Genomic DNA, 144,179 nt, shown 5'->3' with positions numbered 1-144,179 from the left:
CTCAGTCGTGTCTGACTCTTTGCAACCCTATGGACTGTAGCCCGCCACGCTCCTCGGGCCATGGGATTTTCCAGGCAGGAATACTGGAGTGGGTTACCATGTCTGTTTGTTTGTTTGCCCTCTGTTATGGGCTGAACTGTGTCTCATGCCTCAGTATTCATAGCTGAAGCCTTAAACCACACTACTTAAGTATGTGACTGTCTCAGGAGACAGAACCCTTAAAGAGGTGATTCGGTAAAAATGAGGCCATTAAAGCGGGTTCTCATCGGATCTGACTGGTGCCCTTATGAACAGAGATGTGGGCACCTGGAAAACATGCCTGTCTTGGGTGCTCACGAGGGCCACGCATGTGACGACGGGGCAGGAGGGGCCGCCTGCCTCCAAAGAGAGAAGCCAGATGCATCGCCTCACCCTACGGCCCTCAGGAGACACTGAGCTTGACCTCATACTGCCAGCCTCCAGAACCGGGAGAAAATTAGCTTTTTGGTGTTTAAACCACCCAGATGTCAGTGTTTGGTTATGGGAGCCCTAATCAACTAACACACTGTCCCTCCCCACCCCTGCAACCAACAACAGATTTCTATAGTTCTACAAAAAAAGAGATCAAAAGGAATTAATAGTTGACCATTTCATCATCACAATCATGATGAAGCACTAGGATACCTAAGGACCTATCTCTTAGGTTGGAAGAATAAGCTTTATTTTGCTACAAGTGAGTCACAAATTAACTATTTGGAAAAAAAAAAAAAAACTGATACATACACACACATACTGGGTTTTCCAAGGTGGCTCTAGCAGTAAAAAAACCAGCTGCCAAGAGATATAACAGACATGGTTCAATCCCTGGGTCAGAAAGATCCCCTGGAGGAGGGCATAGCAACCCACTCCAGTATTCTTGCCTGGAGAATCCCGTGGACAGAGGAGCCTGGTGGGCTACGGTCCATGGGGTCCCAAAGAGTCAGACACGGCTGAGCATGAGCAGAAATCCCACTTAGCATACGGTCTTCTGATCCACTCACATTATGGCGTATGCCAGAATCTCATCCCCTTTAAGAGTAATAATATTACACTAAGTACGTATAGACCGCATTTTATCTACTCAAATGTTGATGGACATTTGGGTTGTTTGTACTTTTTGGTTATTGTGAAACACGCTGCTACAGACATGGGTGTACAACTGTCTGAGTCTCTGCCAGCAACTATTTTTGAAATAGTTTTGAAACACATCTGGAGGTGAAATTCCTGGATTATTTGATAATTCTGTGATTCTGTTTCCTTTTTTTTTTCTCTCTCTCTTTTGGAGGAATTACCATCCTGTCACCCACAGAGGCACACTGTGGGTTTTTAACTACACAATGATAAATTATAAATGTGTGTAGTCTGTTATCTCTGTGCCAGGTCCTTTCCTTAAGTGCCTTGCCTATAACATTACTTTCAATTCTCATGTGAGACAAGTTATTTTACTATCTTCTTTTCATAGATGAGGAGAGTTGCCCAAATAGATACATCAATACCTTACAAAGCTTGGACTTGGGCTCAGGTGAGCCTGACGTGTAGTCCAGGCTCTAGCCCACTCAAGGGGCTCTGTTACGGCCTGGACCCACGGCTATGATTGTCCAGGGATGAGAAATGTGCCAAGCTGCCAATCTTGCAAATAGCAAGCCTATAAGTGGACAGCATGATAATACATCACATTATCACCTCTAGATCCCAAAGCAACTCTTGAAATCAGGAAAGGTCAAGCTCAGAGAAATGGAATATATGTAACCCATATCTTTCCTGTAGAAAAGAAAATGATGCAGTTTTGTTGTTGATGTGGTAGACTATTCTGGGCTCAATTCTGGGAGCACCTAGCCTTTTCTTGGAAGGAAGCTGTGACAAACATAGACAACATATTAAAAAGCAGAAGCATCCCATTGCTGACAAAAGTCTGTATAGTCAAAGCTATGGTTTTTCCAGTAGTCACATACAGATGTGAGAGTTGGACCATAAAGATGGTTGAGCACTGAAGAATTATGCTTTAGAGTTGTGTGCTGAAAAAAACTCTTTAGAGTCTCTTGGACTGCAAGCAGATCAAACCAGTCAATCCTAAAGGAAATTAACCCTGAATACTCACTGAACTGATACTGAAGCTGAAGCTCTAATACTTTGGCCACCTGTTGTAAAGAGCCGACTCACTGGAAAAGACCTGATGCTGGGAAAGATTGAAGACAGGAGGAGAAGGGGGCAACAGAGGATAAGATGGTTGAATGGCATCATCAGCTCATTGGAAGTGAGTCTGAGCAAGCTCCAGGAGATAGCGAAGGACAGGGAAGCTTGGCGTGTTGCAGTCCATGGGGTTGCAAAGAGGTGGACATGACTTAGCGACTGAACAATAACAAGGCCTTTTCTAACTGAAGGTTGCTTTCTGACACTCCTTCTGATTTAGATGGTCAGTGTGTGAGAAAAGGCAGACAAATAACTATGTCTCAGAAGAATCGCCTATGAGACAGTATGTGGACACACGTCATGGACAGGGGAGAAACAGCGAATCAGGTGTGCCTACTGGGTAACACAGATGAGACGACTTCCTCCTACAAATATGACAAAAAAAAAAAAAAAACCCAGCAATAACAAGACAAACAGAGGTCTCCCATTAACCTCAGCAAGGCTTTCTCTGGGCAAGGAATATTGTCTCAAATTATACAAAGACTTGGACAATATACCAGTAATAAGCAGCCAAAAGAGGGATCTCTGGCTTTTGTGACCATTTTGAGCAATCATTAACACAGGCTAGGCAAGATTGCTCTTGGTATCACTTTTCCGGATCACCAAAATTTATATAATACTTCAATGTAGCCAAAACAGGGAGAATGCACCAGAGAAACTTCTTGGGTCACTGGTTTTATTACCAACAGCTTCAGTCAACTTATTTAGTATTTCTCTGAAACAGAAGAATAAAAACATATTTTCCAGGCATTGTAGTAGGGTAGACCTACTCTGAGAAGTGCTAAGTTCAGACAGAATCCAGAAGGTATTTGCTCATTTCAACCAGTTTAAAATCAGCTCAGTTTGTGTATCACTAGGAATCTCCCAGAAAACAAGTTTTGCAAATGTCACAGGACTTCTTTAGACGCTTTTCCACACACTGGCTCATTGCACCAACACACAAGATCACGTTAACAAATCTTCAGCAGTGACAAATGTAACTAATGTACATTTCTCTGCTGAAACAGGCAAATTTACATTTTGGGGAGGAATTAAAAAGTAATAATGACAACATTATTCAGCAAATTAATGTCAATGTGCAAAATAGTAATCTGATTGACCTTAAATGAAAGAGTCAGAATAGATGTGCTAAGCTATAAGCAAAGCTTTTCCCGGACCTAAATCTTTATGGTTCTTTACTTTCCATGAAAGTCAAATTCATACTTTATTTCTATATATTCCATATAAATATAATAATTCCATATATTATATTCCATATATTTTCCATATAAAGATATAAGTTGTTTGTTGTTTAGTCACTAAGTCATGTCTGACTCTATGTGACCCCATGTGGACCGTAGCCCACCAGGCTCCTCTGTTCATGGGATTCTCCAGGCAAGAATACCCGAATGGGTTGCCATTTCCTCCTCCAGGGGAACTTCCTGACCCAGGGATTGAACCTGTGTCTCCTGCGTTGGCAGGCAGATTCTTTGCAGCTGAGCCAGTGGGGTAAGTTGTTCCATTTACTTCTGATCTGAGTGTAAGCTGTGCATACATTTTCTGAGTGAGGCAGTGGATGAGGGGATGTATTGAAGCCACTCACAGGTAAGGACATGGACTGATTTTCCCCACAGGATACAGATGAATGCATATCGCCAGCATTTTCATCTTTATTATTATTTGTCCAATACTTTTCAGGAATTCCAGTGGGTCATAGATGTTTCAAAAACATAATGCTTGAAGAATCTTGCATTGGCTGTGGTATAAGTAAGCATACATGAACACTCATATTGTCAGAACACAGGGTTTGCGGGGAGCGTAAAGAGAATTGTGTAAGGAACACTGGATGGCAGAAAAGAAAGAAGACTTCTTGCTTGGAGAACACACATGAATTAGAAATGCTGAAAAGACACCAAGCAAAATGAATTCTCAAACACACAGTACACGAGAGTCAGTGATGAGAAAAAAAAAAGTATGAGACTAACATGGATTACCATCTGTGTAGGTATGTGTAGTGGTTCCAGGTACAAGCACTCAATACAGATATTCTGGAAGACATAAATTCTAAAATGAAGTCAACGGCAGGCAGTCCAATGGTTAAGACTCCACCTTCCGAAGTGTGGGGCTCTGATTTGATCTCTGGTCAGGGAGCTAACACCTCACACGTCTATGTGTCTATGTGCTCAGTCCCGTCCGATTCTTTGTGACCCTGTGCAGTGTAGCCCGCCAGGCTTCTCTGTCCATGGGATTTTCCAAGCAAGAATACTGGAGTGCCATTCCCTTCTCCAGGGGATCTTTCTGACACAAGGATCCAACCCATGTCTCCTGCATTGCAGGCAGATTATTTTACCACTGAGCTACCTGGAAAATCCTAAAGGAAATCAGTCCTTAATATTTATTAGAAGGACTGATGCTGAAGCTGAAGCTCCAATACTTTGGCCACCTGATGCAAACACCTGACTCATTGGAAAAGATGCTGATGCTGGGCAAGATTGAAGGTGGGAGGAGAAGGGGACGACAGAGGATGAGATGGTTGGATGGCATCACTGACTCAATGGACATGAGTTTGAGCAAGCTCTGGGAGTTGGTGATGGACAGGGAAGCCTGGCGTCCTGCAGCCCATGGGGTCGCAAAGAGTTGGACATGACTGGGTGACTGAACTGAACTTATGCCTGGGAAGTCCCCAAGATCCCACATGCCTCGTCGCAAAAAAAAAAAAAAAAAAAATCATAAAACAGAAACAGTATTGTAATAAATTCAATGAAGACTTTAAAAATGATCCACATTAAAAAAAAAAAATGAATCAACACTGAGGAGAGGAAGGGAGAAGGCAGAGGGAAAAAGTGAAAGATTGTAGTTAGGTCATAGTTTGACTTCGCTTAGTCGATCGTGGATCCCCTTAACCTAGATTTCTCTTCTGAGACTATTGATTTACCTGTGATTCTGAACTCTCGCTTGGATGCCATTTGCTTCAGAAAGGGAAAAAAAAAAAAGGAAAAAAACAAAACACAAAAAAGAAAATGGCCATTGATTTTCTCATGGTCAGTCTGTTCCCGGGGCCCTTATGGCTAATCAGTTACCACCTCCTCCTCTTATCTTATCGGGGCTTTCTAATTTCCGCCATTAAGAGATGTCTGACTCTGTAGTTGCTGAAATCGCTCAGTCTGGGTACATAAGGAGATTAAACTGAGTCACTGAGTCCCCTTGATCTTCTCCACTTCCCCTTGTTGAAGGCGTGTCTCTGTTTACCACGCGAGATAACGGGGTGCAGACAAGGCAGAACGGGGCCTTAGAAGATGCAAGGGATTGAGCTATTGGTGTTGTGTATGATAGGTGACAAGAAAGGTCCACGCGGGGGGAGACTGTAAAAAGTTCTTCAACTGCAGTTCATTATACTCAGCTTAGGAGAAACCAGAGCCGTGATGATGTCTAGGGGTGTAACCAGATCCCAGCCCTTTTAAAGAGTAGTGATTAGTTGAAGTGTTTCTGACAGCTAAATAAATATTTTCTAAATAAAAATATACTGTATGCTTTAAATGGAATATCAGAACCATTTTTAGCAAGGAGGATTGCTACTCTGGGATTCCCTAGCTGCCAGGCTCTGTTCTCAGTAAAAACGGCTATTTTTTGACTGTCGCCAGCTGGAAGCGGGGCTGTGCCCAGTGAGATGACATCTGGGTTAAACAATACAGGGTCTGGAGTTGCGAGAGGCAGTGCAGACCTGAACGGGTGAGGCAGACTTCAGAAAAGTCAATTTTAAAAGCTTTGTGAAAAATGGGGGTAGAATCCAGATTTAGAGTCTGAGTCATGAGCAATAACTGAAGAGACACACAGACAAAGAGACCCCCAGACAGAGAAAAAACCACTTATCACACAGTCACCAAACCTGATAGTAGTGGTTGACATGGGAAGCAAAGGAATCAATGAGGCGCGCTCAGCAGTCTCCCACAGGTTACAGAGAAAAAGAAATCATGAAATCCGTAGGAGGAGCAAGATACCATCGAGGACAACTAGAAAATTTTACAGAAATGTGGAAGAACACCACTGGGGTTCGGAAACGCCAGAATAACTGGAGAATATATGTTATAAATATGTTAAAGATTATATTAAAATCTGATAAAATTAAGATCTTCTGATATCATAACAGTCCCCTACTTCCATTCCAGAAAGCAGTCTCTTGGTTTCAAATGTCATTTTCCAGAAATGTTTTACATGTACACAGCATAAAGTACACCAGTGTTTCTCAAGTAGAGCAGTTTTGCTCCTACCGGAGCCCATAGTCATGCAGAAAAGTAGAAATGGAGTCCTTCTGTGCATAAATGGCTTCTAGCATTTCTGAAACAAGATAAACTACAACCCACAGAGAACTGATCTTGAAGCAACCGTCAGAAATCTTTAGAGTCACAAAGAGCAGGAGACATAAGTAAAACGTTAACTTGACTTCAAAGAGAGAGATTGGAATAATTTCTGGTAAATGTATTCTAGGATCAGAGCGTCTCTCCTTTGAAAAGTTCTAGAATATGTTGTCCAACAAACAGCTTATAGACAGAAAATTTGCAGTCAACACTAAAAGGTCAGACGGGTCCTAAAGATTTAAAAAGAAAATCACATAAAGTAACTTCATTTTACATGTTAATGAAATAAAAATATAGGTCTGGTGAAATATATAGAGAGCAATTTTATTCAACAAATTATTTGGCAATTTTCCATGTTAGAATAGTTATTAAGGTGGAGACAGTTAAATAGGATAGTATTTAAGTAAATATTATCTAAATTAGGCAAATTTATCTCTGAATGACCTGTAATATCTAAGATGTGTGGATCAACAGTATCTACTTTTAGTGAACAATGTAAATCCTGTCCTGTAGGACAGTTGTATCATGTTTTTTGACAAAAATAATAAACAACTTTCAGGAAAAAAAAAAGGCATATTTATTAATTTTTGAATGAGTTACATTGTGGGGTAGATGCCTAATTAACAATACAAATTCTTTGATGTATTTAGTACTCTATGGCCTCTGCACATTTTTTTCCTTGCTTTCATGTGTTTAATAATCACAAAAGCCCACTGCCATAATTGGAGAGGAAGGTGAAGCACAGGGAGATTAAGTAACTGGCCCAAAATCACACAGCCACAAGTTAGGGTCTGGGCTACGAGTCCAGGTTGTTTGGCTCCAGAATCTACAACATCAATCACGATGCCTTAATGCCTTTAGCATATAATGAAGTCACAAACGATAAATAAGGAAGGCAAGATTCAAAATTATTTCAATAAACCATAGTATTAAAAAGCTCATTGAGGACAAACATAAAATCTCACACCAGACTAACTCGTTCACTTTCAGCCAACTGAAGGATCAAGCTTCTAGAAAGTAGCAGAGCGGAAGAGGGACCCCTGGGACTTTTTGGAACTATGGACACAGAGAAGGATTCTCAGGAGAAAGGAAGGATGAGCAAGGCAGGCAAGAGTCAGGTGATGAGAGAGAGGCCGGCAGGCTTTCAGGACAGGGTCCACCCCAGGCAGGAATCAGAGCGTGGAAGGAAGAGCAACGCCTCTGACTCAGCCGACTGTGAACAACAGCGGTGGGTTCAGGCCATGAGTCTGTGTGAACAAGCCCACTGGTGTTCACTGCCTCACCCTAGGCATGCTGTGTCTTCCAGCAAAGATATCAAGATACTTAGAGGATATCTTGTCAGATAAATGAAATGATAGCATAATTCTCCCAGGTATGTGAAAATACAGTTTTCATTCATTCTTTACAGGCAATCTTCCACTCTTAAAATAAGTATAGCCTACTATCCAACTCGTAAGAAAGTTCAAACACAGATTTAAATGTAGAAGGAAAGAGAATACACCTATCAGAAGGAGATTCAGATAATCCTTCGATAAGGCAAGTAAGTGACAGAAAGAAAAATGTTCAGAACCCCACCCTGTGTGTGCACTCAGTTCCTCAGCCGTATCGGATTCTTTTATGACCCCGTGGCCTGTAGCCCACCAGGGTCCTCTGTCCATGGGATTTCCCAGCCAAGAATACTGGAGTGGGTTGCCATGCCCTCCTCCAGGGGATCTTCCCAACCCAGAGATCGAACCCGCATCTCCTGTGTCTCTTGAATTGCAGGCGGATTCTTTACCGCTGAGCCCCAGGGAAGTCAAAAGTGTTTAGAGCGCTGCCTTAGTGGTCTTAAAAAAAAATGTATCTCTTTCTTTTGGATCATTTATATCCCTAACATAAAACATTCACTTACAAAGTTTTTTTCACCTATAATTTACCAGGATCATCCTAGTAATTCAAATACAGAAAGTTAATGAAGGAGTCTTTGGCATCTTAATAGAACACATGTTTGGGAACATGGTCAATGGACAAGGCGTTCTTAGGTTTGATGGTGTGTCTTGTCTGGTTACTTGTGACACTAAGCTCAAGTCAGGGCCCCTGTACCATTAAAACTGTTGTTACCAAGATTTTCTTTTTCTTTTCTGCTCATGGAGGATTCCAAACATACTTCACTATTATAGTTCAGCTGTGTATGAAAAATAATTGCAGTAATAATAGAAGTCAGAGTCACCGAGAAGCACTCTATGGCTTTTAATAATCCCACTGTCTGCCGAGATTTGATGTCATGGTCTAATGAGTGGTTGTTATTTTTCCCCTGAGAAAATGAGTAATGTCTCTTCTGTTAGAAAGTACTTTTCTGCAACTACTATTTACAGAAAAGGTAAAAGCATTCATGAATTTTTAATGAATCAAGGGACTTGTAGCAATAAAAAAGAAAGAGAAAGTGAGATAATTAGAAGGTAAAGAGAACCTTCCTTCTGCAGAACTGGAGACAGACATCCTCTGGATGATCTACCACGTTCCCTTCTTAAAGTGACTTCTCTTTCTCATCAGGACGTTCCACAAATGCTTCACTTTGAGGCCAAGATATGATAAACCTCCACAAATGCCCAGGGCTTTCTGGTTGATGGTGGAACAAACCAGTGGATATTACTTTACTATTGACTCCATTGTTCAAGTTCAAGGCTGCCCCATTTTCCAGACCAGGTGGACGGTGAGAAGTGATGAGGCTTTAAAACTTGGTGAAACTGAATTATTTCATAAAATGTTTTATCGGCTAGTTACTGAGTTATAACCTTAGGAATTTTGAGGAAAACTACTTTCAAAATATTTTTTAAAATAAGAAAAAATTCACTGAAGAACAAGTGTCCTTATACCAGGTGAAAAGCATTAAGCATTCTATATGCCTTCGTAGCAAAGAAACTCGGGGAAGTTGAAAACAACAATTAGAATTAACAATAAAAGAGGCTTGTAATTATCACTTAAAATGCAGCTGTCCTGTTCCGTAATACAATTAATACCAGAAATTGAGGTATTCTTTGTCCCTCAGGCTTCTTTCAGAAGGTTCAGAAGTTTTAGAATTCAAAGAACATTAAGACCATTTCCATTATTTTTTATGGAATACAGCAAACCCAAATACCTCTCTCCTCTCCATAACTTCATTTAATTTCTTCATTTGAGACTGTCGGCATCCATACATTTATTTCTTTAGCATATTTGTTCCTCTGATTTATAAGTCATAAAAATATTTCCATTTAGAAATGGAAATTAAAATCCAAGACTTCTGTCCAGAGTCTGTTCTTTTCTTCTATTATTTCCTCAGAGTCTATTTTTAGTTTCCTCTTTGCCAGGCTACCTGCAGATTCACTTTCGCTTCTCTAAAGATCTCTCAAGACCATTTTTCTGTTGGAGATGTGTCTTGAAGGAGGAATGGTGGAGAAAGGAAAGGAAAATTACTTCAGGTGAGAAATTATACTTGCAAGACCTCACACTAACTCTTAATAGCCATGATTTTCATGGATGGAAATACTTCTCTGATTTTTTCATCAAGTCTGGCTACGAGCTTTGATTGTCTATGAATTCCAAAGACCATGGATCACTAACAGGTAAGTGACCTTAAAGTCAACGATCAGAAGTTGAACTGTTGATCATGGAATTATTACTCAAACCATGACCCTCTGGTGACTTGGGATCCTTCTTCTCTTTATCTTATTGGCTTAATGCACTTCAGTCTGGTCTCGCTGTTGCTGTTGTTCATTTGTGTCCGACTCTCTGCCACCCCATGGGCTGTAGCCCGCCAGGCCCCTCTGTCCGTGGGATTCTCCAGGCACAAATATTGGAGTGGGTTGCCCTTTACTCCTCCAGGGCATCTTCCCAGCCCAGGGTTCAAACTGTCATCTCTTGCATCTCCTGCACTGGAAGGCAGGTTCTTTATCACTATGCCACCTGGGAAGCCCTAGGCATCTACAAGTTAACATCTATGAATCAAATTATTGGTATCTTCCCAATGATTCTATTCTCTCACAGATTTTTTTCCCCCCACCAGAAGGGCTTCCCAGGTGGTGCTAGTGGTAAAGAATGCACCTGCCAATGCAGGTGACATTGGGTTTGATCCCTGGATCAGGAAGATCCCCTGGAGGAGGATATGGCGATCAACTTTAGTATTCTTGCCTGGAGAATCCCATGGACAGAGGAGCCTGTTGGGCTACAGTCAATACAGTGGCAAAGAGTCAGACACGACCAAAGTGACTTAGCACACACCAGAATGAACCACAACACCAACCATTCTATTTCTGAAGCCAAATGTCTAGAACTCACTGTTGGTTTATCTCTTTTCCTCACTCTCCATCCAATCCATCCTCTGACTTCATAAGATAGACCAAAGCCTTTTCGTCTTTCTCTGCATCTTCACCACCACACCCCTAGCCAATGTCTCCATCAGCTTTCACCTGGAGCTCTAAATAGTCTCTGACACAATTTCCTTCCTGACTCTCCTGCTTTTTGGCAACTGAACCCCTGCCCAAGAAATTGGAGTGGCACTAGGTCATAAACCAGGTTGGCTCGCTCTTCCTCTTAAAACTCCAAAATGCCCCTGCAACAAGAAGAATCGGCCAGATGGACTTCTTGGCCTTTACAGAGCCCTGGAGGGCTGTGCCTATGTCTCACTCTGCACTGGGCTATCCTGTTGCCACTAAACTGCTGCACGCCGGCCTTCTCATTGGACCTCAAACACATCACATAGTTTTCTGTTTTAGGAGGACTGACCCAGCTGTTCCTAGAATCTTTACATTGACAACATCTTCTGCACGTTCAGCTAAAATGTCATCTTGAAGGAACTTCTCCTAAATACCCAGATTTTAAGTACCTACCCAGTCTCTATCTGTAAGAAATCACCAACAGATCTCTCAGCGTGACTGTTAGACTTCATTTCTGGTATTTTCCATGGAGAAGAAGAACTTCTCCAGCTACTTAGCTGCCATATTTCCAGCACCTAGATTAGGGCCTGACATTTAGTAGGTACTCTGTTATAAACAGGTGGCACTAGTGGTAAAGAATCCCCCTGCCAATGCAGGAGACACTAGAGATGTGGGTTCAATCCCTGGGTTGGGAAGATGCCCTGGAGAAGGAAATGGCAACCCACTCCAGTATTCTTCCTTGGGAAATCCCATGGACAGAGGAGCCTGATGGGCTACAGTCTGTGTGATCACAACGAGTCAGACACAACTGAGCACACAGGCATGCAGTTATATGTATTTTTCAGTAAATAAGACACAATTTTAAATGAGAAGATAAGATGAATGGCAGTTCCATTGAAATCTGCTTATAGCTGACAGTTACAAGCTTACAGCTAATTAGAACACATTAAAGCCCAGACTCAAGGGCTCAGCAGTTTACTTAATTCATTTGCATGATCATCTGCTTCAAGCAGGTCTTCTTTATGGCTGGGAAACTTTCCTTCAAAATTGCAGGAAATGTTTACAGTAGAGAAAAGAGTTCAAGCTTATATCATTTAGGACAAAAAGAGAAACGAAAGATGGGAAGAAATGAAGGAAGGAAGGAGAGGAAGTCAAAAAAAGAAAGGAAGGGAGGAAGAAACTAAGAAAGGAAAGAAAATATGAAGAGAGATATGTATTAATGCTGCATGTGATTGCATCACAAAACACGGGAAGAGTTCTAGAAACTGACGCTGCCACAAGCCTGGCGTGTCACAGTCCACGGGCTTGCAAGGAGTCGGACACGTCTGACCGACTGAACTGAACTGAATGTGTCAATACTTATGAGTGAAGGGATGATTTGTGTATCTTAATTTTGTTTTCTGCGATCTATAACTTCCACCCTTCTCTTGTTAGCTTATTTCTGCCCCGGAGTGTCTTCTGCATTCTTTTCTGGGAGAAGGGCAAGGCTAGTTCTCAGGCCCCGAGGTATTTCAGAGGCTACCATACAGGGGAAGCTGTCGAAGGCAGACCAGGACTTTCTGACCCGGTGGACACCCAGAACCTTCAAAGGCTGTCTACCGTACTCAGATTCCCTCAAACCTCTCTGTCCCAGGGTCATCAAGTAATTCCTGGAAGCCTTCCAGGTTTCTGAGTTCCACAGTAAAATGCTAAAAACCTCTGTAGTAATACCTCTGGGAGCAAGAATGCTTTAAGCCATTATCACAAACACCTAAAGGGAAGTACTTGAAAAATGAGAGCTAGATTGAAACCTGATGGAGTGAGGACTGAAATGCCCAAGGAGGGAAGGAAAGGCACTGAAAAGTGTGGGGGAGGGGGGGGTCAAGACAAACCCCGCCCCTGCCCACCGAGGGCCTCAGAGGCACTGGCTGAAGTGAGAGCTGCTTCTGCTTAGATCAAGCAATTCTGAAAGCAAGGCCTTCCGTGGGAGGACAGCAGAGGATATGCTGCTGCAGCTGATGTATGCATATACATTCAGATGCACGCTCACTGAAATCTAATCAGAACCTCCCCATCCCAGTTTGGAAATGGCTCAGTTTTCCCAGTTGCTGACGGCCACTCCTGCTTCACTGCAGCTTGTTTGTGCTTGTAAACTCCCTGGTGACAGAGCAGAGTCTTCTGAAGTCATGTTGCAGGGTCAGTTTCTAGAACTCTTCCCATATTTTCTGATGCAACCACATGTAACATTGTTGTCTCCTAGTAAACATGGAAATGGGTCAAGGAAAACATTAGCCTATGTCTGAAAAAAAAAAAAATAGACTGGTTTGGGAATTCGGTTTGAATTCAGGAACCTTCTTGTAGTTTTTGTTTTATACCAAGTCTTATTCTGTTGGCCTATAGATGAAGAAATTAGCAAGAAGAAAGGGAGCCAGTTATGCAAAATCCATTATGTATCCAGTTGATTTCAGAATGGACAGGTGCCAAAAAAGGCAGAAAACATCTGATCTTCAGTCATTCTAACCGCCCTGTCTTGGAGGGAAGGCTGAATTTGATCTCCTGCAAATGTCTTTCCTTTTCATGTGGATCTTTCTGGCTGGGTGGCAGAGAGGAAAGACCCTCCTCTTGTTACTGACTCACTCACCAGTGTCTGACCTTCAGGAAGCCTCTAATAACTCTGGAAGTCTAGTTATTCATGTGTAAAGTTAGATAATTTGTTAGATAATGGCTCAAGTCTTATGAAAATGAAACGTTTGAGAAATAAGGACTTTTGAGCCTTCTTTGTATTTTTTTTTTTTAATTTTGCACTTAAGTACGAAGTTATTTTAACAAAATGCTGGGATTTTTCTGTTTGAGTACTTGTGCTCAGTCCCTCAATCCTGTCTCACTCTTTTGGCCCCACGTGGATTGTAGCCCACCAGGCTCCTCTGTCTGTGGGACTTCCCAGGTGAGAATACTATAGTGGGTTGCTATTCCCTTCTCCAGGGGATCTTCCCAACCCAGGGATGGAACCTTGGCCTCTTATGTCTCCTGTATTGGCAGAAGGGTTCTTTACCACGAGTGTCATCTGGGACTTCATATAAGTATGATCATGCAGCGTTTGCTCCCCTGACACTGGCTTCCTTCAATGAGCATAAAATCCTCAACTTTCTTCTATGTTGTCACTTATTCCAGGATGTCCTTCCTTTTTTAAGTTTAAATAATATTCCCCTGTATGCAAACACAGTGTCTTTATCCAGTCTTCCATGGATGGATACATAGATTGTTTGCACATCTAAGCTATTGTGAAAAGTACTTCAATGAACACGGTGGTACTTAAATCTTTTTGAGATCCTGATTTCAATTCTTCTGAAGAAAGACTCAGGAGAAGTACGGTTATTTGCTTAGGGCGTCATGCACCAACAATAATTAAATCCTAGGTAGCAGGAGGTGGCTTCAACGGTAGAGTCTGCCTGCCAATGCAGGAGACCCGGGTTCGATTGCTGGATGAGGTGCCTGGAGAATCCCATGGACAAGAAGAGCCTGGCAGGCTACAGCCCATGGGGTCACGAAGAGTAAGACAGGACTGAGTGACTAACACACATATACAGCAAGACTCATAAGTTTAGCCTTTTGAAAAAATAAAATTAAATGAAAGGTAGTTCAGTGGCTCAGGCAATGTAGAGAAAGAATGATTTAGAGACTTGTTCTCCTACTGTGTGTCAAAAGTTGAGCTAAGTGATCCGTATCTACTGTACCCTTTAATCTGCAGCAACAAAGGGTCGGGGAAGGGAAACCAAGATTCAGAAGCTGAGGAACTTGTCCCAGGGCTCACAGAGTTTAGGCAACAAAGACATCCTTCAGGCCCTGGACAAGCACACGCTAAGTGCCACATTTCTCCTAACATCTGTTTTCATTACCAAATATTCATAGTCACGCTGCTGTGCTGTTACTGACATAGAACACATTGCCAGAATGTGCAAAACATTTCCACTCTTGTTTACTTTTTTTTTCCCCCTGTGCTGTTTAGCATGCAGGATCTTAATCCCCCAACCAGGGATTGAACCCTTACCCCCTGCATTGGGAGCATGGAGTCCTAACCACTGGACTGCCATGGAAGTCCCTGCTTACATTATTATTTTTAAAAACCTCTGTTAGCAAGTAATCTAGAAAAAGTAAAGACAGACTCTTATGGAACAAAATAATTCACTTTAGTTTTTAAAACATTTTCAGAATTTTCCTATATCCTTTTGGTTGGGTAGTTAGTATAGGAAAAAGGAGTCCAGAATGGCAGTGGCTAAAAGACAAGGAAGGGAAAAGCCCACGAAATACAACAAAGAAGGCCCAAGGACCAGAGTGAGGACTTCAGGTAGAATAAACAGCTCTCCTGGGTAGCCCAGTTTACATAGGGCAGGCCCAGGGGAAGGGAAAACAGATAAAAAGAGGAGCCAAAGGGCCGGGGTCTCTCTCTCTCATGTGCGCACACACTCCATCTCTCTCTCTCTCTCTCTCTCTCTCTCTTCTCTTCGCGTCTTTTGGGTGGGCAATCCCTCATGCCTTGAAGATGTATTTTCCTTTTATTTGCTAAATAAAACTGAGCTGTAACACAGAGCGGTAACACTGATCTGTCCGAGTGCTATAACACAGCCTGTCCGAGAGCTGTGACATGCTGAGGACTTAACGTCCGACGCTTCAAATTTTTGTTGTGACAAGACAGAACCAAGGAAATCACACTCCCCTGACACTTTTGAAATGATATTTAATAATAAAACATCAGATTAAAAGATTTCTGTGGAGTTGAATTACATTTTGTTGACTTAAAAATAGTGCCTAACATGAGAGTTGCAAGTTAGGTTTTATTTGGGGCAGAAATCAGATAGCTCTAAAAGACTGCTCCAAAGAGGCAGGGGAAGAAGGTCTGCATATATGTGATTTTGGTAAAGGGGGGAACACGTGCAATCAAGCACATATTTTTTCCCAAAAGGTATCAATTAGTCTCAAGAAGCTTCTGCTAGTCATGAGAAACAGCTGTCACCAGATGGATTTCAGTGCTTTTCTAGATATGAGGAGATACAAGAATTGGGCTCATAAAATCAGCTTCTAAGAATATCTAACTATCTGAAGACCTGTCCTGCCAGTTTTCCCAGAGCACAGAATACCTCATTTTTGCTCTGTATCTTGAATTCTTTCCAGGGGTGTTGAAGGTAAGCAGCTGCAGGGGCATGTGATTTAATCCTCATATAGGTAGAAGGCAAGCACTCACCACAATTGCCAATTTGTGGCTGACAATTTCAAAAACATCTGATACATTGAAACATGCATGTTATCTATGGCTTGTTCAGTACAGCTTGGAAAACTTTCGAGTGGAGATGGAAGTAGGCTTTTGAATGTCAGAGGTAAGGACTGCCACCTGCAAACTTGATTTTCTCAGCCAAACATGTTACTCAGTCTAGACCTGTGCTTAAGGCAGAATTTTTGAACTAAAGCCTTTTCCAAAGAACACTGTGAGACTAAAGTCAATAGATGATGATTAAATGCCTAGGTGTTTTTTAAGTATTTCACTAAACAGAGAAGATTAAGAAAACCAAGCATCATAAATCTCCTTGTCCCTGGCCTACATACGGTCTAATAACTGAATAAAGAATCTGAAACATCTTAATCCTTTCGACTGGAGGAAGATGAACTCATGTCATTGGACCACATTCTTCTTAAGTCAGACTGTATGGTTGCCCACTTTCACTAACTGAAATAAAGACATTTTAAGGCTGCTCTAACCTGATCTAGGGTGGCTAAAGCTGAAGCACCAATACTTTGACCACTTGGTGAGAAGAACTGGAACAGCTCACCAAGTGAGCTGGAAAAGACCCTGATGCTGGGAAAGATTGAGGGCAGAAGAAGAGGGCGGCAGAGGATGAGATGGTTAGATAGCATTAACGACTCAGTGGACATGAATTTGAGCAAACTCCAGGAGATAGTGAAGGACAAGGAAGCCTGGCATGTGGCAGTCCATGGGGTAGCAAAGAGTCAGACATGACTTAGCAACTGAACAACAAGCTAAACTAAGTATTTGACAAGGCTTTCTCCTGGGACATCAGGGGATGGAAGGAAAGCTTCCTTTTGTCAAACATCTCATACCGTTGGTCCTTCTTCAAAGCTGTGATCAGCAAAGAAGCCAACAGACAGGTTGTGGACTTGATTTTGTACAGACGGTAGCTATGTATCACTCAGTACTACATGATTAGGCTAAGCGCTACTGATCAGCTTCTTAATGTCTACAATTTTCTCTTTTATTCCTGTTTGATGAAATGTTCTCAGCAGAACTTGATAGCAACAGGCCTGGCATGAAATGATGGGGAAAAAGAAAAGTAATGACTTGTTCTTTAAGAAAGTCTCTTACAAGGGCAACATCATTACAATTTGGAAAATTACAAGCCTGAAGCAGTAGAGTAGACAGAAGGGATTGTCCTTGTTGGGACTAATTCTTTCATAAAGGGCTCCCTGTGGTCCTCTATTGTTACAGGTGTCTGATTCCGACCTGCACACTTGCCTAAAGCTGAGTGGGTGTGAGGGAGAAAGGGGTGGCCCTCATCTATAAGAATTCAACCCTCCACGGCAGCCCACTGTCAAATCGCACCTTGTAAGCTTCTTCCTCATTTTTCAGTTACTACAAAGGTAAGTCAGTGTGCCCACTTCAGCACGGGTCATCCTCCTTCCCACTTTCATCATCAGAAACTGTCTTTACTCCACAGCACAAAAACCAAGACTTGTGTTCTATGCTCCCTGCTTGCATAATATATTGCTAAAAATCTAGGTTAAAAAAAATTGATAATTGCCAATTATCATTTCCTTTGTTTTGACAAGTCAAGGGTGAAATTTAAAACCTCATTTGCATCAGCAGAGTAAAAAAAAAAAAAACCTGCATGGAAGGAAGATGGATCCGGGGTGGGGTGGAGAATGGGGTTGAAATACCATAAGGGGAAATGATGACTGTGTTGGTTATAGGTTCAAATTAATTCATTAAAGGTATTTATCAAGTTATAATTTTAGTTAAATGGATAGCTAGTAACCCACATTCCTTACACTCACCCTTCTATACTTCCCATGAAGAGACTGACGCCAAACCTTTCTGGTCTGGACCGTTTCTTTTAACCATCAAATATAGCCCTAGAGAGTCTGCCTCTGGAAGCAACAAAAATAGCCCTGCCATCCCACCACAAAATAGAGTGTTCCTGCTGCCCATCTAGTCCTCTACTGACTGATCTGATGTGCTGGAGGAGCATTCAAACTGGGACCTAAAAGGTGGAAAGAAGGATGGAAGATGCCCTTTTTTCCCCCTAAGCCCCCCTCCACCCAAAATACATTTCTTCCCTACTCCTGTGAAATACAGCTGAAGAAACAGTAGGCTGGCCCGGAGGATTGCAAGTTGTCCTAAGTAAACCTGTTTTGACTTTCTAACTGTCATGGGTCCCTTACAATATCTTGCCTTAGAAACTCCCCAAAGCTCTGTTAGAAGACAGGAAGGTACAGATTAAGATGGATAAATAAATAAAAGAAGGAAAGAAAGAAAAGGCGGAGAGACCGCAGCCCCACATTTCCTTATTGGTGATGTATTACGGAATCACTTCTCAGCTCAGTGCCAGGATGGTGCTCGGGGCAAAGGGAAGCTCTGTCAGGACAAGACTCTTCCTCTGACTGAGGCATTCTTTTGTACTGCGGAGGAACCTCCTCTAGTTTTAACGACTTTGACAAGAGGTGGGGAAGAGGCGCTCGTAGTCATTTCTAACAAAGGTCTCATTGACTCAAGTTTATGATTTTTGCTCGAAATCACTTCCTACCAAAGAGTAAGACTTTGAAGTTTATTCTTTGTTCAGTCATGCTTATTCTGATTTCTTTAAGAAGAAACAAAAGACCAAAAAAGAAAGAAAAAAAAAAACAACCCTCTAAAACAAAACCTCTGCTGCCTTTAAGACTAATTCTCTGTATCCGAAAAACTTAAAACTACTTTTGCTTAAAGGGTCACAAGTCAAACATCGAATGTTCCCTCAAGGTTGTTTATGTCACACCTTGGATTGCTAAAACAGAAAGTTAAGTAGCTGATAAATTTCTCCTCTGTATATGGTTTATTCCATTTCATGTGAGTGTGTGTGCGACGTGTAAGTGTGTATGAATTGGGGCTATTCAGTGTGGAAATGCGAGCACATTTCTGGAACTGCAGCCATTTCATTCTCTAGATTTTTTGTGATCCTTTTGTGACAGTTTCCACATATATATATATATATATATATATATATACACACACACACATATACACAACACACACTCATGTATATATGCATCATTTTTTACACTGCAATAGTTTTCCAACTCAAATGTAAGTTAAACTTAATGAAGGCAGCCTCGTCACTGTAAATGACTGATTTCTGGGCAAGTTTCTCCTTTCTTTTTTTGCAGGGGGTGGTGTTGTGGGCAGGGTCCATGTGGCTGACCAGCATTTGCCCTGGGTCTAGGCCTGGTTACTCTTGTGGGTGTGTTGCTTTCTTTTTGTTAAGTCGTGGTGGCCTAACAATTGTTTGCGTTGTTTCATTCACCTGGCCCCCAGCTGTCCATCCGTCCTATAAAACCATGTTGAAAGCTCACAGTGTAGAATACAAACACCAGTCAAGGAATCAAACTGTGTGGGAAGAAATGCAAACGCACGTGTCCTCTTGGAGGTGGAGGGGGAAGGTGGGCCTGCAGGAGACACTTCATGAGCAGTTTTACTCCAGACCACAGACGTTATAAAATCGCTGCAGAAGACTTCCTGTAGCTTGACACTCTGCTCCTTCAGCCAAGTGTACTCAATGTATTTTACTTCTTATTAACTTTCCTTTCATACTGAACTTTATATTGTAAACCACCTCCTTTTATTGTTATCCACCGAGGAGCGGTTTCTTGGCAAAGAGCGAGGGTGAAATGGTGCCAAAAACCTTTTTTGGCACAGGCTATCAATTAAAACTGATATACCAACCTAGTGGAGAGAGATTAGAGCATTTCCCAGCACCGAGTTCTTGATGATTTCAGAACAGGGCAAAGGAGTTCTCCACGCTGTTTCCTCAGAGGAGATGTCATGTCCGAGATGATTCTTTTGAATGTAGTATTAGCAACTTGTCATCTGAGAAGCCATGTTTAAATTAGTTTGTTTTCTTCACCTCACACTTTTCTTCTTTTTGTAGCTATTTTAAAAATTTGAAATATGGATGAATACCATATTTTTTAAGTGGGCTGCAGTAAAGAATACAAGATAAATGATAGAAACAGGACACAGTTAAGGACACTTCATATTAATATTAGGTTTGCTGTTGAAAAATGACCTCGGAATTCAAATACCAAAATAAACCCCCTGGGAAAGTGCCAGGCGCAGTGGATAAAGGGTTGCAGTGAACTCTCTACTGAAGTTCAAATATTAGGCTAAATGCATGAAAAGTGAAAGTGTTAGTCACTCAGTGGTGTCCGACTCATTGTGAACCTAAGGACTGTAGCCCGCCAGGCTCCTCTGTCCATGGAATTCTCCAGGCAAGAATACTGGAGCGGGTAGACATTCCCTTCTCCAGGAGAACTTCTTGGGCCAGGGATCAAACCCAGATCTCCCACATTACGGGCAGATTCTTTACTGTCTGAACCACCAGAGGAGCCTGCTTAAATGCATAGTATAATAATAGCACCTTCAGCCAAGGGTATTAAGGCTCTGGTGTCTTTCCCAGAACATCTGATGCTCTAGAAATTCAACTTCATTCCTTCTTCTGCCATGGTTCGGTTCAGTTCAGTTCAGTTGCTCAGTCATGTCCGACTCTTTGCGACCCCATGAATCGCAGCACGCCAGGCCTCCCTGTCCATCACCAACTCCCAGAGTTCACTCAAACTCATGTCCATCGAGTCGGTGATGCCATCCAGCCATCTCATCCTCTGTCATCCCCTTCTCCTCCTGCCCCCAATCCCTCCCAGCATCAGGGTCTTTTCCAATGAGTCAGCTCTTTGCATCAGGTGGCCAAAGTATTGGAGTTTCAGCTTCAGCATCAGTCCTTCCAATGAACACCCAGGACTGATCTCCTTTAGGATGGACAGGTTGGATCTCCTTGCAGTCCCAGGGACTCTCAAGAGTCTTCTCCAACACCACAGTTCAAAAGCATCAAATTTTCGGGGCTCAGCTTTCTTCACAGTCCAACTCTCACGTCCATACATGACCACTGGAAAAACCATAGCCTTGACCAGATGGACATTTGTTGGCAAAGTCATGTCTCTGCTTTTTAAGATGCTATCTAGATTGGTCATAACTTTCCTTCCAAGGACTAAGCGTCTTTTAATTTCATGGCTGATGGTAATGAGGGTTTTCTGAGGGATCCTCACACTCCAAAATGGTGCGGACTAGAACACTGCACTGGAACCAATTACAGAAAGGAAGAAAGTGAATCCAGAACTCAGGGGACGGGCTGTGACTCCAGTTCAGCAAAGACTCCTGGACACCAACGACAGCAAGTCTCCTCTGAATAAAACCCATCCGACTCAGGCCTTCCGACGCCGCACGGATTTCAGATCTACCAATGAGCTCACAGTCTATGCTGCCCAGCTCATAAAAAGACAGATCCCTGTGAATGAAATCACAGCCATGAACAAGAGCAGAAGGATTGGCTGAGTATGTAGGTGCTAGTACCGTGGACCACAGCCCTGCTCAGGGGAGGCCCCGAAGGGTCTCCTTTAAAGGTGACCCCACGGCAGTGAAGGGAAAGCCCGCCCAGTGGGCAGCACTTTGGCCATTGCCCCTGGTTATCCATATTTTCTGTGAACAGGAAAAAACAGCCTCAAGACTCATGGGCAATGGGAAATGTCTTGGCCGACTGGAGGGGGCCCTGTAGGCCTGAGGATGGCAGTGTTGGGGAAGAGGCATGAATGGGGCTGAACACGAAGAGTGAGGACCTTTGTAGCTCATACTCACAATGAGCAAAGAACAATGTCCACTGCAGGGAAGACAGAACCAGGGTACAGAATGACCCACCCAGTGGATGCCAGCCAGCCTCGATGCCCTGAGACAACCAGTGCTCCGGCAACAGGCTTGAGTACAGAGCTGCTCCGATGGTGGAGCTGGAGGCCAGGCACGGGCTCAACATCCAGGGGCGTCTCCACCTCGGTTGCCGCTGGTGGATGCCTGGCCTGCCAGCGACAGAGACCAAGGCTATCGTCCACCCCTGCCGCCTGAGTCAAATTCCTCCTGTGTATCAGCCAGCCATCCGGCGCATCTCGGAAAGAGGGTGTGTATTTTGGACACACGTGTGTTTTTCACCCTCTGTGGCTCAGCAGCCATTGCACTCCCAGGTCTCTTAGAGTACCTGGTCAACTGCCGTGGGAATCCCACACCACATCACATCTGACAAAGGGCCTGCTATGTAGCAAAAAGAAAGGTGTGGCAGAGGGCACGTGGCCACGGAATGCACTCTTCCTACTGTGTGCCATACCATCCAGAAGCGGCTGGGTCAAACAGCATGGCCTCTCGAAGGTTCGCCCCAGCACCAGGTTGGAGGAGACTCCCTGTGAAGACGGGGCACTGTCCTTCCGGGCGCAGCCTACGTCCTAAACCAGCGCGGGGTTGGTGCTGTCCTCGTGGGTTTGGGAATCAAAGGCAGAGGTAGGGGTGTATCCATTCCTACTCACACCTGGTGACTCATGTGGACAATACGTGTCTCCCTCCCCTGCAACTTCAGGCTCTATGATCTAGACATCCTGGTTTTCAGAGCAGCTATTCTCAGCAGGAAACCCAGTAAAAATTCCACTAAATTTAAGCTAAAGCTGTCACATATAATTTGGGGATCTTCACAGCAGTAAACTGCAGGCACAGAGAGTCATTCCCAGGAGGAGATTGAACCATTGCTATGAGACACAGTCAGGGAAGAATATATTTACCACTGGACATCTCATGGTATTCTCATGTCTAGTTTTAACTATAAATGGTGAAGCATCTACAAACAATGGGCTTCCCTGGTGGCTCAATGGTAAAGAATCTGCCTGTCAATGCAGGAGATGTGGGTTCTATCCCTGGGTCAGGAAGATTCCCTGGAGAAGAGGAAATAGCAACCCACTGCAGTATTCGTGCCTGGAAAATCCCAGGGACAGTGGAGTCTGGTGAGCTATAGTCCATGGGGTCGCAAAGAGTCAGACATGCCTGAGCACACAGAGATGCACCTACAAACTCCAGACTCAGAGCCTCAAGGATGAGATTCTGGTCACCCCACGGTGCAAGCTTCCCCCCAGACCAGCAGAAATGCAAGGAAAAGGGAGAGATGCCTAGAGGAGGTAATGGAGGAAAGAGACGATGGGTATCGGTTACTGCCGTGGGACCCGCGGCAGCAGCAGGGACTAGTTAATCTCACTAACACTCCTTTTTCCAGGGTTGCTAAAGCTGTAATGGGGCATGGGGATCTGGGGGATGAGATGAATTTAAGCCTGATTCATTCCCTTGCATGTGCCAAGTACTCCATAATCAAGGTAACACACATATTATATGACCCAACTTTTCCAGATATCTCCAGTTTTGAAAGATCACACACCCTTTCAGTAATTGTTTTCTTTTTTCAAATCTGGATTTTCTTTTTGCTCAAGCACAGGAATTTGTCTTTTACTGAGTGGCCCTCTCCCCGAAGGTTCTTGATAATCTCTCTGAGAAATGCTTATGCAGCCCACAAATCTGCTGTCCAGCTCCCTGGAGTCAGGCAGCTGGGTTGCCTCTTAGAATTTCAAGCATGGCTCCGATCATGGCAATGCCACTTCTGCTATAAAACTGTATCTCTTAAGACTCCTCATGCTGCAAGTCACAGGAAATTCATCTCACACACAGCAAAGGGGATTTATCGGCTTCCATAACAGAAAGTCCATCTCGAGGGAGGGTTTCAGGGCTGATGAACCAGAATCAAGTTCATATTTCTTCTGTCTTCCTCTGTCCTCAGAGTGTCAGATTCATGCTATGTCTGACTCTCCTCCCTGCCTACTCCCCTTGACACCGCAGCCATGCAAGTCAGCCAGTAACAATAATACCACATGTTTCCTCATTCTTTTCAAAAAGGAGAGAGAGTGTGTGACCCAGCATTCCAAAGAACAGTGCAAAGATTTGACCTGGTGGCTTGGTTTCAGTCACATACCTGCTCCAGAATGAATGTGCCTGTCCCCACAGAACTCGTATGTGGAAACCTAATTCCCACTGTAATGGTACTTGGAGGTGGTGCCTTTGGGGGTGATGAGGTCATGAGGGTGGGGCTCTTGTGAATGGGATTGGTGCCCTTAAAGAAGATACCCTGGAGAGCTCCCCCCAACTTCTGCCATGTTGAAGACAGAGCAAGAAGACTACCAGTGATCCACAAAGCAGGCTCTCACCAGATATCAAACGTGCTGTTGTCTTGATCTCAGACTTTCTGCCCTCTGGAACCGTGAGAAATTAATTTCTGTGGTTTTTTTAAGCCACCCAGTCTATGGTATTCTGTTATAGAAGCCCAGACTGACTAAGATAATACCCAACTTTGAACCAATAGATATAATGAAGTAATAATATATCCTGCTAGGCTGAGCCAATGAGCCCCCCACCCCTTAAGCTGGGACAGGCTCAGTTTCACCCAGAATGCACTAACTATGTTGAAGAGAAGTAAACAAAGATGAGTCTGGGAACTGTTAGAAAGTGAAAATGGATGTTACAACAGAATCAACAATGTTCACTAAAAGCACCTTTTTTTTTTTTCAATCATGGACAGCCCCCGCACCCCAACTCACTTGCCCAGCCCTTAACTCCCCACTGGGCTGAAGGCATAAGAAGCATCAGGACATGGAAAACATATAAACAAAGTAAAATCAAAAGAAACAAAAAATCCTAACACAATCCTAGGTAAGACAGTTGCTGGACTCCATAGGCCAGTCTCCACCACACAGAAGATCCTCTGTGCGGCTCTTCTGAAACGCCACTGCGTGTGCTCATCCTTAGACATCTGAAGATGCTGGACCGAGGCCCAGGATACTGAGGTTCTAAGTTTCCAGAGGATGTAAAGATGCTGCTCTGAGGCCCCCACTTTGACAGCTGCTCTTCTGAACCAGAGCCCTGTCAAAAGGCTCACCTCGAAAGGAAGCACCCCCCGCCGTGCCTCTTCTCCTGGAAAGAAACAGAAGTTCCTAAAATGACATGCTCGCAGAGTTTTAAGTTCACCTCCAAGAAAGACAAACTTTATAGTATCAGACAAAGTTTAACTTCCAGTTGTTTCCAGTCTCTTCCTTTGAGCATAACTATTGCTTTACCAGGACTTATTCAAAAATGTCTTTACAGCATCTTTTCTAAACACCAAGGTGTATATTTCCTCAATGGTGAATTTAAACTTGTACAAATAAAAGAATACCAGCAAAAAATGAAAAAAAAAATAAAATAAAATAAAAAGAACTATGTGAGGTGATGGACATATTAATTATTTTGATCTTTGTAATCTTTCCACGATGTGTATCAGATTATCACACTGTACACTTTAAATATATACAGTGATATTTGTCAATTATTTCTCAATAAAAAAATTTAAAAAATAAAAAAGAGTGTTAACAACTTTAAAAACTGCACAAATAAAAGCTTTAAAACATCATTTTCCAGACTTATAGCGTTCAAAATTCTTTAAATGATAGGATGTAATGAAAATAAGGATACATAAATATGCACGCATGCCTACATGTATGTCTTTGCATGTAGCACCGACAGACACATGTGCTTACACACGTGATTATGCCTATGTTTCACTGCATGTTTACTTCCCCTGGTCTTCTCTTTTGTGGCTTTGTGTGGCCTGAGAATCTAAAGAGCATTTATAGCAACATTTCTATTTGAGTATACATCTCAATTCAAAGACAACCAACTTTTCAACATTTCAAGCGAAATTCACCTGCCCAGAGAAGATGGCGCAGAAGAAGAGAACTGCGATCGAGGCAGAAGAGCAGCTTTCCTGACTCAGGGGCTCACAGGCTGACCTCTGAGGCAGGGTGAGTGGAAGCGTAACCAGATTTCCCCAGATGAAGTGAGTCTGTGACAAATATAAGAATGAAGCAATATTGCTTCTTGGTTATTCTACTTATGAGCTCCCAGGGTGGCTCAGTGGTACAGAATTTACTTGCCAGTGCAGGAGACAAAGGTTTGACCCCTGGGTCAGGAAGATCCCCCGGAGAAGGCAATGGCAACCCACTGCAGTGTTCTTGCCTGGAAAATCCCATGGACAGAGGAGCCTGGCGCGCTACAGTCCATGGGGGCACAGAGAGTTGGACACAACTTAGAGACTGAATCTGAGCATGATTCTGCTTATATTGCTTATTTAAAGCAAGTTTTTTGATATCTGAGTCTCTTGAATTCATGATGATCATATTCAGTTGGCAACAGAGAAAAATACTTCTTAAAGAAGCACATGTTGGGGAGGGAATGGAATGGGCTTCAAATGGGGGAACTTTCCACTGAATCTGGAGCCTGCAGAAATGCCTTTCCAGGTGTGGATGGCACTTCTGCATGAGTCTCTCCCAGCGGTTCTGCCTTTGTCTGTAATTAAAGGGCCAGAAGCTAGTTTTATATATAACTCAAGGCAATTGTAAAATATAAGTATATTTCCCCTCTGTTTAAATAAATGAAATAATTTGTCCCATAATCACATTGGTCTCTGTGAGCTCTTGAAGTTTTATGAAGGTGTAACTCATGAGTCACACTGTTACTTTGGTTATTAAAGCTTGAGTCTCGTAGTACATTTTAAAAAATATGAATCCTAACTTTGTGTAACTTTAAAGAATGGAAAGGCCTGAAGACGCATCACTATGGGAACAGTGAGATCCTGGCAGCTCCCTGTTGATCTGAGCGTGATCTGTGCAACATCAATCATGAGTCAGTTGTAGCGTCAAGAGGCCACCAGACAGGGTGGCCCAGAGCGCTCACTCTAAAGGTGGACTGTCTGGGCAGAAATCCCAGCATGGTCACCTGTTAGCTGGTTATGATGCCTTGGGAAAGATGCCTAGAATGTCTAACTTGTTTCCTCTGCTGGAAGAAAAGGAACATTACAGCATCTTCTTAGGGATCCTGGTAGAATAAATGAGTTAATGATTGTAAACCCCTTGTGTGTGCACACGCGTGTCTGTGTGTGTGTGCATGTGTGTGTATGTGCATGTGTGTGTGTGTGTGTGTGTGTGTGCGCGCGCTCAGTCAAGACCTACTATGTGCAACCCCACAGACTGTAGCCCACCAGGCTCCCCTGTCCATGGGATTTTCCAAGCAAGAATACTGGAGTGGGTTGTCATTTCTTTGTCCAAGGGATCTTCCCAACTCAGGGATCGAACCTGTGTCTCTTGTGTCTCCTGCATTGGTAGGCGGATTCTCTACCACTAGCGCCACCTGGGAGTCCCTGTTAACCCCTTACCTCTCCCTGTTGAAGTAAGCACTCGATAAATATCAGAGATTGTTGTCACCACAGTTAAGGGGCTCTGAGCTAAGGGAGAATTTACTCCCTAGGGAACATCTGGCAATGCAAGGCGACATACTTGACCGTTAGGCCTGGAGATGTGGCGACTCCTGGCCTCTAGTGCATGGATGCCAGAGATGCTTCTGAATATCCCACAATGCACATCAGCCCCCATCACAGTCACCAACAAGGAATTACACAGCACAACAGCGCCTGGTTGAGAAACCATGCCATAGCATAAACTGTATGTTGTACATCAAGCATATCTCCCAGAAAGAAGTCAAAATAAATGTGTAAAAACTGGAACCACCCAACTCTTAACCCCCTTCACCCTGTTCTCTATACGGTAGGAGGCATAGCTTGCCTCTCTTTGTACAGTCTAGAGAGCAGCGCATATATGACAAGTGAGCAGCTCAGAATTTTCACAGACTAACCTCACCCATGTAACTAACCTCACCCATGTAACTAACACCTGGATCAAAAGTTAGTTTATTAATAAGACCCCAGTTATGATCTTCACTAAATATACTGACTTTTCTTGACCTGAAAGATCACAGCAGATTTTTTTGTGTTGTTTATACTTTATAAACATGGAATTGCAATTCTAAAACATAAAAATGGAATTATACAGTAAGTATTTTTCTGACTGGATTTGTTTTTCTCAAACATCATCATTTTGAGATTTACCCACATTCTTGCAAATAGTCATCATTTGCTCAGTCTCACTGCTGTGTAATATTTCATTGGACAAATGCACCTCACATGGTAAGTTTACCCATTTCACCCTTCAAAAGCATTTTATAGCTTTCAACTTGGGACTATCACAAATGGTTTGGCTATGTACATCCTAGGACACATATTTCTGTGCATAAACACACGAATTTTTGTTGGATAAAGGGCCACCCACTGCAGTTTTTCTCACCTGGGAAATCCCGCGGACAGAGGAGCCTGGCGGGCTAGAGCACATGGGTTGCAATGAATCAGACACAACTGGGCACACCCACATATGTGACATAATCTTTGAAACTAGCAGGACACCCAGCCGTGATTTCCCATCACAGCACAAATCAAATCCAAGGTCCTTTCAGCAGACGCATTTCCCAAGTTGCCTGATTTTTCGCCAACTTGCGCCTGTGCATTTATATTTGACTTCACTTCCTAAAGGGCTCCACTTTGGACAGTGAAGATGTTTTTCATCCTAACAGCCTCTTCCCCAACCTTCTGCACTTATGTTCCTGACTCTACCTGAAAACTGCCCTGCACCCGCTCTCCCTCAGACACACGGTTCTCCTCTCCTTTCACAAGCATGCTACCCGTTCTTTATGACTCATCACCTGTTGTGTATATCCATTTCTCAATTCTGGGAACAGCTGAAATCTTTTTGTCTTCCAGGTCTGAGTCCAGCTCACCACTGGACTCGAGAACTCATTATGACATTCTATGAAGCAGCGGTGATAAACTCCAATTAATCCCATTTATTCTGTAGGACCCACTGACAAAGGTCAGGGATGGAACAGGAGTGGTTATAAAAGCATACCTCACCCCCAGGTTCTCCTTTACTTAAAAGTAAGACTATTCTTGTTGTTCAGTTGCCAAGTCGGGTCCGACTCTTCGCAACCCCATGGACTGTAGCACATCAGGCCTCCCTGTCCTTCACTGTCTCCCCGAGTTTGCTCAAACTCATGTCCGATGAGTTGGTGATGCCATCTAAGCATCTCATCCTCTGCCGCCCCCTTCTCTTCCTGCCCTCAGTCTTTCCCAGCATCAGGGTCTTTTCCAGTGAGTCGTCTCTTCCAATCAGGTGGCCAAACGGTTGGAGTAACATTGCTCTCGCCAAAAGGCAGGCAGGGACTTGAATTTCATGTCATCATAATTATCACAATGAGGGGAATTTGCATGTAGCAGAGGGTGCAAATGCAGAATCCACAGCATAAGAGACGCTCTCTTTCAGAAAGAGCCTTGAATTTATCTCCATTTTAATGTCTCTCCACATTTTAAAATATTAGTTGAAAAGGGGGATTTGAGAGGACGGAGCAGCCAAAGTAAACACTCAACACACTGTTCTACTAGAATTTTATTATCCTCAAGTTCGCAGGCGCCTGAGCTGTTGCTCTGCTGCCCGGGGACTGGTGAATCAGTGGTTGTGTCTGAAAAGGAGACAAATAGGATGGAAAAAATATCCATTTCTCTGTCTGTGTGTGTATTTTAAAAGGCAGTACAGTTGCATCATGCACTTATGATAACAAAGTGGTTAAAAAAAAAAAAAAAGCCTGGTTGAAATATTGAATTAACTTCATTTTTTTTATGCCACCATGACACATTTTTTTTTTCTTTTTTGTACACCAGACATTTATATTTTCATATTGTCATGGAGACTGAATGTAATTCAAATGATTCTGTGCACTGTTATGGAATAATTTGTCTTCTGTGAAGTCATTTTTTTTTTCAGTGATACACTCTGTGGATAGAACAGATTAAAGAAGCAGCTAGAGAGGGTATATTTATGCAATGTGACAAGTACATACACAAAGCAGGATGATGTCGTAATGTAAGTAATTTAGAGGTTCTGGCACGTAGATGGGTGGTAAGCCATGACTGCAGTTGGCTCCATGGAGTGCAGCTGCCTGAGCCTGGGGAACTGTCTTATTTATGTTTGCTCGATGTTTTTTGTTTTGTTTTTTGTTTTTTTTAAGGAATATTGGGGCTGAGATAGGATTTGTTCTAATGGAGGCTTCCCAGGTGGCTCCATGGTAAAGAATCCGCTTGCCAATGCAGGAGACACTAGGGATGTGAGTTCGAGGCCTGGGTCAAGAAGATCCCCTGGAGAAGGAAATGACAACCCACTCCAATATTCCTGCTTGGGAAATTCCATGGACAGAGGAGCCTGGCGGGCTACAGTCCATGTGGTCGCAAAAGAGTCAGACACGGACATGACTTAGCGACTAAGCATGCATGGCTACTGATTGCTAATCTTCTGGCTGTGTAAGAAATGAACACATGCAAGCAAGTTCTTAATTTCCCCATGAGTAAATGTGGATTTTCTTATACAATGTGGATTTTCTTCTCTAAAGATGAAAAGGATGAAGCTGGTGAGGTGAGTGGTACCTCTCTCCATGGCCCCATGAAAGGTCTGTCTACACTGTCAGAAGCCCCCTCCCATGTTTTGACCTCCCAGTTGACATGGGGGACAAGCAAGACATTCCAGTTGCTGGCAGAAGTGACAGATCGCACAACCCTAGGACAGCCGTCTAGGGGACACACTCCAATAGAAATGGGGATGAAAGCAGCAGAATGCCTTGGTTTTCCTGAAACTGTTTCTTTTAGAAAGTAGTTTGTGTGTGTGTGTGTGTGTGTGTGTTGTTTTTAATTTTGGCATAATTTGAGATTCATACAAGAGCTGAAAATATAACACAGAGGTATCCTGCCCAGTTTTCTGTATAGTCATCATCTTACGTTACTGTGAAATTTGTCAAAACGAAGAAACAAACGCTGGTATGTTACTATTAATTAAACTCAGACTTGACTTGGATTTCACCAGTTTTTCCATTTGTGGGCTCTTTCTGTCCTGAGATCTGATCCAGGATACCTCATTACATGCATTAACTCTGAAATGGGGGTAGGGCATGGGGTAGGGTGCAAAGCCCACTGAACATGACAACTGGAATTAGGAAACTTCTCTGAGGAGCTGGATGACCTTAAGATATTCAACCCTTGCAGACTCCCTACAAGCTCCTTCTCTGCAAAATGAGGACCAAGCATGCAGTGTTTCGGGCAGGGAAGGACGCTGATGGGACATGGCCTGTCCTGGCACAGCTGTTTTCCTTGGCCTGAAAGAGTCTGACCCACAAAGGCAACTCTGAAGAAAAGGCACTGCATACGCCTTCCTGACTGGCCCCCACCTGCATCTGTCAAACTTGAATGGACTCTGACATTCAGCAAAGAATGAAAGAGAAAACTATCAATCTATCAAGCTTTAGAAAAAAGGATGCTGATGCAGAGAAAAGCAAAGGCAGTTAATTATTCACAGGACTTCCCTGGTGGCTCAGTGGTAAAGAACCTGCCTGCCAATGCAGGAGATGCGGATTCGATCACTGGGTTTGGGAAGATCCGCTGGAGGATGAAATGGCAACCCACTCCAGTATTCTTGCCTGGAGAATCCCATGGACAGAGGAGCCTGGCGGTCTAGAATCCATAGGGTCGCAAAGAGTTGGACACGACTTAGCCACTAACCAACAACAATCATTCACAAATCTTCAGCCCTGAAGGCATCTGCCTTTGAGTTGAGATTCTCAAATGACCTAGAGGCAGAGAGAAAGGGAGGGGACTGTGCCTGGAGGAAAGCCTGGCACATCAAACCTTTCAGCTACTTGTCTCTCCGGGCACCCTTCCCCTCCACCCACCTCCCTGCCCCCTGCCTTTCCCCGGCTACCCACAGGCCCTGTTCCTGCCTTTTACAGGGTCCCTTCTCTCAGCAGGACACCAATCCGGCGAGCTTGCAAAGGCCAAACAAAACTGAGACTCACAAATATGTAAGTGTTTTCCTTAGCTCGTGGCATAAATCAAAAAAAAAAAAAAAAAGAAAGGAAAAAAAAATTCTGTTAGCACAGGGCTCAGGAGTGTTTATTTTTTTGCCAGCTGCAACATGCTACCCTCACAGGGGATCACCTAAAACCAGTTATGGTTTGGGTTGGAGGGGGACGTCAAACTTAAGCTGCGGGCTTGGCCTCTCTCAATGAATTACGACCTTGTCAAGAACCTATTTTTTTAAAATCAATGCAGGTTTTCTATCAAATCAAATACCTGCACACTAAATTATATTTTTGGTGCCAGGCTGGCTCTCCAATTTTTTTTTTTTTTCCCCTTTGCTAGTTTTTTCCAGCCTCCTCTCCCAACCCTCCCCCCTCCCCCTACCATGATACAGACAGTTTTTGTCCATAAGAAGAACCTGAAAAGTAAGCCCTACATTGGGGGAGGGGGTGCAATTTGTTATCTTATATACTGTAATCTATCTCAGTGGCTTCAATGACAGAAGTGCTCCTGTAAACTAAGAGTCAAAGCTGGGGTGGGGGGTGGGGGTTGTCCCTTTGAGTCACCCATCCAGTAGCTTTTGGAAGAAAAATGCTTTTTTCTTTTCCCTTTTAAATTTTTTTGTTGGTGGTGGACATGAGACGGGGGTTGGGTAGGCTCCTAATACAGGTGTTGGAATGAAGAGTTAAATATTTACATTATCTTTTCAATACGTTCTTGAGACATCCCTTCCCACCTGATGTGACTTGATAGATACAAGATGATTTTAGAGCATCAAAGACTTCTTCTTGTTTCAGTTCTCCTTCCCTACCTTCCTTCCTCTATCTCCTTCTTCTCTTTCTTCTTTCTGATCTTCAACTAAACTCTGATCTTCCGAAAGAGTCAGACCTCTCATTTTAGAAGCGGGTGTGTCTCCCAACTAGTAGTTTAGTGGAGATAATATTCTGGGCAGGCACTCCTCCTCATGGGGCCAGCAGAGACCTGAAGTTCTTCCTGATGAATTGTGGCAGGGGTCATTTTTCAGTACCGGGGATCTCCACGTATCGATATCCACTTAGGGCAAAGCCTTGGAGGCAGAGCGATCCACGCGGGCACCACAGGCGGCCCCCCCCTTTCACGGCCCGGAAGTCTTTATTTGGTGGTTTTTCAATTAAATGCCACATATACTTCAGGGCATATGTAAAGAATCCTCAAATGAATTGCAAATTGTTTTCGGTAGCAACTGGGATGGCGAAAACGCAGACAAGGAAATCCCAGCCAGCTGTGTTTGAGTCTTCGGAACTCAAATCAAATATTTTCTGATTGAACTCTGGACATTTGCGATGGGCTGTTAGGCCGCCGACACTGTCTTCACCGCACCTGTGAATGGCTGGTTTGGCAGAAATCTCCCATCCACCCCTCCCCACCCCCACCCCCTGCCAGTTTTCAGCTGTAAGCCGCTGTTCTCAGCATAGCCTTTGCTGACGGAGGCATGCTTAAAAGTTTCCAGGTCAGGCAGTCTTGGTTATGAGTTGTTTTCCTCACTGGAGAATTGCATGGTAGGAAGACACACCAAGAATCATCTTGGATGAGGAAAAGAGAGGATGATAACCATTCATAAACCAAAGTCAAAAAGCTAAGACACAGAGACATGTCAAGTAGAAGCCGCAGCATGCTGGGGCCTATTGGGAGCGGCAGACCGATGCAAGTGGATAAATATTTCAGTAAACTCTTATCCTGCTCAAGTTCCTCAGCTAGTGGTCACAGGATGTGAATAACAATAGAAAAAACACAGTTCCTAATCGGAGAAAGCTCACCGTCTACAAGGAGAGGGAGGAACTTAAACCACCAATGATAACACACAGTAAACAGAAGCAAATGCTAACAGTGGACAGGTTACTTTAGAAATTTAGCATCCATTCACTTTGTCCCAAGGTAGTTTGTTTGTTTGTTTAGAAAATCATCCTCATCACCCCGGGAATCCTCAGTCCATCCTACTCAGAGGGAACTGAAATTGAAAGTCTCTCAGTCGTGTCCAACTCTTTGCGACCCTATGTTCTATACAGTCCATGGAATTCTCCAGGCCAGAATACTGGAGTGGGTAGCCTTTCCCTTCTCCAGGGGATCTTCCCAACCCAGGGTTTCGAACTCAGGTTTCCTGCATTGCGGGCAGATTCTTTACCAGCTGAGCCACTAGGGAAGCCCAAGAATACTGGAGTGGGGAGCCTATCCCTTCTCCAGCGGATCTTCCTGACCCAGGAATCAAACCGGGGGATCTCTTTACCAACTGAGCTATCAGGGAAGCCCCGGAAGGAACTGATCTTGATCGCAATTTCAAGGATGGGCCCTGACTGATCTAAACTAGTGAATGGATTCCATCCTCCTGGTTTCAGTGACTGGATCAGAGATGAGGTTAACGCCTGCTTCTCAGGAATGAGAACAGAGTATATGCATGTGGACTAGAGCGCAGGTCCAAGAGGAAGAGGTCTGGGGTTTGCTTCACTCAAAGTCAGAGGCCAATAATCCAAGAAACTAAAAAGACTAAATAATGTCTGTGAAGCTCTTAGCTCAGATCTAGGCAGTCAGTAAAGAGATGAATGAATATTAGCCGGGAATACAGATATAATTTTCTCACCGTTAGCAGGACTGGGAAATCTCCAAGGGGGAGGTTACATGGGGGAGGACAAAGTGAAAAAATTAAAAGTAACTCTTTGGGGTTTTGGGGGTTGTTGTTTTCAGTGTTGTTTTTGTTTTTATTAGGTTAATTGAATCATGTTCTACCCAGGCATCTTATGGTAGATAAAGCACAAGTGAACATTCATCCCAAAAGTCCAGCAAAGTCTTTAGCTAATAAAAGCAGGCATTGTAACCAGAAGTCTCCTTTCATTAGTGGTGACACTGGACCCTGAATTCCTCATTTTATGGTTTTTGCCTGGAGTCATCCTCATACCGGGGTTCTAAGCATGAAACTGCCAAGAAGCACTCCTTGGACTAAGTCATTTTCATAATCTTGTCCACTCTTTGGATTTCTAAGTCTGGTGCTCCTAGGAAGGAACAGTATCTCTTCAGAAACTAACTATGGGAGAAGACTGGCTTGATCTGGTTTGATGAGATCAAATCAGTCCATCCTAAAGGAAATCAACCCTGAATATTCACTGGAAGGACTGATGCTGAAGCTGAAGCTCCAATACTCTGGCCACCTGATGCAAAGAACTGACTCCTTGGAAAAGGCCCTGATGCTGGGAAAGATTGAGGGCAGGAGGAGAAGGGGATGACAGAGGATGAAATGGTTCGATGGCATCATTGACTCCATGGACATGATTTTGAGTAAGCTCTGGGAGGCAGTGAAGGACAGGGAAGCCTGGCGTGTTGCAGTCCATGGGGTCGGAAAGAGTCAGACACGACTGAGCAACTGAAGACTGAGCGCTGAAGAGCGACAAACGGGAGAAGGCAGTGTCCTGGTTAAATCCTTATCCCCTGGGATTTCAAGTGCTTGTAAATTACGGGACACAAGTAGATGCAACTGCTTACCTTAATTGAAGGAGTAACTCAATTCTGCTCATAATCGTCCACATTCCATTTCCACTTGGCAGTCGGTGCTTTTGAACTACCGTGAATATAAGCATCACCCGGTCATATGTTATTTCCATTCTGAGACTTCTATCGAAAAGGAAAAAAAAAGTATTGCTGACTCTGGCTGCTTGGCACCAAAGAGCAAGGCGGTGAAGATAAACTTAATTGTATTATAATCATTATTAAATAAAGATTCAGGAAAACAGCATGGGTATATTTGTGACAGAAATTATAAGAAATTTATGTAAATAACCATGTAGATTTTATACAGCCCTTAGGCTCCAACAAGTATTCCAAGTCCCCAGAGCCCCTTTGGAAACATGGTTTGCTTGTTTATTTTTCCCTTTTGTGAGGATTTACCAATCTTGTTGCTGTTTAGTTTCTAAGTCATGCCCGACTCTCCATGACCCCGCAGACAGCAGCACACCAGGCTCCTCTGTCCTCCACTATCTCCTGGAGTTTGCTCTAATTCATGTCCATTGAGTTGGAGATGCTATCTAACCACCTCATCTTCAGTCCTGGGGTTCCCATTAAACTGAGCCTGAATTGAAAAAAAAAAAGTTTTCAAGATGAGAAGCTGGTTTTAATAATCAAAACATTTGTTTACAACAGGATGCTCTTTCCTTTCACAAACTTAGCTTTTAAATTTCAAGGTTATAGTCCTGTCTTTATTGTAGTGTCTAATCAATGCACCTTTTCCTACTGTCTCTGGGAGCTAAAGTGTTTTATTTCCTGTTCACGAAGCAGTATGTCAGCATGAAAAGCACAAAGGTCTGAAGTCAAGGGTTTGAGTTCAAGTCCCTCTGGTCTTATCTGTTTTCAGTGTGAAGCAACTTGCTTTACTTCTCTGACCCTCAATCTCTCTCTGTAAAATGTGAATTATTGATATCCAGTATGCCTGCCTCAAAAAGTTGTGATAGATACCAGATGAACAAATGCACAGGAAGATGAATCGCAGTTTAGAGTAAGTGCCTGGCACTTGGTTTAAAGGTAGAACCACAGGAAATCAAGACCAAAAAACAGGTTAGAGGGGGAAACCGGTTAAATAGTATAATTCAGTAAGTGCTTGGCTGGAGGAAAGGAGAGATTTTAGGAAAGCACAAAAATAGGACATCAAGTGCTTCCCTAGCAGTTCAGGGATAAAGAAATCCACCTGCCAACGAAGGAGATACAGGAGATGTGAGTTTGATCCCTGGGTCGGGAAGATCCCCTGGAGAAGGAAATGGCAACCCACTCCAGTATTCTTGCCCGAGAAAGTCCATGGACACAGGAGCCTGATGGGCTACAGTCCACGGGGTGGCAGAGTGAGACACAACTGAGAAACTCAGCTCACACACACACACACACACACACACACACACACACACACACACACAGGACATCAAAAGCCCAACGGGACATAAGGGTAACAGAGAAGGGCCACATGGACCTGGAGTCGGAAGCTTCCTCCGCCACCTCGTCACCTCTTTAGAAACGAGATGCCGGGTAATCAGTAATGGGTGACTTCACTGCCTGATTTTTCTACCATAAAACCCAACTTGCTTCCTTAATCACCACCAGACAGACTGCCTACCCTGGCGAAATCTCCCCCGCCTCACCCACCTACCAGTTAGGCACTCAGCACCCAGTTCTGGGCCATGCAGAAGGTGTCTCTTAAGTGCAGGGAAGTTGCCAAGGTACAATTTGAAGTCCAAGTCAAAGAGGCCATGTTTTTTCTCTCTTTTGTAAAAGTACACTTGTGTCCTTGATTCTCTTGCTGTTTTATATTAGAGTGTGGATTCTTAGCACCCAGAAGCTATTTGACTTAAAGACATCTGTGACTTTAGGTTACTTTCCACATTCAGACTCTGAAGTTGCTGACTGTTACATACACTCCACTTGGACTGGCCTCCAAGATGGGAGGTGACTCTGGAGATAACAGATTCCTATGAAAATGGGGCAGCAGGCAACACGCTCATCTGTACAAATGCAGCTGTTGAGACATTTCATATTTAAAATTTATTTAAAAGTACTATAAATTATCTGGTTGCCTATTATATAGTGGGATTTATTTGCCATAAGCGCCAATACTTTGGCCACCTGATGTGAGGGAGCCAACTCATTGGAAAAGACCCTGACGCTGGGAAAGACTGAGAAGAAGGAGGCAGCAGAAGATGAGATGGTTGGATGGCATCACCGACTCAATGGAATGAGTTTGAGCAAACTCCTGGAGGTGGTGAAGGACGGGGAAGCCTGGCGAACTGCAGTCCACGGGGTCACAAAGAGTCGGACACAACTGAGCCACTGAATCGTCAGATCATTGCTATTCCTCCACTCCATCTGCTGTGAGCTGCTTTTATAAAATACACAAAGGGAAAAAGAAGAAAAAAAAAATCTTCTCCCCACCCAAGTTGTGAGGGTCACTGGTTTACTTTACCTGTTACTAATATCAACTTTATAGCAATTTTTGCCTGGTTTGAAAAAAAAAAAAAAAGTGGCTTGTATGGATCTATTCAATGTATTATTTATAGTGTTGTGGCCAAATCACTATTAGATAAAAATGCAAAAACTTCCTATAAAAATGCCTTATTTTAAATAAAAATGACTCATTTCTTCCCAATTTAGACCAGCTCTTTTCTGCCTGTGTAACTACGAAAGTTTGAAAATATCTTTAACACTAATCAATAGAACAGTCTCTGATATGCCTCTTAGTGGGATGTTTCACATCCACTCTTGCAATTGCAGAGTGACTTTTTTTCCCTGTCTGGCTAATTAATTAATACAACACTAATCCTCTGCACATCTGGTCCTAAATGTTTGCTCATGTGGGCTCCCTAGTGAGGAAGCATGGCCCAACAGCAATGTGGACTGTGCTTGATTTCGCTTTAAAATCTTCACTCTCTGGGATTAAAACCTTGAGATAAAACATCTGGATTTCAATGGCATCCCTAGGGACCGAGAGTTATAGTTCTATAGAATACATATTGCACATAATATAGGCTTGTTATTTCTACATTAGCACTGCTCCAGCCAGCGCCCGCCGTTAGCTTGTCAGTCTCCTCACACATCATTAATAAACAGGTAATTTCATAACTGATTTCCACCTAGTGTCATGTTGAAAACCACCTGGGTTTTCGTTTTCACTCGCATGAAAGGGACAGGCTGGAGGGAGGCACTTATTATGAAACTGGGACTAATTTCATTGAATAATGGATCAAATCGGCGAAAACAAATGCATTTGCAGGAGGATGAAAGAAATTTCCAGGCCAAAGGACAGGCCTGGATCCCCTCCTCAAAACGAATCTGCTCCCTGCCCTCCTCGCGCCAAATGTACACGTTAGGAATTATTCCAAAACCATGACCACTCCCTCGGGGAAGTTTCCAAAAAAACACCACGGAAGCAACTCTTTGGGGGGAAATCTATACTGTTAAAATTGTGACATGTGAAATTAGGTCTATGACATGCTTATGTATTCACTGAATTTTAAATTGATGCTGCATGTTTTACGCCAGTAAAGATTAAAAACACACTCACCAAGGTAGGCCATGGTCCGAGTTGGCCTCCATATCTGCCTAAACGTGTAGGGATGGATAATAACATGGTGAAAGGTAATTGGAACCGATCACTGCAGTCTAATCCACACCTTGGCCTATGCTGGGCACTGTTGTTTGGGTTTGGTTTTGGAATTTTGAGATCTTCATCCTTCTCAGCATCATTTCTACTGCACTGGGAAGCAGCCGGGAATCACTGTGGCCTGCCTTCACCTCAGAAAGAGGTCTATCTAGCGGTTTCTGTGGTACCCTTCAGGCTTGTGATAGGTTTCTACAGGAATTTCTAACTTTCTTCATGAACCAGGGCTAATAATTTAACATCACGATCTCTGACTTCTGCCCATGTGGCATTTCAGTCACAACATGGAACCACAAGAATGTATTATTAAGGAATTTACTAAGTTCAGCCCAGTTGTATTCAGCAGACAGATGGGAATTTTAAAAAAAGCTGTATGCCCTCTATTTCTCTCTGACCTTCTCTTCCATTTTCAACCCCATAATGATCTGCTTTCCTTCTTCCCATCGACTATTTTAAAGGACAGATTACAAAATCTACACTTAGTGGTTCAGGAAGAATCCCGAGTACGAACTGGGAGATGAAGAAATCTTACGCCAGAATTTCCTTAGTATTGTGTTTTCACAATCACATTTGCAAGAAATGATTCAGTTTATATATAAACACTGAATCTCACTGGTCATTCAATATGATATAATGTATGTAGTGAAAAATTTCAACAGTTATTATTTCTAGTCTAAAGTAGAAAACAACAACAACAACAACAAAAAGAGAAACAATAATTATCTAGAGCCAGTAACTTCCTACATGCTGTCACAGAAGTTATGGAGGAGTCAGGATTAGAAGCTGAATGCTTCCAACATTCAGGAAAAGCAATATTACACCAACACATAGAACTATCCCTCTGAGCTAATAGTCTGATCTATTCCTCCTCTGTATCAACTCCCATTTGTAATCTATTAAAATGCTTTCTTGAACCACACGGTTCCACACAGTTCTTTGTAGGTGTTCTTTATAAGTCAAAACAACATAAGCTGTTAAATGATAAACTAGTGAAAGCAGTCAAGATTCCAGACGCTTGCAAGAGTCACTCAGGTATACACCGAGTGTCGTTGATTTTGCACCCTGTATCAGGACACAACTCTCAATCTAGACATGTTTTTAGTTGCCGTAACTGGGTGGGGGCGTGGGTGAAGATGCTGCTAATGTCTAGAGGTGGGGACCAGAGATGTTGTAAACATCTTAAGTGCACAAGACAGCTCCCCACATCCCCACAACAAAATCATCTAGCTCCAAATATCAGCAGTGCCAAAAAAGAGAAACCCTGGTACAGACTGTTTGCTAGAAACACTGATAAAGCTACCAGCTTATGAGAGCCTAACAACCAGAAAGGTTTCTATGGGGCGTGTATATTTCATGCAAGCCCCATGTTGTTCCATTCCTAAAGCAAAATGTTACGCTCTTCAAACTCTCCAGGGAAGCTAGAAGCATAAAGCTTTGGGTGAAATGTAAATTTCTTAAAATATTTATCCATCCATAAGTGGCTACATTTTTGACATTATTATAGGGTTTCTCAGTGTTCCATTTTATTAAAAAATATTTATTTGGTTTCTAAGATTACTGCTTTTTTGACCACAGAAAATTCAATTACTGAAAACTGCAGCTATCAAATTGGTTGAAAATAAATAGCCTTTTATCCAAAGCTGGCAAAGGCTGGTTTGCTTTTAATATGTAGCCATTTAAAAAAAAAATAAAAATAAGAAAACATTTCCATTGCAAGCTGATGGACTGCAGAGTCAGAAGCCAAATAGCCTTTTGCATCATCAGGTTTTATTTAAAATAGGATGAGAGAGGAGCAGTGGTGGTTTTTTTTTTTTAAAAAAAGAAAAAGTCATCAGAGGAGCAATTTACCATTATTTTTCCTCTTTTGTTTTACAAGACAGAAGAAACGTGAGCCTTTTTGCCAGTGGAAATCACTTTCTCCTGCTTTCTCTCTGTCTCGGTTTGAAATGTTTAGTAATATACAGGAAATGTGGTAAGTGAGAGCTAAAAACGTGGGCTTCCAATATCAAGCCTAATTATGTGTCAGGCAACCGGCATGGCAGCTACACTGCCGGGGAACCGCAAAGGAGCCTGCACTGAGGCCTAGAGCTTTCTCTCATTTGCTTCTCATTTGCATTTTAATCTCCTACACATTTTTATTTTCCTTTCTAAAGAAGAACACTTGTCCACATTGCCCCAGTGAAAACCAGTCAACCCACAAGAAGAAGAAACTGAAAAGTGAATCAAAGCGCAGGGGTGACCCCCCACCCCCACCCCAGTGGGTCCTATAAAACGATGCTTCCATCTTGGAATTTTGGCTCTCTTGCCACTGAACACGAATCCAGGCTTTGTCTCAACTGAGTGGGATTGTTCTGCACGTGCTTGGAGCTCTTATATTGCTTGCTGTTGTTGCTCAGACACTTCAGTTGTGTCCAACTCTGTGGGACCCCACGGACTGTAGCCCACCAAGCTCCTCTGTCCATGGGATTCTCCAGGCAAGAATACTGGAGTGGGTTGCTATTCCCTTCTCCAGGGGAATCTTCTCCACCCAGGATTGGAACCTGTGTCTCCTGCATAGGCAGGCGGGTTTTTTACCAGTGAGCCACCCCCTGGAAAGCAGATAAGTTAGATATCACTGGGAAGTTGATGCTACTGGGAAAATCGATACGCTTATGTCAGTGATTCAGGGCATCCCTTGTCCCCTTCAGAACAATTTTTGGAGGCTGTCTGAGGTTGCCTGTTAGAAGCAGCTGTTGACAGATGCGGGTGAGGAGACCTAGGCTTGTCTGCTGTTCTGCTATCATCAGCTGGGTGTTCTTCAACAAGTGATCGCTTCTCACTGGGTCACAGCTCCTTTATCTGCAAAGTGAGGTGGTTGGAAGAAAGTGCCTGAGGCCATTTCTACTTCTACAACCCTTTGTCTGGAGAGGCTTGGATTGGGTCCACCCAGCGCAGTATGAGGTCTGGGCTAAAGACAGGGCGCCAGTGGAAGGGGGACCACTGGTTCAAACGTGAGGGTCTGGCTCTGTGCGAAAGTTACTTCCCGTGGGGGCAATAATGTGAGAATCTCCCTCGCCCATCGATTTTCACGAGAAGTGATGGGGAATGCTAATCAGACTGGGAGACTGAGCTGCCTTTGTGCGTGAGAGTCCCGCACGGTGTGAGCTTAAATGGGATCAGGGCCACAGTCCGCTTCACAAGCTCTCTCTCTCCCGCTCTCTCTGTCTCTCTGTCTCTGTCTGTGTCTCTCCCTCCATCTCTTTCTGGTTTCTCTCGCTTTCTCTCCTTGTCAACCTTGGTTTCCATCTCTCTCTGCTTCTCCTTGTCTCTGCCTCTCTCTCTGTCTGTCTCTCTCTCTGTCTGCCTTTCTCTCCCTCTCTCTCTCACACACACTCACACCCCGTCGTGAAATGCCTCTTCTCTGAAAGTGGGAGGGGATTGGCAAAGAAGCTTTAACCACGCTAGATGTATGGTGTCCGAGACGAAGCGCACGGCGCCCAGAAAAGACAGAATGACGACTGTGCAGTGGTCAGCAGCGGGGCTGAGCAGGGAAGGGCTGACTTCATGAGGAAGGAGCTCCCGAAAGGAGGAAAAAGAAAACATAACCACTCCCTCTCTGTTTTCTCGTCTCCCTTGGTTAGGAGAGAACCACAGGCTCCTAGCTTTTACTGTCTGGTTTTGTGGTCTTATTGAGGGCTAATGTGACGACAGACAATAATGGTTCTAGGGCCTCCCATTTTGAAAATTCTTTACTGTTTTCCTTAATCCTACTTACTCTGTTATAGTTGTGGATATGTTATAGTCCAGCAGGATAAAAGGGACTCCTTCTCAAAGCTGGTCCACCTGTCTGAACCTCTTCCAGGGTGTTATAGACTGTAGCTGGGAAGGCCACAGTGGGAAGGCATTTCATAAGTTATAAAGATGGCCAGGGAACGCAGCACTGTCTGGGAATTCAGCATCAGTGGAGAGAATGATGCTTTTATGCCTTTTTTTTTTTTTTTAAATAAATTCTGAGTTCAAAGCACATCTTCACCAAGGCTGGGTGATTCCACCATCAGGGGCTCATCTATTCTAGCCCATTGGTCTGAGATCAGGGGATGATATTGTCCCATCAAAGGGCAAAGGGCATCAAAGGATGGAATTTGAAACACTTTTAAAGAGCACAGGGTCACTGGATCTTTGTTAACAGCTTCTGTTAGCAGAACTGCCAGCGTGCACCCTGCCCTTCTGCAGGGGCAGCGGGAGCCGATGATGGACAGCTTGTGATGACAGGGACCCGACAGGGGGATCGCCCATCAGGGCAGGACTTCTGAAGGGATGAAAGGAGGCGGGAAGGGGGTGATGCTCTGTCTTTAATATCCTTTCCTTGTTGCTGGTTAGTTACGCAGTCACGTCCAACTCTTTGCAACACCATGGACTGTAGCCCACCAGGCTCCTCTGTCCCTGGGACTTCCCAGCCTATGATACTGGAGTGGGTGATCATTTCCTTTTCCCAGGGATCTTCCCAACCTGGGGATTGAGCCCGCATCTCCTGCATTGCAGGTCAGTCCTTTACCCCTGAGCCACCTCATGCTCCAAGCTAATGAGTAGATGGAACTCCGACCTGCCGATGAGTATTATAATGCTGTAGCCACCAAATTTCAAAGTTAATGTGTGACTGAAACTTTTGCCATGATTTGATGTACGAAGCAAAACTCTAAAGCAATAGGAAAGTGGGGAGGAAGGTTAAGTGCTTGTCAAAGTAGTTAATGGAAGAAGAGACTTCCAACCTGTCTTTACTCTCTAGAAAGCAAAATTGCTAAAGTAATTGTCAAAAACCTCAGATTGGTGGACGGGATTAACTGATGAATGGATGAAGAGTGCTTTTAAGTCAGAGTGTGCTAAGTCACTTTGGTCGTGTCTGACTCTTTGTGACCCCATGGAGTGTAGCCCGCCAGGTTCCTCTGTCTGTGGAATTTTCCAGGCAAAAATACTGGAGTGGGTTGGCATTTCCTTTTTCAATGATTCTGAGGACTCCCATTTTGAAAATTCGTCACTGTTTTCCTTAATCCTGCTTACTATGTTACAGTAGTGGGTGTGGGACAAAAGGGACTCCTTCTCGAAGCTGGTCCACCTGTCTGAACCTCTCCCAGAGCCTTATAGACCGTAGCTGGGGTAGACACAGGCAAAGCACAGAGAATGTTGAGGTCAGTAAAACACTCTGTGATATTATAACAATGGATGTCTGTTACTACACATTTGTCCAAACCCAGGGAGGGTAGAAGAACAAGAGTGAACTCTAGGTAAATATGGGCTTTGATTGTGATGTGTCAATGAAGGTTCATCAGATATAACACATGGACCACTGTGGCGAGGATGTGGATGACGGGGGAGGCTGCTCACACGTGAAGCTGAAGGATACATGGGAAAACTCTATACCTGCCTCTCGGTTTTGTTTCGAGCCAGAAACCGCTCTAAAAACTGAAAGTTTAAAAAAGCAGATTATCTGACTATACCACCTACACAAAACCCAGATATTTAGAAAGAGGCTCTTGGGATCCAAAATTACTATGGACAGTGACTGCAGCCATGAAATTAAAAGACACTTGCTCCTTGAAAGGAAAGCTATGACAAACCTGGGCAGCATATTAAAAAGCAGAGACATCACTTTGCCAACAAAGGTCTGTATAGCCAAAGCTATGGTTTTTCCAATAGTCATGTACAGTTCTGAGAGGTGGACCATCAATAAGGCAGAGCGCCAAACAATTGATGCTTCAGAATCATGGTGCTGGAGAAGACTCCTGAAAGTCCCTTGAACAGCAAGTCAATCCTAAAGGAAATCAACCCTGAATACTCATCGGAAGGACTGATGCTGAAGCAGAAGCTCCAATACTTCAGCCACCTGATGCAAAGTGCAGACTCATTGGAAAAGCCTCTATGTTGGGAAAGATTGAAAGTGAAGGAGAAGGGACAGCAGAGGGTGAGATCATTTGATAGCATCACTGACTCAATGGACGCGAGTTTGAGCAAACTCCGGAAGCCATTGGAGGGCAGAGGAACCTGGTGTGCTGTGGTCCATGGAGTCGCAAAGAGTCAGACATGACTTAGCAACTGAACAACAACAAAAAAATACCCCCTTGTGAAACTGTGTGCACACCTTGGGTGTACTCTGGAAAACTGAAGTGCAGACTTCAGGCTGAAGAGGGGAAAACATGTGGATGGTATCACATTCATCTAGATCCAGAGAAAAAAGTACTGAATTCTTCATTGTGCTTTTGCCTAAGTGAACGCAGCCTTTTCATCAACAAGGGAAACAAAATATATTTCCATTTTAAGAAGGACTATACTAGCTTCTGGCAATTAATTACACTTAAGAACATGTAACTCAGTTTGACAAATTCATTGGTCATCTGCTATGCACCAAGCATAAAGTCTGTGGGTACCAGAATTCAAAGATAAATGAGACTTGTCCTCAAAGAAAGTTTCCTCTTATACAAACGCCAACTGTATTGTTCTAATTATTCTCCTGCCTCTTTTCACAAATCGTTACTGAATGGGAAAATTAAACAATGACGCAGGAGACATATTTAACTTTTCTTTTTGGAAGTTAAAGATGCAGGGTTACAGAGGGGAAAATATGAAGCCATATTTTCATCTGTTTTATTGCCATTAAAAATGTTTTTGCATCTTTGTTGAAAAAAGGTTTAAACACCATATACCTGAGACTAGGGAAAACCATATGGGCACGGTCAGCTGTTGAGTACATGCGGCCAGCAGCGGAGAGTGTCAAAGACAGACAAATATATCGCTTGAACATACATGGCAGGGAAAAAGGTTGAAAACTCCCACTCTAATCTACTGTCGAGATGATTTCCAAGTTCATCTGGTGGCTGGTTAACGAAATCCAACCGCTGCACGTTTGAGACATAATTAGGAGGAAGTCGGAAGAAAGGCTGTAATTTATGCCTGTGCCTAGCTCATGCTGGCTTCCAAGAGACCTGACCCTTCCCCCAGCCTCTTGTTTGACCAAGCCAGCTCCACTCACTCCCCCGTCAGCCTGGAAGCTACGAGTTCCACTGGAAGCATGGTTTATGGATAATGTATCTATAATGGACCCTCCACTCAAAACCAATAGAGCAGTAGCATGGCCATCAGCAATCAGTCCATAAAATCTGCAGTTACTTTCTCTCTCTCTTTTTTTTTTCTTACAGGGGGCAGGAAGCTAATGGATTTGAAATTGCAGAAGGAGACCACAGACCTTTTTAATAAATGAAAATAAAATTGAGTCTCGGGTGTATGTTGATCTGTAGAACTGGGAGTCCCCCTGTCCTCCTGCTGGTCCCCTCAGGGCTGATTCCTAGCCTAAACCACCCAACATTTATAGCTGATAAGTGTCTACTGAAGGGTAATAAAATACGGTGTGTGTAGTTGTAGAGAATGTAACTTATCACTTTCATCAAAAGCCCCCTGAAAATGTGTTTATCTAAAAGGCTTGTATGTTTGTGTATATTTCAAATATCTCTGCCGTTGGACTGAACTCTTTGGGCATTTAAAAGCCATTCCTTGAAAAGGCCTCTTTGGAAATTGTTTAGCTGTGGGTTCATGGTTACATTTCCCTGGATTGGAGACATCCTCCAGGTTACAGAACTCATACAAATGTATACAAATGAGACATTGACTACGGCCCAATTTTATTTTCTCACTAAATCACGGTCAAGATTTAAAGCCCAATTCATAAAGGAGGGGGAAAAAAAAAAAAAACATATGCGGGTGTGAGGTGATTTTTAACTCTGGCACAACTGATCCTGGGACCTCTCCAAGTAGGCAGCTGCCTGGTAGGTAAAAAAAAAAAAAAAAAAAAAAAGCCTGAGATGTTGAGAAAACGTTTAGGATGCTCCATGTAGCTGTGGGATGTGAGCACGTGTCACTGTTCAAAGCCAGCTGTGCTCCAGGCCGTTGACAGCTGGGGTCCGGACGAGCTTCTCTGAGAGTGACTGGAGATCACTCGGGAAACAGACATAAGACAGACTTTTTTTTCCCCAGTCAATCACTGTCTCAGTTATAAATGCCCCCATGACACAGTGAGGTTTTAAGGAAGGTGCTCACTGCGTACAGTGATGAAACAGTTGTTAAGGGAGTTGGAAAGTAATATATCTTTTCTGTATGTACTGCCTGCCTGGAGGATGTGTGGGTTCAGGTATTCTTGTCGTTGCTGCTCACTTGCTAAGTCACGACCAGCTCTGTGACCCCACGGACTGTGCCCGCCAGGCTCCTCGGTCCGTGGGACTTTCGGGCGAGAATACTGCAGTGGGTGCCATTTCCTTCTCCAGGGGATCTTCCCAGCGGTCGAACCCGCCTCTCTCGTGTCTGCTATATGGGCAGGTGGATTCTTTACCTCTGGGCCACCAGGGATGCCCACTTACAGAACAATGCAGGCAAAATGTTGCAGTATGTGAGTCTATTCATGCTTCCGAAGAGAAGCAGTCTCATCTGTCTCCAGATGCCGGACATCGGAGTGGCGGGCCACACACAGAGCATCTGCTATTTGCCCATGACAGCCTCGCGAATGGACTTAGGTGCGGTCCCGGGGCAAAGCCCCGACGGTGAGTGTTCTCCCAGACAGACAATCACGGGGCTCGCGGCGCAGCCGTGCTCATCCTGATCCGACTTGTTAGTCACCGTTTAGTCTTCATTTTCTGTCTTGAGAGAGTTTGGAAACTTCATTCCTCCAGCTAACACGGTGGCTGCTTCTTCTGGGCTGAACCAACCGGGGACTCCGGGACGTAGGTCTCGGGGCAGTACCTGAGGCTTCCAGTCTAAAAGGCTTTTCTTTTTCACCCAGTTTGAGGCAAGATCTTGACGAATGAGTTGCGGCCTCTCTAATTTGGTGCCATTACATTCATGAAGAGCCTCCTCTGGACAGGGTGAAGCAATTGCTGCTTCCGTCCTCAGATGTCTGTCTCACAGTGTATGAAAGAGCGCGCTGTTTGTAATGAGCACTCAATAAATAACTGCTTATCTTCGCTGATAAGTCAGCCCCCTCTCAAACTCCATAAGCTAAGGCAAGATGGCTATTTGAGATGTTAAGTTTTAGTTTTCAAGGTCAGTAATCTATAATATTCGAATTAGACAGCTGTTTATTGCTTTACTTTTTCCACATAGATCTTAAAATTAAGACACACAAAATTAACATTTTGGCATGTACTTTAGAGTCTTTTAAAAAAGAGAAGCAGCACTAAGCAGATGTAGAGAAAGGACTTGTGGACACAGAAGGTGAAGAAAAGGGTAGGATGGATTTTGAGGGAGGCTCAAGAGGGAGGGGATAAAAACACTTATCCCCCAATTTAAACATTTATATATCAGAAGTAGCACTAAAATATAACTTATATAAGTTTTTAAATATGAAATAATATTAACAATAATAATCTCTAATAATATTCACTTAAAGATCTTGCCAGGTTCACAGGTCTCAGTGGTGGAACTGCATTTGAAGTCCATGCAGTCTTCAGACTTTGACACATGTGCTCTTAACTACTCTGTTACATTTTAAACTAAATCCCAAATTGGGCCATTCTCATCTGGGAGCTTCAGACAGAGGGTGCAGAGCTCTAGGACCAGATAAACTAGAGACCAAAGCAAGCCAGGAATGAATTTGAGAAGCTGATTCCTATGTGGTGCTTTTCCTCTTTGGAAAGGAGAGGCTGCAGGCTAGGATTCAGCTTCTGCAATAGGCAACAACATCGGCAGAGGGCCACTTGTACCTGCCTTGTAACTCCAACCAGGGTCCCTAGGGTGGGTGAGCAAAACGAAGTACCTGGGGAAGACAAATGCAATGGGGGCAGTGATCTCTGCATTTCCATCTGAAAATCTAGTGTTTGGAACCTACAAAAATGGCAGTAACAAATTCCTTATACGGTAATACAGCAGAGTGGAATATAACTAAAGACTTCTGTCTTTACCTCATTAAAAATGGTCCTATGAGAAATCCATTCCACTTTAAAATCCTTCACACCTGTAGTTCGTGTGTGTGTGTCTGTGTGTATGCATGCACACATGGGTATTCCAAGATTCTGTTTGAAATTTTTGTTTCAATATACATATAAATTTATATATGTATGTGTGTGTGTATTTAGTTGCTAAGTCATGTTTGACTCTTTGTGACCCCATGGACTGCAGCACCCCAGGCTTCCCTGTCCTTCACTATCTCCTGGAGTCTGCTCAAATTCATATTCACTGAGTTGGTGATGCCATCCAACCATCTCATCCTCTGTTGCCCCCTTCTCCTTTTACCTTCAATCCTCCCCAGCATCAGGATCTTTCCCAACGAGTAGGCTCTTTTCATTGGCAGCCAAAGTACTGGAGCTTCAGCTTTGGTGTCAATCCTTCCATTGAAAATTCAGGGTTGATTTCCGTTAGGATGGATTAGTTTGATCTCCTTACATATGCATAAATTTCAATACTTGATTAATTACTACTATATGAAATCAATATATTAAATGGGACCTTGGAAGTAGCTAAAGTAACTAGCATCATTTAGTGTAAACAGTTAAATTATATATTTTTTTTCATTTTTGAGTAGGGGTTGTAAAGCTATAGTGATGGAGGTTTAGTCACTAAGTTGTCTCCGACTCTTAGGACCCCATTGGGGTCCTATAGCCCATCAGGCTCCTCTGTCCATAGAATTCTCCAGGCAAGAGTACTGGAGTGGATTGCCATTTCCTTCTTCAGGGAACCCTCCCCACACAAGGATCCAACCTGAGTCTCCTGCATTGTGGGCAGTGATTTCTTGCATTTCAGGCAGATTTGTTTACCGACTGAGCCACCCGGGAAAGCAATGGGGACATAACCAAATGGGCATCAAACCAGCTGTGACCTCAAAACGTTTCCTGGAAATTCAAAATAGCTTCCATCCAAATCTATGTATCAGACTCTCTCTGTGTGGAGCAATTTCCTAATTCACTGAATTTCAAGACATGACACATAAAATGACAAGTGGGTTCATCAACATGTTCAGAAAATGAATCTTTCTCAGAAGGCCAACTAGCAAAACTTGGTTTAAGGAACTTTTGCAACAGAATGATGCTAATAATTTTTAATAGTTTAGAAAATCCTGAGGAAAGCATATGCATTCCTTATTTGACTTTTGACGTCTCTCCTTTCCTTACTCCTGTTCAAAGTCCTTCCTTTGCTACTTCACACCGTCCTTCACTTTCTGTCAGCTTCATGCTGAACTCTGGTGCCCTAGAAAATGCCTGCCTGGGCCAAGGGCATTTCAAAGAAGAACAGGGCCCCATTTTTATTCTACAGACATTATTACAACTTATTTTTATAGAGTCAAGCCAAGCCAAATGGAACTCATTTCAATAGCTGACAAATTACCAAAATAGCCCATATTATAAATTGTGTCTCCTGTAATATATTGAGCTTCTTCCGAAAGAGGAAATCAGAGATGGATTCCATTTTAGCCAGTTAGGATATATCCAAATACTTTTAATTTTAGACCCAGGCTGTTAAACAAATTAAAAAGTCTGAAGACCTCTGCAGATTTTGGACACACATATCAACAGGGGTGGAGCAGACAGGAAATGTCAGTCGTTTTGTGTTCTGGGTAAAGCACCTTGCCTGGAGGCAGGGAGGTGGAGAAACCACCAGTATTTCTCTCATTTAGGGATTCCCTCCACCCTGTAGGGGACTCAGGGTTTCAAGTCTGACTTTCTCGACAGGCAGAGGGAGGAACAGTGGAAGTGAGTTCAAAAGAGCTGTCAAGGAGTCTGGTCTCGGGTGAACCCAAGTGCTCTGCCATTAGCCACAGAAGGAGCCAACGGCAGTGATTTCTCCGCCACACGCGCTGTCAAGGGGCTGCAGCCCGGCTCGTTTTCCTAATGCTTGACTCCTGTCCTCTCACACACACACTTCAGAGAGGATTGCTTTTCATATGTACTTTTAGTTACGTTTTTTTAATGCTCACTTCCTGGAAATCAACTGTTAATGGAATTCCTGACTCTGGTTACCTTATTGATTCACGGAGCTTTGACCGGCCAAATGGACAGCTTTCCCCGAGAAAATGATCCTGTCTGCGCTGATCACTTCCTGAACACATTGATTTTCTTGCCAATCTCTAGCATGACTTCAGAAGTCTCTCTTTTTGGCTCCCGAGAGTTTTATTTCATGATTTGCATCTTTTCTCTCTCCTTCACAGTCAAGCCAGCTTGATCCATCAATTTTGATTCCAACAGGTGCTTTAAAGACATCTTGAGTGAAGATGTGAAGTGTGTGTGTGTGTATCTTATCTGTGAAATAAGTGAATGTTATCCTTCTATGGCAATTCCATCAGAAACTTGGTCATAATAGATGAATTTCCTTGTGGCAGTTAATTTTTACTCAGCACCAATTTGTTTAGATCAAAGATGAAATGACCAATCATCCAATTAAATGCTTTCTGATTTATTTTAAAGCTGGGAATTTCTTTTCCAAAATGGAGGTTTTTTAATATATGGGTATTTTTCAGAAGCTACAGAAAGATACTCAAGTGGAAACTGAACCAAATGAGTTCTCTTCGCTTTCCTCCACGTGCTCCTAGGACACTGTTCCCTCAGAGTTCAGATCATAAACCACCAGACTTGAGGTTTATCCATGTGATACAAATACCTACCCACAAAAGTACCTAGACAGCAAAACTGCTCTGGTCAATGATAGATAGCTAAGCATATAAGTCCTTCTATATCCTCAGAGGTGAAACCAATATTTAGAAAGTAAGTTTTATTAAAGCACACATTAACTACCTGCCATGCACGCTCAGTTGCTAAGTCACGTCCGGCTCTTTGTGACCCCATGGACTGTAGCCCACCAGGCTCCTCTGTCCATGCGATTTCCCAGGCAAGAATGCTGGAGTGGGGTGCTATTACCTATTCCAGCAGACCTTCCCGACCCAGAGACTGAACCTGGCCCTCCAGGGTCTCCTGAATTGGCAGATGGATGGTTTACCACTGAGTCACCTGGGAAACCCATTAACTGCCTACTACATACGTGGAAATTACATCCAAGGCACCATGTTGAATTTTCAGTTCTAAAAAAATATTTTTAAGGTTTCTTTGAAATATTAATGATGAGGCTTTTTAATTCATTAAATCTGGACTTAAATTCTACCTTTGTTACTATGTGACTTTGGACAAACTACTAACACATTTTCAATGTTTTCACCATCAGCTAGAAGTAAACACTTCATGTGCTGTAGAATCAAAAGTAACTGTAGATATTAATTATTTTTATTTTCCCCTGTTTAAAGGTAACTTCCTCAATTTTAACATTCAAATGATTGTTAACACTTTTGCTCTCACTAATGATGATGATAAGAGCTTATCTTTATGGCTAACAAACAAGTGAAAAGATGCTCAGAGAAATGCAAATCAAAACCACAACGAGGTACCATTACACGCTGGTCAGAATGGCTGCTGTCAGAAAGTCTACAAACAAAAAATGCTAGAGAGGGTGTGGAGAAAAGGGAACCCTATTACACTGTTGGTGGGAAAGCAAACTAGTACAGCCACTATGGAGAATAGTGTGGAGATTCCTTAAAAAATTGGAAATAGAACTGCCATATGACCCAGCAATCCCACTGCTGGGCATACACACCGAGGAAACCAGATCTGAAAGAGACACGTGTGCCCCAATGTTCATCGCAGCACTGTTTACAACAGCCAGGACATGGAAGCAACCTAGATGCCCATCAGCAGATGAATGGATAAGGAAGCTGTGGTACATATACACCATGGAATATTACTCAGCTATTAAAAAGAATGCATTTGAATCAGTTCTAATGAGGTAGATGAAACTGGAGCCTATTATACAGAGTGAAGTAAGTCAGAAAAACACCAATACAGTATATTAACACATGTATATGGAATTTAGAAAGATGGTAACGATAACCTTATATGTGAGACAGCAAAAGAGACACAGATGTAAAGAACAGAATTTTGGACTCTGTGGGAGATGGTGAGGGTGGGATGATTTGAGAGAATAGCATTGAAACATGTATATTACCATATGTGAAACAGATCGCCAGTCCAGGTTCAATGCATGAGACAGGCTGCTCAGGGCTGGTGCACTGGGATGACCCAGAGGGATGGGATGGGGAGGGAGGTGGGAGGGGGGTTCAGGATGGGGACACATGTACACCCGTGGCTGATTCATGTCAATGTATGGCAAAAACCACCACAATATTGTAAAGTAATTAGCCTCCAATTAAAATAAATAAATTAACTTATAAGAAAAAAAAGCTTATCTTTAACAGTTCCTTTATGTCAATACCCCAGAAAGACACAACTTCATTTAATAATCAACACATTAATAAAGTTGCTTATGAACATTAAAAACAAGAATTTGAATCCCAAGTCTATACTCTTCCTTCTAGTGGTAAAATGATTGATAGAATGACTGAGAAGCTTAAATCAGACAATTTTCTAATTATAAGTAACTAAACTGGTGTCACAAACACAGTCAGGGTTTGTGTGTGTGTGTGTGTGTGTGTGTGTGTGTGTGTAATACAACCAGTGTGTCCTACTCTTTGTGACCCCGTGGACTGCAGCCCGCTAGGCTCCTCTGTTCAGGGGATTCTCCACGCAAGAATACCAGACTGGGTTGCCTCCTCCACGGATCTTCCCAACCCAGGGATCGAACCTGCATCTCTTACATCTCCTGCATTGGTAGGTACATTCTTTTACCATTAGGGCTACCTGGGAAGCCCCTAGTACTACCATACTCTCTCCCAAACTGAGCTTTAAAAAAACAATATTCTGTTAGATGTTTCCTTCAGCTTCTCTTTCACCGCAGTGCAGCTAATCCCTAACACACGAGGAGAGGCCTGAATAGAGAGTGTCTTCATTGAAGTTTTGATCATTTGAACACGATCTGAAAGTAACCACTACTGGCCTCGAAAGCAACTACTAACATCGCTCTTTCAACAATTAAATGTTGACGTTATACTACTTTCATCACGTACATCACAGACGGTGTTGGTCTCTATCGCATAATAATATCCTCCCCACAAACATGTCCTGTTTCCCAGGCAGACAGAACGCTTCCTGTGCCAACTGAAACACAGCATGTGCCTCATGCTGTTCCGCTTGTGGCCTGTTCCTGAGGTGGTCTAATCAATTGGAAAAGGTCTTCCAATGACGTGGAGAGTTTCCCACGTTATCTCCAATCAAGGCCCAGATGTGCTGGGCCTGACGGGGGACGCGATATAAAGACTGCCCCAGCAGGACCTCACCAATCCCCTGCCGCCGATGCAGGAGAATGAGATGGGGACCAAGGCCTCTCCCCGCCCAGTCTTTCCCTCCTCTATGTCTCTGTTATCTTCTCTGCTTACTCCTCTGGCCACAGACCCTCTTTTCATTCCTGGAGACTTGGGCAAGGCAGCCCAGGCTTGGCCACATGGCTTCTAGATTGTGCTTCGGATGTAACAAGGATTGCAAGTCACAGCTCACCCATGAACCAGTGTTAATAGTTTTGATACAAAACCACAACATAGATTCAGCATCCGGGATCCAAGAGATGGAAGCCTAATGTGACAGTTCCCAAGGATTTTTTTTTTTTTTTCCCCTAGCTTCTCAACCAATCACATACCAGCCATGTAGAGCTAGAATCAGGACCAGACAACTGCACAAGGAACCATGATCATATAACTCTTCTGTAACTCACGCTGTATAGAGAAGCAATAACCTCCCTAATAAATCTACTGCGAGCACTTCCCAGCCTCCATCAGCAACTGTGGGTACTCAAGAATAGAAATAGCTGTTTTAAAACATATATATATATATATATATATTTCTAGTATAGCTGTAAAATGTGCATGAACGAGATGCCAGCCTTTGACAGAGAAATTTAGCTTTAGGTCTCTCAATTTATGCCTCTGCGGGGCACCAATTCCCCAGAAGATTAAACTTTCATTAAGTTCTTTCTTTTATTTCCTGCCTTTGCACCCATCATATCGTAAGTTCCATAACTGATGTCTTTCTGCGGTCATAAAACGGCTGAGCTTGAACTTTGGGGACCTGTCAAAACACCTCCCGCTCCCCCTCTTCCCCCCCAATAAAAAACCTTTTAGAGCACGGTACTTAAGTTGACAGACTCAGCGTTCACCCTCCCCGGCCTACGTCAACGAGAAAACGCCTGGACTAGATGGAGAAGCTAATGTGCACGTGAGACTATCCCACTGTGGGGCCGATATTCCACACGCGCACCCCGCCCCGACCCCCCTATTGTTGTGACTAGACAGGGATCATACTGAACAGATTAACGGGCCACTGACGGGGGACACCTACTGCTTGGAATGCCACTGCACTTAGCGTGAAAGGGGGTGAAAACGTCTCCCCTCCGCCCGTATCCCCGACTCCCTGGCAATATTTCTGCCACAGAAATACTCGGCTGTCAGCTCCAGAAAGGCAGCCCAGGACAGCCGCGGTAGTTTGTTGTCAGAATGAAAAATGGCCCCGTGCAGAAGGTCTAGAGGCTGCGATGCTCACAGTCAAGGAGCCCTAAGTCAGGCATCTGACAGAGAACTCAGTCTTGCCGTTAAATACCACTTAATACTGTCCTGCCTGCTGATTCCTGCTGTTTAACAGCTGCGTGAGCCCTGGCCCAGCCGCGGCAGGATGCCTTTTTGACAAGGAGGATGGCCAGATGTCATACGTTTGCGTGGAAGGATAGAAGAAAACACATCTCCTTGCATCTAGTGAAAACAATAATGCTTACCAAAAAAAAAAAAAAAGGCAATTGCAAATCCATTTATCCTTGATTCATCAGGAGAATTCCCAGCCAAGAGAGAAAGGCAATTCTGAGGTTGGCTACAGGTGAAAAGCAGAGAAGTTGATAAAGCCATCAGAACTCCAGACAGCACCCCTGCCCCTCCAAAGAGCTAGCTGGTGGGGAAAACACTCAAACTAGTTATTCGGACCTGGATGGTACGTTTTTAAACTGATTTTTTTGTGCACTGTGTAGACCTGGGCTTAGAATTGTGCACCAGCTCATGCATTTGTTGTTGTTGTTCCTTTGTGAAAGGCATCATTTCCATACTAAAAAGCATAGAGGACTAAACCTAAGGGGGCTAGTTGTAGCTTTGCTATCTTCCAGGTAAGATTTCATTATTTCAGTGCAGATTCTCTTACCTAGATCCACAGGTAATAGCTGTTATAATCTTTCATGAAGCTTTAAAGGCTAGATCACCTTAGTGGTGGTGGTTTCATTTCTAAGTTCTGTCCGACCCCTGCGACCCCATGGACTGTAGCCCGCAAGGCTCCTCTGTCCATGAGGATTCTCCAGGCAAGAATACTGGGGTGGGTTGCCAGTTCCTACTCCAGGGGATCTTCCTGACCCAGGAGTTGAACCCAGGTCTCCTGCCTTGCAGGCAAATTCTTTACCAACTGAGCTACGAGAGAAGCCCCAGGTAACATTAAAATATGCTTAACTCTAACTGAATTTTCCCACTTTCTTTGGTGGTTTCTTAGAGAATATACTTATAATATGACTATGTATATGCATAGTCTTCAATGCTTCAGAAGGAAGAACTTAAATGAACAAGCAGGACTTCTTAAAAAATAAATAAATAAAACAATTCAGTTTAAGGGGAGCAAATTTCATCAACACAATAGACCCAGTGAGGAAGCAGCGTGTGTGTGCTCATCTGCAGTCATGTTGGACTCTTGTCACCCCATCCGCTGTAGCCCGCCAGGCTCCTCTGTCCACGGGATTGTCCAGGCAAGAATACTGGAGTGGTTGCCATGTCCTCCTCCAGGGGATCTTCCCAGCTCAGGGACTGAACTTATTATTCAAAAATAATTGAGGCAGATCAGGAGAATTGACATCTTTGCAGGGATGTAAAACTATCCATTGTAACTTGATTTTGAAGATCTGGGATGGATATAGTTATGCTTTTAAGTCTGAATTTAATTCAACATATATCTCTGACAGAGTCAGGGTGACTTGGATAGGTTTTAAGTCACTTCTTATTCTCTCCTCTAAACCTCAAACAACTGGAGAGACAGACAAAAGCAAAACAAAAAATAAAACACAGAGAAAGAAGCCTATTAGACCTCACAGAGAGTGAGTGAAGTCGCTCAGTCATGTCCGACTCTTTGCGACCCCGTGGACTGTAGCCTACCAAGCTCCTCCCTCCATGGGGTTCTCCAGGCAAGAATACTGGAGTGGGTTGCCATTTCCTTCTCCAGGGGATCTTCCCGACCCAGGGATCGAACCCAGGTCTCCCACATTTCGGGGCAGACGCTTTAACCTCTGAGCCACCAGGGAAGCCCCATTAGACCTCATACTTATGGTTTATTTTGAAATCTCAATGAATTCCTAAAATAGTTTATTTATAACTTCTCTTATAGCTTTGTCACTTCCTATCATATAATAGAGCTATTTGTTTTTTTTAAATATGCCTTATCTTCTCTATCCGGAGAAGGCAATGGCACCCCACTCCATGGACGGAGGAGCCTGGTGGGCTGCAGTCCATGGGATCGCAAAGAGTCGGACACGACTGAGCGACTTCACTTTCACTTTTCAATTTTACGCATTGGAGAAGGAAATGGCAACCCACTCCAGTGTTCTTGCCTGGAGAATCCCAGGGACGGGATCGCACAGAGTCGGACACGGCTGAAGTGACTTAGCAGCAGTAGCAGCAGTATCTTCTCTATCATTCTGTAAGTTCCTTGAAGTTAGCACTAGTATCTGATTAATGTTTGTATCGCTTAGTACAACCAGAATGGTAGCTTGCTTTCAGCAATATTCAATACTGTGCATCTCCTAAAATATGTTAAAATGTTCTTATGTAGAAAAAGGATCTTTTCTGCCTTTATAAAAAAGTAAACTCTAAGGAGACAGATAACTTCTTTAAAGTTATTAATTTAGTAACATATTTATAGCCCCATATTATATTAAATCAGATTAATTTACAAATAATTCATTTTCTACTCATATTACATAAAACGATTTTCTTTCAAATCTTTCAACAGGTTTTTTTTTAAGAAAAAAAATAATTTTTGAGCCAAATATTACATTTCTTCTTAAAGCATGTGATTTCTATCACTTTTTAAATATTTGTGGCTCTGTCCTTTATGCATTCATGAATAATGCATATATATCAAAAGTCATAAATCCCCTTTTTGGATTATATAAAGATAATTGTTTTGGTTCTAACAATAGGAATATATTTGTGATAATCATACCAAATATTTCTGTTAGGTTTTGTTTAATTAATTAATTTTTTACTGAAGTTTCATTGACATAAAACGTTTCAGTTGTACAACAAAGTGACTCTTTTACCTTTGAATCAATAACTTGTAATAAAGTATACTGGAAAAGAATATTTAGATCTTTAGATTCTTTTCCATTGTAGTTTATTACAAGACACTGAATATAGTTCCCTGTGCTATACAGTAGGTCCTTGTTGTTTTTCTATTTTATATTTAGTAATGTGTATCTGTTAATCCCAAACTTGTAATTAATCCCTCCCCGCTTCTCCCCTTTGGAAACTATAAATTTATGTTCTATGTCTGAGTCTATATTTGCTTTGTAAATAAGTTCACTTGGATCATTTTTTTTTAGATTCTACATATTAGTGATATCAATACAATATTTATCTTTGTCTGACTTACTTCATTAAGTAAGACATCTCTATGTTTTTTAAAGTGGTCTATAAAGTCTTAATTTATGAAAACAAGGACATCATTTTACTGTCTCAAACAATCCCATATGCATCCAAAACTAACATTGATCAATTTAATTACAAATTAATAGGTCTTTCCAAACTACAAATTGCATCTCAAAATAAATAACAGTATATCTTACAATAAGGCAGGCTTTGTAAAGAATGAAATTTAAGGTAAGTTTTGTTTTTTTTTTTGGCTAATAGCTTTGTCAATAAAATCATCCTACATTCAGGCATATTGATGTGATTTCTTCTTTCTTAGAGGAAAGATCTTAGATCCCCCATCTCTCTCTATATATATATAATATGTGCCTGCTCAGTCACTTCATTTGTGTCCAACTCTTGGCAACCCCATGGAGTGTAACCCACCAGGCTTCTCTGTCCGTGGGATTCTCTAGGCAAGAATACTGGAGCAGATTGCCATTTCCTCCTCCAAGGGATCTTCCCAGCTCAGGGATCGAACCCACATTTCCTGCAGCTCCTGCCCTGAAAGTGGATTCTTTACCACTGAGCCACCAGGGAAGCCCTGCTCTCTCTCTATATGGATATAAATGTTGTAAATGTAATAGGTATATTATATACTATAAATGTAATATGTATATAATATACATACACACACACACTGTATATGGACTCGAATTTGACCATTTCTTCCACCATGTCTTCATATTTTACAGGACTTCAGTGAAAAATAAAAATAACGTGTAAAAAGTGTCTGATATAGAATACACGTGGAAAAACAACAGCTGCTGATTTTATGATGATCCGTTGCTCGTTGCTCACTTAATACGCAATGCTGGCGGCAGCTAGTGAGTGTGTACTATGGTGCCAAATGCTTGCTTCCAGAGAGCTACTACTGAACAGTTAGCATCCTCTGGTGAGGAAGATGCTTTTCAATCCCACCTTTTCAGATGAGGAACCTGAGATTCACAGATGTTAAGTTTTTCTTGTATCTCATAGGTGGTGCAGCTGTTTCCTTTCTAGGCTTACCTGGCTCCAAGCCTGCTTTGCTGTTCTAAACCAATGCATTTCAGAAGTATTGCATGTTGATGCCATATTGGAAACATTCCTTGGGATAACTGCTGAATGAAGGAAAGTTTCAAGATAGTTAAAACTCCCCTCCGGCCCTCCCCACCATTCTATGCAAAACAAAGAACTCTCTCACCCGAAGGAAAAAAAAAATGGACATTAAGTTTGATTAGCCCAGCTCCCAGCTGGTCCAGCCTCTGGCCGAACTCCAAAATTCCTTGCCCTAGCCATTTAAGAGATAACTACTCCAAACAACCTTGGAGAAGAACAGGCCCCCTTAAGACAGTAGATTTCTACATTCATGCCTATATACACTTACTTTTTTCCTGGGTTACTGCTGCAGCTCACTAATCTGACTGTTGCCCCTTCTCACCTCATTAAAAGTGATCCATTCCTGTGAAGTGCCGGTCTCGTTCTTTTTCCGAACCTCGCCTTCTCTAACTCCCTAACCCTATACTGAATGTGAAAAATTTGAATCAACAGACCTTACAGAAGGGAAATTCCCTACTTCTATCTCAGCCCCTCAAGATCTTTAGTAAAAATGACAAAGGGGCTCATTTATACCAGTTACATGCAAATCTGTCCCGTCAAAGCTATGGTTTTTCCAGTAGTCATGTATGGGTGTGAGAGTTGGACTATAAAGAAAGCTGAGCCCCAAAGAATTGATGCTTTTGAACTGTGGTGTTGGAGAAGACTCTTGAAAGTCCCTTGGACTGTAAGGAGATCCAACCAGTCCATCCTAAAGGAGATCAGTCCTGAATATTCATTGGAAGGACTGATGCTGAAGCTGAAACTCCAATACTTTGGCCACCTCATGCGAAGAGCTGACTTGTTTGAGAAGACCCTGATGCTGGGAAAGATTGAAGGTGGGAGAAGGGGACGACAGAGAATGAGACAGTTGGATGACATCACCGACTCAATGGACAAGGGTTTGTGTAAACTCCTGGAGTTGGTGATGGACAGGGAGACCTGGAGTGCTGCAGTTCATGGGGTCACAAAGAGTCGGACACGGCTGAGCAATTGGACTGAACTGATGGCTTCTTTTCTTTCTGGATGGGTCCTCCTGAACCGTGGGCCTCCAGACTGGAGCAGAGGAGGACTCTGGCCTGTGCGTCCTCTCTCTCCACACCTGACTCATCTGGATTGAGTCAGCACTCTCGCCCCAGGACGTGCCTACACCCTCCCTGGGCTCCGCTGCTGCTGTCTTCTTGCTCCTGTTTACCCTATAAACAATTGCTATCTGGGAGGATCCGCAGACCAAGGAAACCCTGTGACTTACTAATTAGATTTCCCAAAGATAATGTCAAATTAAAACCTGGCCCTCTGAATTCATGTAAACATCAAGGCATGCAGCAGCCAAAGTCTAGACTCTGCTTGAGAACTGGCAGCTTATTTTTCCCCTCTTATCTGAGCTGGAGAGACCTGCCCCCAGCAAGCGATTGCCCTGAGCATGGAGCAAACAGCAGAGGTGCTGAGCTCAGGGTGTTTTCTTGGCTGGGTGCTCTATCTTTCTACGAGTTAAGTCCAACGCTGAGTACATGGGAGGAAGCAACGCGTCTGCAGCCCAGCCCAGTCAGCACCTTTGGGTGCAGACGGGCTGCTAGGGATCAAGTGGGATCTGACTCCCATCTCTGTTCTGTGACCTTGGGCGAGTGACTAGAACCTTCTAGTCTCCAGTCCCATCCTCGGCTTCCTCATTTATGTAATGAGGACACCTGCTCTCGTAGGGTTCCTGTGAGTCTGGAAAATGCAAACAAAGCACTCAACACAGGTCTGCTCTTCAGGAAGCTCTGAACAACTTAAACTCTCATTTTCTGGTATAGACGTTGCCCGGCTCACTGAGGGACTAAATGGAAGTGTCCTTGAAGCGTGTCAAGAATAAGATATGATGTGCCATGCGCTCAGTCATGTCCGACTGTTTGCAGCCCCATGGACTGCAGCCCGATGGGCTCCTCTGTCCATGAGATTCTCCAGGCAAGCTTACTGGAGCTTGCTTATTGTAAGCAATACTTACAGTTCCTCCTCCAGGGGATCTTCCCAATCCAGGGATCAAACCTGCATCTCCTGTGTCTCCTGAACTGCAGGTGGGTGGATCCTCTGACCTCTGGCTGAGTTGAAGTGAGCATGGAAATCAGCCCTGATCCTGAATGCCTTGTCTCAGAAATCCGAGAGTGTTCCCTGAGCCTGGGCCCAGGAGGTGAGCCAGAAATCCCACAGGGATCCCTCAGCCTCCAGTTTGATGAGGAGACGGGAGTGGATGCTGGACGACACTAGAACCTGTAGGGCAGAACACGAAGCCTGTGGACTCGACCATCTAACCCTGAATGGCTCTATCACTGTTCCTTCTGGTGAGTTCCTTGATTTCCTCAGACCTCATTTTATTCTTTAAAAAAAAAAAAATAGGGCTAATACTACTCCCCTCCCCTCCGTGTACATTAACCTAAACACAATAATCAGACATGTTACACTACTAGGTCTCAAGTGATTATCTGTGTTTTGAGAGATGGGAAAAACGGCCAGATTGCAATAAATGTTCTACAGTTTAAAAAAAAAATTACTACTTAAAACAGTAGTAATTTTCCATTTAATTTTTTTTTTACTATTGAAATTAAGTGGGATAATGTCTCTAAAGATGTAAACCTCTCTTCCCCAGGACCCAGGAAGCAATACTCCTAATTTTCCTACTCTTACACTTCCCACTCCCTATACTCATCTTTATGATACAGACAACAGTTAAAAGAAAAAAAAAGAGTTGCAGGGTTTCCCTGGTGGCTCAGTAGTAAAGAATCCACCTACCAAGGCAGGGGACATGGGTTCGATCCCTGATCCAGGAAGATCCCACATGCCTTAGAGCAACTAAGCCCATTAGCCACAATGACTGAGTCTGGGCTCCAGAGCCCGGGAACCTCAACTCCCAAAGCCCGCACGCCCAGAGCCCGTGCTCCACAATAAGAGAAGCACCACAGTGGAAGAGTAGCCCCTGCTCTCCGCAACGAGAGAAAAGCCCACACGGTAAGGAAGATCCAGCACAGCCAAAAACAAATAAATGAATCAAATTATTTTTTTAAAAGTTGCAATGAAGCTAAGAAGAAAGGATAAAAGTTGTGAACAGACCAATCGGCCGGGGGGATAAATTCCAGTAGAAATTAAGAGCATGAAGTCAAATTGTTTCTAAGCCTAAAAATAGTACAACACAAAATGTTATACTCAGAGAGCATCTATTAAATTTTGAGCTTCTTATCACAGAGGGCAAATACTGTACTTCCCAACAAAGAATTCCTTGTTGCTACTGCAAGGGGCAGGATGCTATTCTGAGACCAGATGACAGTTTTTTTCTTCTTCATTATAAGCATCTTTTCAGGCTGTGAGGTTCTGAATTTTCAGTCATTTGTTCAGATAATGTTGCACTTCCGCAAAAATCTTCTGTGATTTAAAAGAGACTGCATTTCAGAGACACACTGAGGAAGCGTCTGGTTGATAACCTCTCAACTCTGATTTGGGGCATGTTGCATTTCTTAAGAGGAAGAAAAGGTTTACACAAGGGAAAGGCTTTGAGGCTGAAACTCTTTTCCAAAACAGTAAAAGCACCACCAAGTGCTCAGACCTCGAGTCCCAACAGGGCTCCACTCTAGTTAAACAAGACAGCTGGGGAGAGCCGGCCCCACAGGCCAGGGGCTGAACTGCTCCCGCGAGCCGTGGCTCCACCAGGCACCTGCTTGGTTGAGAAAGGCCACGCGAGGCAGCTCTGATTCACTGCCTGCCCTCCAGGACGCTGTCCTTCACCTTCTCCAGGGACAGGACCTGAGTCTCCGGCCACCGCCTACACAAGGACTTTACAAATGGTAAAAATGGGTAAGAGAATGAAGAAACATCCACATAATTTTTAAAAGCTAAAGCTTGGGACCTTAGCATGTCTCATGGAAATTGAGATCAAGGGGTTGGAGCTTTAGTGAAATGCTCCTTCTCCCACACATCATCCTATCGTATCACCATCATAACCATCCTAGGCAACACGCTCCTGACCTTGTACGAGAGGAAACAAAGTCACCTAACCCACCACTAGCTGAGTAAACAGGTTACGATTTATGCCCAAGTTTCAGCAGTCTCTCTATTCTCGATCCTGCCTTTATACTATAACTTCTTTCATCTCCTTCTTCAAACGGTCTTCCTGACATGCGAGACTTAGGATGTCCTAAATCCACAGTCGGGCAGTGTGTATCGCGGGTCTGAAACGTGTGTCTCGGCCACTGTGGGTGTGATGGGGGCTCACCCTGGGGAGAGACTGACCAGGCCTGAGACGAGGGGAGCACAGGGCAGCAGGTTCGGGTTCTGTGCTGTTGTCAGAGGCAGGGGTTTGTGTTCAGAGAAGCGGGGGAAGTAAGAGAGACCGAATCTTCTGGATCTGCACAGGGACCAAGCCCCGCACGCAGCAGGGCTCGGCTGGCACGGATTCCCCCTCAAGGAGACACTCGACCTCCAGAGACACATTTTCAGATGCCACGCGGAGGAGGGATATGTTGCTGACATCCACCGGGTAGTAGCCAGGAACGCTGCTACATACTCCACAGTGCAGAGGACGGCACCCCACAGCCTCCCAAAAAAAGGATAGGTCCAGCTTAAGACATCACTAGTGTGCAGAAACCCGGCCTGAAGTTATAACTCTCAGAGAAATGGGCAAGTGAAAGGAACGTCTGTGAACAAAGAAATGAAACTGAGATGTGAACCAATGATCAGGTTATGAAAACAATAGACAGGTAGCACCAAGGAGACGTGTAAAAGTGGTTTTAAAGTTGAACTTTGGTAACTGTGTACGTCCTAACGGACATGCACAATTATATGCACATAATGACGTATCAGTTAACCCAACAATGAAGAGCAACATATACCAGCCTTCCACTCTGACCTCATCATGGTAGCCTGTGCAGACGACATAAAAAATACATAACCGTGTTAACAATGCATGTGTGCATGCTAAGTCACTTCAGTCATGTCTGGTTCTTTGTGACCCCAGGGACTGTAACAATACATTATTTAACATTTCCAACACTTATTTTCTTCTTCTTCTCCTTTTTAAAAAATTCCTTGAAACTAATGCCTTTTAGCATGTCCTTTGGCTGCAGCTTTGGTTCCAAGGGGAAAACAGCTATAATACAGGGTCTGTTGTAATTAATACAGCTTTTGCTACTGTACTCTCTCTCTCCTTCCCTTTCCTTTAATTAAGTTTAGGCCACATCCTCAGCAGACGTTAGTCAACCAAAAAATGCAGAGAGGGAGGGGAAAAACAGAGTAGTTAAACCTATCACTGCACTCTTCGTATGTAAAAAAGACCAACCTATAACATCACTTCCTGGTATGATCGGTATTATTATAGTAGAGCTCTTAATGTTGGGTTTCATTACAGTAAACCCATGGTTTCACCAAGACATTTTCCCATGAGAACATTTTAATTAATTTATTAATTGCAAATGAAGCTACAGGTGTCTGAGTGGGTTGGCGGTAGCAGGGTGTGTGTGCATGTGCGGTGTGTGTGCACTGGAGCGCATGTGTGTCTGTCGATGTGTGTTTTAATTGCTTCTGTATCCACCTCTGTGGCTCAACCAGTCCAGGCTGGTTAGCAGCTCCAGCCACCAATCTCCAGACAAGCCTGTGCAGGTGACTCGTCACATGATTGCATGATCCCGTCGGGCCTGAATAGCTCCGCAGGGAAATAACATTGTCATGATCAGGCATTGGCCTCCTGGCACTGGGAACTTGGTACTGGGGAAGAAGATTGGCCGCAGTCTCCTTAGAGACCCAGTGTTATTCCTAACTAGCATCAGTTGTTTAGATCTTTTTTAAAGCTTCCTCTCCAAGCCAGAGAAGGCCTGGTCTCCCCCGTGGGGATCTTCACACACAGTTCCTAAACTACTGATAGCACCTGAGGGGTGGCCTTTGCTTTCTCAGCCCCAAACCCTTACAGGTGACTTCTAGGGTTTTAACAAAGTGCCATTACACTGGATGGGCAAAGGTTTGAACGTGGCCATTTCATGCAAGGGAACCAGAAGAACAGGAATAGTCAAGGCTTTGAGGTTAGATGAAGCTGATCTTCGATCCAGGTTCTGTACTCAACTAGATACTGGGCAACTTAACCTAACTACCATGCACTCAGCACAGAATAAAGAAATACCACGGAACCTCACTTTGCCATTGATAAAACGGCCATAAACACAGCTGTTTGTCAGACCACGGTCAAGATTAGCAGAAGCTGGACATGAACTGTCTGACACAGAGCAAGCACACAGGAAATATCCATCATTTCCTTAGATCATCACTATTATCTGTCCATTAGCCTTACAGTTAACAGTCGGCTGTTTTCACTCTTAGCTCTTCAGTTCCACTGGAAAAAAAAATGATTTGATTTTAAATTGAAATACATATATAAATAATTAACGCAAGGCAACCTGTATTTCCCTGACCCCTCCCTTGCTAATTTGGGGATATGACTTAACTGTGGTTAATTATCTGTTGGTTTGCTGTGTCTTATTTAAATTAAAACGTAAATCCCTCCAGGGCAAGAGCTGGGTATTTTCCGTGTCTTGTACTTCCTCACTCCTTCACTGCGTTAGGAATTACTGAAGTCTTAGTAGAGCTCTTGGAAGGTTTGTCGGCAAATTTTGGAGTCAAAATCAAAGGCTTAGAGTAACATCACTCGGTTTAACTAAGAATCTTTAAGTCACATTACCAATCGGGTCACAGCCTTTCAAGTGACCTGTATCTGTAGTTCAAGCTCAGACTGAAACTGTTATTTGCAAGAAATAAAAATACAAATAAATCATAAAAATAGTGAAAGCCTTGGATGACGATGCTGGCATGTATTTTGTACGAATGGACTTCAGTATAGAAGACAATATACCCTGGTGTGTTTTTCTGTTCAAAAGCTCATTGCTAATTAAAATAAACATAGATTCCTGAGGTTTACTGAAACTTTATTGCATTAAAAAAAAGGGGGGGGGGAGGGGCGGGCAAATGTGTGTGTGAGACAGAAAACAAGCAAGAGAGAGATAAAAGTTAATTAATAGAATTTGGCCTTCCTCCAAAATATACTCTGAGTTTGAGGTATTTGAGATTGGGTAACTCAGGTTGGCTGGTATGTGAAAAACATCTGTCAGGATGGTCTTGCCATAAAACGCTGCTTAGCTGGCAAGGTACAACATAGTCTTCAACTGCATCATTATGACTCTTTCAAACGTGCCACTCCCTGCATGACACCACTAAGTGTCTGGGTCCTGACTGGCCAGCGTTCTGTATTGATTACAATGTGCTTCACCTCCTCAGACTGGCTTGGAAAGTCAAATGGTGAGTGAAGTCATTGGTTCCCCTGGGAGTTTGTTTATATCTCTAGTGGGAACTCAGTTTTTCCATCACTTTTTATTAAACGGGGTTGGGGAAATTTGATTGGGTTTGGAGGGCCCTATCTGGTACTATTTATGTAATCCATTAGTCCCTGTTTATTACAGGGCCTGGGACTAATTGCATGTAAAAATTCCCAACTAGTTTCTGAATTAAAACAGTGATTTTTATGGCAAGAGCTGGGCTTTCCAAAGGCTGTTCCATGAAACACACGTATTCTGAGGTGCTCCTCGGAAAGGGGTTTAGGGTTCAAAGAAATGAGAGGGGATACCATCCTGTGATCCTTCCTCTTGTTTATTGCTTGATTTTCAGGGCCCCAAATAGCAAGATTAGTATAGACATTGTTTATCGTTAAAACACTTGGCATAGCAATAGAAAACGGGAGACGTGAAAATATTGTTGATTAAGTGAAGAAATTAATAAGGATTTAGAAATTCTTGTAGTGAAGAAATCCATTCAGCTTTGTTTAATTAAATATTTTTCAAATTTGCAATGATCATGTAGCCATTCTCTTTGTACAGAACTATCAATATACATAAAACTCATCTTCTGAAAAGCACATTTTAGGAAACTCCAGTTTACAGCATTAAACACATTCATAAAAGAATTAAATATCTAGGAATAAACCTGCATAAGGAGACAAAAGAACTGTACACATAAAATTATAAGACACTAATGAAAGAAATCAAAGACAACATAAACAGATGGAGAGATATTCCATGTTCCTGGGTAAGAAGAATCAATAATATAAAAATGACTCTACTACCAAATGCAATCTACAGATTCAATGTGATCCCTATCAAATTACCAATGACATTTTTCACAGAGCTAGAACAAAAAAATTTCACAATTCATATGGAAACATATTAATAAAAATGATAGTGCTTCCCTGGTGGCTCAGCTGGTAAAGACTCTGCCTGTGATGCAGGAGACCCCGGTTCAATTCCTAGGTTGGGAAGATTCCCCGGAGAAGGGAATGGCAACCTGCTCCAGTGTTCTTTCTGGAGAAGCCCCATAGACAGAGGAGCCTGGCAGGCTATGGTCCATGAGGTCACAAAGAGTCAGACATGACTGAGTGACTAAGCACAAACACACATAAAAAAATTATATGTGCTATAATTCATTCAACAAACATTTCAGCCCACAACAACAATGCTCAAAAATCAGAAGCTCATCCACTGTTAAACTTATAACTTACTAGGGGAAATGTGATGTATGTGTATTTTTTAATATAAGGCAGCATATGGTGTGGAGAAGGCAATGGCAACACACTCGAGTACTCTTGCCTGGAAAATCCTATGGACAGAGGAGGCTGGTCAGCTGCAGTCCATGGGGTCTCGAAGAGTTGGACACAACTGAGCGATTTCACTTTCACTTTTCACCTTCATGCATTGGAGAAGGAAATGGCAACCCACTCTAGTGTTCTTGCTTGGAGAATCCCAGGGATGGGGGAGCCTGGTGGGCTGCCATCTGTGAGGTCGCACAGAGTCGGACACGACTGAAGCGACTCAGGAGCAGCAGCAGCAGCAGCAGCATATGGTGTATATGAAAGTACAAATTAGGGGACAACAAAGTGAGAAATGGGGGAAAAAATACAGTTGGATATTGCTTACTTGGAGGTGTGTGGCCTGGTGGCTCAGCTGGTAAAGAATCAGCCTGCAATGTGGGAGACCTGGGTTCAATTCCTGGGTTGGGAAGACAGTCAAAGCTATGGTTTTTACAGTGGTCATGTATGGATCTGAGAGTTGGACCATAAAGAAAGCTGAGTGCCAAAAAATTGCTGCTTTTGAACTGTGATGCTAGAGAAGACTCTTGAGAGTCCCTTGGACTGCAAGGAGATCAAACCTGTCAATCCTAAAGAAAGTCAATCCTGAATAATCTTTGGAAGGACTGATGCTGAAGCTGAAGCTCTAATACTTTGGCAATCTGATGCAAAGAACTGACTCATTAGAAAAGACCCTGATGCTGGGAAAGATTGAAGGTGGGAGGAGAAGGGGACAACAGAGGATGAGATGGTTGGATGGCATCACCGACTTGATGAACCATGAATTTGAGCAAGTTCCATGAGTTGGTGATGGACAAGGAAGCCTGGTGTGCTGCAGTCCATGGGGTCTCAAAGAGTTGGACATGACTGAGCAACTGAACTGAACTGATTGCTTATTTGTGATGTTCATGTTTGGTTATTGCTTACACTTATATTTCAATCTGTAGAATTTATGAAGAAGGCCTACTATTCCTAGAAGGAGGAGTAATGCTGTTTTGATTTCATGAGTTTTTAATGAGCCTCCTCCAATGGCTCCCCCCAAATATTTTCACCTAGAAATGTAAAAATTAGCTTTATTCAGAGTTATCAACCTAGAGAAGTAAATAGTAACCTACTCCAGTATCCTTGCTGGAAAATCCCATGGACAGATGAGCCTGGAGGGCTACAGTCCACAGGGCTGGAAAAAGTCAGACATGACTTAACAACTGACCATGCACACACAACAGGAAAGAGAGGGTTTGTGGGCTGGGGCAGGCAGGCAAGCAGGAGAATGCAGATGCCATAAGGAACAAAAGCATGGGAGTTATGCAACTTGCATTTCTGAATCTCGAAAGGAGGCACCCCTTCAATCCAGAGTTCTTTCCCATTCATCTCCAATCATGCTGCCAGCCTGACCTTTAACCCTCCAGCAGGAAATTGAGAGGATGTTCTCCAGGGGATCTGACTAGTACTCTCTCGGGGTCTGGACAACAAGCGATCCCAAACTGATGGCTCACCTGGATCCTTTGATAGTGGCACCCACAGTGTCCCATCAGGGTTATTCTAATCAGCATTTTAGTCTCCACTACTTTTCATAGCAGCGACAGGTTTTATTTTCTTGGGCTCCAAAATCACTGCAGACGGTGACCACAGCCATGAAATTGAAAGATGCTTGCTCCTCAGAAGAAAAGCTATGACAAACCTAGAAGGTATATTAAAAAGCAACAAAGTGGTATAGTCCATATAGTCAACAAATGTCCGTATAGTCAAAGCGATGATTTTTCCAGTAGTCATGCACGGACCATAAGGCTGAAATTTTAAAACAAAGTTCTGGTTGGAAAAGGGCAAGCCATGGACAGTGGATTCAGAGGGAGCATGAAATTGTACTTTAACACTAGACTCAACAAGACAACATGGCATTAACTTCAGCACAGAAAATGAGAGCCCAAAAAATCTTACATTCAATCTTACTGTTTTCTGAAATACAGTTTCCAAATTCTACTTGCCATTCATCTTTTCCCAAGAAGCTACAAAAGGATATATTTCACCAAAATGAGATCATAAACAAACAAACAAGAAGAAACATGGGATGTGGGAAATAGTGCATCTACTATAAGAGGGAAGAAAAACGAACCTCAAGATGAGTAAACGCTCAAGCTCTGTACATTTCAGAAGAAGCAGTGTGACCCAAGACCAATATGCCTGCTGCCTCTGAACTTTCTTTAAATCTGAGGATGGAATATTCAGAATTCCTGGCACAGACTCTACTGGTTCATCTTCATCATGCCCTGATGTAATTCCCACTCTCCCCACGACTCCCTGCTATCTGGTTCAAATGTGATTATTCAGTGGTCCCTATGTATGTATTCTGCTTTGCTTTAGGTTTGAGAACTGGAGCTAAGCCTTCATGAACCTGGTCTCTGGAACATGTTAGCCCGGTGAACACATTTCTGCCAGACAGTACCAGGCTCACACTGCAGTCACACCAGGTGCACCGGCTCGGCAAGTCTTGGGTTACTCAAGTCTTGCTCATGAACTTGCCCGTTGATTTGCCCAGAAGGAAATTTTGTAAACTCTCAGGGAACTGAAACCAGAGTTACTGTTCAGTTTATTTTCTCTGCGAATTTCTCAGTTAACGTATAATAATACCACCCTGTCCTTACACAGCTAGGACTGTGATTGCTGCTTGGGCTTACAAACTTGATCAGTTCAGTTCATTTCAGTCACTCAGTCGTGTCTGACTCTTTGTGACCCCATGAACCTCAGCACACCAGGCCTCCCTGTCTACCACCAACTCCCAGAGTTTACCCAAACCCATGTCCATCGAGTCGGTGATGCCATCCAACCATCTCGTCCTCTGTTGTCCCCTTCTCCTCCTGCCCTCAATCTTTCCCAGCATCAGGGAACAAACTTGACAGCACATCATTTAAAGATAAATGCATGGATGCATGGATGGTACAACTTTAAAATCAAAGAAATAAGTGAGTGAGGAAATGATTATCACAAAACTCAGGACAGTGGTTACTTCCAGGGGAGGCAGGTATATTAGCTTCCTATAGCTGCTGTAACAAATTACCACAAACCTACAAATTACCACAAGTCATTACTTGCTCCTTAGAAGGAAAGCTATGACTAACCTAGGCAGTGTACTAAAAAGCAGGGATATCGCTTTTCCAACAAAGGTATGTATAGTGAAAGCTATGTTTTTCCCAGTAGTCAAGCATGGATGTGAGATGATAAAGAAGGCTGAGCACCAAAGAACTGATGCTTTTGAACTGGGGTGCTGGAGAAGACGCTCGAGAGTCCCTTGGACTGAAAGGAGATCAAACCAGTCAATCCCAGAGGAAATCAACTCTGAATATCCATCAGAAGGACTGATGCTGAAGCTGAAGCTCCAATACTTTGGCCACCTGATGCAAAAATGTCTCAAAAAAGTCTCTGATGCTGGGAAAGACTGAAGGCAGGAAGAGAAGAGAGCTGCAGAGGATGATGGTTAGATGGCATCACCCACTCAATGAACATGAATTTTTTGCAAACTCTGGGATATAGTGGCTGACGGAGGAGCCTGGCCTGCTGCAGTTCTTGGGGTCGTAAAGAGTCGGGCACAACTTGGCAACTGAACAACAATGAATGACTTAAAACAAGACAGCTTCGTTCTCTTACAATTCCTGGAACCAGAAGTATAAAACCAAGATGAAAACAGGGCTGCATTCCTCCTGGGGTACTCGGTGGTGGGAGGAGGATCCATTTCCTTCCCTCCTGTAGCTTCTGGAGGCCACCTGCATTCCTCAGCTCATGGAGCATCATTCTAAACTACTGTCCACTGTCCCATCTTTTCTATGATCCCTCATCTCCCTGGATCCCCCTGAAAAGGACCCCAGTGATTACACTGAGCCCACCTGCATAATTCAGGATCATCTCCCCACGTCATGGTCCTTAAGTCAATCACACAGGCTGAGTCCCTTCTGGCTTGTAAGGTAACATATTCCCAGGTTGCAGGGACTAGGGCCACAGAAGGAAATACTATCTAGAAAGGTCATACAGGGGCTTTGGTTATGTTCTACTTATTAAGCTACATGATGGCTAGTGGGTACTAATTTTGTTATCTTTCAACTGGACATGTGCTTAATATACCTTTCTTTACGTGTTAGTATGTCATGTGCTTCATGAAAGTGGGCTGCTCCTGTTATGTATGTTCAGTTCAGTTCAGTTCAGTCACTCAGTCCTGTCTGACACTTTGCGACCCCATGAACCGCAGCACGCCAGGCCGCCCTGTCCATCACCAACTCCCAGAGTCCACCCAAACCCATGTCCATTGAGTCAGTGATGCCATCCAACCATCTCATCCTCTGTTTTCCCCTTCTCCTCCTGCCCTCAATCTTTCCCAGCACCAGGGTCTTCTCAAATGAGTCAGCTCTTCCCATAAGGTGGCTACAGTATTGGAGTTTCAGCTTAAACATCAGTCCTTCCAATGAACACCCAGGACTGATCTTTAGGATGGACTGGTTGGATCTCCTTGCAGTCCAAGGGGCTCTCAAGAGTCTTCTCCAGTACCACAGTTCAAAAGCATCAATTCTTTGGCACTGAGCCTTCTTTATAGTCGAACTCTCACATCCATACATGACCACTGGAAAAACCATAGCCTTGACCAGACGGACCTTTGTTGGCAAAGTAATGTCTCTGCTTTTTAATATGCTATCTAGGTTGGTCATAACTTTCCTTCCAAGGAGTAAGCATCTTTTAATTTCATGGCTGCAGTCACCATCTGCAGTGATTTTGGAGCCCCCCAAAAATAAAGTCAGCCACTGTTTCCACTGTTTCCCCATCTATTTGCCATGAAGTGATGGGATGGGACCAGAAGCCATGATCTTAGTTTTCTGAATGTTGAGCTTTAAGCCAACCTTTCACTCTCCTCTTTCACTTTCATCAAGAGGCTCTTTAGTTCTTCCTCACTTTCTGCGATAAGAGTGGTATCATCTGCATATCTGAGGTTATTGATATTTCTCTCGGCAATCTTGATTCCAGCTTGTGCTTCCTCCAGCCCAGTATTTCTCATGATGTACTCTGCATATAAGTTAAATAAGCAGGGTGACAATATACAGCCTTAACGTACTCCTTTTCCTATTTGTAACCAGTCTGTTGTCCCATGTACAGTTCTAACTGTTGCTTCCTGACCTGCATACAGGTTTCTCAAGAGGCAGGTCAGGTGGCCTGGTATTCCCATCTCTTTCAGAATTTGCCACAGTTTATTGTGATCCACACAGTCAAAGGCTTTGGCATAGTCAATAAAGCAGAAATAGATGTTTTTCTGGAGCTCTCTTGTTTTTTGATGATCCAGAAGATGTTGGCAATTTGATCTCTGGTTCCTCTGCCTTTTTTAAAACCAGCTTTAACATCTGGAAGTTCACGGTTCATGTATTGCTGAAGCCCGGCTTGGAGAATTTTGAGCATTACTTTACTAGCATGTGAGATGAGTTAGTATGTAGATCAGGTCACTTGTGGCATCCAGCCAGCAAGTTTAATCTAGAAGGATACTCACATCACACAATAGTGAAGAATATGAAGTTGAGCTTCTTTGGCACTTTCCCCCTTCCAGGGTCCTTTGGTCTTGAAGCTGTTCAGTTCAGTTCAGTCACTCGGTTGTGTCCGACTCTTTGCGACCCCATGAATCGCAGCACGCCAGACCTCCCTGTCCATCACCAACTCCCGGGGTTACTCAAATCCATGCCCATTGAGTCGGTGATGCCATCCAGCCATCTCATCCTCTGTCATCCCCTTCTCCTCCTGCCCCCAATCCCTCCCAGCATCAGGGTCTTTTCCAATGAGTCAACTCTTCGCATTAGGTGGCCAAAGTATTGGAGCTTTGCTTCAGCATCAGTCCTTCCCATGAACACCCAGCTGTAAGTGAGAGTAACTGTCCCGTCTGTCTTTTGCAGTTCACTTTTAGCAGCACTAACAGCTCCTTCAGATGGTTATTGGGGAAATGGCCATTTGGGTTTGATTTTGTTTTGTCTTGAAGGAGATGTTCTAGGCATTCCCTTCAAGAAACCAACATTCCAAATCAGTCTAGACTTTTCTTCCTTTTCCCGTATGTTTCCAGACTTTGACTGGCTTTTAAAAAGAGCCAAGTGTGTGGCTCAAAGAAATATTTAGTTACAGGGTATGCACCTAATTTTTCATCCTATGTGAGACAATAGCAATTTCTTGGTCACTCTTTCAAAATTTTCAGGTACCAATTTTTCTTTTCCTTCATCCAAGCCAATCAGTTCTCCAGGAATGTGGGAAGTCTTCAGTGTTAAAGAATTCAGAGATGGTGGATAGATTTTTTTTTTTCCTTAACAATCAGTCAAAAAATCTAACATCAGCGTCTACTTTGAAAAAGGGGGTAGGGGGTAACCTTGTCAGTGAGAATAGTACAAGGTTATGTTTCTATTAAGGTATAAATTGATAAGCAAGATACATAGTACATTGTTTCTGAGAGATTTTCTTAGTTTTGCATTCCCTCGAAGGACAACCCATCATCTCTCTGGAAATTTAGGTCAGAAGTTGGACGAATCCAAAACAAAATTTTCTCGCAGAAATAATACAATGCTTTCAGTCCTTTCAGGAATAATAATTTTAAAAAAAAGTAATAGCTTAAAATTCCAAAATAAGCTGAAAGGTTATTGTTATTAACAATTACAAATTAGAAACGAATAGCCGGGGAATACCAAGCATCACATTTTCAAGCCCGAAGCTTTGCTAACACACAAGAAGAACATGTTTCCTAGCTAGTAGCTTAGACCATCTACATGTATGACTTCTTCATGTCAAGTTAAAAGCAGTTATCTTGGACTTCCCTGGTGGTGCAGTGGATAGGAATTCGCCTGCCATTGCAGGGAAACAGGTTCAATCCCTGGGCAGGGAAGATTCCACACGCCTCAGGACAACTAAGTCCGTGTGCCCCAACTCCTGTTAGCCTGTGCTCCACCACAGAGGCCACTCCAAGGAAAAGCCCATGCACCACAACCCGGAAGTAGCCTCCTCTCGCCGTAACTAGCGAAAAGCCTGCCGCAGCAAGGAAGACCCCGGACAGTCATAAATAAATCAATGAAGTGAAAGTTTTCAAAATGCCTTTTAAAAGCAGTCATCTTTATTTAAACTGAAAGGGAGCAAAAGCTAGGAGATGACATTAGTCAACCATCATAGGAACAGAATATGCAAAATTTGTAACTTTTAACATATAGAGGTATGAAGAAGAATAGGCTGCAACTAAGTTGGAATTGACTTCATTTGGGTATTAGCAAGAAATGTGTTCAGTTTGCCGTGAACCTGTACCTTAAATTCAGGCTGACTCACTCTGGTACCATTAATAGCAGCCCTATTGGAAGATTTATGCTAGTTCTCATTACTGCAGCTTTTTGATACAGTTATTATGACCATTGCTAATGATAACAAAGAACAACAATTTCCTTATATATAGCCTATAAGTGCTATATATATATCTCAATTGATCTATAAATATGCAGTATTATATGGCATATGATATGTATAATATAGAGAGTGTATAATAGGATAACATATGATACAATAATATAGTATACATATTCATATACATGATCAAGGCAAATAACTTGTCAAATAAAATCAAAATTTGGAAGAGGAACAGGGATAGAAGTTATTCGATACTGTAATATGCTGATCTTTTATACATGGAATTTAAAAGATACAATTCAACATATATAACACAAATAATATCATAAATTTATATTTAGAAGTATAAATGCAAGCACTAAAGAAACTATAAAAATAATTTAGTCAATTAAATTCTCATAATAGAAAAAAAAATTCTCATAATAAAGCAAAGGAAGGGGAAGTAGATAAGGTAACAAAAGAGAAAACAGTTATTTGCTCAGCCAACATATACTCTCTGGAAGACAGAGTTGAAAGGAATATGCAAGTTTTGATTGCAAAGAAACTACAAGAAGAAAAAACATCAAGTTGAACTTTCAGATACGAGAAGAAGCACACACAACAGACAGAGTTTGAAAACAACACAATATGGTCAGTGAAGGAAAAGGAAGGAAACAACAGCAGTAAACATAGAAACTGCACCATGAGTTACGGCCTACGCGTAGACTATCAGGAAATATACACTGCGTAAAAATGTAAAGGCCAAAAAGAAGATAAAAAAGCACCTCCTCCCAGACTAGACCACAACTCCATCCTGCAGAGCTCCGCAACTCCAGGCCCTGTAAAAGCATCCCCAAAGCAAAGAGGGACAGAGGGGGACGGTGAAGGGCAGGCGGGTGGGGGTTGGAAATGAAAATGTGGAGCAAGGAATAATAAGCAAACCAGTGATCAAAAGAAACAGAGACTCTAATCTCCATATAAACAAGGCTGATTCAGAGGGAAAGAATTACAGAAGGACACAAAGGGAACATGAAAAAGTTCAGTCCACAACAAACATCCAATAAGTATGAACAAATGCACCAAAAAACCGACTGACACATTTCTTTAAGAAAAAACAAACAGAAATACAAAACGTAAACAAAATCCCAATAGTGGTAGATTTTAGTGTACCTCTCCTTCTCATGACAGACCCTACAGATAAAACAATAAGTACAAAAATAAGAAAGTCGAGAAATAAATGAATAAGAGAGATCTAAGAATGGCGCAGAAGCGCGCCCGCTGCCCCGGACCGCGCAGGAGCGCGCCGGCTGCGGTCAAGCGTGGCGGTGAGCAGCTACCCCTCGCCCAAGGTCAGGGGTGGCGACCGAGAGCGCCAGGCGGCGACAGCGCAGGAGCGGCGCAGAGGAGCTTCCCCGCCCCCGAGGTCAGGGGCAGCGGCGGAGAGGAGCGGCCCAACCTCCAAGGAGCGGCTGCTGCGGGGCGCAGGAGGGCCGAGAGGAGCTACTCCGCGTTCAAGGTCAGGAGGGGCGGCCTGAGAAGATACCCCCCATCCAAGGTCAGGAGCAGCGGCTGCGCTTTGCTGGAGCAGCCGTGAAGAGATACCCCACGTCCGAGGTAAGAGAAACCCAAGTAAGGCGATAGGTGTTGCGAGAGGGCATCAGAGGGCAGACACACCAAAACCATAATCACAGAAAACTAGCCAATCTGATCACACCGACCACAGTCTTGTCTAACTCAATGAAACTAAGCCATGCGTGTGGGGCCACCCAAGACGGTCGGGTCATGGTGGAGAGGTCTGACAGAATGCGGTCCACTGGAGAAGGGAATGGCAAACCACTTCAGAATTCTTGCCTTGAGAACCCCATGAATGGTAGGAAAAGGCAGATTGATAGGACACTGAAAGAGGAACTCCCCAGGTCAGTAGGTGCCCAAAATGCTACTGGAGATCAGTGGAGAAATAACTCCAGAATGAAGGGATAGAGCCAAGGCAAAAACAATACCCAGTTGTGGATTTGACTGGTCAGATGCAAGGTCCAATGCTGTAAAGAGCAATATTGCATAGGAACCTGGAATGTTAGGTCCATGAATCAAGGCAAATTGGAAGTGGTCAAACAGGAGATGGCAAGAGTGAATGTCGACATTCTAGGAATCAGCAAACTAAGATGGACTGGAATGGGTGAATTTAACTCAGATGACCATTATATCTACTACTGTGGGCAGGAATCCCTTAGAAGAAATGGAGTAGCCATCATAGTCAACAAAAGAGTCCGAAATGCAGTACTTGGATGCAGTCTCAAAAATGACAGAATGATCTCTGTTCGTTTCCAAGGCAAGCCATTCAATATCACAGTAATCCAAGCCCATGCCCCAACCAGTAACACTGAGGAAGCTGAAGTTGAACGGTTCTATGAAGACCTACAAGACCTTTTAGAACTAACACCCAAAAAAGATGTCCTTCTCATTATAGGAGACTGGAATGCAAAAGTAGGAAGTCAAGAAACACCTCGAGTAACAGGCAAATTTGGCCTTGGAGTATGGAATGAATCAGGGCAAAGGCTAGTAGAGTTTTGCCAAGAGAACGCACTGGTCATAGCAAACACCCTCTTCCAACAACCCAAGACAAGACTCTACACATGGACATCACTAGATGGTTGACACAGAAATCAGATTGATTATATTCTTTGCAGCCAAAGATGGAGAAGCTCTATACAGTCAGCAAAAACAAGATCGGGAGCTGACTGTGGCTCAGATCATGAACTCCTTATTGCCAAATTCAGACTTAAACTGAAGAAAGTAGGAAAAACCACTCGACCATTCAGGTATGACCTAAATCAAATCCCTTATGACTATACAGTGGAAGTGAGAAATAGATTTAAGGGACTAGATGTGACAGTCAGAGAGCCTGATGAACTATGGACGGAGGTTCGTGACATTGTACAGGAGACAGGGATCAAGACCATCTCCATGGAAAATAAATGCAAAAAGACAAAATGATTGTCTGAGAAGGCCTTACAAATAGCTGTGAAAAGAAGAGAAGCACCAGTACCATACAGTCTTGATGACTGTGGCTTTGTAGTAGAGCCTGAAGTCAGGCAGGTTGATTCCTCCAGTTCCATTCTTCTTTCTCAAGATTACTTTGGCTATTTGAGGTTTTGTGTATTTCCATACAAATTGTGAAATTATTTGTTCTAGTTCTGTGAAGAATACCGTTGGTAGCGGGAAGACCAAGAGGAATCAGGTGGAGAGGGAGGTGGGAGGAGGGATCGGGATGGGGAATACATGTAAATCCATGGCTGATTCATGTCAATGTATGACAAAAACCACTACAATATTGTAAAGTAATTAGCCTCCAACTAATAAAAATACATGAAAAAAAAAAAAAGAAGAGAAGCGAAAAGCAAAGGAGAAAAGGAAAGATATTCCCATTTGAATGCAGAGTTCCGAAGAATGGCCAGGAGAGATAAGAAAGACTTCTTCAGTGATCAATGCAAAGAAACAACAGAATGGGAAAGACTAGAGATCTCTTCAAGAAAATTAGAGATACCAAGGGAACATTTCATGCAAAGATGCAAAGATGGGTTCGATAAAGGACAGAAATGGTACAGACCTACCAGAAGCAGAAGATATTAAGAAGAGGTGGCAAGAATACACAGAAGAACTGTACAAAAAAGGTCTTCACGACCCAGATAGTGACAATGGTGTGATCACTCACCTAGAGCCAGACATCCTGGAATGTGAAGTCAGGTGGGCCTTAGAAAGCATCACTATGAACAAAGTTAGTGGATGTGATGGAATTCCAGCTGAGCTATTTCACATCCTGAAAGATGATTCTATGAAAGTGCTGCACTCAATATGCCAGCAAATTTGGAAAACTCAGCAGTGGCCACAGGACTGGAAAAGGTCAGTTTTCATTCCAATCCCTAAGAAAGGCAATCCCAAAGAATGCTCAAACTACCGCACAATTGCACTGATCTCACACGCTAGTAAAGTAATGCTCAAAATTCTCCAAGCCAGGCTTCAGCAATACGTGAACCATGAACTTCCAGATATTCAAGCTGGTTTTAGAAAAGGCAGAGGAACCAGGGATCAAATTGCCAACATCTGCTGGATCATCAGAAAAGCAAGAGAGTTCCAGAAAAACATCTATTTCTGCTTTATTGACTACACCAAAGCCTTTGACTGTGTGAATCACAATAAACTGTGGGAAATTCTTCAAGAGGTGGGAATACCAGACCACCTGACCTGCCTCTTGAGAAACCTGTATGCAGGTCAGGAAGCAACAGTTAGAACTGGACATGGAACAACAGACTGGTTCCAAATAGGGAAAGGAGTATGTCAAGGCTGTATATTGTCACCCTGCTTATTTAACTTATATGCAGAGTACATCATGAGAAACGCTGGGCTGGAGGAAGCACAAGCTGGAATCAAGATTGCTGGGAGAAATATCAATAACCTCAGATATGCAGATGACACCACCCTTATGGCAGAAAGTGAAGATGAACTAAAAAGCCTCTTGATGAAAGTGAAAGAGGAGAGTGAAAAAGTTGGCTTAAAGCTCAACATTCAGAAAACTAAGATCATGGCTTCTGGTCCCATCACTTCATGGCAAATAAATGGGGAGACAGTGGAAACAGTGTCAGACCTTATTTTTTAGGGCTCCAAAATCACTGCAGATGGTGACTGCAGCCATGAAATTAAAAGACGCTTGCTCCTTGGAAGGAAAGTGATGACCAACATAGATAGCATATTAAAAAGCAGAGACATGACTTTGCCAACAAAGGTCCGTCTGGTCAAGGTTATGGTTTTTCCAGTGGTCATGTATGGATGTGAGAGTTGGACTGTGAAGAAAGCTGAGCGCCAAAGAATTGATGCTTTTGAACTGTGGTGTTGGAGAAGACTCTTGAGCGTCCCTTGGACTGCAAGGAGATCCAACCAGTCCATCCTAAAGGAGATCAGTCCTGGGTATTCATTGGAAGGACTGATGTTGAAGCTAAAACTCCAATACTTTGGCCACCTGATTCGGAGAGTTGACTCATTGGAAAAGACCCTGATGCTGGGAGGGGTTGGGGGCAGGTGGAGAAAGGGATGACAGAGGATGAGATGGCTGGATGACATCACTGACTCGATGGGCATGAGTTTGAGTAAACTCCGGGAGTTGGTGATGGACAGGGAGTCCTGGTGTGCTGCGATTCATGGGGTCGCAAAGAGTTGGACACGACTGAGCGACTGAACTGAACTGAACTGAACTGAAGAATGGTGTGTGTTTGTGTGTGTGTCTGTATGTTTAACTCTAGATTCAGGAAGGTGAGAACATACTTACAATGGCCCACATGATATTCACAACTGATAGTCTATGGAGCCATAACAAAAAACAAGTTCCAATAAAGTAGAAATAGTCAGACAGTAAATGTTTTTCATGAAAATAAAAGAATATCTGACAACAAAATAAAGAGGAAATAATGAAGAAATAGAAAAATAATCTATGTAAACTTATTGACTAAAAACAAAAATAAAATCTAAGTTTTCAGAAAATCTAAATAGCAATGAAATGAAATGTACAGTAATAAAATGTAAACTATAGATATTAGACTTTGTAAGATTCAACTAAAGTATTTAAGAGAAAAATTGACATGCATAACTACTAAAACTAATAAAATAACAAAGACTAAAAATACCTCAGAAGAAATGGATAACAAAATAAATACAAATAAAATAAAAAGAGGAAATTCCAAAATTAAAATCATTCTTCAATGAAGTTAGTAATATAAAACAGAAATTGTTACAAAAATAAAGGCAGCTTGCACTTGTATGCTTATTATATACAAGGCTTTTTTTTTTTTTTTTCTGTTTTAGGGCTTGAATCTATAGTCCTATCTAATGATAAGAATCAAAAAAAGAAAAATTAAAACTAGTGTTGACTAGACAGTGTTAGAAAAGTTGGTTAGGAAAAATGGGAAAAAAGCAAAGATACATAAACTCAGCTATAAAAGGAACAAAACTACAACTAGAGAATTAGAAAGAAAAAAAATCCTTAGAAAGCATATCAATAGGATTTTCTGAAAATTTTTATATCTTAGATTAAACAGATATATATGATATTCTAAAGTTGACTCAAGAGGAAATGAAACACATCAACCTATAGAAAAGCATTAATAAAACAGAATCAGTTATCAAAAATGCTCTCCCTTAAAATCTTAGGCATGGGATATTCAACTGTACCCTCCTTAATTATGGAGGAAGATCCCTCCATGAAATTAACAACCATAAACAAACAAGTAAACAAACAAAATCCAGAATTTGAGAAAGCCCAAGTGCTCCAGCAGAAAAAGGATGCAAATTCCTGCTGGGGGCGATGTCCACATCAGGCAACCACAGACCCCCTAAGATAACGCTGTGCCAATCACTACAAAAAACCACATACCACACATGCGCTAAGTCACTTCAGTCGCGTCCCTTTGCAATTCTATGAACTGTACCCTGTCAGGCCCCCCTGTCCAGGGGATTCTCCAGGCAAGGATACTGGAATGGATTGCCATGACCTCCTCCAGGGGATCTTCCCGACCCAGGGATCAAACCCAAGTCTCTTATGTCTCCTGCATTGGCAGGAGGACTCTTTACCGCTAGCGCCACCTGGGAAGCCGCACCTTATGAGGAGTTTGCAAATAGAAGAATTTACAAAGAGATGAACAAACCTATTAAAGGAGCAGTTTTGGAAGCGTGGGATATTTCCATGTTTATAATGATGTTTATTAGCTTTACAAATTAGTGACCGCAAATGAGTGAGGATGAGTCACTGAATGAAGCTTACTGCGACAATTTACATGTACATATTTTAAAAGTTGAGTCCAAAAACTCAATTGAAATGGTCAAAATATAATATTCACAAAATAGTGTAATATTGTAATATTCACAAACAAGGAAATCTGAATCAACAATTAGCATATGAGAAATGCTCATACACTCTAATATTTTAAAAAAAATGCAAAATAGCAGGATACCATCTTACATTTATCAGATTGGCAATAAACAAATAAAAGATCTGAAAATACCAATTCCTGGAGGTGACATGAGGAAATGGCATCACTCACACACTCGCCACTGAGACGGAAAGATCACGCTTTCACTAGAAGACCAATTTATGTTTCTCCTGCCCTGAAGGTTCTGTCCCCTCAACATTCCTTGGATTAACATGTGTCCCCATACTTACTCAGAAATCATCTTGTGAGACCCTCCCACTTCTCCCAGACAAAATATTTTCACTTTTAAAAGTCTACCTGGAGCTCATTTGCATTTCAAACCTCCATCTCCAGCCAAACCAGGCGTAAGAGGATTCAAAAATGATGGTGGAACACCGCACTTCATGAAAGAATATGCTCTTCTATTGCATGGCTGGTTTGTGATTTTGTGCAGGCCTGTTTCAGGTGTGAGCACACATAGATGACCACCATCTGTGTGCATACAGACCACCTCTGGACAGAGTGTCGCCTTCTCTCTAGGAAGAGGGCAATGGGCGAGACTCCCCAAGCCCACAGCCCATAGCAGGTTCCTGGCTGGGCTCTGCACGTCTCTTTTTTTTTTAATAACTGACCCACGTGGAAAGAGTTTTTCCACACTGAAATCAAAATGGGTGGGATTGGTTTTGTTTTAACTAGTTTTCCTTCATATGTGAGATTTCTGGCATACAGCCTGAAAAGTCGGCTTGTAATGAAATGCATTTAGTGTGGAGAGGGGAAATAAAACATTTCGTCTTCTTTTTACATTTTTTTTCCATGCCTGTAAACACCCCATTTCACCTGGCAGAAAAGCTGTTCGTGACCAAAGGCTCGTAGGCAAAACAGGTTTGGACCCAAAGGAAATAAAGACGCTCTTGTCTTTCCTGTTCCGCGGGGATTTCACACGCACCCACCCACCCCTGAGAGAGGGCCTGTCCCCTCGGCGTCCCCAAGGCGGCCTGCCCAAGCGCAGTGGCTCTGACTTCCCGGGTGAATCCCGAGCACCCAGCCAGGGCCTTCATTCTTGGCCAGCGCTGCTCCTGCCATCAGCTTGTCAATGAGCCCCTGCCAGGGAAATAAAGTCCTAACAGCCTACGGTTTCCTGGGCTCCGCGCCCCTTCTCCCGGTGGACCACGGTCAGGGGTGCAGGGCAAGCTGCCTCATCAGGAGACATGGATGTGGCGTGGAAACGCGATAGGCGTGAAGGAAACAGCCCATCTCCTGCCTGAGTCACTCTCTCCCGGGCAGAAAACAGAATCACACAGGTGTGTCTCATCTCCTCGGGGCTTTATCTCAGGATAACCACATCCTCTGTAATTCCTTGGCTGCTACTTTCCCCCCACCAGATTCAAAGACGTGATTAAATGATTAGACTGACTGACAAAAAACTGCCGGCCGGCCTGCACCGGGATGTTTCAAAGGAGACGATGCACTTGGTGCAGGTTTGGCCGCCGTGAGGCCGGTGTGGGAGAATTCAGCGCTTCCTGCAGAGATGGCCTGGTGAAGCAGCCAGTGGTGTTACATTCCCAGCACCACTGCCACGAGAAAGTCAGGACCTAAAGCCTAAAAGCTCTCACTGCCCTGGGACAGGGATAGGGCACCGGGTGGAGTGGGCATCACCGCGGCAGTGCTGTGTAGAGGCTGACTAGCCAACACTGTGGACGGATTCGGAAGTCAGCTGCGGTACCCAGGCTGATGGAGCGGCTCAGATGCAGTGACGATACATCGCTCACACTGAGGAGGAGAGGGGAAAAGCCCGTGGCCAGAGGGTTGGAAGCAACAGATGAGTTACCGTGGGACAGTTCCCCATCTGGCTCTCAGATACAGTGATTGTTCGCATTTCAATCTAGTTTCATTCAGAGAAAGACTGATGATGCTTCTGTCCTATTTCTGGATTGACTACTTTGAAGTCTAGTCATTAGTATAATGCCCAGTGGTTTTTTAGAGAATAAAATTAAATAGGAGATCACAAGAAATGAAGACTTGTTTAGCCAAAGGTTGTTTTCTCTCTGAAGTAAGAGGATATGCGTGAACTTCTAATGAAAGCCATCCTTAAATCCAGACGGGCGACACTTCCAGCTTTTGTATTTTCTCAGGTGGCTCTGTATCACCTTACATTTTAAATAAAGGATTCTCTTTTAAGGGCGTCTCTGGTGGCTCAGACAGTAAAGTATCTGCCTGCAGTGTGAGAGACCTGGGTTCAATCCCTGGGTGGGGAAGATCCCCTGGCAGAGGGAATGGCAACCCACTCCAGTATTTTCACCTGGAGAATCCCATGGAGAGGAGCCTGGAGGGCTACAATCCAAAGAGGTGCAAAGAATTGGACACGACTGAGTGACTAACACTTTCACTTTCATTCTCTTTTAAATGAATGACCAATTATTTTTCCTTCTGACTTAATAGTTCTTAATAATTAAGCATCCTTGTTTCCATCTTTAAAAGAAATAAGGAAAAAAAAAAGAAATAAGAGCGCTGACTGTTTTAAAGACATCTTGCATGCTAAGCTCTATTCCAGGAGCTGGAGATGAGCAAGTAACATGAAATCTGTGCACACAGGTTTCATACCCTATTCTATTAATAGTCAGGGAAATAATGGGATTTGGATTCAGATTCAACAGCTGCCTCCAGAGCACGTGCCAGGACTGATGACAGAAATTCTGTGCAAAATGTCCTGAGAGCACACATCTCCTGGGCTCTTTCAAAGACAAGTGTGCAATCACATCACACACCGACACTCTGAAGCAGCACTTTGAAGATCTGGCCAAACACTGGTGAAACCAACAAAGCTGTTGGGACGATCTCCCAAGGGGTGATGGATGGCTCAGCCTACATGCATGTGCATGGAGCCATTTTCTATGACAGTTATTCAAATGTCATGTTTATTGGTTTAAAGTCAAGGTGTCCTGTCTCTAAGGGAATCCTTGCATTTCCTATTTTTCTTATGACCATGTAGACAATCCTCCTTCAGTCCACACAATAAGGGCTCAGTAAATATGTGTTAATGCTAATATTAATACATAATACTTTTAAAATAAAAATACTACTACTAATAATTACTACTGTGAATTATAAATTCCCCCTTTGCTCAAATCTGAGAGTTTTGATTTTTCCCTGGTGAAAAAAAAAAAAAACAATACCAACAAATATTTCAAATTTCACTTTCTTGGGGTCATGAATTCTGAGATGGATTATAACATTAAGAGTGAAACCTCTCCCCTGGTTGAAAGAAAGTTCAGCCAGAAAACATACATCACAAGAAGGTAACCTGACTTGGAAATGATATGAAATACCACACGAGAAAACAGGTCATTGCAGGTGGCAATTAAAAGACCACAAGAAAAATTTCTCCTTGTACTTACAGCTATAACTGAACTTATACTTAAAACCGAAATGTGGGTAATATTTAAGTTAAACTGCTATGTATCTAAAGGTGATGCGGAGGTTTCCATCTGTTTATGGTAGAAAAAGCAGAAAGGTATACATTCATTTTACTACTTGATCAGGGCTGCTAAAAATGGATAGCATATTTTTGTAAAGAACATAAGCAATTTTACAGTTTATCTTTCTAACTTTCCAGTAAGTCCTGGTTATGGATGGCAAAATGACTCGACGCAAATACATATTAAGTTTTCATACATTTTTCCTGTACTATTCTTGAACACCTTAATGAAACATTTCATGAATGGAAATTAATCTGCCCAGATCTGGATGCCTAAAGCATTATGAGACACCAGACACATTTTTTGGATTTAGCTGGCCACATAGAAGCATTATACAAAAAGGTGAGGATATGGACTTGACCTCTAACCCCAGAGCTTGATCCAGTTGAAATAATCAAGGTACTTTGCTTTTTTTTTTTTTTCATTTGAATTGATTCAAATTATTAGCTTACTTGATTTTCACCCAGAGCTTATTTAATGCAGAGGAATCCTCCAGACACAAAACTTTAAATGTGAAGCCATCATTTCTGATGACTAATGTTCTTAATGACATCTGAAACATGGCCTCTATGTAAGTTCGGTGTCTTTAGAATTGCATTTGGGTATAGCTGGATTTGAACACAGCACAGCTATCTACACAACTTCTCTATTAATTTCCATTATATATATATATATTTTTTTTTTTTTTCCCCAAACAGACAAACAAGAGGTTTAGCTTAAGACAGGGATTTAAAACAAAATTGTTTTGGCTTTTGTTAGCAGCTCCATTTAAAAAAAAAAAAGTATTTTTCAGTGAAAAAAGAATACTTTTTTTTTGGTAAGTTTTAACATATTACAGACAAATCTGTAGGCATTCATCGGAGGTGAAATAAGCAGGAGAGTTAAGATCGAAAGCTATCATATTGGTCATATTCAAACAGGGGTCACACCAGGACATGAAACTCAAAAATGACATCTACACTGACAGCTTAATCCTTGCCTCTGGAAAAGAGAAGTCACATGGTATGAGTTAAAGTGAAGAGCATGATAAAAGAACAACACAGATTACAGTTAGAGAAACAGAGACAGCTTATAGGCATTGACATCAGTATTCTGGTTTGTTTTATGATTGATTTTTTTTAAACTTTATTTTGTATTGGAGTATAACTGATTAACAATGCTATGATAGTTTTAAGTGGGCAGCGGAGGGACTCAGCCGTCCATCTACATGTATCCATCTCCCCCAAACCGCCCTCCCATCCAGCCTGTCTCATAACATTAAGCAGAGTCCCCTGTGCTATAGACTGATAGTAAATATTAGGTAGAGTAGACAAAATGATACCCATAGCATATGTTTAGGGTCTAAAGAGTCCATACAGCAACGACCCATTCTCTCACGTGCGGTTTAAGAAATCGTACCTTGTAACTGTGTATCAGTAGTGAGTTTTATGTGTGTGTGAAAAGCTTCAAAGTGTAAGGGCTAGTTGCTCAGTCAGGTGTGACTCTGTGACCCCATGGACTGTGTAGCCTGCCAGGCTTTTCCGTCCGTGGAATCCTCCAGGTGAGAATACTGGAGTGGGTGGCCATTCCCTACTCCAGGGGATCTTCCCAACCCATCTCCTGCATTGGCAGGCAGATTCCTTCCCACTGAACCACCAGGAAAGCCCCACATATGAGACGCTTAATAACCAATAAAAAATATTACCTGGCTAAGGAAGTGTATTGAATTACACTTCTGTTGTTGTTCACTTACTAAGTCACATTACTAACTCTTTGTGACCCCAAGTTCCTACTGTTAACATTTATTTGTTAGACTTTCAAAAAAAAAGGACAGTGATCATACATTTTACTTTAGCAAAGTGCTGATGTCTTATGAATGTGCATTTCCACAAGCATCTAGTAACTGAGGGTCAGTCATAATAAAGATGTTTCTATGCGAACATTCATAATCAAGTCAGAAGTCACTTAATTTCTGTAATAATTCACAGAAATCCACCTCATGGCTGTTCTGTTTTTCTTTCTTGTGAACACTAACCACCAATGTTCAGGCGGCACTCAACCTCATCTGGACTTTGGATATTTCACATGGAAACCTCTCTATAACCTGCGCTTTCTGCTTAACCCCTTTCCTGGAATCTGTTGTCAATGTTGGCTCTATAATATTTCACAGGTACAGGTCCATAAAGCATGCTTCTTTAACTCTTTCTCTGTTTGGACTTTTGCGCTAGACTCAAAATTCAGGGAGGAGAGGTGGTTTTTCCCTGGTATTACCACATGGATGTGGCTCCATCTGAATTTGCCTTGGGCAATGAGGGAGGAGACAGTATGGCATGACTGTAAATGAAGAAAAATAGGGAAAATTAAGCAAAGCATCCTGTTTACTTTCAGCTGGAAAGTCGAGTAGAACAACCTGCTAAACCACAGGCTTGTTTTTGGACAGATTGTGCATTTCGTTAGCAAAAAGGTGGTTTTCAAAAGCACCTTTTTGAAAAAATAATCGCTGGAGGTGAAGAAAAAAAAAATTCATCATTTTAGGTACCATTCCTGGAATAGGCAGACCTCCCTCTTAATTTATTTTAACTACTTGGGCGGGGATATTTCAAAGACACAGTCTCCGGGTACATTGGCACCAAGATGAAGCTGGGCAGGCGTCGTATCTCAAGTTCTTTCCTTGGGGAACCTCAGCCATGAACGACTTCTGCCGCCATTCTTTCAGTAGCTCTAAATATGAGTGACTCTGCAGATTGCCCAGCCTCTGTAAACAACGTGGGAGTTATTACAGATGGGGACAAAATGCTTCACGGGGTTACGTGGAAACTTACAGTGGAAACCTTGTAAAACTATGGGCAGGCTCTATACGTAGTGGGGAGCCTCAGCTTGTGAACCAAGGGACAGCAGGACATTGTGCACTCTGGCTGCTTCTGTAGGACAGTGGAATAAGCTTAATCTCAAAAGGGATTGAAGAATCTTAAATAAATAAATAAACAGGAAAAGAGAGTTGAGGTCCATTAAACCTGCTTTAAGTCAGTTTTAGGGTCAAATGTGTGTGCTCTGTTGTGTCCAACTCTTTGTGACCCCATGGACTGTAGTCCAGCAGGTTCCTCGGTATAAGGAATTTTCCAGGCAAGACTACTGGAGTCGGTTGCCATTTCCTTCTCCAGGGGATCTTCCTGACCCAGGGATGGAACCTGCGTCTCTTCATGTCTCCTGCATTGGCAGGCAGATTCTTTACCACTAGCACCATCTGGGAAGCCCAGATGTCAAAGGGAAGTGACAATTTCACAGTTGGTCTTGATTCCATAGATTCACAACCGGTAACAGTAACACTGAATAAAATGGTAGTAAAAATAAAAAATAATAGTTCTATAAAATCTCTGGAAGATATTGAGAGGCCAAAACATCACCACATTGTAGCTTTAACACAGAACAGAGATTAAATGATGGTTAAATGGACATGTTCCATGTTAGACTGCGGAACATTTAGGGTAGCTAAAGCAGAGAACTTTGTCCACAAAATGTGAGCTAGAAAAGCATGAGAGGATACATTTTGGGTCAGACTGGGTGGCGACATTACTAGATACTAGGGTGTGAAGTAACAAGACACACCGCTGAAGGGACTTAACAGAGAGTGAAGCAGACGCCACGGAAGAAACACCATAGCGAGTAGTGGGGACAGTTTGCGGCCAGCACACCAGAGACGTCCCCTGGGGACTTGCTAACTGCGTGAGAAGGAAGAGTCAGGGCAAGAGCTGGGTAAGTGCTTCTTTGGCACTCCCCAACCCACTCCAACAGTGCGCCCCATTCCGCTGCTGTGGTCTGCGGAAAGAGATTAAATATGACCCTGACGGGTCTAGGGAAGACACATGGGAAAGCAAAGAGCTTAATCAATCAGCCAGCTACTAAAGTCTCGAGTCCCTTCACTGATAAATCCTTGAGAGGCTTGACAAAATGCAGCTGATATTTTCGTCCCATGTAGTCTGGACTTCCCGGTGGCTCAGTCAGTAAGCAATCCGCCTGCCAATGCAGGAGATCCAGGTGCAATCCCTGAGTCAGGAAGATCCCCTGGAGGAGGAAATGGCAACCCACTCCAGTCGTCTTGCCTGGAAAATCTCACGTATAGAGGGAGCCTGTTGGGCTGCATTTCATGGAGTCACAAGAGTAGCACACGACTTAGTGATTAAACAACCACCAGTTTGGTTTTATTGAATTTCCCTCCTTCTAAATCCAACGTTATAAACCAAGTCTTATCAGGATCACTTGGCTCTTCTTATCAGCACATCACTAACCCTTTATGATGGGCCTTGGAGAGAAGGTACCTGTGTCAGGACCCACTGCTTCGCTTTCTGCATGGATGGCAGAGCTGGACTAAAAGACCTGCCCAATCTTTTCCACCCCAGAACTCTGTAAGTGCCAGCAAAATCCTTCCCACTGTAGGCAACAACAGATTGGACTCACTGGATGACAAATGAACATCCAGGTAAATTAGTGGAATCAAAACTCAACCAGAAGTCAGAAAAGGCAGATCCAAATTCTGGTGCTGATCAAACTCACCATGGGGTCCTGGGCAATTAGATCACATTCTCTGTGCCTTATGAATTGCAGATGTAAATGTTAAAAGGAGGGCTTCCCTGATGGCCCAGGGGTTAGACATCCCCCTGCCAAGGCAGGGGACACAGGTTTCCTCCCTGACCCAGGAAAGACTCCACATGCCAAGGGGTAACTAAGCCTGCACCCTAGAGTCCATGCTCCACGACAAGAGAGGCCACCACAGCGAGACGCCCATGCTCTGCAACCAGAGAGTAACCCCGCTCGCCAAAGCTAGAGAAAAGCCCACACAGCAACGGAGACCCAGCACATCCAAAAATAAATATATATTTTTAAAATTTAAAATGAGAAGATGCTTCACAGGCAGACTTCATTTTTTGGTGTGTGCTCCAGTTTACTGCACCTTGCAGAGGTTTTTTTTTTTGTTTGTTACAAATTGAAGGCTTGTGGCAACCTTGCAGCAGGTGACTTCCTTGGTGCCATTTTCCCAAAAGCATTTGCTCACTTTGTGTATCTGTGTCACGTTTCACAATTCTCAAAATATTTCAAACTTTGCCATTATTATTACATTTGTCATGGAGATCTGCAATCTGTTATCTTTGATATCGCTGCTACCACTCACTGAAGGCTCTGATGATGACTAGTACTTTTTTGCCAACAAAATATTTTAAAATTAAGGTACAGTCATTGTTTTCTTTTTGAGACATAATGCTTTACACACCTAAGAGACTGTGGAATAGTGTAAACATCACTCTTCTGTGCACTGGGAAACCAAAATATTTGTGTGACTCGCTATATTTTGATATTTACTTCATTGCAATGGTCTGCAAAACTGTAGTATCTACAAGTACATGCGTGCTAGGTTGCTTCAGTCATGTCTGACTCTTTGCAACCCCATGGACTGTAGCCTGCCCGGCTCCTCTGTGCATGCAGTTCTCCAAAAATACTGGAGTGGTTTGCCATGCCCTCTTCCAGGGAACCTTCCCGGTCCTGGGATCAAAACTGAGACCTGAATCAGCTGGTGGGTTCTTTACCACTAGTGCCACTTGGGAAGTCCAGTAACTACAAGCTATGCCTGTAATTCATCTTTGAAGAAATTAAAAGTCATCACAATAGCCTACAAAATATATTTCGGATTATATATTTAAATAAAAACACATGTGTATAGCAAGTGTTAAGATTAATTACCATTGCAATAAATAGAACCACAGAATCTCAGAGTTGGGAGAAATCTTAAAATTCAGAGTGTAGTGGTCTCCAAATTCTTTATCAGTCAAATCTTTAATTTTTTTAAAAAAAGTCCTACTTTGAAGTCCACTATTAACGCCCTATTTGAGTACAGTTGGGCTTCCCCGGTGGCTCAGTAGTCAAGAATCCACCTTCCAATGAAGGAAATCTGAGTTTGATCCCTGGGTTGGGAAGATCCCCTGGAGGAGGGCACAGCAACCCACTCCAGTGTTCTTGCCTGGAGAATCCCATGGACAGAGGAGCCTGGCAGGCTACAGTCCATGGGGTCGCAAAGAGTCAGACATGACTCAGCAACTGAGCACACACACACACACACACACACACACACACACACACACACAGAGCAAGTATATGCTGAGAGTTACAATGTTCAGAAAAAATAATCCAACTAGCTAAGAACTGGGTGGATCCTGGAGCCGGAGCATCCTGGCTCCCTCAGAGCTCTGCACCCGGCCCCGTTTCTCCACTGCTTGCCTTCACCGTCACGGAGAGACCCCAACCCAAGAGAAAAGTCAATCCCTCAACAATCTGGTGGCATGGGAAGGGGCTGAGCCTTTATCAAAGAAAGAAACCATACTCTTTCATCTTCGCACACAAACCTATGTCTTTGATCAAAAGGGATGGAGGTATGGAGGCTATTCTGACAAGGAACACTGGGTTATCCATCTCAGTGGACTATGGGAAGATGCCCTTAAGCGGATACCTTCTGATTCGCCAGGTGAATCCAGTTCCCCCTGCTTTGATATATTTGGGACTCAAATTAAAAAAAAAATTAATAAAGTGACTTTTTTTTCAAGCTTATTTTTTAATTGAAGGAAAATTGCTTTATAGTGTTGTGTTGGTTTCTGTCATACAATGCAAATCAGCCATAGTTATTTGAACATTGCTTTCCTTTTTCAAAAATAAAAGCAGATCGACTTACTATGTGTGTCTTTTAAATATCTCTAAAATAAACGTGGTAAAAATCATTGTCAGCTCCATCTTCTGTGTGTAATGCCATCTCAAATGGACACATCTGAGGAGTCGAATGACTGGATCCCCTCTGATTTACAGCATGCTAACAAAAGGAGTGCATGTCAACACGCTCTTAATGCCTACCACATGCCCAGTTAAAATCCAAGCAGAGACGAACTGGACTCAGCCAGCAATGGGGCAAATCTTTTCTCTAGCTTTTATTTATTCCCAGGAACTTTACCCAGGGGGGTTATATGACTTGATTTTTAAAGTGCCAGAAGCCAGTAATTAGACGGTCCAGAATGCACCAGAGAGACAGGGCAAAACAAAAATAAAACAAAACAGGAGAAGTCCTGAGCCTTCTTGGCCAAGAATTTCAGCACTATTGTACTTTTGCATCTTTCTTCTTGATTTGTGTTTTCTGTTTGTGAAATATTTCTAAACAGACACAGGGTGACGTAATACCAACACATGCTTAAATTTTGCTAGTGAGTGCTCGTAAAAGAAAGATTTCTTATTATAAGAAAATTAATAAAACATAAGGTCCCAAAGGAAATGAGATTACTAAGAGATTGAACAGAAATGTTTCTTTTTAAGTTTCTGGGCAGATGCATAGACTTCTTTGAAAAGCCTGAAATTGGGGTGTTTCTCTGTGATAGAGATAAGGTGACATGGCAGAAGGCACTCTGGACCGGGTACCAGAAGTCTGTGACGTAGACACCACCGCTTTGCTAGTAAGTAGATGAGTGACCTGGGCAAGTCCCACTGTCTCTTTGGATGGCAGTTTCTTCTGCTGTGAAAAGATAAATTTGAATGAAATTCAATAAAGGTCCCCATCGTTTGAAAATTCTTCAGGGCTGATTGCTGTTATTATTATCTTTATTGAGTAATTACCATAAGGCATAATACATACTTTACAGGAGTTAAATAATTAAGTATAAATTGCTTTCATGTGCAATGCCATAAAAGAACCATCTAAACCCCACAAACTTAGAAAAGGAAAGACTTAAAGAAGAGGAAACAGGATCTCAGAGAGGGCATGAATGAGATTTTCAGAGGCCAGGAAGGACACATCACTGCTTCAGGTTTTTGACTGAGGTGTGCGTGTGCTTAACGTGCTAAGTCCCGTCCGACTCTTTGGCGACTCTGTGGACTTTAGCCTGCCAGGCTCCTCTGTCCATGGAATTTTTCAGGCAAGAGTACTGGAGTGTGTTGCCATTTTCTTCCTCCACGGAATCTTCCTGACCCAGAGATTGAACCCACATCCTCTGTGTCTCTTGCATTGCAGGAGGATTCTTCTGCTGAGCCATCAGCTGAGATGACTGCTGAGCAGAATTATTTTCCTCCACCACGTGGATAGAAATCCAGCTCAGGGGCAGGAGGAGAAAGCCGCACACCCCCTCAGAACCCTATGTGCACAATCAAGCTACTGCCCCAGAAAGCCAGGAAACAGACACTTTCGAAGCTAGTGGCCGCTGCTGGTTCAACAGGGAGTGAGAAAAGGAATGCAACAAGTGCCATTCCAAAACGCTTGGAGTACCAGCTATCGAATGACACTCAGGAACGGTTGTATATTTGCAACAGTGTTTTGGCTCTATGTTTACCTAATTCTATACTGATGAATCATCTACTTAGGAATGAGATGAGTAAAAATTCCACGATGAGTTGGGTGTCTTTTATTTTGAGGAAAGAATCCAAAGCCTGCAGGCAGAGGGACTGGCCCACTGGGCATGCAGGTGGTATTTTGGGAACGAGTGTGGGTGGGAGCCTCGGGACGTGTGCCTTCACCTCCTGCAAGCTTCGGCACGGCGCAGGGCAGGAAGGTCCAGTGGATAGTTGGAAATCCCCCTGTGCTGAACAACTCAGGAGTTTTCTTTCTGGCATGCTAGGTAAGAGTGAAGTCGTATTTGAGAAGGACCTCACTGTGAGAGTGTGCACTGCATCTCTTATGTCAAAACTCCATCAAAGAGAAGGTCTCACTCCAGGTATTCTCCAGGGTCATCCAGCACGCTTACTTAAACACTCACACACACATATACACACACTCACACACAGGCAGGGATGCACGCAGGTGCCAGCAGCCCTCAGACACAAGGGGACCCAGAAATGATGGTTTGGGTGCGTCCTCACAGGTGTGCTGGCTCTGTGTCAAAGCTGGTTAACGATTATCCACCCACCTCCAAAATTTCCCAAGAATTTTGAATTTCCAATGGACTTATCTTTTTCTTTGTGTGTAAGTTAAAACCATACTGGAGTTGGTGAGAGATCTCTATATTCTGCCTCAGGACTGCTGGATTGGGGTGAGGGCCTCCTGGCAAGAAAGTATCAAAGAGTGAAGGAAAGAAGGCATTTCTGGGAATTTGGAAAGCGCTCAGTTTTCAGATCCAAGACTGATGGTAGACTGTTATATCGCCTGGCTTGACATTTTTCTCCCAAACTTCTGGGTTTACTTGATATCTTTTTTATAATTTTTTTTTTTAATTTTTGGCTGTGTTGGGTCTTTGCTGGTGCACAGGCTTCTCATTGCGGCAACTTCTCTTGTTGAGGAGCGCGGGCTCTAGGGCACATGGGCTTCAGTAGCTGTGGCTCCCGGGCTTAGCTGCTCCTCAGCATGTGAGATCTTCCCGGATCAGGGATCAAACCTGGGTCTCCTACATTGGCAGGTGGCTTCTCTACCACTGAGCTACCAGGGAAGCCTTATTTTATGTCTTTTTTGAAGAATCTCCTAAAGAATTACTTCCTTTTGTTGAATGGATGTACTGTCTAGAGAAAAACTGGGCTACAAATTATTATCCAGAAATGATGAAACAATTTCTATGAGTGAGATAAAATATGCAGATTATTTTGCATTTTTGATTATTTAAACACTATGTTATAAATACAGTTGATGTGGCTTGAAATTTTGTAAAAGTACATAAAATGTCCCAGTATAGCCTCACTCACATTCACTAGCTCTGTATTATTCAAACTTTCTACCCCGTAGGTAACCCATATTTATTATTTTCTTATGTATTTTTCTACTCCTTTTTGGACAAGTAGAAACAAATAAAATGATATTTTTAATTTATTATGGTCAGAACATTTAATTTAAAATCTATCCTCCTAATAGATTTTACATGTAGATCTCTAGAGCTTACTCATCTTGCATAATTAAAATTTTCTACCATTGATTAGCAACTCTTCATTTTCTCCTTTCCTGTCCCTATCTCTTCACAGGTGTTAGGACGGCTATTATCAAAAAATCAATACATAAATAAAAGACAACACGTGCTGATGGTGATGTGAAGAAATTGGAACACTTAAATCCTGTTGGTGGGAATGCAAAATGGTGCAGCCACTATGGAAAACAGCATGGAGAATTCTTCCAAAAATTACAAATAGAACTATCATATGATCCCTCAGTACTACTTCTGGATATTTTCCCAAATGAGTTGAAATCAGGACCTCAGGGAGATGCTAGTCACAAGAGCCAAGATGTGAAAAGAACCTAACTGTCCCCTGATGGATGAGTGGATAAAGAAAATGTGATATATATGTGCAATGGCATATTAATTGATTTTAAGAAAGGAGGAAATCCTGCGATATGCAACAACATGGATGAGCCTTGAGAACATTATGCTAAGTGAAATAAGCCAGTCACAAAAGGAAAAGTACTTCCTGGTTCCACTTATGTCTAAAATATTTAAATTCATAGAAATACAATAGAAACACCTAAGTTTTTCTTTCTTCTGCTTCTTACACAAATGGTGGTACACAATATATTCTATATAATGTACCTTTCTGTTCTTCACTTAATAATACATCCTGGATACTTTTCCAAGGTGGGGGGCATAGGGTGTTTCTTTACGGCTTCCTACAGCTCTGGGGTATATGAGATGCAATTGTTTATTCACCCAGTTCACAGGAGATGTATCCTAGGATGGTTTCTGGGTTTTTGTAATGAAAATATGCAAAAATTCAGGTAAGTATATAAGATAAATTTTCATAAGTTGTATTTCTGAGTTAGAGAAGCACAAAAATTTGTAACTGAAATAAATAATGTAGATCAGCACCATTTTGGAGACAATTATACATATTTGGGATGAAAATATAAAGATTCTGTTCCTAGCACAGAGCCAGGTCAAAAAAAAAAAGAAGACGACGATGAACCTGAACCATATTGTATCATTTACTCACGGCTAGTGATCAGAATTGTTGTAGGGAACTTTTAAAACACAGAGTTTTGGTTCATGCTCGAAGGTCTGAATCTGCCGACTTGGAGTGGGGCCCAGGTATCTATTTGCAACTTCTCCAGGTGCTTTTGATCAGGGTCATTTTAGGGTCTTCTTCTATCTTAGGCACTTAAGACTTTTGAGATTATTACCCACATATTAATAGTATAAAATAAGACAAAATGACCCAACATTCCACTCTGCTCTTGTTACTAAAGGATTTATATAATTTAACTATTGACATTATTAGTAACTTTGATTTTATAATTTTAATAGTTTAGAACTCACAAGTATTTCCTGTTCTCAGATGATTTAACAAGGTCTTTGAAAGTCACCCTTCTCTGGTGGCTCAGCTGGTAAAGAATCCACCTGCAATGTGGGAGACCTGGGTTCAATCCCTGGGTTGGGAAGATCCCCTGGAGAAGGGAGAGGCTATCCACTCCAGTATTCTGGCCTGGAGAATTCCATGGACTGTATATTACATGGGGCCACAAAGAGTTGGACACATCTGAGCAACTTTCCCTTTCCCTTTGAAAGTCTCTGGTAGTTCAGACAGTAAAGAATATGCCTCCACTGCAGGAGACTGGGTTTGATCCCTGGGTTGAGAAGATCCCCTGGGGAAGGGAATGGCAACCCACTTCAGTATTCTTGCCTGGAGAATTCCACATACAGAATAGCCTGGCGGGCTACAGTCCTTAGGGTCACAAAGAGTCAGATAGGACTTAGCATTCATGCATATGTAATATCTAGCAACTGAAATATCAATACAAAAAAATCAGTCAATTGTATATTTAGTTTGATCCTTTTCCATTTTATTCTTTCCACTTTCTAACTTAAACTGATTGTACACACCTATTATTATTTTGGCCTCACATATATGCTAATATTAATTATTTAGGAATGTAGAAATCCAACAATCATATAAGAGAAGATCCTCATAATCACAGGTTATGGGTTTCTTGCTAAAGGAAAACCCCACAGACCATGAGATAAGAATGACCTGAAGTTACTGTCATAACTGATGGCTTAGCCTTTGGACTGTTTCGATTTTAACCGAGAAAGAAAGAATTTTTCTCTCTCTCCTCCCCTCCTCCCCAGGAGGATTTTCTAAGGATTGGTGCATTTATTTTCATAAAATGAAAAACTGGCTCTGAACTTATAGTAAAGACACCTAAACAAATGGTTAGCTCACCATACTCTCCTTTACAAAGTGTTTTTGAACATAAGCAGCAATTGTCTATCAGGAATTCTCCTTTCTAGGAAGTTTAGAAACACCACAGAATTAATGAAAATCCTGTTGGTTTTCAATGCGAGTCACTCATTCTTCAAATATCAACATACGGCATATATTGCTGGAAGCCTACTCTGTGTTTGGCACCTGGACGCGGAGCTAGAGCTTTCAGACAGGACTGGGACATTCAGGACGGTATGGCCGTAGACGAGCTACCATTTTCAGAAAGAATCAAGTTGCTCCATTTCCTTCATCATATTTTTACTCAAGTATAGCACTGCATATGGAGAAGCCTAGGCGGAATGCAGAAAGCCAGGTAAGCTTTCCAAGGCGGCATGTGGGGATACACGGGATGGAAACTTTTAAAATTCCATACCGTTTGTTCAGGCAGAACCAACGATTTTAAAAGGAACAGTGACAGATCAATTTTTAATGGTAACTCTTATTTTTTTTTATTATGAATACTACTTTTTAGCAGACCATGAAAATTATGTTGACATTTGAAAAGCATGTGATTAATTGTAGCAGAACAAACATCATGAGTGCAGCCTCCATTTAGGAAGGTGATACCAAGTGCAGGCCTTGATTATAAGACTGTTGGCACATGAGAGCACTGGCCTCCTTTTTTTAATCCACTAAATGTTAAAGATCTTATGTGTGCCAGTGATGAATTGAAACACATCGGAGGCACAGTGAATTGTGTAGATGACATTCTGAAAACATTTCAACTAAAATCAAAGTACGTTTCAGAAAGGAAACCAAATAGCCTTGCAACTCGGAGCTGTAACACAGGCCAAAATGTCCAAATCATGCTTGCATCTTATAATGTCCAATATTCTCCCAATTTTGCCAAAAGGTTTAAGCTTAGGCACTACAGAGCAGTCACTGTGTATCAAAACACTGATGTGAAACATCTTAGTTTTAATACACCAGGACAATGTCATCTAAACATTCTGTTGCTATTGTTGCTTTAATGGAATTTTAAAATCTCATAAAATAATGAGATGGGCTTTTGTAATACTCAGCTGCACAGATTAGAGAGCTGGGGTGTGTCAGATATGTAAGGACATCTCTGAACTCCAGATACGCTGTTGAATGCTCCTGTTTTCTTTGATGTTCCCGCCACTTTTCCCTGGATGGTCTGGGGATACCACAGTTAGCTATGAAGCAGGAAACACTGAACCAACCCACTCAGGAATCAAACTTAAAATTATATACTCGCCAGTGCCATGCTCAAAACACTGAAGTTACGGGCGTGTGTCCAGAGAAAAACATGACTTGAAAAGAAACATGCAACCCACTGTTCACTGCAGCACTGTTGACAATAGCCAAGACACGGAAGCAACCTAAGTGTCCATCAACAGAGGAACAGATAAAGATGTGGGGCATACATACAATGGACTATTACTCTTTCTTTTCACTCTGATTGGAATGAAGCCTTACATTTGTCTTTGGTGTTCCTTATTCATGACAATGTTCCTAATTTTAGATTTTCAGTTACATCTTTGAACTTCTGACTCTTGAACCTGAGGAGTATGTACCATTGATTCTATTAAATTCTGAGCCATACTTTAACAGTGATCATGGGGTTTTGTTTTTGTTTCTTTGCATTTCACAACGTGATATTGAGAGTTCTTTAGTGGGATGTAGATTGCTCTCTGTCTCTCTCAGTTGGACTTTCTCATGGGCCAACATATAGGGAAATCATTCTAGAAAATTATGGTTCACTTCTGGGACAGACTACAGTGCTACTATACCAGTGGCCACCGGCTCTCATAACAGCTCTTCTATAAATGTTCTGGTTTGGGGATTTCTGAAATATGAAAATAGTGCAAATTTTGACTTCAAATCTGTGAAATTCTTAGGATTTCTGCTGTGGTTTTTGTCAGAGGAGTTTTTGTTTGTTTGTTTGCTTCAGCCAACACCCAGACAAATATTGACATGCCTTTGTACTGAAAGTTGTATTTATTATTCCTCACCTTCTGAATTTGCTGCCTTTCAGGGAGCCTGGCTTTATGGAGAGATCTGTTTTAATTCACTGCATTTATGTCTCCAAATAGACACAACCAAGTTCCAGGTTATTGGGTCTGGTTTAAACACTTCTCTAGACTTCCGAAGCATCTCATGATTATTACACTGGTCTTCAGTTCCCACTTTGTTTCTGCAACAAGACAATTTTCTTCTATACTTTTCAAGGTCAGAAAAACAAACCGATGTAATTTTGTCAGGTTTATTCAGCATTTATGGATAAGTAAAGCGAAGGACATTTTATTGTAATTTACCATTTCACCCATAAAATGTGTGATTTTTACAGATCAACATCCTTGCTGTTAACTGTCTGGCAATAAATAAAGGTCCTTCTGGATGAAAAACTCTCTAAACTCTCTGTGAAGAGGAAAGCATGTCCCCCAAGATCATTCAACCGCACATCTGAAACAAAGCCCTCCAAGCCGTCCAGCGGGGGGTCAGCAGCCTCTCATGGTTTTCGGGACCACCACACCTGGAGGTAAGAGATCATCAGACCAGCGTGCTGAGCATCAGTGCTGGTGATCAGAGCAGCGTGCTGATCAGCAGTCCGCTCTCTTCCAGGTTTGAACTTTTAGAAAGTCTTTATGTTTCTCTCCCCATAAGGTCAGGCTGCCATGTTCTGCTCTTTCCCAAGGCTTTTTGCACACCTTCTCCTTGGAGAAATGTGAGAGGCAGCCTGGAAAAACATCAGTTGCTCTGTATGTCGGAGCCTGCTTACACAGGATGCCCACAGATGGCAATATTTTATCGTCATTACACGGCGCAGAGACCCTTCGTCTGTGGCCTCGGGGAACAGGAGGAGTCGGCTCTTTGGTATGACACATGTCACTGAAGCTTCACCCCCCATTAGCTGCGCTGTTGTTTGTGATTGTTAAGCTGCGTGTCTCGCCGTGTGTCACATTCTTGACTTGTACAAGGGTCCATTAGTAAGTAGCATCTGAGTACCATGAGTCACAGAAGGCCCCAGTCTTGGAAAAATAAACACTGCACATTCGGCTGAGATTAGAGCCACTGGCTGGTCGGGAGCTGGATGGTGTTTCATGTAAAAAGCTGTTTCTGCGATTCATCAAGGCCTTTTTCCCTCTCTATCAATACGCTGGAAACTCACATTATGGTTGGAGGGCACTTCCTGTTCACAAGCCCAAGCCGCGTGCCCGCAGCGTCTCTGGTGCTAGGGGAGGCATGCTCCTGACCATGGACGGACAGGGCACCAGGGAAAACATGAGCCGCGCGCCTGAGAACCGTTTCACAGGGAAATCAGCTTCATGATTCCAAGTCAGAGATGGCTTTGATTGTCAAACACGTTTCCCAGCAGCTTAGTCCGTCTTCTCCACTTCGTCGTTTTCTCACTCCTTTCATTCTTTTTATTCTGTGAGTCCCTTCCCTTTCTTTTCCTTACATCTGTCATGACTTCTTTTTCTTTCCCTTTAACATGTTAACTCCTTTCACTTCCTCCCCACTTTTTCCACATCAAGTTCTCTTCCCCTGCCTGAGTCGCACATCCAGACTCTGATACACAGGACTCCAGCCCAGGAAAGTCTTCTTCGGGCTTGGCACCAAAGGGACCCGACTGCCATGCCAACACCACCCACCCGAGGAATTAAATCTAAAAAGAGAACCCCTCCAGCTACCACTGAACCTAGCCTCTGCCAGCGTGAGGACTCTTTAAGTCACCTAATGGTTAAAAACTGGCCCGAGACAAAAGGAAGCCAGGCAGACAAATATTCCAGGTTGGGTTTAGGCAAAATTTGGGGTTTTCTCTGTGCCCATGTGACTTTTGAGGCTGTATTTCGATCCTTGATCCCTTTAGCAATCTGGCACATTTGGTGTTTGTGTTTCTCTTTTCTAAATTTTTTCTCTTTTTTGGAAGTGAAATTCTGTCTTTTTTTCCAGGAAGGAAGGAGCAAGAGGGCTTCAGGCACTGCTGGGAGGCCTGGGGGCGAGGCTGCACCAACATCTTTACAGACCATCTACCCGACTGGGTACAGGGTCATGACCACGTAGTCAAACAACCAAGGGTCAGAGGGGAGAGAGCAGATGGGGCCCACACCTCCTGTCAAGACCTGTCCCAGAGAGTGGTTTTCAGTGAAACACATTTCCGAGGGTACTGCTTTTACAAACACCCCCCTCATTCTCTGGGTCAACTCCGGGAGATAGCGAAAGGCAGGGAAGCCCGGCGTGTTGCAGTCCACCGGGTCACAAAGCGTGGGACACAACCGAGGGACAGGCACGCACGCATCTCTCTGGCCGGCGAGAGGGGTTTTGTGTGGGCGCACTGGCCATCACGCAGGCTTTGATTGCATGTCCCCCTTGTTGTTGGTATAATAATCCACGCGGACATAAACCATGCTCCATAAAATGCCAGCGGACACGTCTGCGGGGCGACACCATGGGGCGGGCTCGGGCCGAGGCTTCTCGGGCGATAAAACCAGCCCGCCAGAAACACGGCTGCCATTTATTTCCCCCCTAATGTGCTTTCTCCCTTTCTCTCTCTAGGCAGATTTTCCTCGTGTTGAAAGGGAACCTCTGGTCAAAAGTCAGCAGCCGCGCTGCGGAGAGCTTTGATAGTCAGTGAAGTGAAGCGCGGCCGCACATGGCCGCGCCCGCGCGGAGGGCGCCCCTCGCTGCGCGGACGGACCTCCCTCCAAGAGCGACCCCCGGTCATCAGTCATCCCGGCCCCCGACGCCTTCGGCGCAGCCGACGGCTTCACCAGCTCCACGGGGCCTGGGTCCCAAGCTGGCCTTTTCCACAGGTATTGCTAAAGCAAATAGCAGACGGTATTTACTGGGTGTGATGCTTTCAATCACATTAATCTAGCCAGTAAAAAAATTTATGACCAATAAAAATTCCACCATGACATGGCTGATTGGAGGGGAGTTGCTGTGATGCAGATTCAAGCCACGCCTCTGCCTCTGGCCAGACCGTCACAGCCGTGCAAGGAAGTAGGCGTCGGAGACCAGAAAGACAGAAGTCTCTGGGGCTGTGAAAACCAACTCCAGGGTAGATGGATAAAACTCTTAAATCGTTTAGTAAGTCCGAACTCTTGGAGTTTGGAGGGCGGCTGATTGAACACCTACCTTGAAAAGCTACCTGAGGACGAGTTATGGACGTGGTCTTGCCTGCACTAAAAAATGACCCTGGGTTCCTTCCAGTCCCTTGATTACATGATAACTTGCCCATAATTAAATAAATATTTTTAAATGCAACACTTCGAAACAAGCTAGAAGGATGCCTGGGTGAGGAGTCTCTCTCCGGTTTGGAGCCAATGGGAAAGAAAGCTCCACATAGCTGTCTTTCTCCTGCTTGATCCCGACGTGGTTTTTGCAGATCCAGAAGGGTAATGACTAATCTCTGCTAACGTCTGTGAGTCACTCTTTCTTCTCCCAACCCAGGGTGACAGTCCTCAGACGGCACGATTTCAAATACACACAGTCCAAATCCTACTGTTCCATGGCTTTTCCCTGGAGTGGGCAACTGATCCAATTCTTTGTTAATGATCCCAGACCACACATGGCAAGGAGGATGTTATTTTAATGAACGTATATTGGAAGTCCTGCCGCTGGGAGCAAGTACCTGATTAGCTAATTGTGGTGAGGCTAATGCTTCAAGTGGCTTATCCAATAGCCATTATCCCATTCTTTCTGAGTAATAGAACCCCAAATGTAATCTGTGTGGCAAGGTGCCCAGCCAGAAGACTGTATTTGCAAAGTCCCTTGTTGCTAAGGGTAGCCAGTAAGACGTAATTTGGAATTTGTGTTTGAGGCTTTTGAGAAAGCCCTGGAAGTGGAGGGATGGGTAATTGGCATTTGCCCTTTCACCCTTCTCAAGCTTCCTTCTCTTTCCGGTCCAGAGTAAAGAACCAGGGGCTAGGACTCCAGTAGTCACCTTGGCGTGTGAGATGAAAAGAAGTATGGAAGCCTCGTGCTTTAAGGAGCAGAGGTGAATGGAGCAGGGGGATGAAAGGAGAGGAGCCTGGCCTCTGAAGACGACCACGGCCTGATCTCTAGACCTCCTACCTTCACACCGCCTTCTTTTAAGAGAAAAAGAAACTTCTGCTGTTTAAACCACCATTCTTTCCAGCCTCAGCACTAGATTTCTGTGCGTGTTAATCGTTCAGTCGTATCCAACTCTTTGTGAGGCCATGGACCGTAGCCCACTAGGCTCCTCTGTCCATGGAGTTCTCCAGGCAAGAATACTGGAGTGGGTTGCCATTTCCTTCTCCAGGGGATCTTCCCGACCCAGGGATCGAACCCAGGTCTCCTGCTTTGCAGGCCGATTCTTTACCATCTGAGCCCCCACGGAAGCCCACTAGATTCCTGATCAGCAAATTCCTAGATCTGGAGATTCTCTCTGGAAGCCATTTTTAACAACCCCATGCTCTCAACAAGTGATCACTTAAATCTCCCAAATAGATGGACCATCTTATTTCTTTTCTTTTTTCTGGAAACAGGCAGTTTCATCCCCAAAGCAGCACTTTAAATTCAGACTGTTGCATATAAAACAAAGTTTACAATCTTTGCTGAAACATGGAGGGTAACAGGGAATAGTACTAGATCATGAGTTGTTTTTTTTTTTTTTTTTAATTTGAGTTATCTCTTTTACATGGAATGGATAGAATACATTTGAATAACAAATATATATATATATGTATATATAATTTATTTATTTAACTGGAGGATAATTACTTTAAAATATTGTGATGCTTTTTGCCATACATCAACATGAATCAACCACAGATATGCATGTGTCCAGGTAGCATTAGTGGTAAAGAACATGCCTGCCAATGCAGGAGACTCATAAGAGACATGAGTTCAGTCTCCGGGTTGGGAAAATCTCCTGGAGGAGGGCATGGCAACCCCCTCCAGTTTTCTTGCCTGGAGAATCCCATGGACAGAGGAGTCTGGTGGGCTACAGTCCATGGGGTCACAAAGGGTCAGACATGACTGAGGCAACTTAACATGCATGCATGCATACAGATCATGAGTTTTTTAGTTGGAAAGATCACACCTTTGAGTTTGAGATATTCCACTTACTAAAAATGTGGCATTAGGCAAGTTACTTAGACTTGACCAGCAATATTAGGGACTATAAAGCAAGTAAAATGATGTCAATATAGTAAAAGCATAATTTAAAGTACAAATCAGGCTTTCCTGGAGGCTCAGTGGTAAAGAATCCACCTGAAAATGCAGCAGAGGTGGGTTCAATCTCTGGGTCAGGAAGATCTCCTGGAGAAGGAAATGGCAACTCACTCCAGTAATCTGGCTTTGGAAACCCCATGGACAGAGGAGTCTGGAAGGCTTCAGTTCACGGGGTCACAAGAATCAGACAGAACTTATCGACTAAACAACAATGAAGCAGATATAACATAGCAGATCTTAAGAAATTCCATTCTCTTCTGCCTTCCACTTCTTAGTTTGAAATTCTATACTTTGAGTGCATTGATTTATGTTGTCTTATTTCACCCCTGGAGATAGGTGCAGAAATCCTTCTGTCAACAAACATTGCACCAAGCATTGTCTTTACTCATCTCTATTTCCTCACTTGCTCCTTGGAAGAAAAGCTATGACCAAACTAGACAGCATAAAATGGTTTTTCCAGTAGTCATGTATGGATGTGAGAGTTGGACTATAAAAAAAGCTGAGCACCGAAGAATTGATGCTTTTGAACTGTGGTGTTGGAGAAAACTCTTGAGAGTTCTTTGAACTGCAAGGAGATCCAACCAGTCCACCCTAAAGGAGATCAGCCCTGAATATTCTTTGGAAGGACTGATGCTGCAGCTGTAACTCCAGCCACCTGATGCAAAGAACTGACTCATTTGAAAAGACTCTGATGCTGGAAAAGATTGAAGGCAGGAGGAGCAGGGGACAACAGAAGATGAGATGGTTGGATGGCATCACCACCTCAACATGGACATTAGTTTGAGCAAGCTCCGGGAGTTGATGAAGGACAGGGAAGCCTGGCGTGCTGCCACCCGTGGGGGTCACAAAGAGTCAGACACGATTTAGTGACTGCACCGAACTGAAAGGATATCAACCCTGAATATTCATTGGAAGGACTGATGCTGAAAGTCCAATACTTTGGCCATCTGATGTGAAGGGCTGGCTCATTAGAAAAGACCCTAATGCTTGAAAAGATTGAAGGGAGGAGGAGAAGGGAGTGACATAGAATGAGATGGTTGGATGGCATCACCGACTCGATGGACATGAGTTTGAGTAAGTGCCAAGAGTTGGTGATGGACAGGGGAGCCTGGTGTGCTGCAGTCAATGGGGTTGCAAAGAGTCAGACATGACTGAGCAACTGAACTGACTGACTTTTTCACTAATAAGGCCCCATTCTCCTCCCAATGCCTTTTCTCTGTATCAATAATAAATAGAGACATCAATATACAAAAATTAAAAAGCGAAAAACAAACCCCAAACCACAGACATAGTCTACCTAATATACTAAAATGGCAGGCAAAAAGAACAGGCTAAGAGGAATCAATTCATTTCAAGTCCAACTGCCAATTTTCTGTTAACATGTATTTTGTTAGGTTAGACCCAGAATCCTTCAGAGCCAAAGCATATGATTGCCTCTGCTGATTTTGATGGCAGTGCCAAAATAAACAGAAATGATCACGTGTTCATAGAGATCTCTCTGAATTTATATGCCACTGATAAATCAAGCAGCAATTTATATTATTTTTATTCAAATGTAAAGGGCATAATCCAGCACATAGTGCTGAAGGGGGAAAACATGGATTCGGATAAACCTATGTGCCTCTTTGCCCATGGATAAATTAATTGATCTCTCTTACTTAATTATGTAATTAATGGTAGGTACTTTATAAAATCATTGTGAGGATTAAATGAGACAGTGCATATGGAGAATACAGCGTGACTGACATACAGTGATCATTCCAATATTATCTTTATGGTTGTTATCATTATCACCCTTAGTATAGGAAACAGTTAAGATTTATCATTGATATGGACTTTGATACATTCCTTCCCACCCCACCTCAAGAGCTTATTTTTAGGACTTTAAAAAAGATCATTTCAAAGTATTTTTCTTCTTGTTCCTTGGGCAACTTCAAAATTACTTGTTTTAGAAAGAGGTGGGACAATGAATCAATGAACTGGGGTTTATGAAAACTGTACATTCTCTAAGTAGAATTTACAAAATGACGTTTCCACTACACACAGGTATAACTTCGTAGAAAGGTAGAGAGTCTAAGTAGACAGACCTGGATTTGAAGCCCAATCCCACTTTTTAGCTACTGTGTGACTTGGACTCATCAACTAATTTCTCTGTTTCAGTTGAAATGCGAACCTCTGATGTTTTCAGGAAAATTGCATGAATTTGCATATGTAAAGTACCTAAAATTGATACAAGGCAATCACACAGGAGATATTTGCTTATTTTTTCTCCAGTTTTGTGTTGGTGTTGTTTTTGTTTATTCATTTCCTTGCTACCAACAATATTTTTATCTCCGGCAGGAAGAATTCAAAGGTTTTTCTGGTGGAGAAACTCAGGGATCTGGTGGATTAAGAAGGAAAGGAAGGAAAAGGAGAAGGAAGGTAGCCAAGAATCATTGAAAACACAAACACTGAACTATTCTGCTTTGTTTACACTACCATGCTAGTCCTAATGCTGGTTTCAGCCTGGCACCTTAGTCCTGTCTGGAGGTAGTTCTAGAAAAACCACACCCAGGTCTGGGATGCCATCACAAACCACCACCTCTTACAATAACAGCCCCTATCCCCTTGGTCTTTGTGTTTCTTAAACCTCTGACATAGGAAATCATCAGGAACAACACCCCCAAATTAACTAACATAGTGCATAGTTTCAACCCTGTGATTTGCAACTTCTGAAATCAAGATACCCCACCTCCATAATGCCCAAGGTAATTTTGCAAGTATTTATACACTGAGTTTCAAGACAGAAAAGGAAAAAAAAAAAGTTCTATATATTTAGGAGATTTCATTTTCTCTTGGAATAGATTATAAAGGGTAGTTAGCCCAGTCTTCATGGAAGGAGATAATCTCCTTAAGAAGAGTAAAGGTTGTATAATTTTTTGCTCATTGTTCACACTCAGATGTGATGAAGAAAGAAGTGGTCCTGCCTGGAGCTCATGCTTTCAAAGACTCTCTGATTACCTTGATCAAGAAACTCTAAGGAATTTCTGAACTCGAAATTGAGTGTTTATATTGGAGCCCTGACATCACTTAGTGGATGCTACCAAGAATTGAGTGGTCCATTAAGCAACTGAGAAACCTGCCTAACCCATTTCTGTAATAAGGACTCTAGAGTCAAATTCTCCTTCATACTTAAGACAACTGCCTTCATAGTACCATCTAAAAATGTTCAACTGAAATTCAAGTGGAATTCAAGTTAAGCTATTTCAAATTCTAAAAGATAATGCTGTGAAAGTGTTGTACTCAATATGCCAGCAAATTTGGAAAACTCAGCAGTGACCACAGGACTGGAAAAGGTCAGTTTTCATTCCAATCCCTAAGGCAATGCCAAAGAATGCTCAAACTACCACACAGTTGTACTCATCTCACACGCTAGCAAAGTAATGCTCAAAATTCTCCAAGCCAGGCTTCAACAATACATGAACCATGAACTTCCAGATGTTCAAGCTGATTTTAGAAAAGGCAGAGGAACCAGATATCAAATTGCCAACATCTGCTGGATCATGAAAAAAAGCAAGAGAGTTCCAGAAAAACATCTATTTCTGCTTTATTGATTATGCCAAAGACTTTGACTATGTGGATCACAATAAACTGTGGAAAATTCTTCAAGAGATGGGAATATCAGACCACCTGACCTGCCTCTTGAGAAACCTGTATGCAGGTCAGGAAGCAACAGTTAGGACTGGACATGAAACAACAGACTGGGTCCAAATAGGGAAAGGAGTATGTCAAGGCTGTATATTGTCACCCTGCTTATTTAACTTATATGCAGAGTACATCATGAGAAACGCTGACATCATGAGAAATGCTGGGCTGGATGAAGCACAAGCTGGAATCAAGACTGCTGGGAGAACTATCAATAACCTCAGATATGCAGATGACACTACCCTTCTGGCAGAAGGTGAAGAAGAACTAAAGAGCCTCTTGATGAAAGTGAAAGAGGAGAGTGAAAAAGTTGGTTTAAAACTCAGCATTCAGAAAACTAAGATCATGGCATCCAGTCCCATCACTTCATGGGAAATAGATGGAGAAACAGTGGAAACAGTGGCAGACTTTATTATTTTGGGCTCCAAAATCACTGCAGATGGTAACTGCAGCCATGAAATTAAAAGACACTTACTCTTTGGAAGGAAAGTTATGACCAACCTAGACAGCATATTAAATATCAGAGACATTGCTTTGCCAACAAAGGTCTGTCTAGTTAAGGCTATGGTTTTTCCAGTAGTCATGTATGGATGTGAGGGTTGGACTATAAAGAAAGCTGAGCGCCAAATAATTGATGCTTTTGAACTGTGGTGTTGGAGAAGACTCTTGAGAGTCCCCCGGACTGCAAGGAGATCCAACTGGTCCATCCTAAAGGAGATCAGTCCTGAATATTCATTGAAAGGAGTGATGCTGAAGCTGAAGCTCCAATACTTTGGCCACCCAATGCAAAGAGCTGACTCATTGGAAAAGACCCTGATGCTGGGAAGGATTGAGGGCAGGAGGAGAAGGGGACAACAGAGGATGAGATGGTTGGATGGCATCACCGACTCAATGGACATGAGTTTGAGTAAACTCCAGGAATTGGTGATGGACAGAGAGGCCTGGTGTGCTGCAGTCCACAGGGTCATAAAGAGACACAACTGAGCAACTGAACTGAACTGAAAGATGTTCAATCAACTCCTGTGATTGAATGATTACAGAAGTGATCCATTAATTTCTCATCAACTTGGAGAAAAACTATGGCTACTTATTTTCCCTCTGATATAGCTTTGGCCAGTTACTTAGTCTTCCATGTTCAATGCAACCAGAGACATCAAGCAGAAAACGTTATTGTTGCTAAGTCAGCGTGATATTCTCTTGGAAACTGTCATTCTCCAAAGCCAGTTTTGTGCTATTGAAGAGACAATGAGTTGCTGACTCTAGGAGATTAGGGTCCCCTTCTAGGGGAAAATGTCTAAAATGCAAAGGGCCATGCTATTTGGCAACAGATGGCAAATATCATTTTGGTGAGAAAAGTTTGGGAAGTCACTGCTGAGGTCTCCATTGCATCTAAAGTTCCCCATCACCGTTGTACTTGCAGTTCATTCTCTGCCTACATCTCAGATTCCAAAGCAAAGCTAAACATCAACCACGTGCCTGGGCTTTGCATGGTTTGGGGCACACGTGATCATGTATTACACGATTTTTTTTTCCCTGAAGTCATAGCTTGGCCTACGTGTAATGAAAGGTGTGCAAGCTTCATTGAGACCCTAGACTTCCCTGGCCTTGGTTTGGGGCTGGCAGCAGAGGTTTCCTACAGCTTGATCATCAAAACTGGGTGAGTGAATATTCTCACTGTGTAAGCAGCTCCTAACTGGCTAGTACTTTCAGAAGCAGGGGTGGAGGAGAGAACAAAAGTATGAGAGAGAGAGAAGGAGAGGAGAGGAAGAGAGGGAGGGAGAAATGGAGTTTATAAGATAATAAAAATTATATTTTGATTCAAAAAATATTATTTTACCTCTACAGATATATAATATATTTTTTGAAAATTGGATTGAGACTAACTTATAGTCCCAAACAATCAATACTCTAAGAGCTGAGATTTTCTTAGAAAAAACAGCAGTTGCTTTTGCCACAACTTGGGATTGTAACCACATATGGGCTGGAGTGCCAGGGAATTGAGCAGAGGGTTATTTGCCATGAAAAATGGGAAATGGGAAAAGATGCTGGTACTTTCTTCACTACTGGATGTCTCTTAAAGCCCTGATTTCCGTGTAAGTAACATGGCAGAGCATAGTGAGGAGTGGATTTAGTCTGGAGAAGCTTAAAAGGTACCTAAGACCACAATCTTTCCTTATTCTCACAGGCATTAAAAAGTAAAAGCGTTAGTAGCTCAGTCATGTCCAACTCTTTGTGACCCCATGGACTGTAGCCTGCCAGGCTCCTCTGTCCATGGAACTCTTCAGGCAAGAATACTGGAGCGGTTACCATTTCCTTCTCCAGGGGATCTTCCTGAGGGGATCTTTCTGAGTTCTTTTGTTGATTCCTGAGAGAGCAAACCTCTCTTGCTTTGCAGGCATATTTGTTAAATCTGGTTAACACTAGTTTAAAAGTAACTTGTTATTGAGTTAGGAGCCTTGGAGGAGCAGTTGGAAAGAAGAGTGAAAGTGTTAGCCACTCAGCCATGTCCAACTCTTTGGACTCCATGGACTGTAGCCCACCAGGCTCCTCTGTCCATGGGGTTTCCCAGGCAAGAATACTGGAGTGGGTAGCCATTCCCTTGGGTTGACCCTAAAAGAGTTGGAATGAATCCCAAAGTTGTTGTTGTTTTTGTTGTTAGTTTTAACATGCCTGTATTCCTTGATTCTTCCATATGCCTCATCACCAGTTTGGTCCCATAGTAGACTACCTAAAATGCTAATTGATTGACTCACTGATAGATTAAAAAAATAATAATAAAGGACAAAAATAAGTCAAAGTAAAAAAGGTTTCTGGTTAACACGCTTTATTTTGTGGGCCAGATTCAGGCATGAATTTCACCATTTGGAACATGTACTTTTGACATTGCAAAATATAATACATTGTAAAACTTGGGTACCTTTTAGAGTCTCATGCTTATATCTTAACAGATCCCACAAATCAATTTTTCTTTTTTTTTGGTGAATATGACTGATATGGACAAATGAGTATCATTTACCACCCCTCCCCACCATAACCTCTTATGGAGCCAAAGCCCAACCAACAGTATAAACATAGAACACCACGGGGAGGGGCCCTCCTTTTCCCTGCCCCTCCCACCACGTAATGGATTTCTCTTCTCACAGTGTGAAAAGGATCAGTAAATCATCGGGTCACCTATTGGTATGAAAGTCCTTTCATTTGAAGTCATTATTGTTTTTGCAAATTGCAAAAGAAAAATACAAAAGAGCTAATAAATCAAGAAAAAAAATTACAACAGGTTTTTATGAAGTATGGGCGGAGTGGAAAAAGTGATCTTGGCTTAATTAACCACACTTAGTCACACGATGCAGGAAGCAGAGGTTTTAAAAAGTCCAGTTGGAGCTGTTTCACACACACACACATACACACATACACACACACACACACACACTGTATATTTTAAGGTGTTAATTTCCATCACATCATGCTGGGCTGGGTTACCATGAAGAAACTGCTGAATCTTGACCTCCTTCTGAAATGTTAAAATCATACTCCCTCTCGGAAGGCCCAACTGTCAGGAAATAATTTCTCTGCACAGTCACAGAGGAGCATCTCTGTACAAGCAGCTGATGCTTGAGATCTAGGTGCACGTGGCCTGAGGCATGATTATCTGGTAAGTCTGGATTTCCTTTCTATCAGTAACATCTCATTTTTACCTCTCTTTGTTGACTCACACCATTACCTGCGCTTTAACCATCTGAATCCCTACAATCTTCTGTGTCCCGATGCCAACCACACCAACGCTGTGCCTCAAGTCAACCCCCCATCCTGTTGGACCATGACGTCTCTCCTTACCTTATCACGCAGTCAGCAGGTTATGATTGATACTGAACACTTGGTCATATACTGGAACACTTGGTTATTTCACTCCTTTACTATTTTATCTTCTCTCATGCCTCTTTCCTCATTCCTCCAGTTCCTGAATATACCCCTAAGGACTTTCATCTCTCTGGGGTGTGCTGGGACCAAGAATCATCCATGCACAGTAATAAGTACCATACTTGCAGAATGATGCAAGGTACATTCCTTAGTGAACTGAAGTATTATTATTTCAATTAGTGTATTCTAAAGAAGACAATCACACATGAGAATGGAGAGAGAGGAAGCCTAAGACTCAGGTTAAAGAGGGGTGGGCACTATATCCGTGAGGGTGCTCTAGAGAAACAGAACCAACAGGAGATTATGTTCATATTTATTTCTAAGGAGTTTGTGCAGCAGTAGTGGCTGGCAGGTTCAATATCTAGAGGGCAGTCTGAGTGCTAGACACCAAAGCAAGAACTGATGTTGCAGACTGGAGTCTGAAATCTGAGGTCATCTCAGCAGGCCGGAAACTCAGGCAGGATTTCTATGTTGTAGTTTTGAGACAAAATTCCTTTTCTCCAGGAAACTTTAGTTTTTGCTCTTAAGGCATTCAACTGATTGAATGAGGCCCACCCATATGATCCAGGGTCATTTCCTTTCCTTAAAGTCAACAGATTATAAATGCTAATCATGAATAAAATACCTTCAAAGCAACATCTAGACTATGGTTTCACTAAACAATGGGGCACCACAGACTAGCCAAATTGACATATAACTAAGGATCACAGGTTCTTTTATCATTTACTAAGATGCAGATACTGATGCTTTATATCCATCCACAACCCCCAGAGCAAAGTCTCTGCTTTCCTGCAAAAGACTTCTATTCAGTAGCTCCCTTTTGATGCTCATGATCACCATGACAACTAGATTTTTTTTCCTTTAAATATTTTTGTTAGGTTAATCTTGAATAATTTTTTTCAACTCTGTGGCCTTGTTTGGAGGAAATGTTGGCATCTAGTTGACCCAGGGAAGAGAGAACCAGAACCCAGAATGTATTTTGAAAATGGTTTTAAAATACACATACACACACACACACACATATATATATATATGTCCCCAGTTTGCAACAAAATTCATTCCATATGTATGTGTGTGTGTGTGTGTGTGTGTATAAAATCTTTTCTCTCTATATGAAAAGAAAGTGAAAGTGTTAGTTGCTCAGTCATGTCCCTCTCTTTGCAGCCCCATGGACTGTCCACAGCAAAAATACTGTCTGGGCAAAAATACTGGAGTGGGTTGCCATTTCCTTCTCCAGGGGATCTTCCCAACCCACGGATCAAACTCAGGTCTCCTGCATTAGAGAGAGAGTCTAAAATGGACAGTGTTAGGCTTGAGAAGCCATGCAGGAATAAAAACCAGTGTTGTCGCTCCATATTCACAGACAAAATTTAGCTGGAGTTACTTGGTTGAGTGCACAAAGTGTCATCCAGCCTTGAGTACCTAACAGAAATGACCAGGTATTATTACCCTTAAATCCCCAGACACGAGCATGTTGCCACTGGCTCTCATGCAAGCAGAGAGATATCCGTGCTGAGGTTGGTAGAATCGGAATGAATGTATGGAGGGAGAGGTCGGCTCAGCTGCTCAGCAGCAGAAACATCTCCTAAGAATTTGATGGAAATACTGAGTCTCAGATGTCACCCCAGATCTCCTCCATCAATATCGACATTTAAATTGGCTCCCAAGGTGATCTGAACACACATTAAAAACTGAGAACTACTTAACACATCCAGAGCCCTGTCTTAGGTAGGAAGAATTTCTGGTACCACTTCCCCTTTTCAGTTGTCTGGGTCATGTGCCGCCTTTACATTAGAATAAGGTTGACTAGCTCATCTCTGCTCTGTCTGATCATCAGTGGGGGACTGTACAAGATGGCCAGTGTCTGAACACTACTGCACTAGTAATATCCTCCCACCTTTCCTTTTGTTGGCCTGTCCCCAGGTAAATGGGGAAGCCCAAAAGAAGTAAAAATTTGACAGGACTCAGATCACAGTTTCCTGACCACGGTGGTTTGTATGTGTGTGTGTATTTAAATCAAAGCATCGTGGTAAAGTCTAAGGGAAGATGTGATTAGAGCTGAGTATCATGGACACAAAACAGTTGAGCTCTATTTTGGGGGGATTAAAATGGAAAAGGAAAAAACCATCAATAAGAGGGGGTTAATTTAGTGTAAATTTTATCAATATGCTTAGTCGTAAGTACCAATAATAAGTGTAACAGAACTTAACAATAGACACTGCATGCCTTAAGCAACTGTAAGCCAGAGACAAAAGGGAAAGGAACAAGGGATGAAAAATAAAATAATAAGACATGGGTAGCGGGGGAAAATAAAGGGAAAAGGACGAGAGAGTCTCATCTTATGCAACAACACAAGCGCAAGATGTAGAAAGGAAAAACATTCTCATTGATGTCCCAGGCCTGGAAGGAAAAAAAAAGAAAACAGGAGAAGCCACCGCAATGGGAAGCCTGTGCCCCGCAACCAAAGAGGAGCCCGTGTGCGGCAGTGAAGACCCAGGTGGCCAAAATGAATAAATAAATAAAATTATAAAAAGAAGAAAACAAAGGAAAAAAGAGGGAAGACTAATTTCAGTGATTGGGAAACTGTGAATAGTATTTTAAGGTTATCAGAGTGCAGCCAGGTATGATTTTGCAGGGCCAGGTGGGAACCGGAGGGAGGGGATGAAGAAGCCTTCCCTCCTGTCGGAAGCTCCCCGTGTTGGTCTAGCGGGGTTTGCTGCTGTCCACTTTCTGCAGTGCCCCCCCCCAAAAAAACAAAAAAAACCCCACAAAGTCTATTAAATCAGCTGCCTGTGGAGCTTTCAAGAGGGAGACTATCATTTTCAGAATGCTTGTTAACTGAAGGACATATTCCAAGGAAAATGGTCAAACTGCATAAAACTAGTCAACTTTCAAGAATAGCCGATGAAGAATCACCTAGATGACTTAATAAACAAACACAAATAAGTTTAACTTTTATAGTCTGACGTAGTGTCTTTTCTCCCAGGGGTTTCTAGGCAAATCTCAAAAGCTTGGGCAAAATACTAAGAGCTATTTCTTTGTTCATGCATTGAAAGTAGTAGTTTTTAAAATTTTTATATTAAAAAAAAAAACCTTTCTAGTTCAAGTACTTTAAGGCTCCCTTAGATAAATACATTTCATCATCCTATGTGATATGTAAGTTTCTCTACAAAGGGCAAAAAAGCAGAAACATTGTGAAAACCCATTGCATCATCTCACTAAACTCAAATAAAAATCTAATATTGAAAATGAGTTCAAAGGGTCAGATGAAACAGTTAATAATTCAGAGAATTTACAATGCTTGTAGTCTACTGATGAACAAACATCTTTTTATCCAAATCCTATAAATGTAAGGTCATAGGTAGAAGCCACCCAAAATATTTTTTCAGTTCTCTCAAAAAAATATGGTTTTAGTCACACAGTTTTCCTATGTTCAATTAATTTTTTCAACTAATTTTAAAACCAGATTCTATGAGATATGGATTTTGAAGTGTCAATACTTAAAATTACCCATTATCTATAAAGTTTGGATAATTTCCCCATTTGTATCCAATATAAATGTATTATACACTGTGTAAAAATCTCGTTTAAAAAAAAAACTGTCAAGTATTTTGAACATGAGAAAAGTTGAAAGAAAAGTAAAATTTGAGATAAACAATGAGACAAAGAAATTGATTATCTCCATTTGTTAAACGAAATTGTATTTCCAAAGAACAGAAGAGACTCTGAAGGATAAAATGGTTAAAAAAGAAAATGTGATAAAGGATAATAACACCCCAAGAGTCTGACGAAGTTGACATTTGAAAAGAAGGAAGCATTATAATAATATTAGAGAGACTGAACTGAAAATTTTCAACTAGAAATATAAAATTTCATCAGTCAACGGAGTCTTTTTGATGTCAATTATGTATTGGTGGTTTTAATTAATCATTTATTTAATATACCTTGTTTTAAATAGAGGAAATCACATAAGGGTAGCACTTTTTCAAAAATAGAAGTGAAAAAATAATCTGTACAAGTATCATAGTCCCATTGGAAACAGAAAATTCAAATAATGGGGAAATTTAGCTTTCTGAAAAATTAGTATCACAAAAAAAGATTTTGAAATGCAAGGGCATTTAGAACTAAAAGCAAAACAACTTTCCAACTGAAATTTGAACTTCAATTTCAATGGAAAATATAGGTCTCATTTTTCTGTGTATCCAGAGTCAGGGGAAAACTAGACTCAACATTTTTTTTTCTTTCTATACCCATAGAAATAAACTATTAACACCAAGTGAATTATTCTTTTTTTCTTTCTTTCAATGTATTTAATATAATTTTCTCAAAATTTAATGAAAGAGCTGTAGAATCCATACGCCATCCCTTTTCAAGAGCGCCTGGCCAAACACAGCTGTAAATTATAAAATAATGCCCTGCATTCATAAAAGTATTCACACATAAATATAGATAATATAACCACTGATCAAATGAGTCTTCCAGATAGATTACTTAAACCATCAAATATATATATATATATATATATATATATATACATATACACGCATCTATCTATCTATCATTAAGAAGCATTCTCTAACTCTTGACTTTTGAAAGCTATAGATTTTATCCTAAATAAAGTATTTCTTTTAAGTCCTATAGTGGCCAGTACTCATATTCCAAAGGAAGACTACTCAATTAAAAGCATAAATTGCTAAATGCAGAACCCTATCACGCCTTTTTACTATTTCCAAAATACCAGTTTTGCCTAGAAAGCCCCAGTACCCCTAGTTTGGAACAAAATTCATTCCTTAGGACCAATAAACATTAGGAACTTCCCCAACAGCATCATTTTCTGAAATACAGACCAAACTTAATCAAATATACTCAGGAAAAAAAAAAATGCAATGTTTTAAGAACTTAATTCTGAAAAACTAAAAGACCAGAGAATGTTTTTATTTAGTTTTTTTTTTTCTGCCTTTCTGTTAGATGATTTTGGTCCTGGTTTCCCTAGAATAGTCCCCATTTATGCCTCTTATTGGAGAAGGCAACGGCACCCCACTCCAGTACTCCTGCCTGGAAAATCCCATGGACGGAGGAGCCTGGTGGGCTGCAGTCCATGGGGTCACGAAGAGTCGGACACGACTGAGCGACTTCACTTTCACTTTTCATTTTCATGCAGTGAAATGGCAACCCACTCCAGTGTTCTTGCCTGGAGAATCCCAGGGATGGGGGAGCCTGGTGGGCTGCCGTCTGTGGGGTCGCACAGAGTCGGACACGACTGAAGCGACTTAGCAGCAGCTGCGGCAGCATGCCTCTTATCCCAGGGTAACTATTAACAATGCTGCTTTCTACGCTCAAAGTTTCTCGATTTAGAGAGTAAATTATATGGTTACTCACCTTTAAGCTGTATATGAGGTGTGGGTTAGGAATTCCTGAAGGTTAGTCTTTTATTTGTATAAACCAGCACTATACTCAATGAACAATTAAGTATTACTAAATTTGGTATAAAACATTATATGTGTGTATGCAGACATGGATACACCCAAATCCATAGGTTGTGGTAAATACATCTAAGTAAGAAGTAATGGAGGTAATTCAATCATAATTCTACTGCTACTCAGGGATAGATTTCTTTAAAGAAGATATTTTGGGGCACTATGAACATATTCCGTAAATACCATTCCTAACATAGCTCTAAGTTCATGCTGATTCAGTTATAAGATATTCAAGAAAAATAAGCTTCCTTACTTGATAGACATACATTTTCGATCAGAAACTGCATTTTCAGACTTGTTTCCAAATTTAAGCCTAGGTGGCTCTCATTTGATTTAAGAAAACATACACTCAAAGGGCACACATTTTTATTTATTGTGTTCAAACAGTTGTTTGCTCTCAACTTGTCTCCTCTCAGACCTCCCTGAGCACTTAAGGATGTCAACCTTCCCATGGTCATCAGTACAGTGCTTAGGATATTTTAGGCCCTTCTTCATTATTGTTGAATCGTAACATGAGTGAATGAGCAAGTGTAGCCTCATCTTTGAGTTTCTGTGGACAATTCTAAAGGCAGAGTTTACATGCTAGAAAAATAGTTGGCCGTTGTTTGGAAGGGGACGACCCTGACAATCATGTGTGAATTCTGGTATAATTATTTTTAAGTCATATTAACACCCAAACTTAATAAATCCAAATCTTATCCCAAACAATTACACTTTTTTTTTTTCATGAATGATTTCATTGTCTTGGTAGAAATGGATCTGAGCTAATCAGAAGCCCAGAGTGGGAAACATTCCAGACCTTTGCTCCTGAAAACATGACCCACAGCTAAGCAGCATCAGTGTGACCAGCTCGTTTATGAGAAAGGACCACACCCCAGACCTCCTGAGTCCAGATCTCCACAGAACCAAGACCTCCATGTACACGGGAAGTTAGAGAAGCACCACTCATAGTGTTTCAAGTTGGAATGTTCACAAGATGTGAGTCAAAACTGTGAAAGACAGAGAAGGAGGTTGTGAGGGATGAAACGAGGGATACAGATATTCCCAAGTGACACTTTCACCTACGAATGTTCTACAGTCCAGTGACGTAGACAGGTCTATTTAGATCAAACTGGGTGGATAAGAGTACAATTATCTTATAATTTTAGACAGATTACAGTTAGTGCTAGAATAGAGTAAAAACCAACAGAACTCTTAGAGAAAGACCAAAACATCAAAAAATAAAAAAATAAAGTATATACCTTTGGTTTTGTGTTCACGAATACACACAGGAGTCCCATTTCTCTCTCTCTCTCTCATACACACACGCACACACACACCCCCTACACTTACACTTCCTGCCTTCCTAAAAGGGGTTTGATGTGGCTGAAATATGTATCATGGCTCTTCTCCAGGTAGTTATGTTTCTCCTAATAATATACTTAGGCCCTAACTTCAATGCCCTCATTAGTAACTTGAATATCTTAAGGCTATCCATAGGGAAATAAATCTCAAATGAAAATAACTGCTTTTGACATGCCCTGACCTTGTTAACCTTGCAGGTAAAAGCTCACCAAGCAAATAAATGTCATGCCACTAATGCGAGAATCGGCACACAAAACACAGGGTCATGATGAGGTTCAGCTGCTGTTCTTTCTTGGGGAGAGATTACAGAGTTGCAGCGACCCTAGTGCGCAGAACAATCCACCTATCAGGATGAACCCAGGATACCAAAACCAGAACACACAACGTCCCAGGTGGAGCATTTAGGCTTAATCAACAGAGGGCGCTTCATTGACAGAATACTCACATCACCTTTGGTTGCATTTTAAAATGTGATCGGTCACTCAGTCGTGTCCAACTCTTTTGCGACCCTATGGACTGCAGCCCACCAGGCTTCTCAGTCCATTCTGAGAAGACAAAGAGAAGGCTCCCCACCCTACCTTCACAGCAATAAGTATCTAGATGAAGTCGTTCATGAGACAGTGTCTGATTATGCATTAATCTGTCAGTTTTCATCTAGACTTACTCTCAGCCCAATAGCCAAATGTCAATCTTTACGCTGTAACCAGTAATCACACACACACATGTTATCACAAACAGAGGACACACGCCGGATCTGCAGTGTAGAATAAAATTAACGAGGCTTCCCGTGCCTGTTTGCTGGGCATCCTCCCCAGACAGCCTTGCTTAAATAATGCTCTAAGTATGCTTTGCTAAAAAAAAAAAAGAACTGGCCCATGTACTTTGAACATTTGTGTCAGGTTTGCCCAGGAAGAAATGTACCTTAAACAGCGTTATTTAATGCAGTAAATTATTCTGATTTGATTCAGAACTTCATTATGCTGTGGAAGGCTGGCTCTCATCATCTGTCTGAACATAATGAGGTAATTACAAAAAATTAAAAATTCACCACTTTTTCTTCTACTCATAAAGTTGAAATCAGTTTTTCTTGTCTTAAAATAGTACACATATTTTTAACTATTAATACAAATATAGGCATCGGTTAGACAGACCTGGACATAGATGAGCCAGCAATGAGAGAGCATAGCTGTGGTTAGAAAAAACATGCATGTTCATGTGGCCATCCCTCAAACCAGTTAACTGGGCTTCCCCGGTGGCTCAGAAAGTAAAGCATCCACCTGCAATGCAGGAGACCCAGGCTCAGTCCCTAAGTGAGGAAAAGCCCCTGGAGAAGGGAATGGCAACTCACTCCAGTATCCAGAATCCCATGGACAGAGGAACCTGGCGGGCTGCAGTCCACGAGGCTGAACAGAGTCGGACACCACGGAAGCAACTAAACAATGACCAACTGCATTTAGAGAGTTTCATATGCGTGATCCATCCCTGATTTATTTCATAACGAGAGATGCAGAGTCCTAATACAGATGTAAATATACGAGTCTAAAATAGAGCCAGTCAACTTGTGTAGACATTCTTATTTTAAAACGCTGGCCCCCTCCCCATGAATGCTGATTCCAAAATGGCTTTATTATCCAGGAACTCAGCAATGTTACTGCTCAATCTTACCACAGACCAAATTATCAAATGAACTGATGCAAACTATAAAATGCAGACTTTTAGGGACATTGGCAAAAGCAGACACAATACCTTCTACCTAAGAGTACTAATTGTTTGAGGAAATGCTTTTCCTAAGAGAGTGGATGTTTTTTTGGACGGAATGGATAAACAAGCACGATGTATCCACGGGTGATTACAATAGGAGGTATCAGGAAGTTCCAGTTAAAACAGGCAAAAGTTATGATTAAAGCTGATTCTTTTGTATCAAGACCAGGTCTCTCTCTATGGGATACAGTTCAGTGCTTTCAGAAATGCATGTCTTAGTATTCACAGTTTTTTTTTTTTTCCCTAGATCTAGGAGACTGACATTATCCAGCAGCAAGTCATTTTCCAAATGTTAACTGCATTCTTTCAAGAAGGAGAAATGTTCACGAATGTAATGTAATTGTATTTTTTCAACCACTCCAAGCAAAGCAACGGCTTACTTGGGTTGGCACCTGTGAGACCAAATATTGTTTTTACTTAAGTGAATTAGCAATTATGGATCAGGAAAGAAATACTAGGACCAACCAAGACGTGTTGCCTAGCTTATATTTTCCCAGGTTGGGCTTACATGGGCCGACGGAAAGAAACTAAATTATATCTACCCTCGGGTTTTTTTCCCCTGCAACCCCAACTATTTTATAAAGGTAATTAGTACTTTCAGTAATTGGACCGCACACTCGCCGTGGCTTAAGTCCCAAGCTGTAGGCATTGCTACAGAATATCTTTGAGCCTTGATGGGCAAATGGTCACCTTACAAGAATTGTCAAATTTAATAGGATACTTAAGTTTCTGACTTAACATATTTTTCCAGAAGACAATGGCTGTCCAGTTGTTGAAGTTCATTGTAAGGGCTGCCTTCGGAGGCATTAAAGTAGGGAGGAGCAGGATACCAAGCTAATGGGAGCAGAAAATATCCACCATGCAGCGTTCACCATCTCACCATCTCGTTCCTATCGGGCATGCACTGCAGTGCCCGACGGGGAGTTCAGACTTTCCTGAATTAGAGTCATCCTACTCTCCTCTACAGGAATCTCTCTGGACGTGCCTTGGCTTGTCCTACAGAAGCAGATTCCCACGGACAGAATGAGCAGAGAGGGTCAACTGCAGGTTACAGACTCTTAGCCGAAGCTGACGGTTGCCACATTAGATGATAAACATGGCTGGCCTGATTTTAATTTTTCAACAGTATTATGCCAACATGAAAGCTTTCTCGGTTGCTTCTCTTGTTTTGTTATTTGTTGTTGTTTAGTTGCTCAGTCATGTCCGACTTTTTGCACCACATGGACTGTGGCCCGCCAGGCCCCTCTGTCCATGGGATTCTCCAGGCAAGAATACTGGAGTGGGTTGCCATGCCCTTCTCCAGGGGATCTTCCTGACCCAGGGATCAAACCTGCATCTCCTATATTGGCAGGCAAATTCTCTGCCACTGAGCCATCAGGGAAGTCAATATTAGGCCAATATGAATCTTTCTTGGCCGTTTCTTTTGTTACGTATTGTTACCTCTTGTAGTATTCTAAGCATCTGGAAAATTCTTAACAATCACCTTTTAGTGACCACCAAGAAGATAAAAACTTCTGCCATTTTTGCTTCAGATATCTCAAAAATATTCTTTAAAAAATATCTGAAAGAAATGTGGAAAAAGCATGACTCCTGGAACTGCCTCCTAACAGTAGGACCAAACCTCATTCTAGTCAACTGTGGTTAGACTGTGCATGTATACGACATAGTACACATGTTAGAGAGTACATATGATCATCATATAATGTCAGTTATGTAATATTATACATAAGACTCTATATTTAAAGCCATATTTTCTATATTTGCTGTTCAGTCATCCAGTCATGTCTGATTCTTCGTGACCCCGTTGTCTGCAACGCTGGTGACTCAGACAGGAAAGACTCTGCCTGCAATATAGGAGATGCAGGTTCGATCCCTGGGTGGGGAAGACCCCCTGGAGAAGGAAATGGCAACCCACTCCAGTATTCTCACCTGGAGAATCCCATGGACAGAGGAGCCTGGTGGGCTACAGTCCATGTGGTCACAAAGAGTTGGACACGACTGAGCGACTAACATTTTATATGTAACAGATGTTTAACTGCTGATAGAAGAAATGAATAAAAATAGAATAGTTTTGAACTACCTTGAACCATTTTACTGTTTTTATTGTTTGCTTTTGTTTGGTTGGTTGGATTGGGGTGTGGGGGCACTGTGCAGCACATGGATTCTTAATTTCCTGACCAGGGATTGAACCCTCTCCCCCCAGCAAAGGAAGTGAAGAGTCTTAACTCCTGGACCACCATGGAAGTCCCTTTTGCCCTTCATTTTGTTGGTTTGAAATCATCTCAGTTCTTCTCATTCTTTTCCCTCAATCCGCTGCCTGAGAATGAGTTACTTAAACCTCCTGTAAGCTCTCAGGGGCTTCCCTCGTGGTGTAGGAATAAAGAATCCACCGCTGATGAACAGGACACAGCCTGGATCCCTGGGTCGGGAAGATCCCCTGGAGGAGGAAATGGCTACCCACTCCAGTATCCTTGCCTGGAGAATCCCATGGACAGAGGAGCCTGGCGGGCTACAGTCCACGGGGTCACAAAGAGTCAGACAAGACTGAAGCACCTAAACAACAGCAAGCTTTCAGGAGCTGAGTGACGTGGTAGGCAGTTTTTCTTTTAAGAAGACAACATCCTGAATCAAGAGAGACTAAGCAAAGGAAAACAACAGAAAAAGAAGTGGTAAATTAATTTATGTTGTATCGTCTTTGGGTACTCTCTAAATTAGTGCTTCTGGGGCTTTTATTTTCCCTCAGCAGCAGTAAAACCCTTTCTTTAAAGAAATCATTCATAGAAATCAAACATATATAGAGCCTTAAAATAGATGCTGTTCAAGTTAAGACTGGGGGTGAGGAGTCCAGAGTCAACCTGGCCTGCTCCTGAGCCTGTTTTGTGAGACACACAGTCAGAAACTACTGCCCAAGCTTATTTTAACTATAATAGTTTAACTCCCACTAATCTTTTCGGTGAGTGATTTCCCCCCGTAACCACACTTTAGAATCACCTAGAGAGATTTTTTAAATGCCTGTGTTTGAGCCTCATCTATAGCGATTCCATTTTAATTGTTCTGGAATGGGCCCTAGAAATCCAGTGCTTTCTTAAAAGCTCTACAAACAGTTTCAATATATAGCCAGTTAGTTTTAAGAAACCCTGCCAGAACTCTAAAAAAATAATAAATGTGGAGCCTCGCACTGTGCGATTTTAACTTCCTTGAGGACAGAGACTATATACGCCTTTTGCTGCAGTCAACATCGGACTCCGTGAAAGAATGAGAGACAATGCCGCAGCCAATCAAAATATCCGAGAACACTAATTGGCCTGTGGCACGTGCAGCTTCCCAGGGTGGAATCAAAGGGCTTTCTTCCTCCTTCACCCTCCCTACCACCATTCACACGCCAGGTGCACGCGAATCACTGTGTCCTCTGAGTCTAACGAGGAAGGCGGACATCTCAACAAGTAAATAAGTGTTTATAGGATCTAGTAAGTGTGAAAAATGAAAGGGAGAACCTGGCACCCAACCAGCCTGAAAGACTTGGAGATGCTTCCTAGAAGGGACCCCTGAATTCAGCACAGACGCCTAAGTAAGAGGGTATGCTGCTGCTAAGTCGCTTCAGTTGTGTCCGACTCTGTGCGACCCCATAGACGGCAGCCCACCAGGCTCCTCTGTCCACGGGATTCTCCAGGCAAGAGTACTGAAGTGGGTTGAAGAGGGTATAGACACAGGAAAGTCATGGAGAGAGAGAGCGGGGGAAAACCAAACCGATTACTCTGAGATATGGTGTCCTGTTTAAATAAAAAATCTAGAGAGTGACGGCAGAAGATGGAGAAAGGAAAAGAAGGATGAGCAAGGGCTGGGAGCACCCAGGACAGCTCTGTACTCTCATGAGACACTCAGCGCTGAGCGGACAGTAGCCGAGACCTGCTACACATTCAAACCCAAACATGTGTAAGAAGCACCTGAAATGTTGGCTTCATTCAGCAGACCTGCGGTGGGGCCTGAGGTTCTGGATTTTTGGCAAACTGCAGGTGATACGGATGCAGTCGGTCCACATATTACAATTTCAGTAGCCAGGTCTAATGGTTAGCACAATAATTCCACGTGGCTTCATTCTTTCAGGGGCTGTGGTTTATTACCTAACTTTTTCCTTTTTCCTAACTTCCTTTATTTCCAATCTGCACTTTTTGAGATTCAGTCACTGATGTGTTCTGTGAAGAGACTGATATACAAAGCCTGCGTCGATTCTTGCCATTACGTGACACACAGCGATCCTTTTCATCTACCGGCGTTTGCTGTGTGCTAAGTCCGTTCAACCCTGCAGACTCTGTGCGACCCCATGGACTGTAGCCCGCCAGGCTCCTCTGTCCTTGAAATTTCCCAGGCAAGAATACTGGAGTGGGTTGCCATTTCCTTCTCCAGGGGATCTTCCCGACCCAGGGATCGAACCCGCACCTATTGCATCTCCTGCATTGGCAGGTGGGTCCTTTACCACTAGCACCACCTGGGAAGCCCTAGTCAGTTACCCAAGTGTTTACTGGGCTCCCCTGAAGCGGCCAGCATGGGGCTAGCCATCTCTGGGGACATAACAGAATTCTAAGATACACTGTCTGCCTTCAAGGAGCTCACTGCAGACTTGAGAAAGGATGGCCATGCATAGCACACGTGTTATGACAAAATGTTTACAACAAGACGTCCCCTGTAAGACTTAACAGCGTTTGAGAAGAAAAGGAAATCAGTGAATCCGGGACACGCAGGGAAAACATCCCTCGATGGCGCCCTCTAGCTTCAGCTTGGAGAAAATATTGTGGAAAACCTGGCCCACCCCATCAACTGTATTTGAGAACCATGATGTTTTGTTTTGTTTTTTTCTCTAACTGTTCCAAGAACATAAAGGGGCTAAAATTAACCAAAATAAGGCCATCTAGCCATTTGGGATCTTCTTGGGCAACTGGAGCTGGTGATGAGAGAGAGGGTGGGGGCTACTCTGCATACCTCCCTCCCCCAACCGTGAGCATCTCCAAGCCACGGAAAGTGCGGACAAAGGCGGATTCTGTTCAGCGGCTCCCCGGGACCGGGCTCCAGACGCATAAGTAGCTCCTTGGCGTGTCCCTCCGGCCCTGCCATACTATTAATTAGGCTGCCGTTGTTTATTTTGAGACGTTTAACTAGAGACCTTGAGAGAGGCCTAGGCTCCTGGCTTGTCCCCGTCCCTCCCGAAGTGTGGGAACCTTTGTCTAATTGGATTGACTGTACGTGTAGTGATCATGGCGGAGCTGAGCTCTCCGGGAGCCGCGTAAGCCACGGACATTCACATGGAAATTAGGTCAATTACACAGCGTCGCCGCGGCTAATGATTGCACCTGCGGCGCCGCAGCAACCTCCCTTTAACTCAGTTTCACAAACAATTACAAAGAGCAGCTGCATTCGTTTCCACAGTTAGAGTTAAAAAATCTGTAATGATCCCCAACAGAATAGGGGCGCAGGGGGCGAGGGTGAGGGAGAAGATTCTTCCGGTTCAGATGGCCCTCCCCAGCCACCTGCTGATGGTGCTAATCCCGGGGGGCCCCCCTGGGCACAGACGGGGCAATCACAATTAGCTGTCGCCGGTCCTGTTCTTTGCCCGCCCCCCACTCCCCCCACCCCTTCAGACAAGAGATTAGAGTTTCTCATCCGCCAAGATTCATTAATATGGTGATGGAGATTGATTAAGGGTTAAGGTTCGCAAAACTCCAGAACACAAGGTCATTCTAAGTGGCCACACTGGGCGAGTCAGTTCTTCAGAGCATCAGAAGCACACACACATCTGTATCTCTCTCTCCACAGAGCTTTGTTATGGGTGCGTTAGTTGCTCAATCATGTCTGACTCTTTGCGATCCCATGGACTGTAGTCCCCCCCCCCCCCCCCGTTATGAGGGATCAAAGTAAAGTGAAAGTGTTACTCTGTCGTGTCTGACTCTTTGAGACCCCGTGGACTGTAGCCCACCAGGCTCCTCTGTCCATGGGATTCTCCAGGCAAGCATACTGGAGTGGGTTGCCGTTTCCTTCTCCAGGGGATCTTCCCAACCCAGGGATCAAACCCAAGTCTCCTGCATCAGCCGCAGAGTCTTTACCATCTGAGCCAGGACAGATGAGGGAATGGCTCAGCTGACTGTGGAAGCTGACAAGTCCCAAGATCTGTGATCTTTGAGCTTTAGACCCAGGAGAGTCATTGGGGTTGGTTTCAGTCCAGCAGGACTGAAGCCCAGCAGGAGCTCGTGTCCCAGTTTGAATCTAAAGGCAGGAAGAAAAAACAAACAAAAAGCCAAAATGACAACAATGATGTCCCTGGTTAAGGCAGTCAGGAGGAGGCGTTCCCTCTTATTCGGGGGAAAGTCAACCTGCCTGTTCTGTTCAGTCTTTCAACTGATCGGAGGAGGCCCACCCACGACAGGGAGGGCCATCTTCTTTAAACATCAAACTCACCCAGAAACACCCTCCTGGAAAACATAATGTTTTCCCCAGTGATCCGCAGCCTGGTCATCTTTGACACGTAAAATTAACCATCACCCAAACCAGTCCCCACATTCTGGGAGGACGGCTTGGAAGCGGTGCTACTGAGTAAGACCCAAGGGCTGTTGCTGACCCATCTCTCTCCCCCTTCCCACCACCACTCTGTCAAGACCCCCTGTCTCTCTCTCCCCCCGTTTTCTCTTCTTTCCTTCTCTCTGTCCTGGGTCCCCTTCCTCCCGTCTGTCGTTACCCCCACAGGCACTCTTTAGGAAGATCAGGAAGACAGGAGCCTACCAGAAGTGCCGCTTGCCACCTCCAACCATAACTGCACCTCATGGAGCCGAGCTGGCCTGACGCGGACCTCGCCGATGCACGTTCCGGCCCAGCCTGATTGCACAGAGAATCTCTGCATTCATGTCAGTGATGCCAGCTGAAGAAACCCCAGAGATCCCAGGCCACACTCCTGATCCTCTTGGGTTGTGAGAAACAGCTTATGATACACGTAAAATGACTAGTCCCGTGACTTTCTGGGGCTGCAGCTATAATTCTGAGATCTGCATGGGATTTCCCGGCGGAGATTTGGAACGATAATTGACTGTGGGCAAAGTCAAATATGCCCACAGATACTGAAATATTTAAGGAATGTGCTTCAGGCTCTAAAGGCAATTCTGAAAAGTGGGGGGGAGGGAGGGTCCAAAATGCCTGTGAATAATAAACTTTAAAGGGGCTGGGTTGAAGGGGAAGACACCCATGGGGATGCGTAGCCGGTGATGTTTCTTAAAGGAACTAGATTTCTTTACCTCTTGTCTCTGTTCACACCATTTTGTCCACAGAAGGCAAGAGCAGGGGCAGACTTCCTAGGCACAGTCTCTAGTAGCCACTGGTGATTAGCAAGGCAGCTAGAAGTCATGTTCTTACTGCTCTGATCTCTCAGTACAACATCAAACCAGCTTCATATGGCGGGGGGAAGATGGGCCAGAACTGAACTTATCTCAGAGAAACGTCATCCACATTCCAGCCGCCCCCTCCGGAGGGCTCCACACAGCAAGCCCTGCTTGAGAAGGCTGGGCAAAGCCCTCTGTGCTTGCTGCGTCCAGACGGAGGGGCGGGTTGCAAGGGTGAGGGCCACCCAGGAAAGGAAAGTGGTATTTTCCTCCTCGCCTCTCCATTCTTCTTTCTGAGGGTCCATCTCAGGTGTAAAGGCAAGTCAGTGTGCTTGCCAGGTGCAAAATAGACAAGCACAGACAGATCAATGGACTTTAGCAAAGTATATTAATTTCCTGTTCTTTGACTTTCAAGACACAAGCTGATTTGACATCATGCTGGGCTTCCCAGGTGGTGCAGCGGTAAAGATTCTGCCTGCCAGAGCAGGAGACGCAAGTTCGATCCCTGGGTCAGGAAGACCCCCTGCAGAAGGCAGTGGGGACCCACTCCAGTCCTCTTGCCTGGAGGATCCCAGGGACAGAGGAGCCTGAGGGCTGCAGGCCAGAGAATCTCCGAGAGTCTGACACAACTGAGCTTATGCTCAAGTGCATGCTGAGAACAGAACACCCTGTCTCCATTTTGGGTCAGTCCAGAACAGACAACTGGGCTTCTTCTGAAAATGTTCATGCCTGGAGTTGTACTCACGCCCCACCTCCTCAGAGGCTAATGACAAATAATGCTGAGCCCAGGCTTCCCAGGCAGCGCTAGCAGTAAAGAACCCGCCTGCTGATGCAGGAAACATGAGACGTGGGTTTGATCCCTGCGTTGGGAAGATCCTCTGGAGGAGGGCATGGCAACCCACCCCAGTATTCTTGCCTGGAGAATTGCATGCACAGAGGAGACTCGTGCAGAGTCGGACACAGTTGAAGTGACTTAGCACACACACATGCACCTACAGGAACCTAACCTCAGAAGGTGGTGTTATCGCCAGTCATGGTTTGCAGAGAAGGGGAAACCCAAGGCATGTGTGATGGAAGGTGTAATATGGGCACTTAAGTAAATTGCACTCAGGGTAGAAAGCACAGAATTGATCTAACTTCTGGCAAATGTTAGATGCTAGGACTTCGCCCGTCTTCACTCACAGGGGGCACCCAACTGGTGTCCAGCCATCTCTGTGCTGCAAACGTCAGCTCCCTAGGGGTGCTGACATCAACTCCCTGATGGAGTTGAAGCATGGAGACACTGAAGCACGCTCAACACACAGATGCCTTCTGTTATCACCAGCAGCTCTAGGATCATGTTTGCTAAATGTATGAAAACCATTTATAGTCAGGACAGCTTGAAAAAAATAAACACACACACACAGCCTGACTGGAACATTTGGGATAAAAAAGAATCGCAGAAACATAATATAAGTTTTAGCACTTAAGGGGAACACACATGCACTTTAAAAGGATGCCCTTTGGTTTAATTTGGATTCTTAAAAACAGTTCATCCAAACAAGATTTCTGTTTACACTTGGGGAGGCTCATTGGACTTGTTCTGTTTTGCAAAGCGCGATGTTTCTGTAATATGTTTTGGTGGCATCGTTTCAAGTCAAAACAAGGAAAGTAGTTCTCAAAAATAAAACCAGAGGCCAGCTAAATACAGATTTGCTAAGTCAATTGGTCGTTTGCTTATTTATACTGCACTTTTTTCCCTCCCTCCTTTGGGAATTTGTATTAAAACACACACACACATACACGCAGGACAGTCTCGTGGGGATTAGAAAGGAAGGGAGCACCACGTCCTCTGGTTCCTGTGACAATTTGATGGAGCAAGTGTGTAGATACATAGATACGCATATTTAGGAACCAGACTTATATATATATATATATATAATGTTATTCTTATAATATATGAGACATGTATATCAAATATATGACATGTATCATATATATGAGACCTATATATGTTTGTGTATGTGTGTATATATGTGTGCTGTATGCTAGCTCACTTCAGCATGTCCGACTCTTTGCAACCCCATGGACTGTAGCCCACCAGGCTCCTCTGCCCATGATATTCTCCAGGCAAGAATACTGGAGTGGTTGCCATGCCCTCCTCCAAGGGATCTTCCCGACCCAGGGATATATATATGTGTGTGTATGTATGTGTGTGTATATATATGTATATAGATATATATATACATATAGATATAGATTTTTATTGATTCAAAGAAAAGAGAGTAGTTAAAAGCTGAGAGAACATTTAAAACATAAAACAAAAAGACTTTCACCAGGCCTTGCCTGTTCAAACATGCCATCTTTCTTTTTCCCCCCTTTCTTTAAGGGAAAAATCTCTGAAGCTGATTTGCAATTGTTAAGTTGATCTGTGGCCTAGGGGGGGTAAAGAAAAAAAAAAGCCACCAGAACCTTATAGAAATGAAGGAAATTACACAGACATGCCCACCCCCAGATTTAACGTTCCACTTCCAAGCGGTTTGGAACACACGAGAGAATGGGTTGTGCTTGGAAAGGAGAGGCAGGCCCCAGCACCATCTGGGAGAAGCGTCGCTGTGAACACGGGACTCTGAGGGTAGCCGGGGACGCTCCTAATTCAGCCTGGCAGCAGCTCAGTTTCATTATTAAAAACATTTTTATTCCCTTTACCAGAGTCTGCAAGGAAGAGAAGAGCACATACATGTGTGTGTGCGTGCGCGCTCAGCTGTGTCCGACTCTGCAATCAGAGGGGCCGTAGCCCCCCAGGATCCTCTGTCCGTGGGATTCTCCAGGCAAGAACCCTGGGGTGGGTTGCCATTTCCTGCTCCAATATGTATTTGTAGGCTGAGAATATCCATAAACTGAGGATTCATTCAGTGTGTTCAGGTTCACTCATTCACTCACTGGACAACTACTTGTGGAGCACCTAGCATTTCAGTATTCGTGTCTGGAGAGTCCCGTGGACAGAGAAGCCTGCTGGGCTCCGGTCCACAGGGTCAGAGAGTCAGACACGACTGAGTGACTGATGCTACGGACATCAAGTCCTCGGTCGTAGCTCTGACCTACGGCGACGAGGAGCCTCTCCTCTCAGAGTCACACTCCGGAAGGTGTTGGCAGACCACAAACACATTAACAAACAGGCATGGCAACTGTAGATTGTAGTTTTTATTAACAGATCAAAAGAGAGAGACATAATGGAGGCAACTGAGGAAAACTGCAAGCGACGCTTTTATCTAAGTCCGTCTTACTAAGACCGGAACACAAGATGGGACCAGCCAAGCTCATGCCTGCAAAGACTCCCCAGTGTCTACCAGATAGGTTTCCAAGCTCTTCCTGGTCATTCAAGCTGTCTAGCTTGTGATCTGACCATCACATAGCCCTCCAGCCTCAGCCCCAACAACGCTTCATAAAAACTCTTGGTCCAGCCCTAACTAGGGCTCTGCGTTCATGACCTCATGGTTTCTCACACTGTTCTAACTTCGTGGACTGCTTCTTCAACCCACGTTTCTGTGTCCAAATCTTCCCATCCTTCCAGAGCCTTGGTAAACGCCCTCCTCTCCACAAGGTCTTTTTTCAAACTGCTTAGGTGACTTCCCTTCCTGGAATGCCCATCTCAGCGTGAACATACCTTTTCTCACATGACTTGGTAATCTTTACCTTATACCCTAGTAATTTACATGTGTCGCCTGTTTCTCTTTATTGAGAGCAAGTTCTCCATAGATGGCTATCTATTCTTTTTGTGCTAACTGTTGTTTTCTCTCCCGGTTTCTTGCTGAAAGTTTTGCCAAGTGCTCCATAAATACCTATCACATAAACAACTGAATGAAAGCTGATCGCTAAATAGAGAAGGAAAATGAGGTGTGTGTGTGTGTGTGTGTGTGTGTGTGTGTGTGTGTGTGTGTGTGCGCGCGCGCTCATGAACACAGTCAGTGGAGGGCTAGCTTTGATGAATTGGGGTAACAGTGGAGTGGGGAACAGCCCAGAGACTAAGATCACTAAATAATCATACTTTAAAAAATTGTTTTCTGCTCCCTTTTCATTATATTTGTCATCACCACTCAGTGTTTGAGTCAACCCAGTGGAATTCAGTGTTAACACGGCCAGCCAAGTTCTCTGGTTGGTGCTGATAAAAGCAGGCGGGTTTGCTTAGGGGACTGGGAATTATTTCCGGCCATAACGCCAGCCAACGGTCTATCTCTGTGAATGGAAAAGCCGGAGAAGTACATCCTCCGTGCCGCGGAGCGGAAGCGGTACCTTTCCAGGGAAAGGACCCCGCGCGCCTGAGTGACCTGGGCTCTTCCTTGCTGAATGCTTTGCTGAAGAGCATGCTGAAGCCGTGGTGTCTCTCAGCCTTCTGCATTTCTCATCGTAGGACACAAACACCAGAAAGGGCCTTGGGGAATTCTCCTGAGGAATCTGAAGCATTGAGAAGTAGAGTAATGGGCCTCGGACCTCACTGGTAGATTCGGGACTCTCAACACGATCCACGGTGTATTTTGACACCACACTGTCTTAATCTCCATCATATCATCATTTTAAACGAGGAGAGTCCTCCCCACCTCCCTGTCATGCTGTCTTTTAAGGATTTAGACAAATTGCTTCTAGGGGAAAAATAATCCCCTAATTACCAAGTTATGCAAATGAAAAAAAAAAAAACCCTCAGAAAACCCTCCTGATGAAGCTTCACATCATGTCTGGCTCTAGGCCACCCAAAACAGAGGACGTAGGTGGTGTTTATCTCTTCACGTCTCTTTATGTTTCAAAATAACTGACTTTCAGGAAGAACCACAACTGAAGCTGTCCCCAGCATCGCTCAGAGGGAACCGGGTGCAACGAGACGCTATGGGAAAGTGAAAAGAAAGAAAGAAAGACGGTGGGGGGAAGGCACGGATGCAGAGCAGAGCCAGGAAGGGGACAAGGCTGGAGGGCAGGAGGGTTCCAGCAATAACAAGAGCTGACATTTGTTACATGTTAATTACACGGCATTGTCTTGTGGAGGTTAAATCAATCAGAAATTTCCTGCACAGCTAAGAAAACTGGAACCCGTCTGTGGTTTGCCAAGTCACGTTAGACGCTGTCTCGGGACAGAGTCAGACTGCTCGGGCTTTAATTCGTTCTGGGCAGGAGAAACGAGAAACCACTTCTTCAGCTGAATTAGGATGCGTCAGTGCTGTCCGCTAGCGTGCTCGTGGTAATAAAAAGCGCTGTTACAGCCGCCACTTTCTGAAGGTGTACCGTGTACCAGGTGCTTTTCTAAGCACCTCACAATAGACTCTTACTTGTTTGAAACGGAATCTGATTCAGTCAGTTGCTATTATCTCCATTTTAGAGAAACGGAAACTGGATCTCAGAGAGGTGGAGTAAGCACCCAAGATCACACAGAGGGTAAACACCACGCTTAGACCGTGAGCCCACGTTTGTCTCACACAAAAAGCTCAGTATGTTATACCTAATATACTCCAGTGCACACATTTATGTATCCAGCTAATAACAGATGATTTCCACTAAGCACCAGTGAGACACTTTTTAAGGGCAAAATCTTATAGTGTATCTACTTTAAAAATGTTGATTTCTATGACTGTTTTCTATGATCTCCTGGAGAAGGAAATGGCAACCCACTCCAGTATTCTTGCCTGGAAAATCCCATGGACGAAGGAGCCTGGTGGGCTACTGTCCATGGGGTCACAAAGAGTCGGACATGACTGAGCGACTTCACTTCACTTTCACTTTCTATGATTGACATGATCCTTCCCAAGAGTGAAGTTGTTTTGAATACTTAAATTGTAAGTCCCTCATGAAACATCCTGTTGCTTTCTTTATTGAAATAATTTACAGATAGTCAATACCACATTCATGCAAGATTAGTAGAGCCATAAGTGGTTTTAACTAAAGTTATCTCTTTACTAACACTGGTTTGAGTGAGATAATCAGAAAAGGAATGGCTGGGACACACATTGGCTTTTGAGGTCTATGTCATGAAAACCAAGTCACAGATCCCCAGATTCATGTTTGTTCATTTTTTAACTATTTTGAAGTTTAACTTTTCTAAGAATGACTTTCTGCTGATTCTCTGCACCAAAGGCTCCATACTCCTTCACCCTGTGATGCTTCAAACTTCATGATGTATCCTTGGTTTAGTTCAGTTCAGTTCAGTTGTTCAATCATGTCTGACTTTTTGCAACCCCATGAACCGCAGCACGCCAGGCCTCCCTGTCCATCACCAACTCCCGGAGTCCACCCAAACCCATGTCCATTGTGTCGGTGATGTCATCCAACCATCTCATCCTCTGTCGTCCCCTTCTCCTCCTGCCCTCAATCTTTCCCAGCATCAGGGTCTTCTCAAATGAGCCAGCTCTTTGCATCAGGTGGCCAAAGTTTTGGAGTTTCAGCTTCAACATCAGTCCCAACAATGAACGCCCAGGACTGATTTCCTTTAGGATGGACTGGTTGGATCTCCTTGCAGTCCAAGGGACTCTCAAGAGTCTTCTCCAACATCACAGCTCAAAAGCATCAATTCTTCGGTGCTCAGCTTTCCTTATAGTCGAACTCTAACATCCATACATGACTACTGGAAAAATCATAGCCTTGACGGACCTTTGTTGACAAAGTAATGTCTCTGCTTTTTAATATGCTGTCTAGGTTGGTCATAACTTTCCTTCCAAGGAGTAAGTGTCTTTTAATTTCATGGCTGCAATCACCATCCGCAGTGGGTTTGGTTTAGTTAGGGCTAAGCAATTAAAAATAATCAACAATTAATTTATTGCACTATGCTTTATGACCACATCAATTGTGGTCATATGACCAGCCTCAGATTCAGAGATGTTAAAATGTAAGGAACATGTCTATCCTGGAATCCATAAAATATATTTACATGTTTGTTTTTTCCCCACTCCTGATGTGTCTAGATACTGAATCAATAGGGTAAATTAGCATAATGACTACAGTGAGGCTAGAAAGTGTTTAATTTTGGATTTTAAAAGGTGATCATGAGGGTGGAAATCTGTGTCTTAGAAGGGTTTTGAGGACACAGAATTATTTCTGTTTACCAAAGTGGGATGATGAAGGTCCTTGTCAATTCTTGTTCATTCTGCTGACTACTTCCATTAGGGAGAGGGTCAGAGATGCTCAGTTAAAAAAAAATGGAATTGCTGTACTTCATTTTCATTTACTTATTTATTTTAATGTCATATTTTCAAGGCTTCTAATGCCAGAAACAGGTCTTTGAGATCAAAGGAAATACTCTGTGAAAACGATCTCATAGCTACAAAAATTAAAGCCCCATTTTGGTAAGATCTACTTACCAAAGGTTGTTGTTGTTATTGAGGTTATCTGTTGCCTTTTTGAAGGCTGATGTCCTAAATAAATTCTTGTCAAGGAGAAACAGTTGACATATCCCCAACTCCCTCTCATATTTTGTCAGTCTGGCCCCCTATGAATCAACCACAGGTCGCTTTCTCATATTCCCTCGAGGCCCAGGCTGACTTGGCCCCATCCTTCCTCCTTTGTGGGGAACTGGCTTCCAGCAACCCAACGACTGCAGAGGCCCTTTAATTGGCTGCCTGATAAATGACACGCTGTATTCTTTTTACGGGGATAATTCCCAGGCACCCGATTGGCTACATGGAAATGACAGTTACCGGAGGATTACTGGCCGGACTAGAGCCTTGCTTATTAACCGACGCAGGTGGGACTGGTATTTGTCAGCCTAAATTTCCTTCTGCATTCATCTTTGTTGTTGTTAGCAGACCTCTGGCTCACATCAAGATGTTGAAAGTGAATTCTTAAGCATGCACCAAGCCCGAAACTTGGTTTTTCTCCTAGGCAATGCTGTTATAGACAACGGGGGGGGGGGGGGGGGGGGGGGGGCGGGGGGGAAATCTGCACCATTATCCAAAAGAATCAAGGCTCCAAAACTGATAAGGAAAAGTCAGTTCTGAAGTCACAGAGACAGGGAGTTTAATAACATAAGCTTTCAGATAACTAGACATGTAAATCCCAAGGTCAAAGTGATTGTGTCACTCTCATGACACCGCCAGAGGATCAACCCAGTCTTGGCATTTCCTTTTAGATCACGTGCTTGGAAGACACTTGTCTTTTTCCTCTGGGACAAGCAGAAATTCACTCATCAGGAGGTAAAGAGTTTTTGCTCATCTGCTTACACAGATTATGGCCTGTTTTTCTCCCATTTCTAAGGATGAAGTAGTTTGACACATCTTATTGCTGTAATACTATCCACCACTATTATACTTTCTTTTTTTCTAAGCCTATCATATACACTTTGCCTTCCAGCAACTGACAATATCGGTTTTACATGCATGCATGAAGGGCAACTAAAATTTGGCAAGAGGTTACAAGTGAGCTTTTTTAAAAAAATTTTTTCCATTTGGAGGAGGATGGCTTTGAACTATTTCCACAGTTCCCTTTAAAACAGGCATGTGTGTGGCTTGGCCGTGACATAAACTAAATGAGCCCTATGCATGCTTTCTATGAGTGTGTGCGGCTCGTCCTGGGTCTGGCCCCCATTTGCGAGTGTGTCATCGTGACACACGAGGCCGCCTGCACCTCGCAAAGTGCTCGGCCCTCCCTTATGATCGCTTCATCTTTCCAGGGAGGCGAAACGCCACTGTGAGGATCAATGTTAAATTATACCTTTAAGAAAGCAGATTCTTAAGCAAAAGTGGGGAAAGAGCCAAATTTGACTGACGCCCACTCAATAATATATTTGTGCTTCAGTTACTCTTGCTTTTGACACTTAATTTCTTCCATTTCACAGAGTCCCCATGACCATTTAAACTAGTCCGAGTTCTTAATTGCAGTGCCTTGTCTGGGATGCTCTCTTTCAATATTACTGAGGTTCAAAAGTATTTCTTGACACTTCTTTGGTTCATTCGACCCCTTCCTTCTAATCAGATCTGAAGTTGCTATACAGCCTAAGATTGAGGGCAAGAGGAGAAGGGGGTGACAGAGGATGAAATGGTTGGATGGCATCCCTGACTCAAAGGATATGAGTTTGAGCAAATTCAGGGAGATAGGGAAGGACAGGGAAGACTGGCATGCATGTGGTCCATGTGGTCGCAGGGAGTCAGACACGCCAGAGCAGCTGAACAGCAATAGAGACAGAATAGCAACCTGATTAAATATATCTGCAATGTTACATGAAAAATGATAAGTCATGAGTTATTCATGCAGTTTCACTTCTTTTTCCTGAAGTACTCCTGTTTCCTCTATTCCTACCTAACTTCTCTGAAGACCTTTAACGTTAGCTCTGATTCTCTCTTCTCCTTGAAACCTCCGATTCCCCAGCAAATGGAGAGCTCTCACCTCCTCCTGTACATCACTTTTTTACAGCTTTACTTAGATGGTGCTTTAAGGGTATAGGGCTTCCCTGGTGGCTCAGGCGGTAAAGAATCTGCCGGCAATGCAGGAGACCCGGGTTTGATTTCTAGGCTGGGAAGATCCCCTGAGAAGGGCATGGCAACCCACTCCAGTGTTCTTGCCTGGAAAATCCCATGGACAGAGGAGCCTGGAGGGCTACAGTCCATGGGGTCGCAAAGAGTCGGACAAGACTGAACGACTAACACATTTACTTCATTCTTCACAAACATTATAATTAGCTCTCCACTTTTTTACACTATTCTGTTCTCCCCAAATATAACAAACTGTATAAGTTCTACCTTCTTACAAGGTAGAGGTTACAGTCTTTAGAACACAAGGAATGGAGTTGGGAAGATCAAAGATCGAAATTTTCTCGGGGGTTTCCTAATTGTGTGATGCTATACAGGTTATCATTTCCGAATTGCTTTTATGGAAAATATTAAAAAAAAAATCCCCTTTTAGGAGCACAGTCAGTGCCTAAAGAAGCTACCGCGTGTAACTGCTTGGAGAGCTGCTAAGCAGGTTCTCCGTGCAGTGGGCGCCGGCCCCCGGCGCATCCTCGTATCCACAGCGCACGGCTCTGGTTTTACTATCGGCCAGCGAGAGCTAGCTTTGGACTGATGCTGCAACCATGGGTTTCTCCTACCCTCTCTCTCTCTTTCTCCCCAGGAACTTCTTTATGTTAAAGGCTAGCCTGGTTCTCAGTAAGTCGAGCTCTTGATAAGGAGACGTGTGCCGTTAACTTGAGGGGTGGATCGGGCCGCACCCAGAATTCAGCAGCAGACGGGGCCGGGGGGAGGTCCCCGTAGGGATCCTGCCGTCCAAGGTGGAGATCCAGCCCCTTGCAGCCACTTTGGAACATGAGGGCTGAAGACGGAGCGGAACGTAACGCGCGGCTCAGCGCTGCCAGCGGGCTGCCAACTCGCCCTTTCTATAATACAGTAACCCAGGGCTGGCACAGAGAGGACCCCCGCAAGGTAAGACCCCCGTAAGGTAAGTTGGTGGGCCCGCACCGCGGGCAGGGCGCCTGCTGCCCCCTCCAGGCCCGGGGGCCCCTCTCCCCTCTGTGCCGGGCTAGGCTTTAACTGAGTCTTGCGCGGGGTGTCTGTGCTCTGGGAGGCCTTTCCCCGAGGCACCTCTAGAGGGCAGGGTAGCTCTCCTCCTCCGGTTCGCAGCTAAGGGCAAGGGACATGCTGCAAATTGGAAAATTTATCTGTTCTATGCAACAGCAGCAGGACTCAGGGGATTCAAAATTTAGTTGCAAATAAATAAATTTTTAAAAAATTTCAGTTGCAAATCATTTAGACCCAGTATAAACTGATTAACCCCAGCGCCTAATACTTACAAAGTGCCTACTTTTTCTGTTGGCACAATTCTGCAATTGGACGCGATGCTCGTTAAATGGATCTCCACTCTTCAACAGTCAGAAGCTGACCTCTCTTCTCAGGTCAACTGTGAGAGTAATTTAAGAATATCCTGCTTTATTTAAAAGAAATGTGCTTTGTCTCATTCATAAAGGAGTGCTAAAAATTGTATCCTTATTTGATAACTACATTTTAAGATTTTAATTTTAATGAAAAGCACCCTAATTTTCTGGGGCAAATTCAGTTTTCATATCACTGTTTCATATACAGATTTAAAACTAAATCATTATTTTTTAACTCATACATGCACGGAAGCACAAGTGTAACTTTAATCACTGGATATTTATACTTACTAAAACTAATGTTATACTAAACTGAAGAAAGGTCTGCTCTAAGCCCATTTTATCATTTATAAATAAATAATATTGGTACATTTATCATATGGTTGCTTTAGGAATAAAATAAGACAATCTATGTGAAGCACTTTGCACAGTGCAAGCACCAAATAAGTATCAGTTATTATTAAAAAAGACCAAATTTTGTGGCACAATACTCTTAATCCTTTTAACAAGGCATTTCTTTATTACAAAGAGGCATCTGATTCTCATTATCCTAATATTTTGGGTGTCATTTACTGGTTTTTTTTTTTTCAGTCGCTCAGTCATGTCCGACTCTTGGCAACCCCACGAACTATAGCCCACCAAGCTCCTCTGTCCATGGGGATTCTTCAGGCCAGAATACTGCAGTGGGTTGTCATTCCCTTCTCCAGAGGATCTTCCCAACCCAGGGATCAAACCCGGGTCTCCTGCATTGCAGGCAGATTCCATACTGTCTGAGCCACCATGGAAGCCCCTCGGACACATACAGGTTATAGGACTCATAAGGAATGGTTTGCAAAATAGGTAAGAGTGGCTCCCATTAGAAACACACACACACACACACACACACACAGATCCCAAAGTGCAAAAATTTTACCGGACCAACCTGCATTGTGTCAGTGACTTGGAGATGGGAAACTGTATAGAATTTTTTTTTTTTAACTACATTTCAGTAATACCAGTGCCAATATATTGATATAAGACCTTTTAAATTTTTGAACAGAATATATATTTCTATCTGGGCAATTTTATCAAATTCAGAATATTGTTCATGAAGGAATCTTTGAAACTAAAGATTTGAAGGATAAAGGAGATGGATATCTTCTACATGTTTTTCTCTCAATCCCACCTGCCGTTCACGAAATCAGATTCGTCCTTGAGATGCTGTTGATACATGAGAAGTGCAGTCATCACCTTACCCTCATCTCCATCACCTAAAAGATAAAGAGCATCTTAACTCAAGTTAAGAGGGGCTCTCTGCAGCCCTCCCCCAGGGCTTCCTCAGGCGTGGCCCCTTCACGCCCGGAGCCGACAGTGGATAGACGGGTACATAGGGAGCTGATTTTTAATGCCGGGACCTCTGGTCTCATCTAATTAACGTGTGAAACTCCACTTTCCTAAAACGCTTTCCTTTGCTCACAGGTTTTGACATATACGATGAATGTAAACTTATACTGTCTTTAGCCGCTGGAAACTTAACACAAATGAAGAGCTTGATGGCTTATCAGTAAAAGAGTCAGGGCAACAGAAGGCATTGGCTTTCTGATAAAAGGACAAGAGTGAGAGCTATTTAAGAAGACACACAGCTCAGAGCTGATGGTGTGAGGACAACACCCATATCTTTCAAGACTGCATTTCTCGTTGCTGACCATGTCTGTCCAATTTCACCTCCTATCTGTCTTGATACCCTCTGGATACTTCAGTCCAGGCCACTCTTCTAGCCTTTGATATGCAGACGTACCCCCACAGGCACACACACCCACTGCACTGATCTCTATGGGTGTTCGGGGCAGGCTTACGTGATTTGTGGCTTTGGCGGCCTGACTTGGGTTTTGCCCTTGAGAAAAACTTTGGTTCTGACGTGTGTATCTAGTAAATGAAGCATGTTAATGGCATAATTGGTACACAGTGGATCATGCTGTAACCCCAGATTGCACAGACACCTCAACACTGAGATGACTTAGAAACGGCACGTTGTACTTCGCCTCTGGTGACCCCTCCCCCCCCACACTAAGCCTCCCCTCCCGGGCGAGAGGTGCAGGGTTGAGGTTGTCCGGGCTCTTGATGGTAGCGTCTGCTCCAAGCAAACGTAATATGCTTACATAATAGAAACTGTGGGCTACACCTGAAGTGAAAATTATCATCCTGGAGATGAGCTTTGCCAGGCTCCTCCCTCTCCTGGGGGGACCACTGCTTCAAAGCAGAGAGAGGCTCTGGGAGGTGTGAGAATATCCATTTCACTCAGCGGAATACAAAAGTGCCCTTTGTCAGCTAGGAGGGTGGATCACATACACGATTGCCCTACCTACTTAAGCTTAACCAAGAGGATGACTTATGGTTGTTCAGTTGCTCAGTCATGTCCGATTCTGTGACCCCGTGGACTGCAGCACACCAGGCTCCCCTGTCCTTCACGATCTCCCAGTTTGCTCAAACTCATGTCCATTGAGTCAGTGATGCCACCCAACCATCTCATCCTCTGCCGCCCCCTTCTTCTCTTGCCCTCAATCTTCTCCACCATCAGGGACTTTTCTAATGAGCTGGCTCTTCACATAAGTTGGTCAAAGTATTGGAGCTTCAGCATCAGTCCTTCCAATGAATATTCAGGATTGATTTCCTTTTGGATAGACTGGTCTGATCTTGCAATCCAAGGGACTCTAAACAGTCTTCCTATGGAGGATACTTCAAAGGTCCAGTTCAAAACCTTAACTTGAGAAGATAGTCTTTAGAACCAAGGAAAGGATATTTGAGTGGCAAGGAAGCTCTTTCTGGAGCCTGCTAATCAAAATAACTGATTTCAGAGACCAAAGGAATTCTGGGATCCTGAGAAGCACATTTTGCATATCTCAGCTTCAGAGAGAGTCTTGTGCAGAAAGGCATGTGTTCTAAGGCATTTTGCTTCCAAGGAAGCTAAGTGTTCTCCCTAGGGTTCGAGTGGAGGAAAAGCCTGGTTTGCCCAAAAGTGTGGGGTTTGTGACTCACAGGACTTTCAGTCTAAAAACTAGGAAATTCCTGGGCAACTATAATGAGGACCTGAGAGTTTGCTCAGATCAGGCCAAACTCTAGAAACGCTGCCGAAAAGTCCTTCTAACTGTCCGTTGCCACAATCCTATCACCTCTTAGCAATTAACTCCATGGCCCCTGGCCTTTCAATCATGATTTTCTATCCCAAGAAATCTGTTATTCGCTTTCTCAGGGTCTTCATATGTTTCACTGTCACCTGGAAATCCACACTCTGAAAAGTGCTTAAATCCCCAAGTAAAAATAGTATTGAACCAGACGGCTCTCATTCTCCTGGTGTATTTACTTCTTGGTCACTGACTACAGACGTTTTGAGTTAACGTGAACATGGCCAGAAAAAAAAAATTGCAGCTGTCTAATTCTTTGCAGGTTTTATTATATTATATAGGGACTATATCCCATTATAATAAAATGAGTTGGGTTTATTACATGCTAACAACAACAACAACAACAAAAAATCACAAGTTGGACAGCAATTAGCTTGAATAGACATTTGTTTTATCCTTTTACTAGCAAAGCAATTGTAATTTTATGCTCCAGAAACTCTCATTCTTAAATGTTATGTCTGAGGTAGCTTTGCCAAACTGATGCTAATATTGTTATTAAGTAGATGGTAAATGTGCTCTTGAGGCCTCTTTGCTATAAAGGGCGTGGGGTTTACAGCTAATACGAGGCTAGAGCTCATGTCTGTGCTTGTGTATGTTTTTAAGCTACAGAATAAACTGGCTATTTCTTTCACATGTGAGCCCATCTTCCAATCTTTCCATCTGTCCATCCCTTCTCAAAATTCTCTTCCTGAGACAGGTTTTATGATGTACATCCCAAGGTAGGTAATAAATCAGCTGTTGCACTTTAATAGCTGGCGTTTGGAAGAGCAGTATAAAGGTCAGCCCTGAACACTCCCTGGAAGGCCTGATGGCTGAAACCGAAGCTCCAGTGCTTTGGCCACCGATGGGAAGAGCTGTCTCGCTGGAAAAAACCCTGATGCTGGGAGAGACTGAAGGCAAGAGGAGAAGAGAGCGGCAGAGGATGAGATCGCTAGATGGTATTACCAACTCAGTGGACATGAGTTTGCGCAAACTGCAGGAGATGGTGGAGGACGGAGGAGCCCGGCGTGCTGCAGTCCGCGGGGCCGCAGAGTCACACGCGTGACGCAGGGACTGAACACCATGGAGGTCAAGCTTTCAGACCATAAGCAGAGCCTGCTGGGAGGCAGGAGGCTGTCA

General features: G+C 43.1%; 1 long non-coding RNA gene across 1 annotated transcript; it reads right to left on the bottom strand.

Moving 5' to 3' along the window:
• Positions 1–25,875: 25,875 nt before the first annotated feature.
• Positions 25,876–128,678, bottom strand: LOC122695595. The gene is made up of 4 exons (XR_006341431.1): positions 128,491–128,678; positions 35,806–35,986; positions 35,404–35,532; positions 25,876–25,956 (listed from the first exon to the last, which is right to left on the bottom strand). It is a non-coding gene; the product is annotated as an uncharacterized LOC122695595 (long non-coding RNA).
• Between the last annotated feature and the right edge of the window lie 15,501 nt (positions 128,679–144,179).

The sequence above is a fragment of the Cervus elaphus genome, chromosome 5 (assembly GCF_910594005.1).
Source record: "Cervus elaphus chromosome 5, mCerEla1.1, whole genome shotgun sequence".
In the NCBI taxonomy this organism is placed as follows: Eukaryota; Metazoa; Chordata; class Mammalia; order Artiodactyla; family Cervidae; genus Cervus; species Cervus elaphus.
Note: the sequence above shows the minus strand (reverse complement) of the source record. Positions and strands in the feature narration are given on the sequence as shown.